Below are 144,179 nucleotides of genomic sequence, written 5' to 3' on the forward strand. Positions count from 1 at the left end.
GGTGGATACTTTAGTGGCTGTAATTTCACCACTTGTATTTTGAATGTCAGTTTAGAAGCAGGTCTGTCCCAGGTGCTGCTTGCACAGAGGCATGTAGCTGGAAATATGGGACTCCTTCATAGCCACAAAACTCCAAGGACAAGTTCTAGGAGCGGTGGGATGGTGCAATCGTGTGGCCCCAGTGTTGCAGACCCTTAGGGTAGCCGGTAGGGGTAAATGCAGTGGGACTATTCATCCAAGTGTTTTGGATCCCAAAAGCATTTGGGGAAAGCTAGGAGTAACTTCTGCCCAAAGATGGCTTTTAAATATTCCGTCCAGTGAATGTAAAGGAGTAGCCTTTCCACATATAGGATCTAAAGTGAGTGGCTTTTTAAGGTGTTTATAAAATGTTTACGTGGATGTTAACACTGCTTGTAGTGAGATTTCTTCAGAGTACAATGTGTTTATGTGTAAACCTGAAACATTGCACTACTTGCATGTCTGACCTGCCTTTTCAACAGTTCAGTTGAGTGTATTTTGAGCTCGAAATGTGCCTTTCTTCCATGCAAGATGATGGTACTTCACATTCCTGGAATCTTGCCTCTAAAGACAAATGTTCATCTGTCATATTTGATAGACTATTGTATTATGGAGTATCAATTTTTGTACAAATTTCTAGAAATAAACATGGGCAAAAATAGTGGGCTGCTTTGGTCTCTTTGGTGTTGCAACGGTATGTGGCTGGGTTCATGTTACAGCAATTGTTTGTGTGTTTGCAGCTGTCCCTTGGCTTTTATGGGGAGAAGACTGGTCTGTCCAGAAGCAGACCCACACTGATCTGCATGGGACACTCAGGAAAGGCTAAGCAAATCTTTGTGGTTTAAGGGTGGGTTTTTTGCCTGTGAGTGTATAAGGAGCTAAGGCAGCCTACGTCTATGGGCTTCTTTTACTGAGCAGATACAAAAAGTTCATGCCTTACTGATCCTTTCAGCAAATTACTCTGGATTTCATTGCTGCGTAGCACACAAAGAGCTGGATTGCATCCTTGGTCCTCAGCTGAGGAAATGCTTCCAGCTCTTGTCAGAGCCACCAGCCTTCCACCACTGGGGGTGCAAAGTGCTCCAGAAATAGCACACATTGCTGTAAAGTTCATGTGGGCTCTTTTAGTAACAAGTGAGGGTTTAGCCTGTTGTGTGTTGCGTTGGGGCTGACCTATGAGCTATGGAAGTGGTCCATCAATGCTGGCTGACTTTCACAGGCTGACACTGCTGTTCTTCAAGGTGAGAGCCAATCTTATTCTTTGCCCTTTTCAGGCTTGGCTAATGGAGTTTGAAAGTCTCGTGCTCCAGAAGATAAACCTGGTGCGTTGCTTGCTTCCCGTTTTCCTCACCCCTAGTAAAATTGATTTGGTCCTGTTTTTTGCTAGCGAACATTAAGGCTGGGTTTTCAGTGACTTGTCTGGAAATGCACAGCAAGAAAAGCCATGAATGCTCTGCCAAAACCACTTTTGACAGTTTGTGACCAGACAAGTCACTAGAAACCACCCTTGGCACAAACTGGAGGAGGTCAGTTCTTGCAGAGCTTTTTCCAAGCAATGTTTTCAATTATCAAGTTTTATATCAAAGCACAGCTGCTGCTTGCAAATCCCCCTAAAGCAGAGGAGGGAGGCAGTTATTTCAAATAAGGATCCATTCCTGCAAAGGGCTGCGCTAATGAATATCCTGTAATCATCCATACTGCAAGGTTGGACCAGCTCTGCCCAAAACTCTTGGCTGTGCTGCAAGTCCTATTAATTAAGGTCTAACATGAGATTGCCACTGAATATTGTTCTTTTCTATCTACTTAACACCAGCCTATAAAAGGGGAATTTTCCTTTGATCTCATCTTGTGCCCAACGTACCAGCCCAGGACATGCTAGTCTCATACAAGTTTCAATCACCTTTCTGAGCTGAGCTCATGGACAAATTACTCCTTCCAAGCTGTTTTTCTGTGGCTCGTTTTCCCTTCTCTTGCCAATCTTAGGATTGTAGGAGTAAGAGCCTTAGCTAAAATTCATCTCTGGCTTGTGTTGTGCTTAATGATTTTGATTGATTTAGCAAAAGACTCACTGGGGGTGTCCTGGTACTGTAGGTACTTTCCCCTGTGCCTACATTTTCCTCCTTAGGCCCTTGCCTATGTAACAGAGCCTTCTTGTGGAGGGGCTACCTTTGATGTACACAGCATCCAGAACGAAAGAGATCATATTGTAAAATAACCTAAATGTTAATACAAGTTAAAGTTGTCACCCCTGTCTCAGTGGTGACCATGCTACATGTTGCTGGGACAGTGCCAGGACGGTACCACTATACTCTTGCCTTCTTGCTGTCCAGGCATCTTCCCTTGGCCATAACAAGAGGTAGGCTCCTGCTGATGATAGACCAGCCCCGATAAAGCTGTTCTTGCACTGTTTTTTGAGAAATGGGCATCTTTGCTTTTCTGTGGACCTGTCTTGCCTTTAGCTCAGCCACCTCCCCTTCCTCTGCTGTTGTTTAGCTTGATATTAAGTGCATTTGCACTTCTCCAGTGCTTTAAGACCTCCCTGTCCTCCTAACATTCCTTATTATACCTGCAAGAGTCCTGATAAATCTGTCCCTTCCTCTGCACTGGGCCATATCAGCCCTTTCTGGTGTCAGTCTTGTACTCTTTTATTTGCCCCTTCCTGACAGATGCATTTCTTTTCCCTTCTTGCTGGGATTTGGTTCACAAACTTGCATGTTAAAAAGGGAAGGAAGGTAGCTTGGGGCCTTTCAACCTGGTTTTGTACCTGTTTGTGCCTCCTTACAGGCTTGAAGAGGAGTCTTTCCACTGTCGCCTCTTCTTCCTCAAGCTTTTACATAGTTTCTGTCCTATTTTGTCCCCTTTGCCTCAAATCAGAGCTCTCCCTCTGGCAAACAGAACGGGAACAAAAGGGTACATGACTAAATTTATGGAAAAAGCATGGCAGTTGGGTGCAGGTCACCTGCAATGATTTATTCCTTCCCTGACTGCCAGCCATAGGGCATCCTGAGCATGTTACATGGACTTACTTAGCTGCTTTTTACCTACCTGCAAAGCAGGGCAGCAATATTTTCTATAGCACCAGCATGTCGTGAGATGGGATGTCACCAGCTTTCCTTGAGACCCTCGTTAACTAAAGTAAAGTAGTATAAGCAGAATAGTGCCATTTGTAGTGCATACACAGCTTTTTTTTTTTTTATTCAGTCTGGAAGCAGAGCGGGTCTACTGAGTGGAGGAAAAAAGAAAAAGAGAGGACATGCTGCCCTCATGAGGTGCCTGTCAGTAACTCCATGATAAGAAAAAACCAAAAGCATTTTGGGGAAATGCCAGGTAGCAATGCCGAGAAACCACTAACCCAGACTTGTGTGAGGAGGAGGCACGGAGCAGAAATGGATGCATTACCCTCTAGACAAATATTTTGTCAATTTAGCCCAAGCAGCAGTACCACATGGAATAACAAATGAATTTATACAGTGCAATTCCTTCTAAGCTTCATGCTGTAAAATGATCCTTAGGAAAATGGTGCTATTTGGCAGCAGCTCAGTTAAGTGAGGTTTTCCCTCTACAGGAAAATCCGGACCATCACAAAAATGGGCAATTTCCTGCCTACTTCTGCCGGGGTTCAAGGGACCACCTTTTGCAGCTGAAAGGGCAGGAAGGAAAGTGCAGATGCAGAGCTTTCTCTACCCTGCTTTGTGGTTACCTTTCCTTCTTCTGGGCTTGAGAATGCTTTAACAGGCTATAAAAGGCTATAAGAGAAGCCTGGTGGGTATTTGAACTCCATCCACGCTCTGATCATTTACTGGTTCCCTGGTTTCTCCCAGATCTGATCTGCCGTTGCTAGCTGATCACATTGGGGAGTTTTTCCCAAATAGTTCCTGGCTTTGCTCCGTGCCTTCCGTTGTGCTTTGAAGTTACACAGTGCAGGATGGCCCTCCCATCATGTTTGACTGGGCCAAATATTAGCCCCTGTGCCAAGATCTCATATTCCCATTGCGTGGCATCCCAAAACCACTCTGATTGTTGGTTTCTTAATACAAACATTCCTGTCTCATAAACTTCTCCAAGTCAGGCATCAGAAAGACCTGGACTGACATTTATTTCTATTCTCACACCCTTAGAACATGAGTTTTGGAGAAACTAGCTCAGTTCTCCAAATATTAAGTTCTCTGAGTAGAGTCTGCCATAGACACCAGTAGCTGTCATCAAGCTGTCGCCAGTTTTCTCTACTGTCACATGAGCTTTAGCACCTCAAGCCCATAATGCCAACAGAGCGTGAAGAGTCGTCGACCTCCATGCTGACCACAGGTTTATCCCTGACCAAGTGACTGGGCTGCTGAATGTCTTGAGACACGTCTTGTTCAATGAACTAACAGGAGGGTTCGGAAGCAGCGTATAGCTGTCCTGTATGACCGGTTGGAGGTAGTAGATGGCAGACATCTTATCCAAATAGGTTGTGTAGCAGCAACAACTATAGTACCCATCCATACTCCCTCCTTGTCACATCAGAGGGCCTGGATGTCCCTTCCAACAAACTCTTTCTAAATGGATGTACAGGTTTCATCGGTGAAGAGTCAGTCAAAATGTTACGACCTAAAAACGATACCTAATAAGTCAAAAGATCAAGAAAGTCTTGACGGTTTGGTATAACGGCACGGTATTGTCTGGGAGGCGTTTATAGTCAATGAGAGTACAAGGTTTTGGTGCAAATGCTGTCCTGGGGATGCTTCACAGCCAGTGGGCTCCCAGCCAATGTGTATATTGATTTTTTTTCTCCTTATGTATGCTTAGCTTTCATATTCATTAACACATCATCCTGCAGAGGCTTTCCATTTAAAGGGCCTCAAAGAGCTCTATGCATATTCCACAGAAGGATTTACTTTGCCCATTGGTGAAATGCAACCACTTCTGGGGTGGAAAGCACAACCATTACACATCAGATTAAGTGAGGAAAGCACAATACTTCTGGCAACGTGGCAGGGAATATTGCATGACCATACCTATACAGGAGCTTAGGATTTTTGCATCTTGCTTGGAAGACAGTCCTTGCAGCACCTTGCAGACCCCGTGCTTATTCAGTGGTGAATCACCAGCCTTTGGCCATGATATATGGTCCACTGAAATCAGAAAACCTCTTCTGGTTGATTTACATGGGCTTTCAATGTAGTCTCCAGTGAGAGCGAGTGATGGTAACAACCACTTTGAGGTGGGTGGGTGTGATGGACCCCATGTGCTAAAAGGTCACAGAGCTGCTTTGGTGTGGATGGTCCTGTGCAGAGCCAGTGTCTTGTGAACAAGCAGAAAGCTGTAACTGATTTAATTTCTCTGACATAAAAGATGCTTTAGTGGCTGATCTGAGGTTGGGGAATCACTTTCAGAGCAAAGAAGTTGCTTGCTGTCAGTTCCTTCTCCAGAGCAATCACTTGTCTTCCTTTGAAGTTAGATACACTGAAACTCTCTATTAAAGAATAATGATCCCAAAGGAAAACAGCATTTGAGCTATTTTTGTGCCATGCACTTAAGCTATTGGAGGCTAACACTTCAACTCAATGTATGACCCTGTAACAGTTTTTCTAATTTCTTTTCCAACTTCTCTAATTCAAAAAAAACCCCCAACATAGAAGATGTAGACATGTTGTCATCAGTCCAAGAAACACCATCAACAGCAGACAAAGCATGTGTGTTAGAACAGGGAGTTTCAGAGGTAGACCACTTTTATCAGCACACCCCTAGGACAGACCCCAGAATGGTCAACACTGTAGTACATAAGCTAAGACCTGTAACATTTATATCTGGTGTAATCCAGTACTCAGTGAGTACTGATATGGCCTTCTATAACCAGCTGAAAACTCTGGGAAAAAAATCTTGGAAAATACTATTCCTTATCGCAAGCTGATAAATCCTCCTTTTTTTTTTTTTCTGCCTGCTCTGCCTTTTAGTTCATTGTCCGTGTTGTTAAATAAATTGGTTTAGCTGCCTCTGTTCACTTATGAAACATGTCCAGTAATCATGTATATTTGTACAGCATCTTCCATTCTAGAGCACATTTAATGATTAGGGGTTTTGGTTTTATAGCTGATCCAAAACAACATTTTCCCAACTATTGCAAGAGCAATTCAGAGGGCAAAACAGCACCTTGCCAAGCCTTGATTAAGCAGGATGCAAGCACTCCCTCACTCAAACCTCATGTGTAGTTCCCACAAAGCCAAAAACTCCTGTGTTCAATGCAGATGTGGCCCTGAGTAAGCACGCTGCAGGCTCGTGGCTTTAATCCCAAGGGCCATTTCCAGGAGGCTTTTTAAAACATCCTCATCCCAAATTATCTTGGCCTGATTATGCCTCACTTGTGAAACCTGGGAAGATCACAGCATGACTTCGCGTGGCAGCAATTCTCTTTTACCACACTCAAAACATAAAGCATCAAGAAATAGCTCGTGTTGTTTCCAAACCGAGAAGCTTTTGTGAGGTTCTTTGAACATTTATTGAACTTGTTAAACTTTTTCCTGGTAAAAGCTTTTCTTTATGGCCACAGTGATGAGGTAATAACATCCTTCTGAAGGCAGTTTTTACAACCCCCTGCCACTTGACCCCCGCTTCTAGCTCTTTTGGACAATAAGCTTTCGTTTGGATTTTTCAACAAGCTAATTCAAACAACGTCTAAACTAATTGGCAACCCTCTTGCAGGAGCAAACATGCTGAAATAGCTTTTCCAAAGAAAAAAAATTCAGCTTCACATACTCAGGATACACTATGACTGGTGGGTGAGATTCCTGTAGCAAAACTGAGTGCAATAACCCTAAAGTTTGCCGGTATCTTAGATCCATGCATCCATCATTCACTGATGAACAGGTTTTAAAGGCAGAAGAAAAAAAAAATTGGATTTGCTATTAAAGAAAAACTCTGTAGGATAGTTAAGAAAGTTGGAAGAGATTGAATCCATCACAGGTTGGTGAGAAAAGGTTGAAAAAAGTGTGTCAGGGCTAATTCAGGTACAACTACTGCTGCAGCATTCATCGCTGAACTGAGTTGCATCACGGTGTCTTGACCATTCAGTGAACCTCATGCCAAGCCAGCATGACTCGGTGAGGCTTTTTTTGCAAATCCTCACCATAAGCTTGATCAAAAACCCACCAGAGATGCTTAAATGTAATCTGTTGACTTCAGTGGATTTGAGATCAGCCTATCTTGGTCGGATGACTTCAGTCTACCAACACGTTTCTCAAGCTACCCAGAAAAACCAGCAAAACAAACAACACCCTTTCCCTCAAACCACAATGTTTTAGCATATTGAAGGCTTCAAAGAAATAATACACATGTAGTTTTAAAGCAATATGGTTTAAAGCAATAAGTGTTTTCCCAGAAATTAGGTTTGGTTTATGGGCTGTTTCTCCATATTGTGCAATTGCGCTGTGAAGACTCTGACAGGGGAAGAGCCCAGGTGCCAAACGCTAAAGTCCACATAGCAAAGACACTCAGTGCCTAAAGAATTTACCAAAAATAGCAATTACTTCTTGTACAACCTAGTCAGTATGGGAATAAAGCTGGTTTGTAAAGGTCGATGTGGGGATCACCTTGTTCTGAGATAGTGCTGCTGTTCTCCTTCATGATTGTATCTCATTTAAAATGTGATTTGTTTCCCTATCTCATTTTAAATATATATTTAGAATATATGCTTGCGTCTGAGAAGGAAGTTTTTCCATGAAAATAACAGCTCTTCTAAGCGCCAGGATAATAATAGATATTCCAAGCATCATTTGCACTCCAGAGCAGCAGGAATCCCCTTCTGTGTCCTCTGTGGAAATTGTCTAATGGTTGCGAGCTGACTTGAAGATGTCTTCTACTGAAAGGGGATCTCCTCTGTGCATGTAATGTGACCAGAACAGCTTGATGATGTGTCAAAAATACAATGAAGTCTTTCTATCTGAGGTAGGGTTTATCTATATTGGGACACTCAGGAAACTTCTGGTAAATTAATGAAATCAATTAAGAAAACCATTTATGCAGCTGACAGTGATGGTGAAGTGCAAACAATGGCCAATTTACTTGCAAATTAATAGCCCCCCCCATGGAGTTTAATGTGGTGTAACTCAAGCACACGTTTTCAGCATTTTTCTGAACATCTTCACGTAGACCAGTACTTTTATAGTACCAGCCGATATCTTAATGGCTCTTCAGCTGATGCTCACAGACATATACTGCTATTAATTCAAAACCTAGGGCCTTCATAGCAAAAAGATCTGACCTTTATTGTGCTTTTCACTATGAGCCTCTGATATATTGCATAGGGATGACTAGAAAGTCTTAGGTAGCTGCAGGTGTCTTACAGCAGTTTAAAACAACCTCTAGGGATAGAGCAAACATATTCGCCTGCAACTGGAAATACAGACACTCAGAAATACCTTGGACATAAAAGGGTCCAGGGTTTAGTGCCCACAGACCCAGTTTCTTACGTTAGTCTCTGTTGCTTGAGCTTGATCTCTCCAAATGCAAAGCTAAACAAACTCTTTTAACCCCACATCTGTGGCTGTAAATTGCATTATTTAATAGGCATTCAGTGGCAAAACTTCAGCTTTTTCCTCTTCTTTATATAGCTCACAAAGTTGAAGTATTTTGCTCTGCACTTGGAATCCTTCCATCCATCACCGAAGTAGGTTTGCTCATTTGAGTGATTTTTGCAGTGATCTCATACCCCAATAAGAAGCATATTTGATCCGATCTGTGGCAGAAGTAGGAATTACCATTAGCCACAACGTCATTGCTTCTTTTCCCAAAGCTTCTAGCATGCCAAAACTTGCAATAAAGTCTATTAAATAATCTCCGTAATGACCTGCAGGCAGTATCTCTCCACCACATGTCATTTGAATGGACACTAGCCCATGTGTCTCAAATTCAGTGCCACCAAGCAAAAAGAGCACTGATATAGTAGTGCGTCAAGAAATGACACTTAAGTTTTCAAATGGCATTTCTGACAATTCCTGAGTGGTATTTCATCCAGCTTTCTCCAGAGGGTTTTAAAAAATATGCTTTATTCTGTAAGACTATTTACCCTATTTTGTTAAAATAGCATTTTGAAATTCTGTTAATAATAATTTTAATTATTTTCTGGATTTGCTTTACACAAAACATGTCCAGAAGAAACTGCTTCTGGGTTTCCATAATGCCAAAGTGAGGAGCTGCTGGTGTGAGTTTAGACCACATCTGAACACAAGACATGCTCAGTAATCAGATGATGTTTTGAAAACTTTTTTTTTCCTGTTTGCCTGTTGGATTCACTTGAAGAACACTGAAGATCATAGAATCATAGAATCACAGGATGGTTTGGGTTGGAAGGGACCTTAAAGATCATCTGGTTCCAACCCCCCTGCCATGGGCAGGGACACCTTCCACTAGACCCGGTTGCTCAAAGCCCCATCCAGCCTGGCCTTGAACACTGCCAGGGATGGGGCAGCCACAACTTCTCTGGGCAACCTGTGCCGGTGCCTCACCACCCTCACAGTGAAGAACTTCTTCGTTACATGTAATCTAAATCTACCCTCTTTCAGTTTAAAACTCTTACCCCTTGTCCTATCACTACATGCCCTTGTAAAAAGTCCCTCTCCGGCTTTTTTATAAGCCCCCTTTAAGTACTGGAAGGCCGCTATAAGGTCTCCCTGGAGCCTTCTCTTCTCCAGGCTGAACAACCCCAACTCTCTCAGTTGTCTTCATAGCAGAGGTGTTCCAGCCCTCTGATCATTTTTGTGGCCTCCCCTGGACCCGCTCCAACAGGTCCCTGTCTCTCCTGTGCTGAGGACCCCAGAGCTGGACGCAGAACTGCAGGGGGGGTCTCACCAGAGCGGAGCAGAGGGGCAGAATCCCCTCCCTGGACCTGCTGGCCACGCTGCTGGTGATGCAGCCCAGGACACGGTTGGCTTTCTGGGCTGCGAGCACGCACTGCTGGGTCATGTCCAGCTTTTCATCCACCAGTACCCCCAAGCCCTTCTCCACAGGGCTGCTCTCCATCCCTTCATCCCCCAGCCTGTATCCCTGTTTGGGATTGTCCCAACCCATGTGCAGGATCTTGCACTTGGCCTTGTTGAACTTCAAGAGGTTTGTACAGGCCCACTCCTCAAGCCTGTTGAGGTCCCTCTGGATGGCATCCCATCCCTCTAGAGTACAGACCGCACCACTCAACTTGGGCAGATGGGCAGGTCATGGAGGTGGGAGCGCTGCGTGCATCCGTGCACTTACTGCAGCCCCGGGAATTTAATCTTTTATGATAATCAGCCGCAGGAACATAATAAAGGTCATGCTGTGATCTTCAAAATGATGCAGACAGATAACGCCAGCCTTTTTATGTGGTTAAAGAATTCAAACGACAGTTTCCTAGGACATCAGTAAATTATACAGGGTCCTACGTAATGCCACATATATAGCTGAGATTGGCAGTACTGCTCCAGCATTACTGCTCCGAGTGACTGTTCATAAACCAGGGATAAAAGAAGCCACAGTCCTCCCCGGCTGCAGCTTGCAAATATGCTGGTAAAAAACCCCACCAATCCTTATTAATTAACTAATTATTTTAAGCCCAAAAGGGATGATTATTTTGTTCAAATTCAGGCACAGTCTGGATTATTACATGACTCTCAGGGTGTTGAATGGTCACTGTGGTGAACCATCGTTCACCATAGACCAAGGCATGGTCTTAACCTCTCAAAGCTCGTGAAAATCAAATGTGAAACTGAAACCTTATCCCTGGAAACTCCTCATTTTATAATGCCTTTGCAAACAGTTCCTTGTTACACTAAGAGAGCAAAAAGCAAAGATAAGTCTGAAACTGAGAATATGAGGCCAAAGCCTTAGCTAGCATGAGCTGGAAATCTGCAGGCACTTCTTTGGAGCTATATCAGTTCCACTGCTACAAAATCATTAATAAATCAGCATGGGATTTGGGGTCATATTTGAATTTTCCTCTGGGGGAAATTTTGCTTTTTAGTCCCTGAATTATGGGTTAGAGCTCTCAGTCTACATTAGGCAGCAAATTCAATGCAATCTCCATATATAGAGCATGCGAGCTGCTATGTTAAGTAACTCATTTGACTTTTCTAAACATCAGTATTTTAAGAAAGTTTTGAGATAGTCATCTGCTCCTGTGGAAATGAAGAAAAAGAGGAAAATCGTCCTATGGTAGTGTCGTATGGACTTTAAATTCACCAAATCAGCATCAGTTAGTCACAAAAAAGTCATGTATCATCTGAGGATTGATTTTTTTTTTTAAATCCTTTGATGTTTTGGGCAAACAAGCAGTGGAATCTTCACGGTATTTCCATAAACTCTTTTTAGTGATTTATCTCAGGAATAACTGTTCTTACAACTGTGATCATTTCTGATTTTATATATAATTCTGAGCTGGAATTAGTTTTGCTCACTGGAGGAAGCATATCTGAAGAGTTTCAGATTCAGAAAGCATTCCCAAATCTCTTGATGTTAAGATAATTTTTGCCATTCCAAATGCTTTTCTCACTCCTTGGGCAAAAAAACCCCCAGATCTCACCTTAAAAAGGAAGTTTCAGTCCTCCAAGGTGAAGATGGAAAGTTCAAGAGGAAGGAGCATATGTATTGTAATGAGCCAGAAACCAGGAGGTGAATCAAACTGATACAACAGGTCCAAAATTACTATGTTTGAACCTCCGGATCTCAACAATGTGGCTCAGGAGTCTGGATGCTGGAAAACAGCACACTTTGCTGTTGAAAATACTGAAATAGTAGGGGATTTTTTTCATCAGAAGAAAAAAAAGGAGATGCACTGGTTCCCAGAAGCTCTTCTAAAAAAAGGTCACTGTTGTGAAATAATTTCCTTGGTCAGAGACAGCAACATTCAGAACTCAAACACAACTCCAGGCTCATGATGCCCAAAACTTAAGTTTGAGGTGTCGGATTTATTGGGCACCCACACCTCGAATCACACAATTTGGTAAAAAAAGTCCACACCAACATGTCCCTCAGTGGTGAAACGGGGAATTACTGAGGGGGAGAGTTTGGCAGCTCCATTTTCCACTCTTCCTAGGAAGTACTTTGGGGAAAGGCAGACCCTGGCAAGTGGCTGCAAGGGAAGGTGAGGATGGAAGAGGATGACTTCTGCAAGCATGGCCATCGAACTCCAGAAAACTTGGCTTTACACTCCAGTTTTCATCATTCTTCCTCTTTTTCATTTTATTTTTAATGAGTTCACCGTCGAATACCCAAGACCAAAATGCATGCTGAAGACAACGCCGGTACAACGCACGTCGATACAGCACAAATATTGCAAAACCATGAGTACTGCAGGTGAATGAAGTCTTGGTGGGCTTCCAGCGGGGAAGATCTTCACGGTGTGGGACCTGCACGTGGCTGAGGACAGGAGGAGAGGGAGGAGAAGAGAGGAGGACAGGGCTTTCCAGCACTGCATGCCAGGCTCTATCCTTCCAGAGCCGCCCAGCCCGGTGGGAACAGGCATTTCCAGTGCCGCGGCACGCTCCGGCAACAGGCGTTCCCAGCGCTGCTGCCGCCGGGGTGTTTTGGGGACAGGCGTTCCCGGCGGTGCAGAGACGGGTGTTTTGGCACAACCCATGCCGGTCCTCGGCGGTGTGATGGGGACGAGCCTCTCCAGCGGGGCTGCCTATGCCGGGCAGGTGCTGCAGGGTGCCGTGGGGACGGGTGGCCACAGCAGGGCGCGGGGACAGGACTGGCGTTCCCGGTGCTGCGTGGTACGTGGGGACGGTGCCGGCCTCGGGTGGGGACGGTCCTTCTGGCCGGGATGGATGTTGCCTGGGTGGGATGGAGGTGGGTGGCGGTGGCGGTGCTGGGCTTCGGCGTGCGTTGGCATCGGGGGTGAGTTGGGACGCGGGATGCGTTGGCGCGATGTCGGGTCGGTTGGCACGCCGTGGGGGCGGCTGGCCTGTTATGGGGCCGGTCGGTCTTTGGTGGGGCAGGCTGGTTGGTGGTGGGGCAGGCCGCCGTGATGTGGAGGGCGGAGAGGTCGGTCTTTCGTGGGGCGCGTTGGCCTGCTGTGGGGCAGGTTGGCGTAATACGCGGCACCTTGGTGGGACGCGGGGCAGGTGGATGGGATGCGGGGCCGGCTGGATGTGCCATGAGGGTCCAGCCGAGGGATCTCACCCTTTTTGGGGACCCCGGGCCCGGCCGCCCCTCAGCAAGGCCCAGGCCGCGGCGGAGCCAGGCCGCTCCGCGTTGCCATGGCGACAGCGCCCCCACCCAGCAAAATATTTTCGTCCCGCCACGTGATAAAAACAGCTCCCTCAACACGTGACGGGGGACGAAGCCACGCCAATCAAAACGGCTTTCTTCCAATCGTCAGCCGCTCCTTCAGGCGCCGTCCCGCCTTCCGGAAGTCGGGCCTCCAATCGGCTCCCCGCTCCCTTTTCAACGGTTTGACAGAGGCCGCGGAGTGGAGCGTCGATTGGCGTTCCTTCCAGCCAGTAGCGTCTCGAAGAAGCACTCGGGCTCCCGCCTCGGTGGAGGACGGACCAATGAGCGAGCGGGACGCTCCTTCCCTCACGCCGCCCGCCCCCCCAGCACTGCGGTAATATGGCTCCGTAGCGAGCGGCCCGGGCCGGTGCTGCTGCCGCCATTAACCCCTGGGTGCCCGGCGGCGGCGGCGGCGGGGGGGGAGGAGGAGGAGGAGGAGAGCGAGCGAGCGAGCGAGAGAGAGCGCAGCGGCCCGCGGGGCTCATGTGCGGGCGCTGCAGCCGTTGCCCGGCCGTTGCCCCGCCGTGAAGATGAGCTCGGCCGCCGGCTCCGCCGCCTTACCGCCGGGCTCCGCCACCCGGGCCTTGCATGTGGAGCTGCCCTCGCAGCAGGTACGGCCGGCCTCGGGGGAGAGGCGGCCCTCAGCTTGGGGTATGGGGTGCCTTGAGGTGAAGGGGGGGTCCTCCCTGGGGTGTGGGGTGCCCTGAGGTGAAGGAGGGGTCCTCTCTGGGGAGAGGGGTGCCCTGAGGTGCGGAGGGGTCCTCCCTGGGGTGTGTGGGGTGTCTTGAGGTGAAGGAGGGGGTCCTCTCTGGGGAGAGGGGTGTCCTGAGGTGCAGAGCGGTCCTCTCTGGGCTGTGGGGTGCCCTGAGGTGAAGGAGGGGGTCCTCTCTGAGGTGTGGGGTGCCCTGAGGTGCAGAGAGGTCCTCCCTGGGGTGTGGGGTGCCCTGAGGTGAAAGAGGGGGTGCTTCCTGAGGTGTGGAGGTGCCCTGAAGTGCAGAGGGGTCCTCCCTGGGGTGTGGGGTGCCCTGAGGTGCAGAGAGGTCCTCCCTGGGGTGTGGGGTGCCCTGAGGTGAAAGAGGGGGTCCTCCCTGGGGTGTGGAGGTGCCCTGAGGTGCAGAGAGGTCCTCCCTGGGGTGTGGGGTGCCCTGAGGTGAAAGAGGGGGTCCTCCCTGGAGTGTGGAGGTGCCCTGAGGTGCAGAGAGGTCCTCCCTGGGGTGTGGAGGTGCCCTGAAGTGCAGAGGGGTCCTCTCTGGGCTGTGGGGTGCCCTGAGGTGAAGGACGGGGTGCTTCCTCAGGTGTGTGGGTGCCCTGAGGTACAGAGGGGTCCTCTCTGGGGTGTGGGGTGCCCTGAGGTGAAGGACGGGGTGCTTCTTGAGGTGTGTGAGTGCCCTGAGGTGAAGGAGGGGTCCTCCCTGGAGTGTGGGGTGCCCTGAGGTGAAGGAGGGGGTACTTCTTGAGGTGTGTGGGTGCCCTGAGGTGCAGAGGGGTCCTCTCTGGGGTGTGGGGTGCCCTGAGGTGCAGAGAGCTGCTCCCTGGGGTGTGGGGTGCTTCCTGAGGTGAAGGAGGGGGTGCTTCCTGAGGTGTGGGGTGCCCTGAGATGCAGAGGGGTGCTCCCTGGGGTGTGGGGGTGCCCTGAGGTGAAAGGGGGGAGAGGTACTGCCTGAGGTGTAAGGGGGAGTTACCCAAGTTATGGGGATGCCTGAGCCAGAGTCCCTGAGCTTGATGGAAGGAGGGTCCCTGAAATAAGGGGTTTTGAGCACCCTTCTCTTGGGCTGGTAGGAAGATCAGAGGGTGAGGTTCCGTTTGTGCCAGAGCAGGGGTCTGTGCCCTTCTCCTACCAGTACTGGAGAGTCAAGGTGTGGGTTTCCTCTCCGTGAGAGGCTGCTTCTGTGCCCATAAGGGTGCTGGGTGAAAACTAAAGCAGGGAGTTGCAGCATGGATAACACCCAGATAAATTGGCTTTAAGCTTGGGTAACTGATGAGGCTGGAGCAGCTGGGGTGCCCTCTCCTCTCCTGCGGTGTGGGGGGTAAGCATGGATAAAATGTACTGTGTGCTCTGAAAAGTGGTGAAATGTTCCCTCCCCATCACATCCTTCCTTCAGCTAGCTCTGTTTTTCCTGTTTGCTGGTAGTTGGCTTTTGGTTTACTGGGCAACCGTCCCACATTTTAATTTTGGAGAGCATTAGGAGCAAGGTTAAGTGAGGAAGTCTAGGCTCTGGATGAGGGTTTAGCAATCCATATCAAACTAAGTCTGTGCCCTTTCCCCTCTTGCATGCGGTGACTTTTATTGTACGGGAGCTTAAGCAGTAGTGCTGGAGGGGGGAATAATTACTTAGCAAAAGCATGCTTTTCTTTAGAAATACTGTAAGATGTGAGTCTGCGCTTGAAGTTTTGGTTCATTGCCTCGGTGCAGGCGACATTATTGAGAAGTAGACGCACAATCTGAGTTACTTGAGCTACATGTTACCAGGTGTGAAAATGAGGAGTTACTAGAGAAAAATCAATAGATGTCAACTTTAAATGAAGATATAACTGCACCTCAGATAAACATGATTTACCAGACATCCACTTAGGGGCAAAGGGGGGGAAGGGAGATGGCTCTTGGCCACTGGAACCGTGCAAGTATTGACCCTAATTTGAGAGCAAGTCCTTATTCTAAAATGTGGGCCTGTTTTATGTTAATGAACACAAATGTGAGCACTGCTTTGGATGAACTTTACAGGGAGCAGTGGATCTTTCAGGAGATCAAGTATGGCCTTCTCCCTGCTGAATTTTTGGTTTTATTCTTTCCCCGGCTTGTGCAAGAACCAGGTGAATGCTGCAGGGAGAAGCCTTAGTTATTAGTCATTGGACTTCATTTGTGAAAGTGAGACCAAAACACAGGCTCTTTTCTAGGAGCAGAAACTTTTGTAGGAGTTTGTAGGAGCAGAAACTGAACCATCAATTATAGGATGTTCCAGTTGAGTAAATATTTAGCTTAAGCCATGTAGGATGCTTGTATGGGTGCTGAAGAAATGTTAATTGTAGCCAGTGTAAGGCTGTGACAAAGTCTGAGGTATTGTTTTCCTGTGTGCTCTGCAAATATAGGGACCGTGTGCTGAGGTATCTGTATGCTGTGTCAGTGCTTGCAGTCAAATCAAGAAGCTCTGGAACTACAGTCAGTTACACTGATAACAAATCATCCTCTTTGACTGTATTACCTGATCTTAAAAGTCTGTTACTGAATTGCAAGATAACTTTCCTTGAAGGGGCTAATCACCCTGGAGATATTTTACTGTAGAATCATGAAGAAAATGGTAAAGTCATTCCAGTCTATTGTACCACTTCTATAATGCAAAAATCTGGCTGATCCGGTGTGGTGCTACGTTAGGCGAGGTAATTGTTTGCTACCTGCCACCACAGAAATCAACTTGCTGATTTGTTTTAGTAGGCAATTTTCTCTAGAACACCCAGTGCTGCATCTTTTGACTATAAGGATGAGAGTAAGATGGTCTGAGTCATGGCTATAAATCTCTCTAAAGACCAAATTCTCAAATGTGAACTTAAGGTGAGTGCTTTTAATGACCGAATTGACTTTTTAATGACTGAAGTGTTGAAGGTGTAATTTGGGTTTAGTCTAGATTTAATTGTGCCAGTGAAATTCACATTGATTAGAAAGCGAAGTTCCTGCTACTGACACATTTGCAGGAGTGAAAAGTCATGTCCAAAACCTTTTGCCAGTGTGACCACACTTGTGTCAGACTGACTAACCTATTCTTTAACTTGTTTGGTGGTGACAGGATGACCTGGCCTAAGAATGCCTTTTGCTATTGTATTCTACATTTTAAGTGGGAGAAATAGAGGGTATGGCTGTATAGAAGTGCATCTGGTTAAGCATGATATTCCAATTTGTATCCCTAAGTAATTGTGCCAGGATGTTTTCTTTTGCTGGAGGAGTGAGTCTAAACAGAACTGAAAATGTGTCATGAAATAATTACACTTTAAAAGCAGAGATTCTTTAGCATTATCTCTTCCTAGTTGCTCGATGCAAGAAAGCCAGGAGTGTCACGATAACTTACTGATTTCTAAATGCTCAAAACAAGCTTCTCGGTCCTGTCATCATAGGCAGCTCAAAGCAATGGGAGGTGGGGGAGGCAAACCTTTCAGACTCTTATGTTCTAGATGGAAGGGGTTGGACAAAAAAAAATGCAGTCTTAACATAGACAGCCAGTCATGCTGCAGTCAAATGATTTGTTGAATGTTACTGTGCTAATTGCTGACGAAAACAGATGTCACGTGTGGTTGTCCAGAGATAGGAAAGCACATCTTCGTGGACTCCAGCACCAGTGCCTCCAGCACTTCAAACTTTTCCGTCATGCTGAAATTGATAAGCTTTTACTATCAATTCCAACATTAGAGAGGCTGAAGCTTTAATGAACTGTGAGATAGTGTTTGAAGACCTGCAAGCTTGAACTGCATGTACTGTTGTACAAACAGCTGTACTGATGCACGGTTTGTAGTGAGTGACTGGGGAGATGTAATGAAGAAAAGGAACCCATACTTTTTTTTTTTTAACACATGATTTCCAGTTGGTCTGTGGTTCAGGCATTCAGTCAGATCCCTATCTGTAGACTGAAGCATCCTTCTTGTCTAGATGGCTAACCAGGGCATGAATAAACTATAGGTATAATTGGTTTTGGACGGAGCAGAGGAGGATCCCTCAAAAATAATGGCTAGAACCATTTTAGAAAATGACAAAAATGTCCCCTACTACTTTATTGTGTAAAGATAGATGACAGAAGAAAAGCGAACAAAACCCAATGTAGATTCCAGTGTAGTAGGTGAGTACTAAGTCGTACGTGTAACAGCTTAGCACTTGTTTGACTTGGCTGATTGTAAAGTATTTCGACAGCTTGTTCCCAAGTGGTTTGACCGTACACCAACCACAGGGAAAATGCTCATCAGCCAGTTGCATCTCTGCCACCACTACTTGCCAGTTGTAAGCTAAAAGTTTGGTCTGCTTATGTTGCTGATTTCCGCTGGCCTGATTGATGATCAGGTGCAAGAAGCTTTCTTCTGAAGATCGTCTGTGGCTTACTTCCAAATTATAGGGGTAAAATAATGTGTGACATTCAGACTGTACCTAAGGCAGCCCTATAACGGGACCAGAGATCATCCCCATCTATATATGCTTTTTTCCCCAGGAAACCGTTCAACTCTTGGACCCATGTTATTGATACCTTGATGTAAGCAATTTCCTGCTCACTGGAGACAGCCTGGGTAATGGGGAGAAAAAACCCCTAGCTATTATAGATACTAAGGGATATACTAGAAGCTGTACACGGAGTTAGGTCTTTTCCATCAGAAGCTTTAGTTCCAGTTCAGTGTCAGTCAATCACGTTTCAGTATGCCCTGTGTAGTGATATCCAAGGTGGGTTTCCAAGATGAGCTCCTCAAAGACTGGATGTATTGCGTCCGAGGGTGCATGTGAGGGAGTTAGATATGCTCTGGTGAATATGGACGCGGTGGTAAGAAGGGAAGGGGTAAAGTGTGCCACTGTGCACAGCTGTGAACAGTGTTAGACCGAAGTCCAGGTGACCCAATATCTTCTATATCTTTCAGTTCATAGACATCTCTTGTCAGGTGGTGAAAGTTCCTGTGGAAAGGAGCAGGAATGAGCTTTCAGCCACAGATGTCAGAAGTAGGTGTTTAGGGCAGAGTGAAACAGAGCAAACAGTTAGTGAAACTTTCCAAGGACACTCTGTAGCCTCCATTCACTTTCAGACTGGGATTCATGAAGAACCTGATGAATCTTTAGGAGCCCGAGAGCAAGACTTAGCAAACCTGGCTGCTGTGGCTTCCATGCTAGTTTAACTCTGGGAACAGTTTAGCTCACATAGTGGGGTTTAAGATAAGGGCAAGGGACCCTGACATGGTTCCATGATGAGCCATGTGAGGCTTCCTTGCACTCTGAACTTCAGCAAACTGCAGAGCATTACATTTGTTTATACTCAGTACTGATACAGACTTGTCAGACTAGGTGCATGTTGGCATTTCCAGTAGCTGGGTAAAAGTATCATCTGGCCAGGATATGTTTTCTGCCATCCCACCACTGCTCAGACAATGGGTTATCCCCGTCCTGAACATGTTTTGAAGGGAAGGGTCCTTTGTTTTGAATACTGAATATGAAAATCTTATTTAGGAACTGAAAAACTTCTTTCAACCAAACAAAGTTCTGGAGCAGACCCCTAACTGGTAGGAAGAAAATCCCCCCAAATCTACTTTGAATATGAAAACACGCTGTAATGTTTACCTTCCATGAACTGGTTGACTGTAATAAAGGGATTGAATTCAGAGACTGTGAATGTCCTTTTCAGGTTTATACTCTTATTCCACTCCTATGAAGAAATGGGAAGTTGATGACAAGGTCTGAATATCTCATTGATGACCATAGTAGTGAAGATTCTATCCATTCTGTAAAATTTCATGTACAAGGAATTGTTCCATTGAGCTACATTCAAAGAAATTATATATACTAAACATTTAACAGTCTTTGAGCTTTTGGGAATTTACTAATTGCATGAGCTTAATATACACTCTTCAGAAACTTGCATTGCTGCCCTGTTTGAACCCAGAATGGAAAGGTATGAAAGTCATGAGCGAAGTGAACTTTAAAGCAAAAGGTGTTTTTTTCTTTTGAAAGTACTTCTGGAAAGAACTTCTCAGGAAAAAAAGAACAAGTACTTCTGGATTGCAGGTACTTCTGCATTCCAATAATAAATAAAACCATTATTTTCAGCAGTTGGAAGTGACAATCCAGTATAATCCAGTACCTTTGGTATATGTTTAGATACTTGAGGTGATCCAAGTGAGTAGAGGTAAAACAGAATGAGAAGAACATGGGTGAATTAGAACAAGGCTAAAATTTCATAGTTACTTTATTTAAAGATGTGTACCACTCATACACAACAACTTGGGTAACGGCAGAAATGGGTGATTCAAAGTGCACTGGCAAGTGAGTTTGAGAGGTCTTGTATGTGGGAGAAGTAAAGAAAGCTTCTGTATGGGCTCAGAGCTGCACATGAACTAGTTTTTCAACTAAAACAGTGTGAAAAGAGCATCTTTTTTTGAAATAGTTTTCTGTAGCTATTGTTGTATATACCACTGAGCAATATGAAAACAAAGACTGACTCTTAAATATTTTATTTCCTCTTTCCTACTAAATATGCTGGGGGAAGTCAGAATAGCAGATGGAAAGTGTCATATTTGAATATAGCTTTCACTTCTCTTTGACATACACTGTCTTTAAACACCGAGTGGGGAGGGAAGTGCAGCTCCAGTAAAACACCGCAATGTGAGTGTTGATCTAGTGATCTTACACAGTTGTATCCACGTCCAGCTGTATCACTGTCTGGTGTTTGTTAGAGACAATTAGGAGGAAATAGTTGTTAAAGTTACCGTAAAATTGTAATTGCAGCCAAAAAGGTTGGCTGTTAATCTGGGGCTAGATTTTTGCTATCTGCAGTGTACTACTTTTTTTTTTTTTCTTTTTTTTCCCCCTAAGGAATGCAAGTGTGTTTTGCGGACTGAATGGTCTGGCGGTCAGTTAGAGAGAGACTGTTCTGTCAGAAAGCTGTAGTAAATCAGTTTTGATGCTTTATTTGGGAGATTTGTTGGGGGTTAAGGAATATTCTTAATTGAGTGAAGGAAAGGTCTTGGTAGCTGGTAACTAAAGACTCATTCCTTATGAAGAAGCTTACTGGTTTGCCCTTGGTTTGTCATCCAGTAACATGATAAACATTAATATGCTTCAGGTTATTAATCAGTGTATGCTGTTTGCTTGTGCAACTTGGGGCATACTTAAAATCAAGTGGTTCTTTAAGGTCAAAAGTGCCTTTGCTACAGTTTTGTTGATGCTTTATTCCATAAGGCCCTGTTTACTTTTTGTGTCTTTCCTTCTGAGCATCATCTTGTTTTCCATTGCTTAATTGGTATTCCCAGGTCATTCTCACTGCTGATGTGGACTAATGCTCTCTTGCCCAAGGTGGTATTAAGAAGCTTAAGGGACTTCTCTGAACTGCTACAGTGCGTTATTAATGAGGTGGGACTTGCACCCCAATGTTCGCTTTTCTACCCCATGGCATAGTTCCCATGTTGTGTCAAAGAAGCAGTTACAGTTTTGGTCTTTCATCTTGCAAGTGAGTAAATATTTATTTAGACAAACTCGGAGGAAAACATCAATAAGGAAAGATGGTATTTCTAGCTGCTGCTTCTTAAAGGTCTTGGTTAAAGATGAAAAGACTGTATATCTAGTTCCTTGTTATTTGTATCTTATATAAACACCTAGCAAGAGGAGCTTTGGCTGGCTAGTGGTTGGTGCTTGTAAGATTTTTTTTTTCTTAACCCCAGTTTAGAGCAATTTTTTAGGGTGTGCTGACAGTTTTTATTCTTCAGGGTTGTGGTGTTTGCCAGCTTGCTTGGTCTGTTGCTCTTCATGTTGTAGTGACCATAACTGAACACAGCTGTTGAAACAATACACAAACAATACAATACAAATGTTGATTTGCCTAAGTCCCTGCATGGGCTTATGATTTTGCTTTTGAACCCTTCCTGCTAACATTACATTTAAGTAAATTCTATGTTTTGAGTCTTGTTTTGTCACACCTAACCAGCTATCCTGTTTGTATCCTAAGACTGAATACCCATGTCTTCTGTACCTGTCCCTACCTTCTAGTTTAAATAACAGGTCATTCAGTCTTTCTGCAGAAATGAGCACAAATTTTGGATGTTGAAAGAAGGATGAGGATGCAGAAAATCACTAGTGAAGAGTGTGAGCACTGTGGGCTTGCATGGAATGTCAGTTTTGGTCTTGGTTGTCTCATTGGTTCTGAGCTCTAAAAAAGCAGCGTAGATTTTCTACATGTGATTATGGTGTACAAAGAGAAAATTTCTTGCTCCTGCTGAACAGTTACCAGCTGTTTACATTATTGCTCTGAGGTAGAACTTGAGTTCTGACTTGCTCCGCAGTGTAAATTCAGTTACTTAGTGAGGAGAGAGTTCAGTGGGCTAGCTATTAAGAGAGGGTGCAAGGGAGGATAGACTGAAGGACTTGGCTACCTTTAAAAGTAGTATATAACCATCTTCTTTTTTTCATTTATTATGTAATTAGCCATCTTATTACTTTCTGATACTACTGTTGCTGTTTTAATTAGCATTAAAGGAGCAGGTTGTGCCATAGGCTGGCATATTTTGTCACATATAACGTTCACTTCACGTGTTGCATACTTTAACTCTGAGTTGAGCTAATGAAGGGCTGGTTTGCATTCAAGTAGCTGGAGAATAATTATACTTCTACACGGGCCATGTCAAGTGTAGAGATGTTCCTTACTCTTCCTCTTTCACTTTCTCCCTATGTGAATTAGGGAAGACTTGATGCCTTTTGGACAACATCTTCCATGTACTGACTCTTTGTTGAAACTCTCATTGCACTACGGAAACAGGAGTAGTTGTTGCACAGTATGGATGATTAGAAACCTGTTTTGAGCTTTGTGTTCAAGTGAAAGCTTCATAGGTGTTTTCTGTCTCATATGAACCTTTCAAAAGCCTTTCAGATGTCCCTAAGCATAAAGGAAAGCCAGCACCTTGATTTAAGGAACTGTAAACTAAAATCCACAATTGCACGTCTGTGAAAACTTTAGGCCTGTGTTGGTGAAGGTAATTTTGACCTTTCTTGTGGTCACTTAGTTTGGGTAAATCACACTGCACAGATTCAATGTGTCTCATCACTTGCATCAAATCTTTAGGAATGTGAGGGAGGAAAGTTTTGTATGTGTGTATTCTGCATCTTCACAGGAAAAAATGCGGTTACATTCCTACTGTGCATCTTTGAATTGGTGTTGGCCTCAGGTATGATTCATAGCAGGCATAACTTTTGAAAGACTGTTGCCAGAAAGTATCTAAGTCTTAGAAGGAGAAATGAGTTACTGAACTGCTGCTGAATGCCATTACTTGACTTGAGGAAATTGAGATATGAAGGGGGTGCAATTATAATGAGATCCGCAAGCGATTCATTGAACTAATGATAGTTGTGTAGCTCTTGGGGCCTTGCTGTCTTCAAGTGTGTGCCGAAAGCACATTAAAATAGAATTCCAAAAATTCCTTATTGTGTGTGCTACAAGATTGCATGTCAAATGCTTCTGCTTTGCTTCTGAAGTCGATCTGAAATCATGTGTGAACTGTGGAAAACTGTTTAATTACAAAACTTCTAAATAAATCTTCCTAGCGAGTGTCTAAATTGGAGTACAAGCATTTTCTCATCCTTCCTGTGGATTTAGGTAACAACACATCTGAATAGTATCTCAACTTCCCACTGCATGTTCCTTTGCTGCAGTATACAAAGCCTTGAATAGCAGACTTGACCCACACCTTCTGTGAGGTACCTTTTTTCTTTTTGTAGTGGAGTGTATCAAATTGGAAAACAAGGCAGCTTGAAAACTTATATAAAATTGAATTAAGTGTGAATTCTTGTCTACCATTTGAATTCCAAGAACTCAGATCACATGATTGCTAGGTAATAAGTCAAACTGGTATGGACAGATGAAAACAAGTAGTGAAAATCTGAGGAGGTAGGAAGTTCAGACAATAAGATGTTGAGCAGTGCTGTGCTAATAAATAATGCTCATGTTGGCTCAATGCAGTTCATATTTAGATTTTTTTTTTAGAGCTACAGCTTTTATGCTTTTTAAGAAAAGGAGGAAAAAAATACCTAAACAAAAACCCAAACCAACCTGACTGCTGTGAGCTACAAAGCACACAGACCCTTGTGTTTTTCTGTGCCTTAATTATGACAAGTATTCAGAGACCCAAATAGCTGACCATGCAAGCTCAGTTCTGTTAAGTTCAAAACAACTAGAATTGCTGTAGTAATGTTTGTGTTGCTAACTAATCTTTGAAGCCTGCTTTAATGCTAAAATAGTTGGAGGGATTTTGCTTAAATTCTTCCAGAGCTACTGTGGGTCATAAAGCAAGCAAGCTAGGAAACTCATGTGAAAGCCAGGTAAAACTAGAATATGTACCAGCTTGTACAGAGGTCAGAGCTGATCCTGACCAGGAAAGAATTTATGGAATATTCTCCCTTGAAACAATCAGGAGGAGGGCAGCAGTCTGAAAATCAGAGATGGTGTCCAGAGATGAAGACTATGTCTTGGTGTTTATGTTAAAAACTATCTGATAGGTAGGATGCTCTATTAAAGGCTGAATAAGGAGAATTGGTGCTGAAATCGTAGCCGGTGTTGATAGTCCTGTACAGCATGTCTTCTGGAGAAAAAATGATTGCTTTTCAGGTAATTAGGTCTCTTTGAGAACCCTGAGTGGTGATTTGCTTTTGGCAACTTTGGGCTTTTTTTTTAAGTAATTTCTGTAAATCTTGGCTTTGCTTGTACAAGATGCTTTCCCAGCCTTCTTACACTGGTTTTACCCTTGTATTTGTACTTCAGGCAAAAGTAAGCTGGTTTTTTTTTTTGCCCCCCCCCCCCCCCCCTTTGTTGAATCAGAAATGCTCTCTTGAACCTGTATGATGCTTTGCACTTTACATTGATTATATGGGATGTCACAAGGAATGCAGGGGTGGTGGAAAAAAAGCCTTTTTCCAATCCAGCCATAGATTTATAAAAATTTCTTCATGGCCAATTGAATTTAAACTTCATTCTGGAAAACATATTCAAATTTACTAAGTTCTTTAAAAATTAAACTATTCCAACAGAATTTCTGAAACTTGCTCGTGGACATGGATGCAGCAGGCCCACTGTCATTCTTTTATTAACATCTGGAAGACTTTTCAGCCTAACCTTCCTTTCACAGAGGGGGCTGTTTGACAGCATCTTGGATGGCTGTTGCTGGAAGAAACTAAACTACCTGCCTTGCCTAAGTTTAGATGCTCCTTTGACACCTTTGCAAATTGATTTAACGTGTCAAAGTGCTAGTGTTTCTGCTGGGAGCAAGGATTCATGAATAGTTTTGGTGAAAGAGGCAGTGCTGAAGAGGGCAGACCATGCAACTGGAAGAGGGTGGGAGGAGGCAGATTTGGGACATAAAGAAGACAGACCTCCCCTTTTTGCCAGCAGTGAGCCATTAGATCATCTCAGCTGCTAATAAAATGATAGGCTCCATGTGATAAAGAACAGGCTTAGCTGTTGCCCATATTAATGACCTGAGCTTCACAATTCATGCTTGGAGCCTGAGCTAGTAAGTGTGATCAGTGGCTAAGATAGAAAAATGGTGTTTGGCTGTGTTCTCATCCAGCTTGGATATACTTACACTGTTTTTTTTTTTTTCCCAGGGTCATCAGATTCTTGTAAGAGAATAATAAAGTGGTTAAGATGGAAGAGGAGTCAGAACTCTCTGTGCTTGTTTTTGCTACCCATTATGTGACCTTGAACAAATAATTATGAAATTCCACGAATACTTTAGGCTGTTGTAGGTAGTCACTGTTCTTGTGGTTCCATGAACAGTCTGGACCTTGTGTTAACAACAGTGCACTTCTCTCTCTTGTTTTGACTTATTCCCTTTCCTTCCCTTCCTCCCCACCCTCCGGCTCTGCAGTGATTTTTATTAATGGTACCAGATTGTTAGACTTAACCTAACAAAAAACCCAAGTGAATAGCTTTGTCACTTAAGTTTCTCAGGCCCAGAGGGAAGCAGAGCATGGTGTCTGGATCAGTTTAAGCCGTCAAGAAACTGCAATGTTAAAAAAAAACCTCTGCTGCCTTCTACTCCTGCCTGCTCTGCCCTGCTTTTGTGATGGGCACATCTATGTAGCTGTAGTGAGCTGAATTGGAGGAACTTACACTTAAAATTAACTTCTTCTTTTGTCAGCTGTAGCTTGGATAAATTCTCTGACCCTCACCATGAGTGAGACTGCACAAATGCACAAGAAAACATTGTGCAGGATGGGAACAAGTGTCTAGATGCAGAAGGTGGTATTTTAGGCAGAGGTAGTGAAAGATGATGGTTATGTATCTTGGTGTTGAGGGAACTAAAGCATGAAGGGACCAGGCAGTTTCAGTCCTTAAAATCTCAGAAGACTTGGTAGACTGTAGAGTTCTGGGATCAGCTGATGAAAAAAGCAAAGTATTAACAAGGTTGTTGATCAAAATACTTTATTCTGTAGCAGTCTGACTTTTTGTTTATGGCCTACGGTAAATCTGGAGAGGTTCCCAGAAAGTCATTGAATGGGAACACTAGATACATTAAACAACTGATAATAGTTCTTCAGAGTGATGAAAACTGAGTGCTTTTCTTAAATAACAAAAAAGATCCCTGACTTTTAAGAGAAGCTGGTTATTGCTGAGCGTGAATGGTCTCGCTGCACTCTAGCAGCTCTGTCAAGATGCCGCTGTTGAATTGTGGGAAGCCAGTTTTGTGGCTCTGCAGGCATGAGGGATGAAACCTGACGGTAGGCTTTGCTCTTCTGATCTCTTCTAAAGCTTTCCTGATCAGCCTTTCTTTGGGATAGCTCTGTGCTTACAACCTGTGATATCTTTACCTCCAGCAGTGTTTTTAAAATATAAGCTACTATTCAGGATTTCTTCTAAGGGAAAATTAGTGGCTCTCTTCTCCTGGTTTGTAGTAATTTATTTGCAAGGTAGAAGGAAGCACTGATTTCTTTCATGTAGGTCAATGTAGAGTTGCTATATAGCAGTTGCTTTTACTCAGTTGCAACTTAGACTAGCAATTAAATCAAATAACAAGGCCTACCATGTAATTTCACTGCTCCATTGACTTTCTTGGGAATTGCAAAGGACTACGGCAACTGTGGTAATCAAAATAACTTCTGTGTCACAAACCCCCTAGAATGAGCTGTTAAACCTGCTCTACTGCTCTGCTAAGCAGTGATCCAGATACGCCGTCATTCAGGCTGTGGGCACTAAATTCAGAGCTGTTGGGAAAATTAAATAACCTTTTTAATGGTATCAGTTCTGCTTGTCAGAGCTTACCTAAATCAGTGCTCTGCTGAAAAATAACTTTTTTTGCAGTAGGATATCTTATTAAGATGCCTGTTGTAGTGTCTGAGGTCTTCAGTACTGTATTACTGATGGACTGTCAACTGTTTGAGGAGATAGCGGTGAAAATTATCTATACTCATCTGCATATTTTGCTTATCTTTTTTATGAAAGCAGATCCTGCACTATCAGCTTGCAAACACAGCTGGTCTTTCTTAAGTAACGTGACTCATGAGGCTACCAAAGCACTTACCTTGTGTTTTAGCACTTTTATTTTGATTTTTTTAAACTGGGCTTTTTGGAATGGCTGCTCTGGTTGCAGAACATCTCTTCTGTGGGGGAATCCTTCCTTGTGGTGAAGATTTCTTGATACTTTTATAGAAAAAGCAAATAGCTAGAACTTGTCTCTTAGGAGAAGTAACCACTCTTTCCCACTTCACCTAAAAGAAAAAGGAAATGAAAGAACTCTGGATTATTTGCAGCTACTGTATTCGATGTAAAGTGTAATGGGTCACTTCTCTATAAAGAGTTGCTTTTGCAGTCTGAAATGCACTGAACCGCTTTTCACTTTGCTTGTAGAAGTGCCAGGCTGTATGTAGCTCCGCACATATTTTAAGCTGGCGGTTCCATTTAAGCGGTCCTGTCTGCCTTTGGCTGCTTCTTGCTGCGCTGTCCCTTCTTTCATCAGGACAGCTGCTTGTACAGCCACATTGTGAACCCTATTGAGGAACTGATCTGGTGAAACTAACCCAGTGAAAGAGAGAGGTGGTTAGTTTTCATCCAGATCGGTTCCCCAGGGTGATTCACTGAGCAGCTGCACAAGTGCTTATTTATGGTGGTACAAATGAGGAGGGCGATGCAGAACTGCGAATAAGCAGTGGAGTTGGCAGCAGGGTGATTTGGCTGGTGCCAATGATAGCTGAACTACAACACAGTGGGTTTTTTGTTTTGTGTATTCAAATATCTTGAGGAAAAAATGATATTAAACACATAGGAGGCAACACTTAACAGAGATTTGAAAATTACCTTGAAATAATACTTATTGTCACAGAACAGCCACAAGCTCTTGATGAGGAATTTTAGAGCCTATTTGAATTGTCTTCTGGATATGTCTTCATAGCTGATGGTCTCCTGGCTAAAGCTAATTATCTTTGGTCAGGAGAGGTTAATTAACTCTGAATGCTGCCTCTGTGGAGTTCTGAGGAAATCTGAGTAATGCAATATAGTATCAGCGACAATGTAGTGGGCAAGCTGGAAGGTTTATTTTCAGGATCCAAGTCCCTCTGTCATCATGACCTCATACTAAAGAATATGAACAAGAAAATTGTCCATGTAATTGGAAACTTCTTCCCTATCAGCTAGGCTAAATGGACAAGTAATGGGACAGGAGGGAGGAGGAGAGTGATGACTAAGTTAGTGATTTAAATAGACATTCATTACCTGTTGCATGCTGAGTCCTGAACTGTGTTGTGGTCTCACAGTCCCAGATTTAATGTTCCTCTTCCAACTGGTTTGGGAGAAGTGAGACTTTAGACTTCAGGATAAATTCCAGACTAAGGGTGCACAGAAGTCACAAACCATGCAGATAAGGACTCTGCTCTTGTCCAGAGATGTAGCTGTAGGTTATGACACTCCACAGCTTTTTCCAAACCTCATTGCACATAGTGAAAGACGAGAAACTTGTTTGGCTTTGCTTGAGGGCTGCTTCATTGTAACATACTACTTAAACCAGTCACACAATTAGTTTGCAGTCCTAAAAGACCTGGAGAAAGTTACCCCCTCAGCATCCCCCTCAGCTAGATGCTATGTGGGCTATTCTTCTTAGATTTTAAGGGATTTAAAAAAATTACCAAAATGAAGGGGGAGATGAACATGGTACATGACTGATTTGTATGCTACTGAAGTTAATTAAAGGAGAGAAATGGCACATAAAATCCTTGAATCATTTTTATAGGGAGTGCAATGTATGTTCAAAGCCATTTCTTAAGGAGTGTTTAAGTTGCTTATAAAAATGGCTAGCAAAACTACACAGCTTTAAGGATAGGTTTGATATAATGTACAAGGTCCATATAGTTTCTTTTTTTTTTTTTTAAGTGAGGCTTAATCTTTCTGTTGACATTCCTGATACCAATTTCAAACAAAATAAGACCATGTGGTTCTGCAAATAAGCAGCTTAGAAGGTTGGGTATGGGTTTTTTTTTTTTGTTTGTTTGTTTTTTAACTTTGTATTGCATGTATATTGTAGAGGTATTTGGGCATCCCATCTCAGGCTCTGTTTTTAGTGTAACTCATAAATAGACTTTGCAGGAATGAATCCACCAGTGGTTTTGAGTCTGTCACGTGACCAGAAATTTAATATTCTTCTTATATATTTCCAGGAAGGAAAACTAATATATCACTTAAGTGATACTAAGTGATATAAAGTGTCACACTTTGATTCAAAAACAGATGATGGCCTTTCAACTCTTCTTAAAAGCCTTTTAGGACAAGCTGCAAACAGAGAAGTTGTCTTTTGGTTTCAAAAGCATTTTGAATCTGCTTTTGGTCAATGTGGGAGTGTTTCTTTTAAGGTGGATCCAGACTTACAAATTAACAAGGTTTTTGGGAAAAAGTAGTATGCTGTAAAATGAACTCTGTGGTAAAAGGATGCACCAAACCAGTTGTTTGAGGCTTGTAGGTGGTTTGTGGTGATCCAAAAAGGATAGGGAGCCATTTGTCAACATCCCCATGGTAGATGGGCGAGACACTGGTAGGTTGAGAGGTTGATTGGGAGAATATGATACTGAAGGATTTGGTGAGAGCTTTATATATTTGAAGTGGCAGTTTGCCAAGTGCTAAGTTCATGGTAGTCTGTTTTAAGCATGCATGGGTTTTCAAAGTTAAAATAAGAACCATAGCTAAGCAATGATTTAAGACTGGACAGTCCTACAAAATTGCTTTGTTAACTAGTTGAATTTAACAATAAGCTAATAATGTTAAGTATTTGTCAGAGGTGAAGGGCGTGGTATGCTTTGAAGCTGAGGATTTTAGCCACAACTATTAAAGCTGTTTGGCACTTAGAGGAGGGGGGAGAGAGAGGGATTGATTCATTCTGATGATTTTTGAGATACAGTATTGTAGCAAACTAACATAGTGTTGGAGTTGGATGAAATCACCTAAACTAAAGATTTTAGTGACATATTCTAGTGTATTTAATCCAAGAGAAAAGGACTCAGTTATCCAAGCAGATGGTAGCTGACAGACATCAGAAATTTGACTGTGCCCTTAATTTTCCCTGAAAATCTGGATATACCTTTCTGATGTACTTTACTTTTAGTTAAGGTTGTTACAGCAGTTTCCAGGATTACTGTGAATTCAGGAAGTTTTGTTCAGCCAGTTATGTATGGCTCTGGGTTAGGTGGTGGTTTATTTTGGAGCTCTTGGTCCACTAGTGCTTGTTGAAAATAGCTTTGGCTAGGAAGTGTTTCCAGTGTGATGATGCAGAACACCTGGGTGATACTGCTGCTGTTTGATGCTAATAGTGTCACATATTTGCTTGAAACTGCTCAAATAGTTGGGGTGATTTAAATATATAGAATAAAAATTATGTATAAGACATGAGTAAGAATAGCTTGTCTTGTATATCAGTGTTGCTTAATCTGATCTCATAGGTGCTAGTTGTTGCTTGTCCAGTCAGTGGCTTTGCTGAATGCTTATTGTTTACACTAGCTTTCTGCCAAAGAAAATTGAGTGCTTGGTGGGATTTTTTTGACAATGGTGCTTTGGAAATCATTAAAATGCTTTATTACAATAAAAAAGGGTTCAATTTAATTTAAGGAAGTTCTTTAACTATTTACATTTTTTTTCTTATTTTTAGCGCCGGCTTCGTCATCTTCGGAATATCGCTGCACGTAACATTATCAATAAGAATGGTTATCGCCTCTTGGATACATACTTCACTCTTCACTTATGTGATAACACCAAGATATACAAAGGTACACCAGGCTTGCTATCAACTTTTTTACCACTTAATCTTTGAATTCTTATGGTATGAATTCTTTGTCCTTTTTTTTTTTTTTCCTTGACAACCTGCTGCCATTGCATCACGTATACTAACAGTGGAGAAGACGTCTTTAGTTTCCTGAACTTCATAAAAGCTTTCAGTGTTAGCAGCCAGGGAAGCAAAGCAGATGACAGATCTGGTAGAGTCTCTTAAATCAGCCTATTTTTGTTATTGCTCTCCTTTCCCCCCCCCAACCATTTAAGAAACTTGGCAACTTCAAGAGCACAGAAAAGTTAAAGCTTTTGGAGCCTTAGTTGCTTTGTGTGGGGGAGAGTGTTCCACTCTGTGCGTACTAGTTATTTTACGGAGCATAAACCAGCACTTACTATTATTGAAGTGTTCCAAAAATAGAATTGTCAGCCAATGACACAAAGCATCCAGGCATCTGTTCTGCTTTTGATAACTGTGTTTGAGTGTTACATCTCGTTTCTCTTTAATGCTTTGCTTTCCACTGCTTTTCCACTGCAACGTATAGTTCTTCGTTGTGGAGAGATATTATTAAATATATATATTTATGCCCCTTTTGATACGGTCAACAGTTGGAGCTTTGTAGGCAAATTTTGTTTTTCTCCTAATTTTTATTTTCAGCTAGTGTAGTTGAATCTTGCTTTTTTTCAAGGTCATTGTTTCAGAAGGATAAGAGTATGTAACTTGAGCTTGCTACCTGGGTTTTCTTGTAGTGGTTGGTTGAACCTGTAACTGATCACTATTTATACAGTGTTTGGTGTAAGGGACTGTTCTGCACTCCATCAAAGCTTTATCCTTGGACTCCAATGGGCTGAGGGATATTGTACAAAATCTGTATTCCAGTCTCCAGAGCTGTCTACCTAATGACTTTAAGCTCTTATTTTGGCTGGGGAAGCCAGGGTCCATGTGTCAGCACTTGCTTATTTCCATTCAAATACAGGGTTCTTGGCACTTCTGTGAGGTAATTTGGCTGTTCACTTTCTAAGCATCTGGAACAGGTCATCCTTGCTCTTCAGGAAAGCAGTGCAATTAGTGTATCCATGCTGCACTCCTCCAGGAAGACGTTGTATGACAAACTAGTCGCTTCGTGAATGTCATCCAAATATTGTAAAGTACTGAGGCACGTTCTTTCCCCAGAAACCAAAGCCTCAGTAAATCTTGAGGATTATCTTGGGTATAAAGATGAAATGCTGAATTTAAATAATGACTTCTAATAATTAAGTGTGAATGAGTACTTTTAGTCAAAAGCATGACTGCATTTTAAAGTCTTTCTCATGAATCTGTTACTGATAAACTAGACCCACTAGCATTTGTCTTTCATGAGTGTTACTTATTTTAGCTTTTTCTATTTCTAATACTAAGATTTGTATCAGTGTTTAAGCTAATCTAAAGGTGTTTTTTACTCATTTTTCTTTAGAATTTTATAAGAGTGAAGTGATCAAGAATTCTCTGGTAAGTTATTTTAATATGGAAAAACTTTCTTTTAAAAATTGTATATGTACTGCAGTATATTGATTTCTTTGCTGAATACCATAAGTGTTAAATGTTTATTTCCACTCTTCAGTTCTGCTGGGAGCATCATGTTCTTCTTCTCAGGTTCTTTTCATCAAGGGTTGGAATAGTGAGTTACTGAATAGTAGAAATGCGTGTTTGTTTTAACAGCTGTGGAGCAATGCTCTGTTGATACTCCTGCAGATAGGACTAAACACTCCAAGGGTAGGGCATTTTCATGTGAAAACTGTTCAGTGCTCAGTTTAAGCTTTACAGTATATATCCATTTTGAATATTGAGAACACCAAATAGGCAAAATAATGTTAGCTGGATTTTTACTGGTTTAGCTTCTTTCAGTATCTAAGAATTGTATGCATCATAACTCAGGTTTGTTTACAGTTCATCTTTTTTTTTTTTTTTTCTCTGTTCTAGCTGGTGTTGGCAACAGAAATAGCTGCTTTTATTTAAATGTCTGCAAATTGCTTATTCAGAGAGCACTTGTATATTACTTTGCTGGGTGTACAGGTTCATTAGAAGCTCATGCTTTGCAGTTTAGCAACTTTGGTGTAGAAGTAGAGGCTCTGCTTGCAACACCCCAAATAAAGGGAGAGTCAAAACAGTGTTGCAGAATATACCACTGATTTCTTTGAACATCTTTTTGTTGTATAGGTGAACAGTAAGGAACATGTACCTGCATATATAAACTTTATATTCTTTGAAGAGCTAATAGCTTTAAGAAACTGAAGTTTGAAAATGCCTTAGAGTTTCTAAATTTTCCAGTTCAGATGAGTGAATGGACCAGAACTGAACTGTTTACAACTGAGAAGGGGTAGGTCTCTTGGTGGGAGTATGGTGTTGCAAGTCTTGGGTAAAGAAGTTTGAAAACCTGCTAAATAGACATTTTAATGTCTTCATTAACAAGGTAAAACCATACCATTTACAGCCCAGTGTGCCATAAATGTTCTGAAAACCTGCTGAATGGAGGAAAAGCTGCTTATATCTTCAAGGCTGTTAAATTGTCCAAGAGACGTCTTCCTTGAGACTTTAGGATTTTGAGTTCTGCCTATTCTAAATCAGGAAAAGGAATAACAAAAAGGGAATCTAACCAAAGGAAACATGAGATGGAATGACAAAAATCTAAATAGAAGATGTCTTGAGTAAATTCTGTACATCATCTATGAGTGTTTTAATGGCTTGTTATTCTTGGGTGTGAATAGCTACCAAATATCCCTTCTCCTTAGGAAAACTTGATTAATGCATTCCTTCTGTGATACTTACTGGGTAAGTTAGTGACAACATCTGAGGATTGCCATCAGCATCAGTCAAGGAGAAGAATGTGAACAAACCTGTCAATAAATTATGCAACCTTAATTATTGGGGAATAGATAGGCATTTTAAACTGAACTTGTGCAATGTAAGCTATACTCTAGTTTTCAGAAGCTGAATTATAACTTGGAAAATTACTTCCACTTTTTAAGTTCGTGATTTGGCTAAACTGAATTAGTAAATTCTGAAGTAAATTCTTCAACATCTTGTAATGGGAGGAAGCAGAGCCCGCTCTGAGTTTCTGAAGTACTTTACAGCATGTAGCTTTTAACCCAGGAATTCTTTCTAGAAAACAGAATACGGAAGCAGCAGAGCCTGTTGGCTTCAACTCTGTGTAAAACTTGAAATGGCTGGTGTTCATTATTCTTAAGGTTTTTTTAATCTTTGACATGAACTTGCTACTTTCTGAATTGTCAATTTTAGGACTACTTTCAGCTTCAGTTGTTTTTATCCCTCTCTGAATATCTACAGAATCCGACATGGAGGAGTCTGGACTTTGGAATAATGCCTGATCGTCTTGATACCTCTGTCTCTTGTTTTGTTGTGAGGATCTGGGGTGGCAAGAAGGAGCACTTTCAGCTTTTGATTGAATGGAAGGTCAATCTAGATGGGTTAAAGTACTTGGGCCAGCAGGTAATGTGAAAACAGTTTGTCTCAACTTTTTACGTAAGGAAACAAACACATGGATGAACAAATAGATAGAATGCTAAGAAAGGAAATGAATGCATTTGAAGGGTGTATTTTAAAGTTTGATTGCAGAGATTCATGTTAGCTTACCCCAGAGCTCTAAATCTTGACTAGCTGAATATTTTAAGGTATTGTTGTTGACTGAGCCTCTCAAATGATACTGCTAGTACGTGGTGCTTTAAATTGCAATGCCTCAATTTGAGGAAATAGCGATATGATTGTACATATAGTTAAATGAACGTAGATCATAATATTTGTGTATATTACAGTTTTAATCCATTCTCATGGTAGTGATATCCCATCAAAGATCTCCAGTCCAAGCAGCTTACTGTATAAGATCTGTTCTAATGCTGCTATTTGTCTCTTACTAGTAGCCTTTTGAAAGAGGTGAAAAGTGAGGTGTTTTCTGTATCGTGGAGCTTATAGTAAAAGTGGCTCAAAAAGAAACCCATATCACGTAAATAATAAAAACCAAAAAATAGGGTGCCTTTTGAATCACATAGGTTGTCCTAATTCCAATGGGCACTTTCGATTGATTAATTGATAGGATCTATTTAGAATAGATCATAGTTTATTTCTCACTTTAAACTAAATGATTTTTTTTTTTTTTTTTTAAATTGGGGTGTTTCAAAGCCTGGGAAGAAAGCTTTATAGGGAATGACTGCTCTAGCTTCGCATGGTGCATTGATCCTGGCCAGTACTCCGTGCACTGGTGGGCTGGGAGAGAGTCAGAGGAGCAAAAGTGAGGAAAAACTCATGGGTTGAGATAAAGACAGTTTAATAACTGAAAGGAAAAAAAAAAAAAGCGGGGGCTGGGGGGAGAGAACAACATACAAATGATGCAAAGGTAGTCAGTCACCACCTCCCACTAACAGACAGATGCCCAGCTAGCCCCTGAGCAACAGCTACCTTGCAAAGACTGACCCGTTTTTTACTTATAAGCGTGGTGTTATATGGTCTGGAATATCCCCTTGGTCGAGTCGGGTCAGCTGTCCCAGCTGTGTCCCCTCCGAAGCTTTCGCACACCCCCAGCCTACTCACTGCGGGGGCAGAGCGAGAAACAGAGGAGGCCTTGGTGCTGTGCAAGCACTGTTCGGCAATAGCTAAAACACTGCTGTGTTACCAACAGTGTTTTAGTCACAGATCTAAAACACAGCACCATACGGACTGCTATGAAGAAAATTAACTCCATCCCAGCCAAACCCAGTATCCTTCATGTTGTAGCTTTCTTTCCAGTTGTTTTTACCAGACAGGAGAGATGGCTCCCTAAATAATACGCTCTAGTGCATGGTTTTATTTGAAATAATGTTCTTTGCATTAATAGTAGGATTTTAGCTATAATACTGCATGCTAATTTTGTGTCTACTATGACCATAAAAGCCTAATTTTTAATTATCTTTTTAGGTAATACCATGTGAAAGCTAATTACTCTTGAGACTTATCTCTTTGATTAGTTTCCTGGTCTCTTAGTTTTGTCAGCTGGAAATGCAACAATAGGAAAGTTGCTGTGGCCTGTGTTTCTGATTTCAGGATAGAATGGCTGAACATACTCAGTGACAGTTATTAAAGCTGTAAAGCAAATACATTCTCTATGGTTAAATTCAGTTTTTCTTAGGTTTCATGTGTGTCTAGAATTACAGGTGCTGAAAAACTGCACTCGACTATCAAACAGAGCAATTTATGCTCACTTGCGGTGTAAAGTCATAGTAAGCTGACCGTAAAATGATTTTTCTTCTCACAGATACATGCAAGAAACCCAAATGAGATTATTTTTGGTCTCAATGATGGTTATTACGGAGCTTCATTTGAACAGAAGGTAAGGGTATCTCGTATTTGTTCTGGCTTGTTAGTACTGGTGACAAGCTGCAATTCAACTTCTAAACTTAAATTTTCACACTTGGATGCTCAGAACATTAAAATGCTTAGTTTTGAGAAGAAACACTTTTTTGACATGACAGATAAGAACTGTTATCTCGCCTCTGTTACATGGACATCTGAGCTGTTCTGGAAAGACTTAAAGCATAGCATTTTAAGTCCAAAAAAAGCCTGGTTACTGAAAATACCCCTTGACTTTATTCTTTGAGGCATTCAAACATACAACGTTTTGAAAATGGTGTGGCTGTTCAGACTCATTTTCATGGTAAATACAAAAGTCCACTAAGTTTTGGTTCTCACTCTTAAAACCAGAGTTTGTAGCTTCTAAATGGGAAGCTATTTATTTGCTCTGTGTTGCAATTCTTTCACCCCATTTTTTTTTTTTTTTCCCCAAAGGCTCCACTGTAGTATTTGTGCCTGTTCAGCCAATATTGTGACTGCAGCCAGATTAATTACATGGCGGTGCTGATTATTACACTGATGATGAAAAAGTTTAAACTTACCTATTGTAAATAGCACAGCTGACAGGGTCCTTTTTTAATCCCAAATTGCTGGTGGCAGTACTGTGGTATAGATAGGTTGTATAAGGAGTCCTTGGCTGGAGACAAAATGACTCTTGACACACAGCTACAGTTTCTGCATTAGCCACAACCAGCAAGTCCAGTCTTGTGGGGATTTGAATGGAGGCAGTGCCTTTATAGTCAGCAACACAGGTAACCATTCTTATGTAGGGAGAGTGGAGCAAGGGACAAGGTGGCTATGTGTTCAAAACTCTGGCTGTATGCAAGCCTCCAAACTCTGATTAGTATTTTGATGGTTATCCTTCAAATTGTAGATGGTTTGGTACACAGCTCAGACTCTGCTTCCTGGTGCTGTTAACTGAGTTTTCCTGAAGCAGGATGCAATTCTAGTTTTTCACGGTTTGAGTATTAATAAGCTGGGCCTGAATTCAATGGTGGTAATGCTGTCCTCTTTCCTGATTGTTTGTTGTCAGGACTTGCTCCCTAGCTCATAAGGTTTACAAGTATATCTTGGTTTTGGTTCTTGTACGTGCTCCGTAGCTAAGCTGCAAATACAGTCATAGCCTATGTAGAGCACAAATAATCTCCTTCTTTATGCTTCCCTATAATTTATTCAGTTCTTTCTGGCTGCAAGAGCTAGAAATTTATTTTGTCACCCTGCTCTGTAGCTTCTGATTGCTTGCTTTGTCAGTTCCTTGACCTAAATCTCTTCTTGTATACTATATACCTCGTGTTTTTAAGTGCCTTGTCTGCCCTTCAAGCCAAACTAGTTGACACAAGTAAACTCTTCCTGTAACCTGCAGAAGCTGTGTGCACCTAAGGGGTATTTCTGCTTTTAGTTGGTCTTGCTTCATAATTTTCACGTCAATGCTGGATATTCTAAACATCACACAGCCCCACTTTGGTGGTTATACTAAATACTATGAAGCACCACCTGAAACCTTCTGTAGAAAGGGATTTTTGGTGTCAGGTTTTTTATCTCCTGTGGTGGTTTTTTTCATTCTGGTGGTCATAGTGGGTCTCTGTAATACTTCAACACGTCTTAGTAATAGGCCTCAATTCTTGAGATAATACATGGATAGAATAGCAGTTTTTTATTTGCACTGGCACATATGAAACTGTTATCAAAACAGATGCTTACTAATATCATTTTGCGAGTCTAATGAAAACCTTGTGCACAAAGACACTTCAGTCAATGTTGGAAGCGTCCTGTATTTTTGCGTGTCTCAGTATGGAGAAAGTTAAGGTATTGTACTCTTATTTTTTTCCCCATTGCTCAAAAAAATCCTTGTTTAATAATTCTTTGGACTATGAATTAATTGCCAAAGTAGATTTATGGAGTCTTACAATAAAGTGCATTTTATTAGTGTATTAAATGTCTATGTCATTAATTAAGACCACTTACGAGCCAAAATAAGAAAATTGTTAGAAGCTGACTGAACCATTTTGGCAATATTTCATGAACTCAGAGTTTCAAAACACACTGTAGATGTACTTCTGAGCATTGCTTGATCCATCTGGAACTAAATGCAAATTCCCATTTTCTGTCCTGTGAACTTACCTGTAATAAGAGAGGTGGAAGCCTAAAAGCTATTGTAGCAGAATAAACTGAAGCAGGGCAGGAACATTAGTGACTGTCACAACTGTTGTTTTTATTGATGAAAATTGTAGATTTCTTGATTAAATGCATATCTCCCTGGTAAAAAAAACAAAAAACAAACAAACAAAAAAACCCAGCAAGAGCAACATGCTCAAATAGGAATATTCTAATTGCTAATTTGTTTAATTTAAAATCAAAGGACTGGAAGCTTACAGCTTTACTAGGTAATGCACTTTAGCTGCTGTTTTAGAACCTTAAAGCCTGCTTGCATATAAGGTAACCTTCAAAATGCAGGTTTGTGCTCAAAATGCTTGCTTTTTAGGAAGTTCCTGTCATATAAAGGAGCAGCAGCACTCTAGCAGCAACACTGGTGGAGAAATTCTAGGTAAACCAGACAATGGTAGTATTGCAATTTTTGTCTTAAAATAAAATAACCATATCCAGGGCCTCTTTATTGTTGTTAATACCATCACTGACTCTTCACTTTTTTTTCCTACTGATGTCAAAAAGCCTTTAAATTCTGTATCCTTGACAATATATAGGTGTTAGAAATTTTACGTTTCTTCCATCTCTTCTGTCCAACAGCAACTCAGCTGTTGCTGATACGCAATGAAAAAATGAATGTTTTCTTTGGGTAATGTTCTTATTCAAGTTGCAGTTTTCTTGCTGCAATGGATGCTTAGCTCATGGCAAGAAAAAAGTTGGGAAGTAGGCTTTCAGAAGCCTTTGTGCGTGCCTTCTAAGCCCTGAAGGGTATTAGTGCTTTATTGTAGGTGTCTGACAGTGCTCATGTAACTCCTCTTCTAGTGTTTACAGCTTTTCTTCTCAATGTAAATACAAATGTGTGCTGCCAATATAGTTGCTTTGTTCATAACCACATTTGACTTTCACATAATTGTTCATCCAACTTCTGGTTTTGTTCAAGCTTTTTTTTTATTATTTTGTAGTAAATTCTGCAGCAATTTTGCTAGAAGATTTCAGCAGGATTCTGCTTTTTTTGTCACAATCTTGTCCAGCTTATTTTCCTGTTTCCTTTCTGGCATGGGACCACTGGAGCACTTGTTCCTCTCTTAGTTTCATCCTCTCCTAGTAATCATACAGTGAAACTCTATTTGGATTTGCTCGAACTGGACCAATGTTTGAATAAGATAGATATGAGCGTCAAAGATTTTTTTGAAGCTGTCAGCCTGGACTTAAAGTATTTCCAGTCCTTTAGCAGTTTTCTTAATCTGCTTGGTTTTGTCTGAGTCTGCATGCTTGTGTGTAAATCCACTTTTTACCCAGGTTCAACAAAATAAGTTCTGGGTGCTATATTGGCTTTCCTAAAACCAGGTTTCTCCTCTGGTTTCCTCTGCTTTCCTGGCTTTCAAATTTTCTTTCAACCATTTTATGCTTGCTGCTACTAATCGGTCAGACTTGCCCTTGCTATTGCAGTGATATCTTTTCAGAAAGTGCGTTTAGGGAAGCAAGTATAGCTTTTAGTTAATGACTAGCTTTCTGTTGTCTCCTTAAAGAAATAAAACCCGAACTGGTCTATACAGTTCTCCATAACTCAAAACATTTGGCTGTTGCCAGGGGTATGGGAAAACAGGAGATTAAGTTATATTCTTCAGGGATAATGAATTGTAGCTATTTTTTCAACTGTCAAGCAGGAAAGGCCCTTATCTTTGGAAAGCTGCATCTCTATCTCCGGTATGTGGTCTCCATCAACGTAGGTAGAGTCTTTACCTGCATATGCATTTTTTCTTTTTCTTTTTTTTTTTTTTTTAGCAGCTAGACCCTGGCCACTTTGCACAACCAAAGCCTGTTTGTGTGTTTACAAATACATGTGCCTATATCTAATAAGTGCTGTGGCAGAGAAGTAGACATACTCCGCTTTCGAAGGGCACACTTTAATAATGAAGTCTGAAACGCTTCCATTACGCATACTGCAAGTTTCCTTGGGATAGAACAGTTTGTATAGGCGACTTGGTGTCTGACTTTTTGGGAATTTCCTTTCATCACACTGTAGTACAGGGGAAAAAGAAAAGGGTAAAATATGTTGCTGCTCCAAATTCTTTCCTTCCTGGAACTAGTTATTCTAGGCTGTTACACTTGTTCTCTGAAAAATTTGCACTTCGCCGTCTGAAGGCAGTGTTTCTTGAAACGACATCAACTTCATGGTATAAAATGGTGATGCTGATAGTTGTGCATTTTCAGTTTTCCACCATCCTAGTTCATTCAGGCATTAAGATGACTTTATTTTGGTATTTTTTCAGCGGATGTATGTATGGATTTCAGCATGTAGGATCCAACATCTTGAGAATGGAAATGAGCTAAGGCAGCTGATGATATGGTGCCTGTGTTGCAATATGATGCATAATGTAGTGTATAGATCTCACAATTATTTAGGTGGAACCTTATTTTTGGTGGAAAGGAATGTCTGCTGCATGGCCTGTGGCAAATATGGTTGTGTCAGCAGATGTTGACGTGTAACTCTGCATTTCAACATCTTCTGTATGGAAACAGCCTGTTGAGGCAGGAAAGAATACGTAGGCAGGGATTGTGGTACTCGGAGTATATCTATATCACTGTTGGAAAATTAACTGATCGTGTGTACCAGCTGGGGCCACTTCATACACTAAAATAAATGCCTTTTTTCCTACAATCCATAAACTTTCTGACAATGCTGCCAGGTGGTTTGACCTACTTAGAATTCGCTTTATCATGTGAAGAAACAGTTCTGAGTTTGTGGCATTTCTAGGAATTTGTGTGACTGTGCCTGATATGGAAAAGCTCGGTGTCTGACCTTTGCAGCGTGAAGAATATCAGTTTGTCTGTTACTGCTTTGATGCCTCTTGTGCAGAATGTACACTTTGGTCTCTTAAGAATGACATAAGTTTTTTTTTTGTTTTTTTTTTGTAACTTCCAAAAACTTGTTCACATCATTCAAAACTAAGATTGCTTTGATCTTTTAAATGTGTTACAGCATGGATAAATAATAGAGCTTTATCTCGTGGTCTTGTACATCTCTGGCACATTACTGAATAGGCTCTCAGATCTGAAGCTGAAGAATGGCAGTACTGTAAATTGCATCCTTCAGTATTTCTGTGCATAAAATTTGTGCAGTAATGGATTCTAAAGTTCAAGAAACACACTCCAGGTCTAGAACACAGCTAAAGTGATGGGTTGTTAATATCTTTATAGGTAAGTGCTGTTGTAGGCCAGACTTGAACTTGGTGTTATTGGCGCCTTAAATTGTTTCTACCTACCGTACATAAACTGTATGAAGATAGATTTAAGATACATTAAATGCAAGATAGTTTGTTCTTTTACCAGAAGTGCATGTTTTTAGTCAAGATGGAAAAATTTTTGATTCTTAAATTAACATTCTTTCTTTGCCTTAAGGATCACTCAGGTACCCTGAAGAATAGTCTTCTCCAGGTGGATCAGAACTGTGTTCGTAACTCTTACGATGTCTTCTCTTTGCTTAGGTAAGGTTTTTGAGAATATTCTGCGTAGCTATTGTAAATTCTTTAGTGTGCGTGGAATGAGCCTTTCCAGATATTAAAAAAACTTCCGGACTATCATGTGCAAAGGAGATATCTAGTAGTGCCGATTTACCGCTGGTAGCAAGGAGGTGGGCTTTGATGTGTGTACTTTCCTTGGTGGTTTCTAGGCTTCTGCTGTATGGATGCTTGAGTGCTCTGAACTAGAGCTGGCTGTGGAGCGAGACCATGGACTTGCCTTGTGAATGTTGAAATCATGGAGCTTCTTTGTTGGAGATCTTCTGTGGAAAGCCCCTACTCTCTTTTCCTCAACAAAATTAAAATTTATTTAAATAAATTAGAACAATGATAAAAAAAAGCAACTTGCCAAAACTTAACTTGGTAGAATGATCCCGTAGCTGGAACAAAACAGCTACACACCTAAGTGTGTGTGTGTGTTTTTGTAGTTTTTTTTAACATTGAACCACTGAATTGAATTTACCTTTTGCATAATTCTCCCTTGTAATACAGAAAAGAGGCACTGCATAGTCAGGACCCCAGTTACTCCAACACATGTATGGCATAAGAAAGGTATGGTAACTGCGCTTTTGGGTGGTTACTTAGGTGTCTTTGCTGGTGAAAAACATGAAATGCTAGTATGAAGGTAAACAAGAAGGCCTTTTTCAGATCTGCTTTAATTATAATAGTTCAAGAATGTTAGCTGTGGGGAAATATAATAGAGGTTTTAAACACTGTTGGTAGGTTGGTTTTGAGGAATTTGTATTTAAAAGGCATTTTACAGACAGGATAACTTCAGTTCTGCAGTAATAGCAATAGATGTGCTACAAAGGAAATGTTTAATATGCTTTCAAAAGTCTTTGGAAAAACGCATTTGGTTTTTTTATGTTGTAAAAGTTGAATCCATTTGATAATGTTAACAGTAGGTGTCACTGTTGCCTGCATAAAGCATTAGCTTTCTATTCTAAAGTGAAGAAAGTGGTAGGAAAAGTTAGCTCTAGGTTGCTTATTCAGAAGTCTTTATTTTATAAGCTCTCTTAAAATTTAAACGTGCTGTTTCTTGATTCTGTAAAATATATTTAAACTAAAGGCTGCTTTTGAAATGTCTGTCTTCCGTACTTTTAGCGGAAAACAACCAGGGGGCGTGTTATGAAGTTCTGATTACATTCTGGCACAGTCCATTAGAAGAGAACTCTTATGCTACCTAACATTAAGTTTTTGTTAAATAGAAGAAAATGTGTGCCCGTCATCCTGCTTGCTTTGCTCATGCGTTTTTTTCACATTTCCTTTGCACTTCTTTGTAGTATGAAGCATGCTCCAGAAAAAACACTCGCTATTATACCAGGTGGTCATGGACTTGACCAACTGGAGCCCTGTCTAACCCTGTCTAATCTGAACTGTGGTCGTTCTTCTGAAAGTGTCTGACTGTCTATCACAAAGCTGACAAGAAATGAAGATGTCAGCTTTGATAAAGCTCCTCTTGCTGGATGCTCACCAGTGCTGTTTTGAAACCTGATTACTGGAACCATGCGCTTTGCTCAGTCTTGGGAAGGTGAGAGTCCAGGCACTGTCTCTTACAGTTTCTAGGCATGCTGTTGGGTGTAGCTCCTGTTTAGCCCTGCCTCTGAGCTAAGACTTCCTCCTTTGTTTTTGCTTTGTCCTAAAAGGAACAGTTTTTCCAGACCTCAGCACCAGGAATGCTGCTGACTATATTTCAGTGGAGTCTACATACCCTATCAAGCAGTATATATTGCATTGTCTAGTTCCAGCAAAAGTCAGAAGTTATAATTTGTGACCATACCTAGGTGCTATTTTTGCCTGTTTCCTTCCTAGCTAGGAAAGTTCTTCAGGAACTGAGGCAAAGTCCGCTGTGTAGTCCAGAATCCTTTCTATTATCTCTCACATTAACTCTGTTTTTTTACAGGTACACTTTCTCTACTGCTGCTTACCTTTTGATATCTAGCTCAAAAGACTGGTGATAGCGTTTATTTTTTTTTTAAATAATCTCTAGTCTCTTCTTGTCAGGTTTCCTTTTTCTCCTGCCAAGCAGTCTGGTTTGCCACATTCTTCTCCAGGTGTCCAGGCTTGAGTAATGAGCCCGTGGACTCTTTCCAAAGATAGTTTTTGTGAGAGGATATTCCACTTAAAACCAGAAGAGAGATGGGCATACTTTGAGTGGTGATTCATTTGACAGGACATGTACTTTGGGAGAAAATGGATTGATGTCTGCCTGCTTCTGTCCATTGGCTATAAAGAGAATAGGGAGGTGTCTACACCGTAAAGGTTTGCATCTGGTTACATAAATCCCACATTTTGAAGATTTTCTCATGATATGATTTTTGTCTAGTAAAAATTCACGAGCTGCACACGTCACTTCCTAATGTTTCCATGAGACATGAATATGAAGAACAGCTTGTACTGGCTTTGTTTAAACTTCTCAAAAAAGGAAGCAATTCCTGGTGATGGTGGTATCTGCATCCCAGTTATTCTGATGGTACCGTGCTGCCAGGTGTGGCATAGCCACTGTGATCAGCTGTACAGTGTGAAAATCAATTGAGAGTGCAGATTCTAGCTCAACCCTTAACTCTTGAAAAACTGCAAAATGAGAACTTCTATGGTTAATCTCTATCTGCTATCAAAACTGCTTTTTGGGGAAGAAATTATTTCTTTTTTTTTTCTACTTCTTAGAAGTGAATAGGTAAAACTTTTGAAGCTTGTGAATAGGCCTTAATGAAAAGCACGTGCTTGGCTCAAATTATGTTGATTAAAAAAATTAATTAGGAATGCTAGAGTGTGTGAACAGTAGAAGATTTTTCGAGTGTTGGATTAAAATAGTGCCTGTGTGCTCAGATGCTTAATTACATGGATTTACAAGTTAATTAAGCAGGAGGAAAAGTTTAAGTACCCAGACAGCTTAGCTTAACACAAGGAAGTTCTCAGCACCTCTGCAGCTCATGAACCTTCTTGTTTTGGGGCAGGGACAAGATCCTCAGGCAAACATAGTGCTGCTAATAAGTTGTTCATGCCATATGGAAATGACGAATGTTCTTCCAGCCATTTGTTTTAAAAAGGCTAACTAACAAAAATTAACCACCCCAACTGGAAAGCTAAAATTTTGAGGTTTTTGTCCCTTGGCCATATTGTCAGATTTCCTGAAAAGAGGTCACTTAAAGGCTTTCTAAATATTATGTAGCTGGTGGTAATAGGTTATACAGTAACACGTTTCACCTTTCACATAACACTCAGGATGGGCCAAATTCATCTGAGGTCATGTTCTGGACATGTCTCCATAATCAAGCTCTCAGCACGTTTGCAGCACTAATGGGAATAGCTTTATATTTAGTATTCTCTTAGTTTTGTATCCTTTCTTTTCTTTAAACTTTGAAAAATAGACCTTTCAGTATTAAGTGGTGTTGGGAACATGGGATATGCTGACAATCACTAAAGAAAGGGCTTAAAATCCTGTATGTTAAAATTTTATTTCAGTTCCTAAATACAAAAAGTAGTGTCTTGTATTCTACAACAGCTTTTCATGGTATTGTGACACTTAGAGGAATTGGCCTGCTAATAGCTTTTGTGCCTTTAAGTATGTGAGTGCCTGAAATCCTCCCAGATTCTGCCTGGAGACAAGAAGTGCTCTAAGAACTAGTGAAACCTGCCCCTTTGAAATTTTGCTTCCTGTATTTTTATCTCTCCAGTCAAAACAGCTTTCTCTATGGCTTAACCATTCCTTGAGCAGATGGAATGGCAAGTTTGTGCTATTTAGCCAGCCAGTTAGTGCAGACTGAAAACATTTTTGATTGTATTTTTGTTTAAAAAAAAAATATTGTTTTTTAACAACAACAACAACAACAAAATCTGATATTGGTACAATTTGAGTGCTGGAGATGAGTAAAAGACCAGGTCCAGGCAACTGCTGTAATATTGCTAATATCTAATCTGGCTGAAGTTGATTTAAATAATACTTTTAGGTGTTAAAGGGCTTCCTCTGCTACTGCCACATGTACATCTGATCTAGTGGATTAAATCCTGAAAACTAGAGCAACTCCAGAGACCACACAGGCTGTGCCTTCATTAAAAACAAAATGTTCTTGCAGTTCTGGTGATAAGCAAATAAATCTGGCTGCAGTTCCCTGGACAAGTAAACATGACTTTTCAAACCAAATTATAACACTAAGCAAACAGTTTCCCTGTATTTTGCATCACGGCAATGATGGCCCAGGTTCAGTGACTTTAAATGGTCCAAGGTTGCCAGTGACAAGACTGCTCTGAGGAGGATCAGAGCTCAACTTCTGAACTAGCAACTAATTACTACTTTCTAGGTTAGGGGCTCAAAGAAACTTGCAGTGCACTGTTGAGCATTGGGCATGTTGATACATGACAAATAGAAATAGAATTTACTAGAAATTGTCTGAAGTCCCAGTGCCTTAAGTATTCCCGTCGTTTTCAGGTTTCATAATCTGTCATAGGCCAGGGGTATGCTTCAAGTGACAGGCTTTGTTTCAGGATTTGCCATTAGTAATATAACTTAATTTAAAGAAGAGTGCCTGTCTTATCACCGAAGAAGTATTATTTAAGAATATAAATGTAGGTAGTGTTTGTCTGCAGTCTGAAACTTTGAGAGGTTGGTAAAATCAACTACCTTAAATGACCAGGACTGAAACATGGGGACCCAATATAAAATCAGCTTTTGTTTAGTTCTACCTATCTCAGGAAAGAAGCTTTTTAACAGATATATTGCTTGTGTGTTTAAATTCTTCTATCTTTATTAGCAGTCTTATTGAATGAACAGAACTTAAACAAGTTGATCTCTAAAACTAGAAATAGAGAAAAATGTAAGCAGTTGTATTGTTGAAAAACTCATAGTAGCTCAGAGTAGTTCCTCTGAGACTACAGAATCAGTGGCATTGCATGTGCCAAATGTAGTAACTGCCTTTGGGCAGCTATTTTTAACACATGGAAATTATGCTAAACTTGAAGCTGGTTTTCATATGCTCTCTGGGTGGGGAATGATAGAGTAAGCAAGGTCTTAATGGGCTTAAACTGCTTTGTGCTAAGGTGTATCTCAGGGGTACATTGACCTGTTTACAGCTACAGAGAAGCACAAGACAAGTCAGTCTTAAACAATGTCGGAGTGTCCCATCTTGACAGCCAGTAGCTCAGTCAGACTTTGCTCTTATATAGTTGCTATAAGCAGCAGTTCCAAACTTTAGGCGTCCAAATGTTTGGTGAGTGAAAAGGAGGGAAAGCAGGAAGAAAACATGCTGTCAGCTGCTCTCTGACTTTTGGGGTTGTACAGCATCTAATAACAAACCCAGAGGTGAGCCACACAAACCTGTACTGTCTTTTCAACTTCCCTGATGTTCCTCTATTTCCATCCTCATCTCCATGGAAGAAGTGAACCCAATGGAGCTGTGCAGTAAGTAGGATTCAGCCTCTAGCCTCTGCAGTTCTGACTGCATGGAAATAGAGAGTTGCTCGTCGCTACCCTATTCCGTTTAGCATGCTGGTAGATGCATAGAGGTAAGGGGAGGTAGGAAAGATTATTATTTTTTTTTTTTTAAATATGCACTGACAGTTAAGTCTCTTGTTTCTAGCTTTTTTTCTTTGCTCTTCTTTCCTCAGAGAAGGGTCCCAACTCATAGCTGCAACAAAAACCTCTCTAAATGTTGTAGTTACAGATGTTCACGCAGTAGAAACAGTGCCATGTCCTGAGAAGATGGCGTGTGCTTGCCAGGAAAAGGTTGTCACTGATAGCCTGATGCTCTTGCAGTGCCTTGTTCTAGCTTTTCCTGTGGGTATCTTAGCAGTCAAATCGCTGGCTCACGTTGCAGACTTTCAGACTTTAATGCTGCTGCTGCCGCCATCACCCTCTCCCAGGAGATGTGGAAATACACTGTCTCAAGCGTGGAATGGATAGTAGGGTTCCTCTGAGCGTGACTTGTGCTCTTACATCAGTAAGTTCCGCTGCTAAAACTTCCCTTTGCTAGTGATAAGTGTGGTGGTTTTTCTGTGATGGCCCTGTTGATGTTTCTAACTAGGAAAGATTTCCACCTGGAAGACCTGGCTCTTCATACTGTATAGGCAGCCAAGATAAGGCAGGCATCCCCTTGGCTTTGGACATGAAAACCCAGGTGGCCTAAGGCCAGCATAAATAAATATGAACTGTAATTGGACCTCTTGAGTGCCTCTGTATACTCTAATAAGCAGTACTGAAATGGATGAACAGTACAACAAGTGTCATCTCTCTTGGCCTAAAAACCATGTGGGTTGGAATTGCAGGGTGGTGTCTTTGTGGGAAGTAGTGATGGAGATTGAAACCTGGGATCTGAATTTTTTTGGGAGGTTCTTTAGGGATTTTGATCTGTGGAATGAGATTTTTGGACAAATCTGTTCCCAGACGTGTTACTTGTGTGGTGCTAAGCTATATGGAAACTGAGGCTAATCAGTCATCAGAAGAGTCAATTTACAAGCCTGACTTTTGCCAAAACGTGTAGAAGAGAGCGGCATGGGTCATAGCAAGTTGAAACAGTCCATGAAGCAAGAGAGAGTGGTGGAGTTTTTTTGTACGTTAACTTAACTGCAGGGTTAGTAGTCTTCCACTGTTGCTGCTCTTATCTTCAGCTTTCCTAATATGCCATATGGAATAAAACACCCCTACAGTGGCAGATTTTTAGTGTAAGCATGATAGGCATGTTGCTAGCTCTTGATCAAATTTGGTTTCAGAGCACTGTTTGAGAGATTACACAGAGCTGTGCTGAACTTCAAAAATAGCTTTATTCTGCTTCTTTATTTGTGACGGCAAGTAAAAGACCTTATCAATGAAGCAATGTTCAATTAGATTAAAAGTCATAACCCAGTCCTCCTTTTTCTGGCTTTATTGGAGTTGGTGAAAAACAGAGCATGTCGCTTAGCTAAATAATTTTCTAACAGATACCTGAAAGTGTTTAAGAAGGAGGATTTTTCTGAACAATGGCATTGGGAGTCGTCTTTATTTTTGTTATGACTTTGTCCTGGATATGGCCATAAGAATGGTGCTGCTAGTTGCTTCATCTTTCAGCCTGGGCAAAGATTTGAGTGAATGCAGTCATGTCACCAAAATGCTCAGAAATACCTAACCACATCAGGGAAAGTCAATATTGCATTTTGACTGAGAACAAATAAAATGGATTAAAGATCTCGCATTGGGGAAAATGCTCTAATATCTTTGATAATTAAAAACAGGGCAGGGTAGGGAATGCACCTATGACTGAGAAGCTGCAGAACATGCCTGTGAGTGTTACTACCACCCCTTTGTCTGGTGGGAGATCTCGCTTTTGTACTTCAGCTGCAGAATTCTTCTTCTCTTGGAAGTAAACTTTGATTTGAGTTTGGGGATGGCTTCCAGGAAAAAGTGCAGCAGTATGCAGCTTGAAAAAATGAGTCGCCTGAATATTGACTGGTGTTTCTCCTCTCTTCCCTCCACTGGGTAAGGCTTGTGCTCAATTGTCACAAACACCTTATCAGTTGTGTGGACTGTGATTAGAAGAACACAATCAACTTGAGCAGCTGTTTCCCTTTTTGGGTGGAGCCTGTAACCCATTCAAGCTGAATTTATGCATCTTCCTTTACAGTTGTGCAGTGAACTCGTCTTAGGCTTGCTCAGTCTGAGTGATAAGATTTGTTGGCAAGTTACATGTCAGCAAAAGGCTGTTGGCTTCTACTAGTGTCACTGTCCTTTCGGTAGCTGTCATCTTTACATGTTTATGCCCTTTGGAAATTTGATTTGCATGTAATTTACCATTCTACTATATGCAGTGTCTTGAATGGGATTCTGTCTGTTGCCCTGGCAGCAAGGTTTCTGTAATCATAAGCTGATAAGCACCAGTATAAAGAACAAAAGGAAACATCCTTTGGTATTTGCCACAAATACATTTGTTCTTTGAATAAAAAAAAAAAAAAAAATCAAGCCATAAATCCATCCCAGTGCTGGAGTCAAATCTGTGAATTGCAATAAGAGGATTAGAAACATCTTGGCTTTTGTGCCTTCATTTCTGGAAAAAATTGTGCTTCACATTAAGACTCTCCTCTTCTGTTCATGCCCTGTGTGTATTGAAGGTGATCTATATACTAGCTAGCTCCTTTAAATGTTCCTTACACTGGAGGCCAGCATGTCGCCTGCTGCTAGTCTGATAGACATGTTTTTTTCCTTTTCTTCTCCATTTGCAAATAGCTCAAAGCATCCAGTGTTGCAGTGTCTACATGAACTTGATTATTCAGAAACTTAATTTGAGTCTTAAATGCTTAAGTCAAACTGCTTAAAAGAATGATGGAAAGTATCTGTGCTTCAACAGCACTGTCTTGTTTGAGTTTCTTACAGCACTGGCTCTTGTAGAGGTTTAATGCCATAAATGAACAAGTCAGACTTGGATTTTATTCTCTTCTTACTCCCTACTGTCTTCTCTCGCCCTACATCTGCTTTTGACAAATTGTAGGTATAGGTTTCTGAGGAAATTGGGAAAGGGACTATATGATTATAAATTAGAAAAATTTTTCTTGTGGGAAAGCAGATGTAGCAAATGATGGTTTAAGGGGCTATGTAAAAAATATGTTATAGCTGGCTGGCACTCTCCATAATCTAATTTCTGGACTGATATAAAGTAGCATGCGTTCCATTTTTTGTATTTAATAGGAAAGTCTTGGATTTTTTTTTTCTTTAATAATAGGTTTGGGTATTTTACTTCCAGGATCCTACATCTCACTTATTGCCAGAAGTGTTCTGTTCTATTTTCTAAATCCCTGGTAGTAATTCTCAGTTTAAATTTAGTCTCATTGTAAACTAAGGTTGTTCTGGCAAATACAACCATAGGCATTTATTTCTCTTGTGAGAAGTAGCTGTAGTATGTGACTGCTGTAATTAATTGATGTATTTATGTCTTAAAGTTCTGTACTTGAAAAATCCAGATGTGTCTGATAGAAGCAAATGGATATTTGGAGTGTATGATAGAACTACAAAATCATGTATCAAATGTCTAATAAAGTTGAGACTTTCATTAATGTAAATACAAGCATATGTTAGCTTAATTGGCACAACTGTCAGTACACTCCAGCTTTCAGTTTTTTAAAGATTGCAGCCAGGAATGAGCTTGCTATATAAACTAGTAAATCACTAGACTAATTCATGACCGAGAGGGATATCTCAGTTGCAGGATACTGCAGCGTGTCTTAAAGGAAAGTGCTTCAGCTGGACCTTCAAACTTTGCCTCAAACTTACTGCAAGCTGAAAGGGAGCAAATGTGTTGTTACAGCACATTCCCAAGTTGTAAAGTCAAGTTATGCTGGACCACTGCATTGTGCAGCCTTGGGAAGTCAGGAAAACTGCTTGATCTTGCAAACGAGACGAGGATGGTATTGCAAAGAAATCCTGTAATGGTGAGGAAGACCGAAACTTGGCATCTTCTTTTTCCCCCTCCAAGTCAGTACCCAAGTTGAATTGATTGGCAGAAAGTTGTATGTTAGAATTGTTTCAAATCTTACAGCAAAGGTAGAAAGTAAGGTGGGTTTTTTTTTGGGGGGGGGGAACAATTTTACGTCAGACTTGAAAAGCCTTGAAGAAATACCCCAAATAGCCTGTGTTTCAGCAACTTGGGAACTAGCAAGTGAAGAAGAGAGATGTTGAAATTTTGCACGCTGGTTCTTCCTAGATTGATTAGGGATGCAGCTTTTGTTGGTCTTAGCTTACAGTACATGGCTAATGTTTTTGTAGCTATCCCACTGTCTTTTAAACTTCCAAAGGAAGGGAGAGTATTTTGTTTCCTCTTAGTCTCCCTCATCTCAGAAAACAGGTGATATGAGAATGGAAGTAGGGCAACAGCTTCATGGATCTCCACCTCCAAACTGTAATAGGGTGGCCTTCCCCTGGAAGCAATCTTAATGTCTGTTTTGCTTTCCAGTTCTTTCCCAGGCAGCAGCATGCAACTCACCTGATGTTGGACAATTGCACAGCAGCTCTCAGGGCCCCAAGCAACAGCAGTAAATCTGTCACACTTAACGTTTGTATTACTCTGCTGCTGGCTGACAATGGCTGTGAGCTGCTGCAGAGACACCAGAGCAGCCTGCAGACACAGGATGACGACACTGTTGGCTAAGCTATCTCTTTAAAAAGGGTTCAGTTTCTGCTGTAACTGGCTTGGCTTTCCTGACCGCTGAAGGAAATTTGGTAGCAGGCCAGTGGCCTCTTGAAGCCCTGAATTAGCTCTTAAAGCGCTATGGAAGTGCTAATTTTAATAAAAAATAATAAAAAAACCCTCTTGAACAATCTAGGAAGAATCTTGCATTGGCTGATAGCGTATAGATTATGCCATCAGTTGGCTCATCGTTGTCAATTACTAAACCAAGCCAGATTGTACTTAAAGCACAAATTGTACTAACTTTAGGCTGTAACGTTGGACTTGCATTCAGACTAGAAATGGAAACAATATGCAGTCAATTAGCGTTGAAGTTTCTCTCCATTCATTATATATAAATTTTAATCCAGATTTATGGCCTCAACTTATTGATCTCCATTCATTGGTGCAATCATAATTGCCTCCACCAAAGTCTGTCTTGTGCATGCAGAAATAATGGACAAAATTTCCATGCTGATGCTCTTACGGCTTAATTTGTATTCCCGTTGTTGGATGACCAAAGGTTTCCGTGTGGGTGCAGTGAGGGCTTTTTTGGCTGGGGAAGGGAGATTTCTGTTGATAGTTGCTGCTTTTGTGCATGAAGTCCCTAAAATTTTAATCTTGGAAGGCTTAACTTTGGATGTGGTCATGATCTTACTGTTACCATTTTAAAGTTCTTGGAACGACAGTGACCGTACTGGGATTGAGTCAACCAATATCAGTAAGTTTTCTGTCTTGCAATGTAAATGGCACTATTTGGCATCAAGGCAGCCAAGTTTAACTGTAGGCGGTTTTTTTTATATTGCAAGAAATGAGTGGATGAAGTTTGGCTTAAAAAGAAAACCATTTCTTATTAAAAACAGACTTGATTGCTGAATTATTTTGTATAGCAGTCTTCATAGGTTAGGAATATACCTTTAGATATAGATTCACCAAGTTGAAGTGGTATTCTAATGTATGTACTGTTTGGAGAAGTCAGCCTGAATAGGTTTGTTCCTTATACTTGGACATGGGTAGAAGAAGTTGAAGCGATTACAAAATTTGTAGGTTTTTAGCTGAGTATTGATCAAATCATTGTGATGAACTCGCATGGCAAATGACCCTTCTGACAATTTATCAATTACATAAATACTCTTTTAATGAGTAAAACACCTTTCAGCAGTCAGATTTTGCTACCTAAATAGCGTGACATGAAAACTTGTAAAACTTCTTTCTCTAACCACCTAACAGACTAAATCAAGAATCTTCTTCCAGTATAAAGTCAGATGAAGGGGAAAGGGAAATGTCACTCAGTTATTATTCTTTACTTACAAGTTTTAGCTTTGGGTAAGGCTTTCTTATGTCTGGAAAGAAAATGTTCCAGACTTTTGGAAAGAGGCAGGCTGGAAACTGTTGAAGTAGGAAATATAGACCCTACTGTATGATGTGACAGCAGAGCTCTGAATGATGTTCAGAATGGTCAGCAAACCTTGGCTTTGACCTGTGTAACTATGTTACGTAGCCAACATCCTCAAGATGCATTCAGGAGGGTGGGAGGTATAAGTAGTAGTTCCCAGTAGGCAAAAGTGTTTCCAGGAGGTCTCAGTACTCCATTAAGGATGTGAGACCAAGCCTTTGGTGACCCAGCGCTGTTGGCCTCAGCAGTCTTACCCCCAGTAGCAGCCAGCAGAGCCATGCTGCTTGACACGTGATTTGGATGGGGTACAGCTACGCCTAAAAAGCTCTTAGGCTGCTTGTGCTATGAGCAGTCCAAGAAGCTCTAAAGAAACCAAAGGAATCACTTAATAGATTTTTGTTTCAAATAATACTACAGAGTGTGTCATTTAGGGAAAGCAGTAGTCTGAAGGAACTAGAGGTATCTGATGACCTACATGTATTCACTTAGAGTTATAACACGTAGAAGTCCTAACTTGCAATTACCTTGTTTAATATTGCTAGCACTGCTTGTTCCTTGTTGTCCATGTATAATCTCTTCTCTGCCTATTTGCTGGGCCAGGTGGTTTAGGCACTGTCCTCACACTGATTAACCAGTATGTAATGCGTGCCGTTGAGTTGAGATGGGATGCTAAGGGGAGATGGAGTGAAAAGGAGTAATGCTTTGTAGTTACTCATACTTGAAGCATGTAGCCTGGTTATCTTGGTTTAGCTGCATACAGACCATTAAAAACTGCTAGGCAAAAACTTTAAATAGTAATGCCTCAGTTGCTTATAAATCTGCAAGAGATTAGAGAATGTAAAAGGAAGGAGCTGAATAGCCCCTTCTCTGTGCTCTAGTGCTTTGGTTTTTGGTGCACAGCAAATTCGTAGCCTTGGTTTAGTAAAATTAAGCATTTCTATGAAGAAGCAGAAGTTTTTTAATTTTGGCAAAGCGGAGGTGGTCGTTAAAGCATGCGTTGAAGCAGGCTTGTTCTTTTTGTTATGTTTGCCTGGCAAAGCACTGATGTCATACAGTAGGTTATCTGACCACTTTTGCTGTTCTGACAAGACCTTAGTTGAGCTAAGTGTTTACCCCAGCAGCAAGGCTGTCTGAAGAATATCCTTACAAAAGGAGAAGCCATTAATAATGAAACTTTGGATGGGAAAAGTAAGCCTGGGTTTGCATGCCTTGAAAGATACAGTCTATGTCTGCAGACCAACTCTAATTTTTCCTAATAAATATGTTAATTTCCACTCCATGTTAATTCTAAGAAAGATATTAATGCCTCTTAGACCTGTTTTTGCTATTCCTTTCCTTTGCCTGATTTTTTTCAATAAATATGGCTAATAATCAGTTTTCCCTCTTCACCTTAAAGCCAGGGCTAATGATCAGAAACATGTAATCATTATCCTTTTCACGCTTCAAATGTGTTTCAATTAAGAAAACCATGTTTTTGTTACAGAAGGGCCCATAGCATATTTGGGGATACTGAAGGGTGTTTCATGCTCGTGGCCTTGGTAGCTGTGTGTTATCTATAGGATACTTGCACTTTTTTTAAAGCTGGCCTACGTTAACACTGCTCACGGTAACTGTTGTGTGTATCCTTGTCTTGACATTAACTCTGTTATAACTTGATAATTGTTACATGAGATCCCTATAATTACCTCTTACCTAGAGTGTTCCCTTGTTGACATCTACTGAATTTAACAAATGAAAAGGACATCTGGCACTTGATCAAAATTAGAAACTTCCTGGTTTGCTTTGGATACTCATTTCTAAAATCTGCAAGTTGATTCCTCTTTTAATGTTTCATTTCAAAATAGAAGCTGACAATCTGAATTCATATTACTGCTGCTGATTTTGAGGCGGCTGGCACATTCATCATTAGGACATGTGTGGGGAACCTTTAGTACAGCTGTAACTTCTCTTCTCCTTACAGGCTTCACAGAGCCCAGTGTGCAATTAAACAGACTCAGGTAACTGTTCAGAAAATAGGAAGGGAGATTGAAGAAAAGCTGAGATGTACATCTACAAGCAATGAACTGGTAAGTTTGATTATTTAAAACCATATTCTACAGGCTTGTTGAAGCATCTGGCTGATGTCTTGACCATAAGCTTGGTTTTTTACCACTTGAACTTGAAACCTTTATTTAAACCTGTAATTTAAAATGGAAACTCATCTGAGAAGTGTAACGTAATGGATTTTAGATTTGTGTATGTTACTTAGATGGATTGATAGATTGCTTATCCTATTTTTACCTTTACTTTGTATAAATGTATAAATGCTTTGTATAAATGTATAAATGCTTTTATAATGTAAAAGTGTAAACATTACACAGTGCATGAAAGAGGTTTATCAGGAAAAACAAACTTTTAATGATTTAGATAAATCTTGACAGCAACCTGTGATGGATTTAGAGTGAGATGAGTCTACTGGCTGTATCTTCTTGCACCCTGCTCCCTTTGGGTGAATAGAATTCATGCAAAAGCTGTCACTCAAGTGACACATTCATTTTAAGCAGGAATTATATTAGATCTTGCAATAGCTTTTGACAGTTTGTTTTGCCTGTCCTCTTCCCCTCTCCAAAAAAGTGTACTGGCAGTAGTTTCTACTTTCTGCCCAGAAAGGCTGAGCTTAGTTCAAAGCAGTGAGTTGCCAGAACAAGAGTGGCTCATCGTGATTTCACTATATTGGTACTCACTGGCATGTGTCTGGTGCCTTGCATAGGAAGGAGCAAACTTGTGACATGAAATTACTTTATTGCTGTAAGGTGGATTCTGGGTTGAGAGTACTCAGCTAATTTCCAAAAGTGTCAAACTGGTTTAAGGGTTTGACAAAATGGGAAAATGGGAGTTTGTTTACCCACTCTAATTACAGGGTTGCATTGTAGACAAAAAACCAAAGTACTCGACTCCCTTAAGGGGCAATATAACACCTCCTGTGAGTGACTCTAACCCAGAGCTTCTTTGCCTTCTGCTGGTATCTTGGCTGTTAGAAGGTTTTTAACCATCTTTTTTTCAGTTATGGATATCCTTGTCCCTGTATGCAAAGGCTTTTCCTTTATAGATATGTGTGAACGAAACTCCGTGAAGAACACTAAAACCAAAAATGGCAATGATTGTACATGTGATGCAATTTCATAGCAACCATGGTCTATGGTATAAGGAAATAATTACCTATTTTTCTTTTCCTTTGTTTAATAGTGGAAACTGTTGTTGGGCTTCCATTCCCCTTTATAAGTGTGTGAACTATATATAGTTTCCTTCCTTAATATTGAGTCATGTTTCCTGCTGCAGTCTTGAACCAGAAGGCTCAGCATACATGTGTAATTGAAGGAAATATGAAGTGGAAAGAAGAGTTCAGCAAGAGCTTACTTTTTTTCAGGCAGCTAGTGTTGAAGTAACATTATCGCCATTAACTGCTTGAAAAAGTGAAAGCTGGCAGAGTTACACAAAGCGACATTGTCTGGCAGTACTTACACAAGACTTGCTCACAACTATGTCTGACTGCCCCTTCAGGCTTTGAGCTCTATCAGGGCTAGGATTGGACTGAAGAGATGTAACTTCTCTTTTCCATTTTGAATCTGTCTTCAGTTATTCTCAATAAGTATCTATTAAACATGGTAGTTATTTCTGCCTTAAAAGAAAGCAAAAAACCCACTTATAATAGAAAATTCTGCTTTGCTATGCATATGGCAGCACAATTTCTTAGTGGAGACAGTGCATCAAAGAAAAAAACAGATTCTTTTTAAACACAGGAATAGATGTAGAGTAGGTACAGGACAAATCCTGAAACTTTCAAAGAAGAGATCCTTCAAATATAATTGTGTGGAATGACATAATCTGCTCCTTGCCATGTGTTCTTTCCTTTTGTATCCTTTTTTTTTTTCTCATCACCCTGAAGCTGGGAATTGGATCTAATAGTGCAGCTCAGACATCTCCAACTTTTTCCCAGCTCCGTACCTCAATTTAGTGTAGACTCCTCATTGCTCATCTTCCCTCTTGTTGCTGAACCCTTTGCCAGGCAATGAATGCTCGTCATGCTGCTAGCGCTCTGCTATTAGTTTCTATGTACTTGTCCTGCAGAAGTGTCTTCCCACCTCTCCTCCCTCTCTAAATTTCTGCCCTGGGCCAGGTTGCGTCACTGAGCACAGGAGAGGAGATGCATCCTACAGCAGGAACAAGCACTGTGGGACACAGCTGAGGTTCTCTCCTTCCAAAGCAGCAAAACGATTAGGGTCTTTGGTAATCTATTGCCTGTGGTAATCTATGAACTCAGCTTTTAGTCTGGCAGACACTAGTCTTGTCCTATTTTTCCCTTCCGTCCTATTAGCCCTTTTATGGAACTGCTTGTATGCAGAAAAACTTTTTTTTTTTTAAATCTGTTTTTCTTCCAATAGAAAAAAGAGAGTGAATGTTTACAGTTGAAGATCCTGGTGCTACGTAATGAACTGGAGAGGCAGAAGAAGGCCCTTGGTCAAGAAGTAGCATTGTTGCATAAGGAAAAAAGTACTTTGAATGACAGAGGTGAGTGTAGAAACGTTACTGCTTCTACTGCAGATACTCATAATGTGCTGATCAGAGGAGTCTTAGCTCAGCTTGTGATCTGGTGATGAAAATGAAGGTGCTGGGTTTTGTGGGTGGTTTGTTTTGTTTTGTTTTTTTTTTTTGTCTGGCTCTAATGTGCTTGTGTTTTTCTTTATCTGAAGTTTGCAGCCAGATATAATTTCTTCACCATCTGTGTTATACTGAATTCTGTACAGCAGTTTCTGGTATCCTGTCTCTAAATAACTTCTTACTATGGCACCTCTCTAAAGCAATCTTAAAGCTGTGCTTAATTAAAATTCTATGAGAAAATCAGAAGAGCTGCACTGTAATACAGTAAACAGTGGCTTGATGCAGGCACATCATAATGTCATGAGGGATGTTATTGTACCTGTGATTAGGATCCCATTTTAAGTGTCAGAAGACAAAAATCCCTCTTAATAGCTTATTATGTAAGTGAAAGGAGAAATGCTCAGTCTTCTTGGTATTTTCTTTTATTGGGAAAGTGTCCCATAGTAAAATGCTATATCGCTGTCTCTTTGGAGTTCACCAGAGACCAAGCTACATGGACATTTGATCTTGTTGCAGGATTCTTTATTTAATACTTAGTTGAGTCTAAAGCAATTAGTGACTACTAAAAATAAGGTTTTTGCCATTTACTTAATTCTGACTATGTAAGTATTGAGATGCCTTAACTGAATTACTCCACTACTGTGGACATAAGGGTAACAGCTGTTAAAGGAGAATGAGGTTTCGTTGGTTGTATTTGGCTGGTAAATGGTGTATAGTGCATGAAGGCAGCATAACATGGAAAATGGGCATCTAAGAGTAAATGAAGGATTATTGCCAACATTTGTGTCAGTATCTACTTTTAAAACTTCAGGTAACTGAGAAAATACTTGCTACTAATTTTTTTTTTTTCCTGATTCCTCATGTTGTTTAGAAAATGCATTTGAGACTGAATACCAGAAACTTCAAGAGCATAACGAATCCCTGCATGAATTAAGAAAGGAATGCACTGCTAAGAGGTAAAAGGACCTATGCTTTTTCTGCAATTGGAAAGGAAATACAAGCTTGAGAGTAGGTCATTTGAAGTGGGACTCCTGGCACCAAATTCCTCCTAATGTCACCCCAAAAATTCTGTTAAGACGTCTCTGCTACAATTTCTAGATATCTAAAGTGATAATTAACAGTGGCAAGTCTAGAAGAGAAGAAAACAGATGCTTGGTTGCATGTGTAGACTATGATAGGACTTTTAGGTCTGTTTTAGTGTGACATGGCTTTGTAATACTTAATTGTCATAGTCAAAATACACCTATAATATGAGGTACAACTGAAAATGAAAAGTCAGCTTTGTCTTCTGTATTTTTTTTTTTTTTTTGTGGAATTACCTAGCTTTCTTGGAGAGGGGAGGTGATACTTGGGAAGATGCAGAGGGATACGAGGGCTTGATACCTTTACTTAAAGCTTTTGAAGAAACTAATGGTTTTGGGATCTCTTTTCCTAAAGAGAACTGTTTTTGAAGACAAATGCCCAGCAGACTATTCGATGCAAGCAATTGCTATCGGAGCTATCCTATATCTACCCTATTGATCTGGTATGTTTTTAATGTTCTAAAAATCTGCTTGATGTGAAATGAACTTCCTATTTGTTACACTGTGAGCAAGTATCATGTTTTATTCGTGATGGAACTTGCTCGTCACTCATGCTGTTTTTTCCAGCTTTTTCTTGGGTTTGGTCCTGAGATTGCAAACCTCACAGGGACTTACGCCAGCATCTCTCAAGTAGTCTCTGCTATAAAAGTAGAATAGCTGTGGCTGTAATATAATGGATACTTTCCATTTTGTTTACAATTATATGAACTAACCCTGACAGTAGGCTAGCTGAACTTTAACGGAGTGCACATGAACAGATGTCAAAATATTGAGCTCCGATGCCTTTTATATAATGAATTGATTAAGATGAAGCTCTTCCTTCTTTAAATAAGTTGCATTTATTTCTGAATTATATGAAATGTGGACTAAAACACTATGTCAAAGTCACCTTGGGTTTCTTTGAATATTTAGGTTTTTCTTTACAAAAATGCTTTGTTGTCTTCACATTTTGTGCAGGTTTCTGTTTTCTGGATGTTATTGTTTCATTCTCACTTTCCATTGTTGATTTTAAACTTACAGAATGATCAAAAGGATTACTTTGTTTGTGGAGTCAAGCTTCCTAATTCTGAAGACTTTCAAGGTAGCTGGTTATTCTTAATTTAGTTGTTACAGTTGACACTGCTTCTAAACTTCATAAAATTAAGTAAACTGATAGCAATGGCTTGGGATCCAAATTTCTGACTGGAAAGGCCTAGACAAGAAGAAAACTTATTCATTATTTATTCCTACTTCCTAGCTAGTACAAAGGAAGTTACTGTTGACTCTTAGAAAAGTACCTCTGTATTCTAAGACTCAATATGGAACTGCTGGAACAGGTTACCCAGAGAGGCTGTAGAGTCCCCATCCCTGGGGATGCTCAAAACCCAGCTGGAGACAGTCCTGGGCAACTTGCTGTAGCTGACCCTGCTCTGAGCAGGGGGCTAGGACTATGCAATATCCAGAGGTGCCTTCCAAACTTAGACACAAATATTTTCCAGAATCACTGACCTAAAATTCCATTGTGGCTACTTTCAGTCCATAAATCTTGATGGGGAATGTGCATGAATCCCCATTCAGTTTGCTGTAGTTGCTGGTGAACTTACCAAATAACTATCTTGCATAAGTAAGACTTTATAGCTGCCTGACAGTATGGAGTATTTTACAAGTCAGCTTCTACTTTAACTGTCTGCAGTCATCCTATTGCAGAAGCAAATATATAATATGCCTGTCTGTATAACATTTATACAGGTAACTGCATGCATTCATCTACAAATGTTTGACATGAATTGAAACTTCACTAAAATCCCCTTGAGAATTTCTTGCTCCCAGTAACTTGCTCACTCTGCAAGTCACATGGTTTATTGGGCAAAAACCTCAATCAGTTGTCTAACTCTTCAAAGCCATCCCACAGGAATTAACTTGTGTTAACAGTATGTATATTGGATGCTAGAATAATGAAGGATATTCTTTAAAAGAAATTAATTTGTCAATATGACAAAAATTGGTCTATTGCTTTGTTTTCATGATTGCACTAAATGTGGTCATGAACTCATTTTGGTAGTTCTTGAGAAATCAGTGGCATGCACCTTTTGGCCCATTTTCAGTTTATGGGTATTAATTCCTTACAAAAGAATTATTAATTCTTTATCAAAGTCTCTAGAAATATTGTATTATGAGGAAGAAGTACTAAGCATTCGACTTAGTGAAATATGCAGTTAAATTTGAAAACCAGCTGTCTGACTTGTATCTTTTTTTCAGACTCTTGGTAGATAATATTTAAAAAAAAAAAAAAATCAGGCATCTGAAGTATCAAAAAAATTTATTCCCTGAAAAGCCTGTTTTGGTGCAAATGTTGAACACTTTTTACAAAATCCTTTTTGAAAGGGGTGTAACTTTTAAATCCATGTACCATGTTGTGCTCTAATAGAGCTCAGTATGATTTCATAGTTGTCGTTGAACATCATTATAAGCTTTCTTAGAAGGTCCTCTGTTTAGTTGATTTCATGGGACTCCCTTGTGCCTCAGAAGGGATGACTCTGTCATGTTGTTTGTATTGGTGTGTTCACTTACAAAGAAGAAAAATAGAGAAAATGGAGAGGAAAAGGGCTTACACGGCTAAAGGATGTAATTTGAATCGCAAGACCTGTGTGTATTCCTGGCAGGTGAAGCTTTAAGGTTGAAACCTTAAATGTCAAATTGAAAATTATACTTTAAAACAATGGGTTAATCTTAAGTTCTTCTAGTTATTGGCAGAGAACAGAGTTCATACCCTGGGGTCGATGTCTCTCCAACTGATCTCACTAATGAATAAAGTTATGGAGGAATGCAGCTTTTCCCTGACCCCAGTCATACATGTCAGCTACATCTAGAGAAATGCAGAAAGTTTAAGACTTGAATTTTGTCTTGGGATTTTTGTTTCACTTTTCCCATCTCTTCTTTACCCTCCCTCACCCAGCCAAACGTTGACAAGAGTAACTTTTAGCTTTGAAAGTGTAAAATTGGGAGGAGAACAAGCCATCACCCATTTTACATTGCCCTTTAATGAGAGGCAAACAATTGTAAAGCAGTCTAAATTTATTGCAGACTTGCACCTGTTCTTAAGTTATAACTTCTGATAGCTTCATTAATTATATCATTCTCTAAGCAATAAGGATGAACTTGTGCTGAGCCTGCAGTGAGATCCAGTTGATTAAATAATGGATTTTTTTTTTGTTGTTGTTGACAGCAAAAGATGACGGAAGCATTGCTGTTGCCCTGGGCTACACTGCTCACTTGGTTTCAATGATATCCTACTTCTTGCAAGTGCCACTCAGGTATCCTATAATTCACAAGGGCTCCCGGTCCACAATCAAAGATAATATCAATGACAAACTGACGGAGAAAGAGCGAGAGTAAGTATGTCGTAAATATGCTTATGTACTTTCTTTGAAGCAACAAATCAACAACAACAACAAAAAAACCTTGAACAGTTTTGGGTAGTCTGAAGTGACACAGAGTTTGAAGTGATTTGTTACTGCTTTCAGTAGCTGGGGGACAGTTGTTTGAGTTTATCATGTTGGAATTCTGTGATCTAATAGACTAGTTCAGCTTTGTCATTCTAGGCACACATATACTATTGATTTGGCTTCTAATAATGCTAGAAGAACTTAAATAGTGTGTCTTATAGGTATGTTTTGGCTGCTGGTTGGAGAACTTGCCTTTCATGTTTTGCTACTGGCTATGGGAAAAAGCTGCAGATAGCAAATGTGGCTTCACTGAGGAGTTACTGCCAGTACTGGAGTCGTGGTTGATAAACATGAGAAAATAAATAGCTTCCTTTTAATGCAGAGGATTTTAATCAATTGAAAAAGAGCACTGTAAACTGTTACCTACTATAAATCAATATTCAGTGAAGAGTTTTTCATTTGTTCTGTAATCATTGTCTTTCAACACATAGCTACGCTATTGTTATTGTTGTGCTACTAGGAAACTATCTTGCTGCCCTTAAATTTACTCCCTGAATGCCTTCTCCTGCATTTGGCACTTTGCCTATTTTCCCACTGTCTTTGCACCTGTGTGCTCTAATATGAAAATAGTGGCAATTATTGGTTAAGCTGCACTTTGTAGCCTGCAACCGCAGAACTCAAAAGGAATGCGATACTGACCAGCTGTGGGAGGCCAGCTGCTCGGCTCTGATCCTGTGCATGTATGGATGGCTGCAGAGTCAGGCTTGCAGCACCAGTAACTTTGTTTTTCCATATGCAAGGTTTGAAAAGGGAGCAAAGGAAATGACTGAGGGGACATGAATTTGTGGAAAGTAGTTGTCTCTATTGACATGAACGCTGTAAAAAAACCTCTTCTCTTTGGAAGTATGCAACCAAAGTCTTATAATATTTTAACACTAATTCCTAATAGTCCAAATCAAGATGGGGAAGGGTCTTACTGTGCATAGTTGACAGGACTGGGATGCTTGGAAGTGTCTGATTTCTCTTTGAAACTCAGTAACTTTTGCCAGGACAGCAGACGTAACTTGCCTTAAGAGTTAAACTCACTGAGGTCTTCCTGTTTTGACACAATAAAATATGACTGTATAATTATGTCTTGCAAATTAGTTTTGATACCATTTTAATAACTTGTCCAAACGCTTCCTGGGTAACTTAATAGAACATTAATCTGTTTTGCTTCAGTTTAGTTCTCTAAGCATATGATCATACTCCTTCCTGTACATCATTTTCAGAAGGGTAGCAAACTAGAACGTTTATATCTGGAAAATAAATTTCTGAGGAGTAGAGCTGCCCGTGTGTGGGTGTATAAAGATTAAAACAATTTCCTGTTGTCCGAGACAGATTGGAAGGTTTAGTTCTTCAGGCTATAGCCTTCCAAATCCTCATGACTTAATACTTTATTTCACAATAGATTTCTGAAAAGGAGAAAGTTTAGCTAAGTATATGAATCCCTGTTGGGCCATTTACCTGTGTTCTGCAAGATTTTTTCAGGATTAGCTCCTGCCTGGGATCTTCTCTTCCCAGCTATTGGAGAGTCAATCCTACCAACTCTCAAAGGATTTTGGTTGCTATAGAAAACCTCAAATGTCTTAACTTGCAGTTTTCTTTCTAAACTAATAGCTCATGTTTCTCACCTACTCCTAACTGAATTGAACATAGCAATTAACAGGCATTATTAAATTTCTTTATTTCAGTCACCTGTCCTTTAGCAGCTTTTCAAACTCCAACATAAACTGTTGAGTAATTACAGTGAAGTTTTCTCTATACTTAATCTTTACTATAACACATAGCATCATGATTATTGACTAGGTTAAACATTTTACTTGGCTTCGTACTTTTTTTTTTTTTTTTGGACTGCAGGGTTGCCCTGAGATCTATATTAAGAGCTTCTAAAAATCATACGTTGGGGGAATAGCTGATGTTTTCACTCAAGAGCAATTTCATAAGTACATGTGTTTGGTTTTAATGTTATACTGTATAAATGTGTTACTTCACTTTCAAGTTTCTTTACCAGCTTTTTAAAGCCCTTATAATAAGCTGGTTAAATATTTTGAGAGCTTTAAGAATGTGAGTTACGTTTGGGAAACACTCTGTCTGCTTCAGATTTGTTTACTTGGATGATCCAGGTCACTTAAATCTCAAGGTTCTTGTAGAAGTATTCAATTTTGTCTGCTGCAATTACTGTTACATTGGAACTTAAGAGTGTACAAAAGAAGTAGGAGACTGTGGTGCGAACTTAGCACTTGTCTGGCCACATTACTGAAGGTAGAATGAGGTATAGAATACCTGCTGATAGCATACAATATATGGTCAGCTTTGTAATTGTAGAGATACTAGTGTTTATAATATATTCCGTAACTGTTCCCTCCTTGTATTCCATGAAATAATTTTGGTACTACTAAAAGGCTGTAAGTTTTCTCCCATAAATCTACTTTTATGACTTTCTGAACCACCAAGGTAAGACAAGAATACGATTGTCACTAAATATCTCATTAATGCAGTTTTTCAGTGGTCCCTTTCAACATTGCCAGAGTGTACCGAATATGTAGGAAGAAAGAGTACCATTCCTCAAAAGTTCTGGAGTCTGAAAGATTTCAAAGCAAATAATGGATATATAACTCCCAAATTTAAGCTACTTAGGACAGCAGCATGTTCCTCTCTCCAGTGACAAACAAACATGTTTCCTGAATAAACCACCTAAATTCTTTGGCACTGTTCTTGCAGAACTGAAACCTAGCACTTCATTGCATTCTCATAAACATAGTAAGAATGCTGAGATTAAACTATTTATGATATGTTCTGACACTGTCTGTCAAGCACTGCATTTAATGCTTCTGTTAGTCTGCTCCCAGATTTTTAAATAAAGAATAACTTCCAGTTTAGAGCAAAATAAGGATTGTTATGTCTGGATTGAGACATACTTTGTGAAATTGCCTGTGTTGGTGTTGCTGCAATTGTAGTATTTTCTTATATAGTCTTCAGTTCTCTTCTTCCAGTTCTGATACAACCTAAACATCTCGCAAAGTAAACGCCTGCATTTTGCTGGCTGGAAGCTACTGAATCTTTTGAAACCATATCAGTCTCCTTGTTAGTATTAAAGTGAGTACAGTAAAGAATACTTATGCCATCTGTTTGGGAGTCTTTTGGCATCTCTGTTGACTCAAAGCTATGCTCGGTTGCTACTTTTTATAACTGAGACTTCACATGACACTTCTACAACCTGCCAGCTGAATATTTAAGAGTAGAATACTTGTTTAATCAAATCACGTTAGACAGCTTGGAAATATGTATACTCCCCTAAGAAAAATAATGTTCTTTGGAGTTTAATCACCTTTCTGGTGCCCTACGTGTGTTTGGACAAGTGAAATGCACATTTGGAGAAATTTATTTCTGTTGTATTTTTGCATTCTCATTCATACTGTGTCTTTTAAAATATTTTCAAGAACTCTTACTTCCCTGCTAGTTAATTTGGAAATGAGAATGGTTTCAAGAAATAGCTTTGCTAACATTGTTTCTCTGTAGTAAGAGAAATCAAATAGTACATGCAGTCTGTTCTGGCTTATGCTACACCTTCTTCCCACCAAAATGTGTTAAGGGAGGATTAGAAAACTAGTTGTAGTAAGAAGGTAACCACCTCAAAGTCATATTTCAGATTAGGGAAAAAAAAACGAAGGGGTAGAGTACATGATCTAAAAAGACTTTGTATTTAAAAGGCAAAAAGATCATCATCATTTTCAAGCATAGCTAGCTACTGGAGAACATACAGGCATTTCAGAGGTGCCTGATCTTGAAGAAGTGCTATTTTTTTTCTTGTGTTGTATGTTTAAATATTGAACTTATTGTCACTTAAAGTTATAAAGGTCAAAAATATATATAAGTTTAAAAATAAAATAAAAAACCCCAAACAAGCCCTAGACACTCATGGAAGAAGCCTGATCTAATCTGGTGTATTTTTTGCAGGAATATTTGGCATTAACTGATCTGAGATAACAGTAAACTACTGTAAAGGTTTCCTTAGCATTTTATAGTTTATAGGAAGATTTAAGGTATTTTCTTCCACTCTGCTTGACAGACACCAACAGGCCAAAGAATATACAAACAGCTGGGATGCAGTCTTGGTCATCTGCATTCAGAGGCATCTGACATCTTTGCAGTTATGTTTTATGACTTTTATGTACCTCAGGAACCAAACAGTTGTATGGAATGGCCTAAGGAGGAGTGAAGTTGAGCATGCTGCCATGGCTTTCTAAATTCTGCTACTTGTCCTGTCTGAACACCTTCTGTTGTCACTAAACATAGGAAATGACTGTCTATTGCACTACTGTGTCCTCACAGAAAACGGGATCAAAATTGTATGCTGTGTTTGCAGCTAAAAGCGATAGGTCTGATCCTGAAATAATTTCCTGGAAACTATTTCTGTGATGTGGAGTTATACCTCAAAATTGTCTTTTTCTGGAGCTCAGCTTCATCGTTATTGAGAACTTCAAGCATGCCAGAAGATTGTACTTATTAGTCAGTTTTTGTCTTGATGTTAGGTAGGGGTTCTAAAGTAGCTGTTTTGAGCCAGGGTTGTGAAGATCTGCTGGCATCAGACTTGATCTGGAAACAAAGTCTGGATGCATCCAACCTCTTATATCACAGCGGCACTGCAGTGCTCAAAACTAGCCGTAATTCTCTGGGTGCTGAAAACTTAAAGGCCAGTTTCATTTCATTGCTGTAGCCGATGTGGGAAGTACAAAGGTATGAATAATAAAGAGCACGTCATCTTTCACTGGGATGAGGCAGTCTTGTAGCAACTGAAGAGTGTATCAAGCATGAAATGCAGCTGCCCTCGTTGGATCTTCAGAATACTTCTGGATTCCTTAAGGATGTAGTGCCACGAGTGGGTTTATCCTCATGCAGCTTCTCTACAGCTAAAGCTGACATGCAAGTGCAGGGCCAAAGGGCTGCAGCACTGTGTGTGGTGGATGTTAATGTATCTGCATGGCTTGTTGATTGAGTCTTGAATTCAAACCAGCAGGTTGGTTTACCCCAGTTTGAGATGCTTTTAATTAGTTTAGGGAGCCAAATTTCAGAGAAGTGGAAAAGTTAAGAGTAAGTCAGGCCAGATGTACTTTTAATCCACACATGTTCAAGCAGTTACTTTGTTATGTTGGTGTTGTATTTTTAGACATACTTGTTTGCACTGATAAAGAAAACTTCCGTTATATTGTGCGTGGTTCACATGGTGTTGTCATGCCATATGAGTTACTGACAGCGTAAGTTCTGATGTAAAAAGTTTCATTTCTCAGGCCTGCGAGTAAAGCAAAGGTTGTATCAAAGCCAGTTCTGCTACAAGACTGCTTCCAAATTACCTTTCTCAGTGTGTTGTCTTTCAATTCTTTTATGTGTGACAAGCTGGATTTGCAAAGAAGTAGATAAGTGTTGCTGAACAGGCATGTGGATAATTTTGGAGCATTTGGAAACCGCTTGTTGAATGAGTGTAGTCTAAAAGTGGTCCTCACTACTGTGGCCTTGCTCCTGTTTTGAAGAATGGGGAAAATCAGAGTTTCAGCTCTAATAGACTTAGTATAACTGAAGGTGGTTATTGCTTTGTGCTTGGTAACATATAAGGTACTTGCAATAAAGCAATCTGGAAAAATCATGACACAAGCAAGTAAAGAATGACTTTTCACTGACATTAACATCTCCCAACTCAATCGAGAAGTCTTTAATCATATTTGGTACTTCGGCTGAGATAATAAAATGGCAGCTTTGGGAAGAAATCTTGGCAAACTTAAATCAGATGGAGGGAGATGGTTTGTTGAGAAATCTAATATCTGTCAAAGTAAAGTTGATTCTTTGTGGTAGATTGAGTGTGTGTTAAGTGTTCAACTGTATTGCTCAAAGAATGCTTTTTGCCGTGAACTTATCCTGAACTGTATTTTTACGTTCCACATTCTTGAGGATATTTAGCTAGAATCCTGGCTTATTTTATTCTTGATCACGAAAATAATGCTTTTGCCTTCTTGGGTCAGCAAATATTACTGTGTGTAGATTAAGAATTAGATCAGGTGTTCTTTAATAAATTTAGATACCGTTAACACTGTTTCTGGGAACTAGAAGCTTTTACATGCTCCTGGCCAGTCTGAGAAAGCAGATTTTGTTTACTGCAGTAGATGAGACCACTGACTCCAGACATCTACAGCTGAGAAATGTTTCTGTGAAGACATACTAGTCTTAATTTACTCCCATTGGAACACTATACTCCTGATGAGATTATTTTTCAAAACATTACTTCATTTTTCAATAAGCGGGGACTTGACCTGTGTAAAGTGTCCTCTAGTTAAAAATGATCTTTCAGTGGCAGGGAGATTTAAAGTTCTGATAGTGAGTTTGTATGCTCTGTCCTTTCAGATAGTCCTTGCGTTGTGATATCCATCATGGCTTTTATGTAGCAAGCCTTGCATTCAAGCTGAAATATATCACAGAAATGCACAATTTACAAAAAGCTATCAGTGTCGCTTGTTCCGTGGATTGCTAGCTGTGTTTTTGAGGTGTTTGAAAGCATTATTTGCTGAAGTAGTGTAATGATACCCTCTTGTATAAATTGGTGACTGTCTTATCGAGAACTGCCTGACTTTCATAATCTGGGTCTTTCCTTTCTTTTCCTGTATACAGCCTGTACATATTGAAGCTATTGTACATTCTCCAAGAGCAAGGTCACAGCAGTTACACTTCTTAATAGAAAGATGGCAGTTCTTCTGCTTTCGATTATCTTCTTGTTGAGCTATTCAGATAGGCATTTTGAAAATACATTTCATAAAGTTAAACTGCCAATGTTATGTTTTCCCAGTAAACTAATTATCTTTGTATCGTGTAAAGCTTGAATGAGGATATGCTTTTTTCCCTTGGCAGTCTGTATTTTTGTCATCAAGTTTGTTTTACAAGTGTAGCTTTTTCTCTCAAGTAGAAACTAAAACCCATATAGTAATCAAATCTGAATACACTTGTGATTCATATTCATGTCTTAATCTCATCTCTAACAAAGCAAAGTGCACACTTGTAATCCTTTTTTTCTGCCTTTTCATTTGATGTCAGCGTTGCTCGCCAGGTGGGGATCTTAACTTTTTTTGCTTAAAACTTTTACAATCATGCTGATTGTTGGCAGACTAGTTAGCTGTTCCTGGTAGGCTAGTAGTCACCCTAAGGTCAGTTTGTGGCCTCCACCATCAACTGGTAGCTTGATCTAAAAAGGATCTGAAGTGCTCTGTGTTGCATTTCTATAATTGAGAAGTCTGGTGGTGACGGCAGTTTTCATAGTGTTGTGTTTTAGTTGTGTTCCTTCCAACAAGCACTCAGTTGCTTGGGTCTGCTACTTAAGATCTGTGCCGGTCTCTGCTCTGAAGCTGATGTAACCATGGAGCAGCTTATCTGAGAAGGAAACAGGTTTTGAAGCTGTGCAACCAAAGCTTCTTGTGCCTTGGTCTTCTGGTGGAGTGCTAAGAGCTTGGAAGTGCTGGGTATTTTGGTGGCTGTGGCTCTTCAGCAGCCTACTTTTCCTAATACTTGACCCGAAGTGTCCTGGGGAATAGTGATTTCAGGTGAGCTGGCTGGACAGTGGTAGTCCTTCTCACTTAAAAGGCTTTCAAGGTTTGCGTTCTTCTGGTTCAGAAAAGTCCCAGCACTTTTAAATAACACAAGCTTTCTTCTCTGGATACAACATTCCTTTACAAGGAGCAAACAGGATGTGGTGAGGCTGGAGGGAAAACACCAGCTCCTTCCTCCTTTGCCTGCCCCCCTCACAGACCCCCAAAAGGGGGTGAGGTTGAAATAACTCAAACTTCAGTAAATATTTAAACCTTGTACTTGTACACTCCTCATAGTTCAGTCATATCAAGCAAGAACTTGTGACTTTTTCAGTTCACTGTTCTATCTGGATTGGGCTATTTAGTTCTATCGTTGTATAGGGTGTCCTATCCATGGGCTTAAGCTTGAAATTCATCATTTTCTAAACGGCCATATTTTTTGGTAGTCTTGTGTGAGGCACAGTTGTTCCCTAGATCTGATGGATGACTCTGCTATCACACCAGTGACTGTTACAGTCACAGAAATTACATCAGTTCTTTATCTGTATAATAGTGAATAATTGGGTTTCAGCTGCATTCTGCCAAGTCTGCTCTACAGGAATCTCCCTGCAGTCATTCTGCTTACTGTCCTTGAAAATAAGAAGTGAAGGAAAAAGCCATGTCAAGTTTGTTCTCCGGTGGCTGCAGTTGGGCAGGAAGTATCAAAGGTACTGCAAATATGGTGATGTGAAAATGCAGTGGTATCGGCTTCGTTTAGTTGGTGGACTAAGTTTCTGATCTTCAGTTATAATTATTTGTTCTTGAAACATAAATGTCCTTGCTGTTAATTTAGCTTGCAAAGCTACAAATATTACCGGTCCTTGAACTTTTTCGTCACTTTGAAAATTAAGGTTATCTAACACAGTTCCAAACTAGAATTGGAATTTTACTTACATTTGCCAAATGGGATGTAATATGCTATTTCAATTGTGCCACACTTCAGCCTGTGGAAACAGTTAGATGTGATGTGTAAAAATCATTATTTTACTGACTTCTTCCCTAAAGAGCTTTCTGAAGTAGAGATTAAACTTTGAGACTTTAATATAATTTGGGATATGGCAGAAGTCTGAACAGAAGAGAGAATAAAAGATCTAAAACATATGGTGTAATACCAAAGTAGAAGCAGGTGAAAGCAGTTAAAAATGAAGCAATTTCTTAAGCTTTAAAAATAGTTTGTATTAAAGACAGGCGGTTATAGACAATAAAAATTGGCCACCAATATATTGGTACATATGTGATTTTTCTGGATACAGAGGAGTTCATAAATCACAGAACACAACAGTAAATGTATTTGGACTTGAATTCATAAGAGATACTTGAGGTCTGAAATAAATGTATGGAATAAGGATTCTTTCAGCTTTTCCTAACAGTTACCATCTGACTGAACCAAGAATCTTGGGGTGATTTACTGCATGTTCATCAAACACTGAAGTTACTATGTAAAGCAGCTAAAGATTAGCTGAGGATATAAAATTAAACGAGATCTTGATGGCTGATAAGTACTTGCCTAAGATCAGCTGAAAAAGGTGGAAGAAGAGTTCTTAGTAGTTAGGATAGAATATTTAGCTCAATTTATTTATGAGCTGTAAGAAGGGTGATCTAATGCTTAAAACACTGAAATTAGGCTAATCACATTTTTAGCTTGAAACATACCTCTCGTTTTCCAGAATCAGTATCTGTGGGCAATACAAGCAATCTTTAAAAGACCTTTTTTCTGTAGTCAGTTTTCTGATTTTTAAATACATCAGTATTAGTGAGCAGTTTTGGTTGGAGACACTGTAGTAGCATGCTTCCTGCCCATGCTGTCTTACCAAAATCAGTGGTTTAGTCCCTATATTAAAAAAATCAGTAAGAGATGGGTCAAACCCCTTTCTTTTATTAAGTAGTAACTAATACTTTTTATAAGGAAAAAAAACCCACCAAACATGACTGATCCAAACTGTAGGCATCTCACCTTAAACTGCAAATATGAAAAAGAAAATCCTTGCAAGAGGCTTTTCATCTACCCCTGAAATTTCTCAGACTTACTGTCATCAGCACATAAGCATAGTCTCCTTTGTTATGCCTTGAGTCGTAGAAAATAAGACTGAAATCAACACTGGAAAGTAATTGAGACAATCTTCTTACCCCAAGGAAGGATGAAGTTTATATAGAGGGAAGTGTTACCATTGCTGAGAATACAGGGCGGTTTGAACTTGCCTTAGAGATGGTACATTAGACTTCTTTGTGCCTGTAGCTTTATGATTATAAGGTGGTCTGCTTGTATCTGGGTGAACAGGTAGTTTCAGCAACACAGAGTGATGGCTAGTGGTCTCATGGGGCACACTGCGAAGCTTTTGGATCAGATTGCTGCAGAGATGTCGTAGAGTCACAGTCTACTTCCAGCAGAAATGTCTTCAGGCCTGTAGACAGGTTCAGCTGGCAAAGGCGTTCATCGAAACTCCTATCTGCTCATCCTGTACTGCCCCCAGACCACAAATGTGTTTAGACACATTCAAGAATACATCTTGAACTGAAAATTGAAATTTGCCTTGGTTTAACACTGATATTTCTGTTTAGCTGTTTGCATCTTAATGACTCAGCTGGAGTGGAAACAATGGCTACCAGCCACCATTAGTTTTCTATATTGACTGGAAATGCATATCTTGAGTTTCTTTTCTTTTCTAGAAAGACTTTTAAACCAGAGTTGACAATTTAGTACCCTGTCCACAGTCTTCGTACCCTTAAAAATGTGATTTACTGCAGTAAGATTATACTTTGCTTTTCAGTTTCTTAGAGGTATGTGTGTGTGTTATGTCTAAGATGTGTTCTACTTGACTAAATACCACGTTAGAAAAAAAAGCTCATTAAATATTAACTCCAAAGTAACTGCTCCTTAAGAGTCCTGTTGATGATGTAGTTGGGTGCCTGTAAGCTTGATACTCATCAGAATGGTATTTCTTATGCAAATGTTCAAACTGACTATTTTAAAAGTTAGCATTCATAAAGTGTTGTGAGATCCCTGAAGAAGTCAAAATTTCATTCTGTTGTTGATGGTAGGGTGCTGGTTCTGTAGTTTCAAGTTGGAGAATAGGTAGACTTTCAGCCCTGTTTTTTATTTAAAAGGCTGACTTGAGGTTACTTTTCCCCATCAGAGTAACTGTGAACAAAGCACATAACCTTTGCCTCACTTTTTTACTTTAAACCCTCCCCAAAGAGTTGTGAAATGAGGCTTAGTACCCTAGAAACTTTCACATGGAGTCTACAGCATAAAATCACACTGATGTTGACACTTCATTTAGCCACTCTTTTTAGCTGGGATTTCTTCCTTTTCCACCCCTGTTTACCTGGGCAGTTTACAAGGAAATTAGAGATACTTCCTTTTAGGCTTGCACTAATCTGTATTCTGATACTTGAGTGCACGCTTTGATTTGTCGGTCTCATTTGAGTTTCTTACAAGTAGATATATTTGGTTATGTAGATCAGCAGTACTCTAAGCCTTGACCTGCTCATGCTTGTTTGCTTACTCATTGCCTATCAGTAAAACCTCCTTATGTGCAAATAGACTGAAAATCAGTTGCCTTATGTACTTCCAAAACCTGTTCTTTGTTCTTAGAACTGCTCATGGTTGGTGGCACCCAGTTGTATTAAACACAGGATTTCAGTGCTAAGAATAGTATCCTATTTGAATATTAGGTGCCTTCAGTGGAAGAGGAGAGTTTCTTGACTAGCTGTTAGTAATGTGCTCCCTTCCAACTTCCATGCCAGTTTTTCTTGGATGAGGTTTAAGCTGAAGAGTTCTTTATCCAGCAGCTGACGTCTGCTTAGGAAGTGTGGCAGTAATTAATAGGGGATAGGTTGAAATAAAGTGGTTGATGTTGACTTGTTGGAATTAAGATTGCAGGTGGAGAGGAGGTGCTTATTCTTGGGAACCCTCCAAGCAGGAGAGCTGGGAGAGAGGTACAGTGGGAGCAGATGAGTTGCCATCTCTATTCTAAGCTCTGCTAAAATGAAATTATTCAGAGATGATTAGAAGTGCCTTGTAACTGCTTCTATGATTATTTTTAATTTTTAATTTTATTTTTTTTTTACTGTTGTCCATGAGAAATGGCAATCAAAACCTCTTCTTCCGAGACTGGGAAAACTTGGGTCTTAAATATATTAGTGTTAGTATAAGTCTCATGTGTGCTTTGAGGCTGTAAGCATGATATTGTTCTGGTTCACTATGGAAGAAACTATTCTGTCATTGTGGTATCACAAGTAGAAGAATTAACTTTTGTCCAAAGTAACATGCCATGAAAGGGGAGGTGAGCTATGTGTCTAAAAATGTCATGCATGTGTATGTTTTGCAGTTTATTATGGATTTGTCTCTGTTCCTGCAGCGCGGTACAGCTGGGTAACACTGGTCATCTGACTTGTATCCCAGTGAGTCCTATAAAAGAGAACACATGACTCAAAGAAATTAATAAAAACTTTGCATTTGTCACAGTCCCTCAGGATTGAATAAGCAAAACATAGAACTTCCAAAACAAACATAAGCTTTTAAGATTGAGAATCCTCTTTATGTTATCTTAGATCTTAAAGGCACATATTGACCATCTGGTTAAAATCAGTCTGGTGTGCAGTTTGGATCACTCTTACACAGTGTTCTCCACCTTCTGAATTCAAAGTGGGACTTGTTTAATTTCAGCATCTTTGGCACAATTGTCATAGATCCTACAGCTGCCTTTCCACGTGCCTGCTAGCTTGTTCCTCCCTTTATCACTACTCTTCCTTGTGCTTTTCACCAGCACAGGCTCTTATCATTGCTGATGTATCAGATGTCTGAAGGGAAGCAAGAATAGCCTTGAGTACAGTGGAAACATGAGGTGCAGAAACAACTCCAAATGGGGTTAACCTGTTATAAGTTACTAAATGCTGTGGGTTTTTTCTTGCATCAAGTTAATGTTCTCTGAACTAAGATCTTCTTTATGAGTCACTGTTAAAGTTATTACTGCTGTATGCCAGCTGAGCAGTGCGCTCTATATACAGAAATAGAATATCTACTGTAAACTCAAGGTGTATTAGGGCTGTGTTTTAAGAAGTCTACACACTATTAAAAAGTAATATTCCATAGTCACAAGATAAATATCAAGATATTTTTACAAGGGCACACTTTGAACCTCACTGAGCAGAAGCTGTTTTGTTCATAATTACTGCCTGCTAGCATGGTAGGTGTATGGTTTCCTCACAGTGTGGAAGTGTACTGATCTGAGGAGGACCAGAGCTCACCTTCTGAATGTACTCAGAACAAGTTTCCTACTACTTGGTAACTTCTCTCAGATGATGTCTTCTGGTGATTACACAACAGACACCTGTAGCTTGATTTTTTTCTTCTTTCCACTAAACATATCACACTTACTCCTTTGAATTTGTCATCCTAGAGTAAATATCTCTGTTCTGCTTTAAAAGAGCTTAATGATTTTTTTCCCAAATGTATCAGCAAGAATGGAAACAAGGAAGGTACATGTTGGAGTAGAATGGGCAGGCGGATACCATTTTGTATTTTATTGAGTGCTTCGTGATTATAAAAATACTAAAATAGTAGTTTTCAAATGTATTTTTTGAGCAAGTATAACTAAAACCTTATACAGCAGACTTAAACGTTTTGCAGCATGCCAAAGTGAGAGATTTAGCTTACAGTCGTGCTTTTCTAAGGAGCAGGCAAGAAGAATTTCACATAGGGAGCCAGCAGTTAAAGTTGCATTCAATTATACTCAATGAAGCACTGTATAAAATGTCGTGGTTCCTCTCCTTTAAGTTTATTGCTTGTGACCAGGCTTAATGGGCAAGCAAGATAACACACAAAGAGACGTGAAAGTTGGTAATATTTTTCTCTGAGTCATAAATGTGCATGCACAAAGACATCCACTGACATTTTTCAAGACTTTCATGTAAATGATTATGTTATGAAAGTTGACACGAGGATGTATGTAGTTCAGAGTATTTCAAGATTAATTAGTGGAATTTGGGGGACAAAAGTGTGAATATTAGCAAAGAAGCAGGGCCAACGTGATAAACAGAAAAGCTTAATCTTTACCACTTAGAAAAACTGTGTGGGAGATGGTAGCGAGCACTGTAAAACAGTTTTTATCCTCTCTTCTATACTGTATGTATCGAAGCTCTGTGTCTAATAATCGAATACATGGTTCCCATTACTAGTGACTTAATGAAATACTATCTTCCAGTGAAACATAGCTTGTGTTCCTAATGGTGCTTTTATTGTCAAGCTTGAGTTAGTTTTATACTGTTAATTGTAAAGGTATCCTTTTAAATCTAAATCCTGCTCTATTTGGGTAGTGTAATTGTAGATATGGAAATGAACTCCTTTTGATTCGTATTTTACACTTCGGATAATGCGTCGTGGAATTTTTGTAGCATGTGTTCATTTTGAAAGGTTTTATTTTCTTGCATGGGGAACTAGTTGGATTTATAGATCTATTAAGCAAGGTGAGCTAGATATATACTATTCACGGTGATTTTTATATTCCTCAACTTGAAGTGACCTAGTGATTTTGAAAGTAGCATAAAACTTGAAGCTGACATCTTAATATTTGATCTGCTGTGATCATGACCTGTTAACCTTTAGCTTTAATGGTGCTATATAATTCTCCTTAAAAGTTGCAAATGTACTCTACTGTGGGGCTGATTGATGATAAAATACACTTTCTGTAATCACCCCTCTAGAATGTGTGTTGTTTCTAGTAGATATTGATCTCCTGTATTTGTTATCTTACATTTGAGAGAGACTTTGGTTTCTGATGTAATGTGGGGTTTGTGCAGATAATATGCACAGCATCTTGATTAGGAGCTACAGAGCATACAGTTCTTGAAAAGGCAAAAGCTCGTTTCATGGTGTAGTTCCCATAAACATAAAATCTAGATTGTACTGAGATTACTGTATTGACCACGATGACCTCATAACCTCTAGTGGTAAGGAAGAGTCAAAAGACAGTCCTAAGAAATGCAGTGTACAAATATTAAAACTGTTTATGAGATTTGCTTCACTTAAGCAAAGTTTTCTAAAACATACACATAAATTTATATTCTTTAATGCAGAGTGTCAAACAGTTTCAATACTCTAGGGACTAAAGTTTTGGTTCTCTGATCTCATGCAGCAGTTAAGACAGAAGTAAGCTGTGGTACTTTCCTATAAGCTATTTGCTGCATCTAGGTATTTAAAATTGTGAAAAATGCTTTATTTATTAAATAGGAGAAATAAACATTAGGAATATAATATTTGCAAGGGCTGGTGTGACCTATGATGCTGTAACTGACTCGAGCCTTTGGTGCACGTGTGAAGCTTGTTGAAAGGAAAGGAATCACTTATATTCTCTGAGTGTTGTTCTGGTGTGATGGTAAGTGAGCCTGCAAATGTCTCCTGTATGTGAAGAGATTTGTGCTCTTTCAATCACAAAATAACAATCACAAGAGAACACCTTTCTTCAAAGATTATTTCTATTTGGAAATGAGCTAACCAAATGCAAATGGCTGAATACAAAGGGATAACATGGGATCTGGTATTATGCTGTATGCTTCTTAAAATATGCTTCACTTAGTGAGAGGAATGTTGCAGCACTGGGAGAGTCATAAAACATCTTTTAAAAACCTAAAATTCTTTAGAAAATGTAATTCATTAGCTGAATTTTGACATCAGTTTTTAAAAGGCTGATTGACTGGAGTTGCAGAGGGTTCCGAAGTACATCCTGTGGAGAAGGGTTCCTGGGAGAAGTCAGCAAGGGAGGCTTTTTAAACCTTTACCTTCTCAGAAAAGGAGTCTGTGGCTTTTTAAAAGTTTACTTAAGCATCTGAATAATTTCATCTCACATGCCTTTTTCTTTTTTCCTTTTTTTCTTTCCCATCAGATTTCCTTTATATCCAAAAGGAGGGGAGAAGCTTCAGTTTGAATATGGAGTATATCTTCTCAACAAAAATATAGCACAGGTTAGTACACTGAGATTTTAAAATTTTTTTTATTTATATCTACTATCTGCTTGGTGTCAGTATGCCGTGAGTGTACATCTACTGTCTTGTGATGCTATTCTCTATGGCGAACGTCTGAACTAGTGGGGGTTTTCTTCAAGTCATTGTTTTCACTTAACTTACAGCTTTGTGCTTGAGATTTTCTTGCATGGTGCTTAGAGAAAGGCTTGCCAGCTAATAATGAATCTCTTCGTTTTCAAATAGTCTATACACACTGTTTTGAAAATTGCAAATGTTTTCTGTTACTTTTATCCTGTCATACTTGAAGATCCATTCATGTCATTCTCATTGCTGTGTCTTCAATTTTGCTGTATTATTACTTTAACTAGTATTCTACCTCTATACTTATGATAAGAAAACACAACAAGCTGGAAAATCTGAAGTCTTGCAAATGTATGACTTTATATTAAAAAGTTCTCTAATCATCCTTACTTCCTTGCTGTTAATGTGTTTTAAAAATCATCCTTTACTTTGGCAAATGCATGAGAGTTTACAAGTTCACAAGCTTGTATTTGAGATGGTACTAATACCTGCTGCTAACACATTTGGTATGGAATTCAGAAAATGTTCAAAAAGCTGGTCTGAAAGGCACCTGGGGAGGCCACTTAGACGATTGCCTAGTCCTAGGGCAGGGTCAGCTGCTCATACGCTATCCCTGGTAGATGTGTGTATAATTTTCCCTGAAGGAGAGCCTGTGATCGAAGTACTACTTAGTTCCAATGCTTGACTGTCTTGGCCATTAAAGTCTTTTCTGACATCTAATCCAAATCCGTCTTGCTTCTCTTTAATCACATAATCACTTATTATAATAATATGTTTATTTAAGTCTCTTCCTCTTTGCAAACTTTTATGCATTGAAAGATAACCTTTCATTTTTAAAGTGTTATCTCATGGGTCATGTCTCTTAACTTCTGAGCATTCTTGTTGTCTCCTATTCTCCATCTGAATCCACATCTTTCTTGTAGTGCCCAAAGCTTGATACAGTATGCAACTGTTGCCTTCAAAACATTGAGTAGGATGGGAGAAATGCTTCACAGGTCTTGTAATTTTTTTCCAGTTCATTATGTTCCGATAGGTTTGTACTCTTAACAGTCTAACATGGTGAATTTTGTGATTCAGTGCAACTAGCCATCCCAAGTCTTCTGCACAGCAGCAAAATAGTCCATTCTGAATTTGTGCAGGTGACTCGTTTAATTCATGTTTTACACGCTGTACCTTGAATGTATCCTTAAAGATGCACCTTTTTGTTTTTAATCACATTTCTGATTTGGTGATGTAACTGTAGAAGATGGGGAAAGGTGGTTTGAGAACTCTATCTCAGCCTTGTGCTGTCTGCATCTGAGCCTATTCTCTCTCCAGCTCACCTAGTTAAAATATTGAATAGAACTGGGGTAAAGCCTAGACTCAGGTGGATCCCTGCTTTGCTAGCACTTCCATTTATAGCAGTGAAACATTGTTTTAACTACACCCAAAGAGTACTTACTTGCTCTGTATTCATTCATACTTTATCAATATCCCATTTTCCTGGCATGCTTGCGAGCATATTACACCATAAAGTGCCCAGATTTATTTAAATTCCAACAGAAATGACATTTTAGTTTCAAACCTGTTTGTGAGGCTTAAAATTAGATTGGTCTGACAATTTTATTCTTGAAAAATCTGATCTTTTTTATGCTTAGTTTCTAGGTTTTTTGGTTTGTTTTTCCAGTTCTCTCTTCCACCACTCATTCCCCATTCCCTACCCCAAATTGAAGTAAAGCTTCTGAGTCTTTTTGTGTTGTTTGTTTTTTAAGCTTGGATTGCATTTACCATTTTCCAGACTTCTGGTATCTTGCCCATGCTTAGTGTATTTTGGAAGATAACCTCCAATGGCTCTGAAATTACTTAAAGGCTAAAATATCTTAAGATGAAGTTAATCAAGTCCTGCTAATCTTGGAAATTCACTTAACCAAGCTGTTAATGTAACTTAGACTGTGGCTCTTTGTTGCTGGTATTAATAATGGCAGCCAGCTGTTCACACTTGACTTTCATGGGGAAGACTAGTGAGAGAAGGATTAAATACTCTTTTCCTTCAAATGCTTTGATAGCTTTCTCTCTCCTTTGCTATCAAATCAATGCTTTCCTTAATCTCTACTTATGTAAATACATTAGTTCATTCTGTAACTTGTGAGTCGTGGTGCTGCTTGCTTTGCTTTTCAGCCTTTCATGGTTTTGTTCCTATGCTGGAGTTTGCTGTTCAGTTATGTGATGCAAGCACTCTGTGCTTCTTTCTTGATTGAGATTATGAAGTCTTCATTGAGCCCAAGTTGGTAGTCTTCCCAGTTCTTGTAGTCTGGGTTAGTTGGCACTTGTGCCTGTAGTACTGTTTTTATAGGAACTGTCACCACTTCGCTTGTTTTCCTGTTGTTTTTAAGACTTGTCATCTTTGAGTTGTTAGCCACTGTTGGACCTACTGAAATCTCTCGTTCTGATTTTGTTCTTGTCCTATTTCTAAAGGACTGTGAACAGTTGAACACATGGTCACTCACCCATGTTGCCTTCCAAGTCCTTGCAGTTGGTTTCTGAAATCACTGGCATGTGTTTAAACTCATAAAAGTAAATGAAGACTTTAAGTACGTATTTGTATTAAAAAAGTTTCCAAATTTACATGGGGTCGCTGGTGCTGGTACAAGCTAGAGAAGTCAGTGGCCAAACTTTGAAGTGGTTTGTACAACACCAGTGGTTCACATGTTAATGCTTGAGATTGTATGCTGTTGAATATAAAAACATAATAAAAGTAAATCGGAATTTCTGGGAGGCTTCTACTACTTATTTAATCAGGAAAGTGTTACTGAAGTCCATATAAACTGGTGTAGTCATCTTTGTTTTGATATCCTTGGTCAAATATTGCAGCTTTTTATAGTTCTGCCAAGGGGAAATTCCATTGTGAAAGCAGAACAGGTAGATAACTTGCAGAAATACATCACAAAACTCCTGTACTCAGGGGCTGACTTGATCTAAAAACTTGAAATTGTTTGAATCCTTTATGTGTTCCTTTGGAGGCTGGAACTGTTGAATTTAAGTAGCTCTTAGAAGATCTTAAGGCTGCTTTGAGAGAAGCTTTCAGGTGTGTTTAGTTCATGTGAATGTGTGAAAATAATTAAGTTTGGATGGAGAATGAGCAGCTGCCTCTTTTTTACCTCTAGACCATCACAACCTGTGAGGGAATCCTTTTAAGGCCCAAAGGTGTTGGCCTTAATTCAGAGAACCAGTCCTGCAAACTATTCTGTCATGAATAAATGCAGATCAGTGGCTTAATTCCCTCTGGGTTGCTGTGGAAGATTGGAGGTGCCTAGGAGGAACAGTGCTGACTCTACTGGAGTGTTAAGAGAAGAACTTGGATCTCCATCACCTTACTTGAATCATTCATGCAAGTCTTGATCGCTGTAGGTGAGAAACAAAGAACCCAGAAAAACTTGTATCAACTTAAAAGAAATACTTGAAAGGATTTGTATAAGCTTCCCTGGTTTCACAGATTTTTATATTTTTGTTCCTTTCACAATTACCTGGAGTTCTGGCGACAAGGAGAAACATGAGTGGGGAAGAAGTGAGACTGGGTTGATATTAAGTAAAATTGCTGAAATAAAAACTCTTCTAGAGATAAAGTGGTACTGTTTTGTAAAACAGCAGGATAATAACAACGAAAACCACATCTTGCACTCAGGAGAATTCAGCTGGAATTAGAAGCAGCTCAGTGCTAGCTTGGTAGAGCATTTATTTGGAGAAACTTGCTTTGCTATTACATTCCAAAGTCAAAACAATGTGTGTTAATTCTGAGAGTTCATAATAACTTCCATCTGTATGTGAGCACAAATTGTTTCAATCCCCATATTTTCTATTTGTAAAATTGAATTGAATCCCTCACGAAGTTCGCAGAGTAGCTTTTTAAGTTGGATTATATTAGGTAAAACCATAAATTTCCAGTTAAGATTTCAGTTCTTTGACTCTAACAAACATACAAGCGTGTTATTTTTTTCAAAGGGAAATTAGTGACTTATGTCTAATAATATCAACAACAACAAAATCACTGTCATTCCAGAGCATTTTCAAAGGTGAAGCACAATACAGTTGCTAAAAATGCGAGGGAGTTGCTTGGCTCTCAAAAGCATTAGGCACTGGGAGATCATTCAGTAGGTAGCTGGCCTCACAAACTCTGCAGCTGCCAAGTTATGGATGTGTGTGGAGTATCTGAGGAAGAGGAGGCTTTAGCAGGAGAATGAAATGAACTCCTGCATTCGTTTTCACAGCACAGGAGTTGAGATTACACCATGAAAACCTCCTGTTATAGTGGATGAATATTAGGAACTCCCTGAAGCATTGTGAGTTGGGGTTTTTTGTGGGTGATAAGTGGACACAGCATGGGCAAGCTAGCATCTCTCAGAGTTCTCATCGCTCTGAACATGTAATGCATGTGGCACACAGCTCAGCTAAGGCATAGGCATGGACCTTGCTAAGCTGAGCTCTCACAAGTCCCTGAGTAGTGGTCTTGGCTCTCCAGGTTTTTTCCTCTCAGTTCTTTAAAATTTTTTTTTAACCTTAGAGTGTGTGGGGGTGAGAGTAAAGTGGCTTTAAGTTTCAAATCTCAGGCCTGTAGAAAGAAAGAAGCTTTATTGCTGTTTTGCTGTCTCTTTCCTTCATTCCCAGAGCCTTGATTGCTTGGGCCTGACTTCAGTGTAGGCTCTTCGTTACATATGAAGAGATGATCTTGTTTTAGTGACTGTCCTTGAGGTGAGTCCTTGGTGAGCATATACAGTGTCACTACTGGAGAATACCTGGCCTGAAGTTGTATACAAGATGATATTACGTGGTTTCTTTCCTGTATTGGTCATTATTTCTAACCCATAGCCATTGAAGAGAGCATGAGCATCTTGTTCATGAAACTTCTAATTCCTTTAGGTATTCACAAGGTAGTCTCTTGCACGATACTTGACAGGCACTATTCCTCGTCCAGTTGCAAGATTGCTTGGAGAGGAAATAATTGCGTTACAGCTGTAGAGCTAGTTTCTTCTGGTCCTGGTTAGAAGGGGAGTTACTGCAGCTATTTTCTTTCACGGAACAATCAGCTTATTTGCAGCTCTGAGTATCAAATGATGATTTGGTATTTCAGTCAGCCACCGAAGGGGGTGGAAGTTAATTTGTCTCTTGATCTTCTGGATTTCTTATTCTGAGTCTCAGCCCAGCTTCGCCATGGAACCATAGGCCAGAACTGTGATCAGTGCGAGACCCCTTTTAGTCTTGTTGCTGCTGTGACCTTGGTCACTACCTCCATCTGGCTTTAGGGGAGGTGGCCTCAGAAGTGGTTTTCTGTCCTTGTCTAAATTATTGGCACTTGAAAGGAGACTTGCAAAACCAGGTATCAAATAATTTGGACTGTTCTACAACTCCTTGATTTCCTAGAGCCAAGCTAAGGAGTGAATATGTCTAGTCTTACCCCAGTTCATTGCTGGTGTTTGTCAGGGAGGCTCTGCAGTTGGTGGCAGTTGGAGCATACCTTCCAGGCATCACTCCCGGGTTTTGTGAAATCTTTTTGATTTGTTATGCTGCATGAGTTAAGGTTTGTTTTGGGTTTTCTTCTGTTCAGGCTGAATGCGTGCTTACGATCGCCTCACAAGGCAAGGTTTCTCTTCTGATCCAGCCCTGATTTGTTTTGTCAGACAACTATTGAGTGATGTTAGACTGATACTCCTATGCACATTGGCATGATTTGCTCAGACCTGGCCAAAGAATAGTTCTGCTTTCATCTGACAGTCATTAGCAACAGATGAACTTTGCTATTTGACATGAAAAAAATCACTCAATCTTTTGTCAGCTCCCCCAAGGATGTTTGTTTTCACATCAATGCAATACAGATCCAAGCAAGTAACTTGTGTCTAGCCTTCCTTTCAAGTGTCCAGAGTTGCTGTGTCCACATGGTGGCAGACAACATTTATGTGCTTTATGTAACCTGCTAGAGATGTCGATCAGCCAATGCTACTCTCGTGGGAATGGTGCTTTTTGGTTCAGTTGCTTGTCTAATGCACGAGGTAAGTAACATTTACAGAAGCATAGAAGAAAAGCAAAATACTTCTTGACATATTCTAGTTGCAGTCAAACTGATATCTTTCTAATAGCTGCATGGAGTAAAAGTTGAATGCTTATGTACTAGTGCCATATGTAAGAAACTAAACTGAAATTCAGCTCTTAAATGTGAAATGAGGCAAGATGTTCAGTTTCTGGCTCCATTAGACGATCAAACATGTGAGAAAATCAACTTTATAATAGAAACTATTAAACTTTTCCATGGGAAGTTGAACGGCAGAAATGTTAGGACTAGAAATTTGTTTTGGCAATAAACACTACCAAGCAGAAGTGTCTTTAAGAGTTCTGTGGGTATCAGTGTAGATGCAGTGGTTATGACCCTTTGAGTGTAGGATACTGTGACTTGCACACTACGTCTTTTATGAGGCCCCTGAACTAAGATCATAAAATGTACAGTTCAGAAAGAATGCACTGTCTGAATTTGTGGCCAATTTAACTGCATAGGGAAAAGTGTTCTTGAAAGAGCACAGGTTGAAGCCAGAGTTGAGTCCTCATCTTGTAAAGTGCCAAGCATTCATTTTAATGTTAAGAGGAAGGGACTGCACCTGAAAAACCACAAAGTACCTTCTCCAGCTGCATAGAGCCAAAACCTTTTAGGAGAAGTTTCATTCCTGAAAGTCTCCTAGGGTAGCAATGGGCTGATACCTAGCCAGATCATTTAGAATTGGGGAATTTACATATGTTTTTTGCAAACTTGTTGGAAAGGCTTTCTTTTTTTTCCTTTCCTATCACCCATGCCAAGATAAAATAGGTTGAAATGAGACTGGATTAGCTGTAACAACAGTCACCCTTTCATTCAGATGAAAGCCTGCCTATCCTTGCCTGTAGGCAATCTGTACTGATCAGCAAAGGCCAATGTTAACTTGCTCTGTGGAGGAGCAGGTCTTGGCTCTCCAACCTGTGCTGATCACCGCACCTGCAGCTTGAGCCCAGGCAGTGCTGGAGGCTGTGCTTCTTGCTGTGGTTGCAGAGAGTACGGAGCAGATGAGGTGGGGTGAACGTCGTTGGGTGGAATAGGAGAGGTGGCATCACCAGGTTTGCCTAGAGTCGATTCTCCCAAATAATTTTGGGGATCACCCCCCTGCAAGCATGCTCTGGGTGTTAGATCACTTGTGTACTATGTAGCTGTCATCATCTCTGTGCGTTAACTCTTCAGCCTGCTAAGTTTTTTTAAAAAATGAGTATGTGTTTAAAATAGAACTGAAATTTAGTAATCAAAAAGAAAATGGATTCCTGATATAGTTAAGCTGACATAAACACATGTGATTTGCCAACTTAAACTGCTTTGTAGTATATATAAGCACTACATTTCGAAATTGAAAGAGATAGGCAAGTGGGAAGTCTGTTATCAAGGCATGGCACAATGTGTTAGTGTAGGAAAAAGATGTAGTATATAATTTTTCCTAATGAGTAGGGTGTGTGCTCTGGAGACAAAGCTTGACTTTCAGATATAAAGTGTTAACACCTGTGGAATTCATGGACCTCATTTGTGAGCCTGTCTCTTCCTTCAGGAGTGTTCTCACTTTCTGCCATGTTGCCATCTCTTAATGGGGGAAAAAAAAAAAATCATGCTAAAATGCATATCGTTTCCTGAAATCTCGCTTGCTTTAATACATAAAAATTACTCTTATCTGTCTTTAGCAAGCAAGTGACAAGCTGTGACTTTTTTTCTTTTTTTGCTGAGCTGCTGTTATTTTCACTTTGCCATCCACCCACATCCTTTGTTCTTCTGTTGTATAGTTTAATACGTATGTTTTGTACTCTGTGAGGCAGGGTTTGTCTCATACTTCTATGCATAGGATTTGGCACATCAGGGCACAAATCCTGTTTTGAAAGCTTTGGGTATGACAGCTGCTTAATCATCCATAAATGCCTTTCAGGCTTATTATATACTGTGGTTGAAGTTTAGAGCAAGTTATTCTCCAACAAAATAAAAGTGTCTGATATGTATTGGCTCATTTACGTTTTGATCAGTCCAGAACCCTTGGAAATCCAGAGCTTTAAAGTATTTCATTTTTCAAGAGACTGGAAATACTAAAGGGGCTATTGTATCTTTCTTTGTTTGTATCTATCTTGTTTGTAATTCATGTGAATATTTCTCAAGTTAATATTGTGTAAATAGAAAAAACAAGCTCTGGTTCAATTTAGCAAATAAAATTTGCTTGTTGTTTTCAGGAAGGCTGTTGCTTAACAGACCTTGGTTTAATGTTCCCTGACCTCAGCTTTTAAGTTTGAAATATCGTCCATCATATGAGAAAAGATTTCCAGTGTTGGTGTCTCTTAGTGCCATTTGGTGTTCACTGAATGATGGTGTTACCCTGATAGGAAGCAAGCCTTACACAGTTTAAACTATTAATTCTATACTCTTCAAATGAGAGGTTTTCCCTTTTGATTCAAAATCTAATCTTATTTAGAAGTCAATCTCCTTTGCCTACTAAAAGTAGCGTAATGGATACCTGGGAAGCAGTTCGGCTTAGGTGAAACATGGGTCTGGGAGCTGAGAATCCCCCAATTCTTCCTACATTTAGGTTCTGTGGCATGGCCTGAATCACTTGCTTTTTGAGTAATGCTTTCTCAAAGCAACGGCCTTGTCACTTGAAGGAGCAGGTTTTACAAACCCAGATGAATGCTTGAGAAAAACTGCCGAAAGCTCAATTTTACCTATTTTAAAACAAGGGCTTTCCCAACATAGCATGAAAGAACAAATAGCTGAAAGACTTGGAGTTTGCAATACCTAATGGAGCACATTGTTCGTGCACACTGAAATAATTCTGCAGGTTCCTTTCCTGCAACGTCTTAAGGTACAAGGTAAAGCTGGACTGATGCCAAATGGGAGAATTGCCTGGTTTTGGAGTGGATTTATAAAAATATGAAGGTAATGAACAAATGTAGGAGGAGTGAGTAGCACCATATGCAAATTTCCCCAAACTTATTTGGAAACTTCTACTATATTGCTGTGAACTGTCATCAAGTGATAAAACCTCATCACTAGCAGAGAGGAGTTCACAGGCATCTGCAGATGGGTGTGGATGCTCGTCCACCCCCTGAGCTGATGGATGAGCCCCGGTGCAGCCATGAAGCCTTTCAGCCTGGCTCTGTGCTATATTCACTCTGATTTCCAGCCAGGACAAGGTGGGTGAGTTCTCTGTACCTACCTGTGCACTCCTGACACTTGCCCTTTTGGTGTATATAGGTAAAAAGCAAGCATCAGATGTTCTCATGCAACACAAAATTACGCTTGGGGAGCTAAATGCATAAAGAAAATGTGTTTAAGATAGATGTACAAAATGTTACTTGTCTTTCTCCTTCTGGCTTTTGCACATCTGACCTTTTGTTCTGTGCCTGATGTAATGATTTTTAATACAAAAGCTCAGGATGAATGAGGTCATAGGAAGTAAGTGTGCCCATGTCTTATAATCCAATAAACATCACTTTGTGATACCGAGCTGTTTTAAGAAGTTCTGACCTGAACCTGGAAAAGTTATGCTGTATAGTTTCATCTCATCAAGCTATAATGCAGCAAGACTACAGCTGAAGAGTAAACATGGTTTTAGTTATTTGAGTGCTTCACTGGGGAAGGAGGGAAACTGTTCTGAGGCCAGTAACTGCTCTATCTTCTAAATTGCTTTTTTTTAATGTTCTTTTTGTAAAATGGTCATGGTATATGAGAGGCACCTTTATGGGCAAGGGGGCCCATATATGTTATTTTTATAACGAGCCCACAAACCACCAAATTTTACAGGAATAGTTTACTTATGTAAGTGGCTGTTTCCCCCAGCCTGTCTTTGACGATGGTTTCCCATATTCTTACTGGGATACTAGACTCGAACCATGAAGGCTAATGTTTGAGATCTCTCTGGAGGGATATTGTGTTTACTCTCAGGAAGAGTTTCACGAATATGAGCAAGAGAGTCCTGGAGGAAACGCGGCTTTTGGCTCATCTAAATGTTTAGTTCTACAGTGTGTTCTGCATGTACTCAAACACGTACTCCTATTTCCTTATTTTCTTGTGGTCTATCTCCAATAAACACTATTGCTGTGAAACCAAAATCCAGTATTACATATTGCCTATTATCACATTTCAGTTTTAAAAATTAGAAGAAAACTACTTCATAAATGTTTGGCAGAATATTACAAGTTGCTGAGCATTAGCGTCCAGGCTGCTGCTGTATTTGAATAACGATCAGACTTTGTATTTTGGTGGATGTGAGGGGAAGAAGCAGCTTAATATAATTCTAAGGCAAATCAAAGAAGGTAGAAGGCAATTGGATCTGTTATCAGATGAGAATATAGTTTCCCTGGTCACTGCCAAATCACTCCTGTACTTAGATTTCATGCATGAATTTCCCCTGCCTTTCAGATGGAAGTGAATTAAAATTCTCCAGGCTGAGAGGAGAGAGGAAAGGAGACAGGCTGTTCCTGGGGTAGCAAGAACCAGTGGGTGAGAAAAAGTTACCATATCAATTTGATGCAGTTTGTGAGAACTGAATCAGTTAGAGCTCCATGCAAACCTAATGTGTGCAGACACTTAGCCATGACGGAGAGATCAACGTTTCCTAACTGTAGCATCGACTGTCTTGGACCAGTGACTTTGCAGCATCTCAACTGCTAGTTATCACTTACAGATCAAAGTAAAAGAAGAGGAAAATATCTTACTGATAGCAGCCTCTACCTTGTAAACGTGGGGGAAATCAGGCTAGTTTAGACTAAGCATGTTTTAAAAATAACAGTGTGATTGTAAGTAGGCTTTGAAGAGACAGCAGAAAACGAAGTTATCTCCTGTTACTGCTTTGATTGCTGTTTGTATGCCTTATTTGTTATTGCTAAATCAAAATTGTGATGGGAGTCCTTTAAGGTGGTTTTAATGAAGGCTTTTTTTAAGCACTCTGGGTCAGCTTGAGGAACTTTAAAGCATGTGCCCAATGGATTAATGAAGGACATGGGTCTTCAAGGATGTTGATGTAACTTGTTTTTCATGTTAGTTTAGTACTCTTAGAAGAATTGCAAAGTAAACATCTGCTTTTCAGGGTAGACCTCTGAACAGCATGGAAATCCACTTGGGGGAGAGAGGCAGGCGTTGGCATATCAACATACGAGTCAGCATTTCCATAAAAATAGCTGTGTATTTGAGCACTTCCTCTTGTTTGGATGAGGGCTGTCACTACTGTGGCAGTCCTCTGTTTGCTCCTTCTGAAAGCAAGATTGAGGACTTGAAGACTTGTTATAATCACGGTGCTTGCTACGTTGCTTTTTTTCCTCTCCTATTTCCCCAAGAAGCTTTAAAAAAAAAAAAAAAAAGCCTTGGTTAGACTTACTTCCAAACTGTGATAGATCTATACTGACAGTCTTTTAAATATGAAAAATGAAAATGGATTTTAGATGTTTAGTTTTGAGATATGCGGTCTAAAGAGCTAATTGATACCACAATGTATTTCACTGATGTTGCAGATTAAGGGTTTTTCAGTAAACCCACATAGCTGTTCAGAGCTAGAACAACTAGCTAGATTTAATAAAACAAAGGCAAGCAACATGTTAAGAGTGCAAATAATCTAAAACTTTATAATTTCCCCCAAAAGGTATAAACACACACAACTGTTTATATAGCAGCAGGCATTATTTCACTGATCCCCCAAGGTTGTTTATATAGCAACAGGCATTGTAACAACACTTTCTGTTTTCATTATTGCAGTGCTTAGTCATCTGAATCCCAGCCAGTGCTCCTTCATACTCTGAAAAGTCATCCAGAATCTTGTAAAACAATTAACTATGTCATTTTATTAAAACTTGCATTTTATATTTCTGTCCCAGCATTTGACATTCTCTAAAAACCTTATGTAAATGCTTGGCTTCTAACCAATACTGCAAACTTGATTGAAAGAACACTTTTGCTTCTATTTTTGTTTGTGGGTTTTCACATTTGTGGAGCAGATGTCCTTTTAAGTGCTTGATGCTATCAAGCACAACTCCTTATTGAACTGAAAATAATTCAAAATTGCTATTGACTGCTTTAGCAGTACATGAGCTTGCATAGTGTAGTAGCGGGTTGAGTCCACCTCTTGTATAGATACAGGCAGTGCTACAACACCAAGGACCAGTTGCCTGCAGTAGAGACTAAGGGAAGAGCAAATATGCTGGAGATTTCGATGTGGACTCAAGTATTATGCATAACATGTACTGAAGTGGCTGGTATTTTGAACTTTATTAACATAGTCTGAGCTGGAAGACAGCTTCCACATGTCTTAGAACAAGATGGCTGGGGAAACAATATGGTAAATGATGAACAGATGAGTTCATTCTGCACTCCTAAAAAAGGATATTCCAGTCCAGGTACTCTGTGGTTTCTGGCTGGAATTAAAGGTAAATGCTCGTATACCATTAGTCATTAAATACTGTTACAGGAATTAGTATAGGAAATGGGCTATTCTTCTTTGCACGTAAATGCAGGATATTGTTATTTTTCTTAAGAGGCAGTCCCTTAGTGGCAAAAGCCCCAATTTTGATCATGGGTGCAATCTGATATTACCTGGAAATAGAAAGATAGCTAAATGGTTTCTTTTTAAGCCAGCTTATTTTAAAAAACTTTAATAGTTCTAGTACTTCTTATCTCTTACTTTATAGGAGAGTAACTGAACCTTCATAGATTTGTATTTTAATACATTAACAAATGAGATAGCTATACTTGTTGTGATTTGGTGAATGAATGTTTTATCATGGAATTGTTACCTTTAGGAAGGTGGTAACCTTTTATGTTGTCTGACATGATTTTAATTAAGTATGCTTGTCTGGTTGACAAAATAAATTACCTGGAAGATGCTTGGGTAGCAGGAGTGGTTTAGAGATGCTCAGGGTGGAGCTGATTCACTGCTGAGGACTGACAACTTCCTTCCAGTAGAAGTTCAAACCATTGCACACAAGGAAATGCAGGTGAAAACTGGAGCAGCTGAATTTTTTTTTTTCATCCCTCTTGAGTAAGAGTCTAAACCAATTATGCCTGCCTTGTTAAGAATTAACTTTGTTTGTCATGCCTCAGCTACAGCTAATACTGTGGTTGTGTTAGCTGGAACAATTTTCTTTAGTCTTTGATGGAAATTAAGTGTTTACACAGTTTATTAGAAAGCTAATACAAATTTTAAGAATAAATCTACCTTTCACTCTGAGAACCATTGTTTTAAATGCAGCTTATTTCAAAAGTTATGGTTTTCTGTGATGTTGGAATAAATAGCAAGTATAATATAAACTACCCACAGTATGATAGGCTGGTCTTCTATAGAGGTAGAGTTGGCCTTAATATAAATTTAATATTCTCTTTCTTCAGATTCTTCTGTACAGATACTTCCTGAAATTGTCTTAGGACAAACAAAAAACTCGGATTTTACAAAAGCAGTCTAGGCAGTTACCTACTGATAGTTACAATTACTATCCTCTTTTCAAAGTCTTTTCATAATGCTGAAATTCTTTTAAGCTTATTACACTGGATTTTCAGTGTCAGAGGTTTGGAATACAAGTTTTCTGAGAAAGGAATCAAATTTGATGAATCTGGAGTTGTTTTCTAAAATCTTGTGGAAACATGAATATGTGCTTTTTTTAAAGTTACATTTGACTAGCTGCTGCTTTACATCTCTAATTAAATAACTTGGAATTATGTCAGTTAACATAGAATCCAAAGTAACAAAGGACAGTAAAATGTTGAAACTTTCTGTCTCTGAGATGAGTAAAAGGAATTAATCTGTGTAAGTTAAGGAAATTACAAGGTGAGATTTTTTTTTTCCCTTAAATGTCAGTACCCTTAAGTTCTTCTGTCTTGAACTGTTCATAAAATACGATGCATCTCATCTTCTACATCTTGTTTCTGTGGAGTAAGTGTTGCTAGTAACTGGTGTGAGAGCAGACTCAGACTCCTGTCTGAAGTGTCTGAGGTCTTTAGCTTATTTGTTTTCCAGTTCATGTTTACTATGTTTTTTTGTTCAAGTAATGTTTCACACAGCACTTGGGAAAACAAAGCTGTATATAGGAGCTAAATATTAGTAAGGAAATGGCAATTAATATTTTATTACTTGAACATCATTAATGATTTACTCACAGTCCCATAGAGAATACAGGGTCATAAATGTGAACACAAATCTTGGACACTTGTTCACTCAAATTAAAACAGGCGCGTTTTCTTTGGATGGCCGGGTCTGTAATATCCTGAAGAAACAATCTAATCTTTAAATAAAATGCTGGTTTTGCAAATCACACTTGGTTCCTTTGGAAACTTAGTGTGGGGTGGGTGGAAATGGGTGATGTTTAATAGCAACAACTGAAATGTGAACTCAGTTTCTTAAAAGAATCAAGACAGCACATGGCCACCTCTTTCTGCTTTTGTTGTCCTACCCTTTTAAATCTCATGAGCAAAGCAGCTGTCCTCTCCCTACATTTTTCTCTTTTTAAAATTGATTTTTGATGTTCAAAGGTACTTGTATGAATCTGCTGTAAGAGGTCACAGGTGATAGTTATTACTGTCGTTCAGTGTCTTACTATTTATTGGATCAGGTGGAGTAACTATACCTATATGGGTGGTGGTGCCTGTTAAAAAATATTAAACTTAAGGAAAGGTATATGAGAAATGCTTTATGGTTTGGGGAAAAAAACCCAGTCCTTACTAATGATGCAGCATCGTCAGCGGGTAAGAGTAGGAGGAAGAGGAGTTCTGCTGTTTTACTTAAAAGAGAAATCTTTTCCCCTGCCTCCCTGCTCCCCGCAATGCCCCTGTTTGCTGTGTGCTATCCATGTAGTGGGTTCTATGACTTGGTAGAGGTAGAGAGATTTCTTTTTTGGGCGTATGTGAGACTACTGCAGACCGCTGCGAAGTAGGAGTTAACCTTGTGGCATTAATTGGGAGGTAATTTTGGAACCAGACTAAAACCTGGGAATTAACTCATGGCTCTGATGCTTCAACTGATTTTTAAAATTTTTTTTTTTTCTGTCACTAGAAGGCAGATGAGTTTTTTCAGCAGCTTCTGGGTTTACTTGTAGGTTTGTTTCGTAAATACGTCGTCATCTGCTTGTATTGATACAGACACATAAGGGAATATTGCTTTGTTTTTAAGCTATTACAAAGCCAAAATAGAATGCAGTTTATAAACTTAAATCATATGTTTTTTTCTAGAGGTTTCACAAAACTGACATCCTTAACTTTATTTACTGTGCATCTCTACTATTTGCAATATGAAAATGTGTTTTATCAGAAACAGTGGTTTTGCTCATGTTTTGATACAAGAGGCTTGCATGCATTCCTCTGATCTTGGCTGTTGGAAATAAAGAAATCCCTTAATCCAATTCTTTTCATGCTCTGAAACCTTAGAATTTAAGGATGACTGTAAAAAGGGGTATTGTATGAACATTTGATTATAGTAGGAGGAACAAATGTAATGGGTTTTTATTTTGGTTTTTTTCTTTTTTATTTCTTTTGCCCCAGGCTAGTCCTTTGGTTAACCAAATCCACAGTAATCCCATCAGGAGAATGTGGTGATCGTTTAGTAATTTATATTGTATGGTTGTCTTAATCCAGGTTCTGTCACTGTAGCAGAAAATATGAATCCAAGCCCACCATATGACTTGGATGTGTCCATATGGAAATAATAAACTGTGTAATAAATGGCCTCCTGTTGTACAATGCAGTACTGAGGATGATTTTCTTCCAAAGCAATTTTTCTTACTAAAATTCAGACAAGCATAGAAATCATTCCCAATTTCAAGAGTCTTTTTCTGTGAAAAACTGATTGGTCCATTGTTTGGGAGAAGTCAGAAAACTTTCTAACTTAGAGGATGCTTGCCTACACCTTACTTTCATGAATTATGGAAACAGGTGTGGAATTCTAAAAAACAAATTTAACTTTGAGTGGGATTGTTCCATGTTTCAGCAAGTAGCTCTATCAGTATCGAATTTGTGCAGTTACTGTTTGTGTATATTGGAGGTCAGCTGTGACTTCTAGAGGGTGTTAACATCTGCTGAGAACTGCATATTAAGTTGATACTGCTTCATACTGATAGTCTTAAAGATACTGGAATTTAGGGATTTTTTTTTTTTTTCATATTTTAACCACACAAGGGATAAATTTCCCTGCAAATTTTCCCTGAAATTTTGAGATTCAAATGTGAAAGAAAGAAAGACTTTTTCCCTTCCATGTGCTGTTTTCTTCAGAGGTATTTTTAGTTTGGGGACTTCTTAATTAAGTAGTTTATAATTACCAGTGGTGACAGTTAAGTCATGTGTACTTCATTTGGTAGTCTGAGGGTAAAAGCAAGTTGCAGTTTGCATGGAGTCAGTGTATTGAATCTTTTCATTTACGGTTGCACCCACGTAGGAGTTAATACTTTGGTTAAAGTCAGTCAGTGTTTGAAGCCTTTCTCTTAGCTACATGGCGTTTTATTTGAATGCTGGGTTTAATTATAAGAATAATAGCAGCAGTTTAAATGTTGATGTAAACTGTATAAGGAACACAGATTTAGATCAGTTGTGTGACAGTATGTATTTTTACTAGTTGATATTACTGTAATAATTCCACTACTGATTCCAGCATACATTGATATACTCAGGATGACAGATGGCGCTTGCATACAAATAAACATTTTGAATCAGTGAATATAGAACATTGTGTTGAAATTTGGTCTTTTCACTTAATGGCTGTAGTTCTATTAAGCTGTGAGGCCGCTCTCTTGTTACAGATAGGAAATGGAAAAAGTGTAATGAGATTTAACAGTCAGATTGACTGATTATTTTGTCCCTGTTCTTGGGTGGGTTTTGCTAATATGAGGTTACGAGTATTAAGTGGAACATTTCCTTAAGGGGAATAGATCTCTTGGAACTGCTTGATTATCCTATACTTTCTTTGGAAACCTAGTAAATTAACTGACCATAATGTTATATTCCTTGGAATCTGGGATTTGGAAAGTGGTCCTAATTTAGTTTTTTCTGTTCTTGTAGCTTAGATATCAACATGGGCTGAGTACTCCAGATCTAAGGCAAACTCTGCCTAACCTGAAAAACTTCATGGAGCTTGGACTAATGGTTAGATGGTAAGTATTTTTTAATAATTAAGAAGAAAGAGGTGGATACCGCAAAAAAATTTGGATGTAAGGATTTTTTACAAACGAGCAGCTCCTCTTCACGAGAGGTAAGCATGCTTGGTGAAGACTGTGACTTTCCCAGAATACACGCCATGTAAATGTCTACAGTATTCTACTATTTTCTTCTGCTCTTATAATATCTTCTATATGATGGGCCCACAACACTTCTCAGAGGTGTATGGAATGGGGGGAAGACTGTTTGAAAAACTATGTTGTTCTCTAGAGGGAGGTGAATTAATCATTCTCTTCAGACTGTATTTAAGGATTGGTGGCAGATGCACCTTCTGTATTATGATAGTCCATGAGAGTAGAAAGGCGTAACAACCTTAGGAGAAGAGGTCTTAGCCTGGTCAGTACCTGGCTTCCCATTGCTTTAAATGTGTAATTCAGGTGAGCTGCAGGGGAATCTGAATTATAATCGACACAATTTGTGTTGAATGTAATTGCTGCTAATGAAAACAGCTGTTGCCTCTTGAGTGTTGTTGCTAAATGGGAAGCTATGTTAATAAGTAACTGAAGGTGATAGTAACCTTCCAGGGAAATCTTGAGTGCTTCTGCTCAGATTCACTCTGGAGGATCCAGACTTGCTCTCCACTGTCTGTGCAGAAAATCAAAGCAGACTGGTTTCTATGTTATAAGACTAAAGCTAGCGTGGGCTTATCTTGCAGCAGTTGTTTGAGCATGAGGCTTGACTAATTCTCCTTAAACCCACTGAGATAAACTTTAGTAAATGTGGAAGGCACAATTCACTAGCAAGTGTATTTCTGCAGGTGTTAGATGCTTTGTATTCTCTTTTTTCTTTGTTTGTTTGTTTATGGTCTTTGAATTGTGTGCGCTCATGCAGCCTCTTACCTTAAGCGATTATTTTGTCCTGCATTCTCATCTTCATTCTTTGGGTGCCTGAATCCAACCCAAACATAGCACTGTGCTGTTTTAGGATTCCTAGGTTAATTATTCACTGCTCCAAAGATGCACAGGTCTTATGTGGTCCCTGTGTCATACCTGGACCCATGCAGATCCCCTGGATACTCCAAAGTGTTGAAAATGTCATCCAGTCTGAGGTAACCCCACCAGGTTTTGCCTCTGGGTGCTCTGGTGATGGATATGGGTTCCCTCACTGCTTTGGTTGGTCTGAGAAATAATTTCTTCTGGCCCATATTATGCTAAATTGAGGTGAAAGAGCACTTCCAGTGTTCCTAACGGAAACTAGTTATTCTTAGTAAGATGACAAACTACAAAGCACCAATAGCCAAACCTTAATATTTTGGGGCTAGTATATGGCTTTTAGGGGAGACTGAAAACCAAGCTTGAACTAATTTTTAAATCTGATGTGAAATGACACTAAACATTGTGGCACTGGCCCTTCTTTAACAGTGGAGTTAAAGCTTTCTAGTGCTATTCATATTATATCTGAATTCCTTACATGTTAAACCAGCAGAACTACCAAAGCCTTTATGGGTTTGGGTTGAAAAACAGCAGGCAAACTGCTCATATACAGCCTTCTCTTATGTACCCATTTCTGCAACTTTTAAAGGACTTTACTATTCCAACAGCGTTCTTACTGCTGTATTTTAGTAGGGTCCTAGAATGTTGCTAAGCTCTAAAAGTCCTTTCTTTTTTTATTTTTTCCTGCAATATGGAGAACATGGGAAGAACACCACATTGGTTCTAAAGACAGTATGTGATCACACATCCTTTTATGCAAAAACAAAACCAAGCTTTTTTGTTATTGCTCCATTTAGAAATTATAAGAGCAGGCTTCAAGCAGAGTTAGTGCCTCAGAGTAGCACAACTCAATATATCAGACCTTTGGGACAAAAATTCTACTTCAGTGGGTAACGGTGATGAAAAACCTATGGGACGTCATCATGCCACAGCTCTTACCAGCCCTTATTTCTGTGTCACTCTTTGCCTTTGTTATCTTTCATTCCTTGCACATAAATGCTGATCCATGTGAACTCTAAGCTAGCATCTAAATCACTTATTTTGGGAGGAGAGTCGTGGCAAAGGAAAACAAATACAGGAGTAGAAAAAGAATCATCTTTGAGCAATACTGTAAAAAGTGTTGCCTGATGAAAATTCAACTCAGCCAACAGAACAGTGGAAGTAAACAGGCCCTGAGAAAAGGAAGCTCAGTCCCATGTGCAGTTTTATTCTGTCAGTAATTTCAGGCACAGCCGAAAAGATTTTCCCTGCTTTTCTTATCCCCTAGCAAGATGCATAAAGAAAAGCTTTCTTCATCAGGAAAGTATTACTACGAGTATTTGTGTGGTATCCATCACTGTGATGTAAAAATCCTAAGATGACATGTGGTCCCCTAAGCAAATCTGAAAATGAAGGGCTGAAATACCTAAACTGTGATTTCTGTAGCGCTTGTGTGTACTCATCGGTAGAGTGGGAGGGGTATAGGTCGTGGATGTCTCCTTCAGTCTTGAAGAAGCAGAGATGGGATGACTCTGGGACATGTTAAACGGGAATCGTTTTCAAAGCATAGGTATTCGTTCTTCCCTTCTGGTGTGTGCTGGCTTTGAAGAACTGATAATGGAAGCTTTGGTTATGTCTTAGAGGTTTAGCCATCATACCGCCAGGGTTTTTTTTCCTATAGGTGATACACAGTCATTAGCAAGACAAAACACATTTTTTTCCTGGATAATATTTCAAAACATGTAGAAATATTAAGCATAGTTCTCTGGGAGTATCACATTCCCTCCTCCCCCCACCCCCCATGAATGTCTATGCCTCATTTCCTTCTCGCCTCCAAAACTTGTATGAATAGTTGTTCATTTCTAACTTTTTTTAAGGCTAATGATTCTAAACAATGCTTCTTAGTACTTCCTAATAATATAAATGGAAATGAGGCTTTACAGGGAGTCCAGCTCAAGGGGAAAACTGGCTAGACTTTCATAATCGGGCATTGCAGTTGAGCACATACATAGCAGAGTACAGATGCCCACTGTCTTGTGGATAATATCTGATTACATATATTTAAACAAGCATAAAAACCACCAGCTGTTAAAATGAAGATTTGAAGGAATTTTTTGTTTTCAGGATACTGTAGGTGAGTCATATGACCCTCTGCCACAAACCGTAGTCAGTAAAGTATTCCCAGGTTATCCTTCATTTGCAGGTTGAGAGCAGGAACGTATGAGGCAGTGACGGGTTTTTCTTATCTACAGATTCACTCGCATTGCCTGGTTTGTTTGGTTTTGTTGTTGCTGGTCTTCAGTTTCCTTTCTTAGCACTGTATCTGGGTTTTGCTGAATTTAACTTCTGTCAAATCATAATCACACTGGTAAAAAAAAAAATACTTACACGGTACTTAGTTTCGCTTTGAACTGGACTGGTTTTAACTCCTAGCCCATGCATTGTCCTCATTTTTGCTTTTGACTAGAGATATCTGTATTTCTCTGCAGTCTGGAATGGAATTGAATCCCCTAGATACATAGGGTCACTGAAATATGTAGTTATTTCAGGGTTAACCTTTTTCTCTGATAAGCATCAGTTTAGATTTGAGTACAAAGTAGTTTCTTTACCCCTTCAGATTAAAAAACAAACAAACAAATGAACCCTACAGCTTTTGTAGAAGAGCCCATCTATTTCATACTTTTATCAGAGCAAATTTTTCTTTAAAGTCTCTGCTTCAGGCTTTCATGAACTCCATTGTTGTGCCTGGAGCTCTGGGGCAGTCCTCAGCCCAGTTGAAGGTCTGTGGAGTCCAGTGCTTTTGCATCAAGGTTTAATTGCGTTGCTGCTGGATCCCTCTGCCTGGTGAGATTTGTGTTGTTTTGGTTTCTCAGGCATGACACTTAAATGATTAATACATGTTTTCACATCCCAACACGCGTGATTTATTGCAGCAAGCGTGCAGGTCTACAAGTTCTGCTTCCCTCTTCATATCTCTCCTGGCACCTATATTCTGCTATGTTTACTTTTCTTCCCCCTTACCCCTACTGCAAAATATTATTTGTACTGTATGGAGATGAAATCAAGACGGATCTGTTGGTTCCCGCATACGCTGTTATGGAGGCTACAGAACTGCAAAAAACTTTCTTTTTCTGATATCAAATCTGGATGTTGACTCTTGAGGTGAAAGCTGATGAACCAAAGTTGTTGCCGATTTAGACTGTCTCAGTTGTGGTCCCCCAAATCTTTTCTGTTTCCTTTTGGGAATAATTCTCTCTGTTCCCAGTTTTTTAGTCCTGGAGTCTTACTGGCTTCCAGAAAAGCAGCTCGTTTTTAAGATTAGCTTTTGCTGATGGCCCTATGCAGTTTTTCTCTTAAATTCTTTTTCTTTTGAGAATGCAGTTGATTCCGGCTTTTGAGACCAAATCTCTACTTACGGGTAGCCTGTACATTTTGAACATTGCTTTATTCCTTTTTGCGCCTTCAGCTTTATCTTTCACATTGTCAGGCTCTTTAGATCATGGTTGCATTAAACCAACAGACTCTTTCATTTTCTCTCCCGTTCTTCAGCTTAATTTTATTTACTCTGTGTAACTTTTGAGGGATAGTATTTGTGATTATTAATGGCAAGTAAAGAGCACGCTGCAAACTTGAGCAGTCCAATGAGAAGGAGATTTTTTCTTAGTGAATAGATTAGACAATAGGCTTATCTAATGCTGGCAAATAGGAGGTACTTCTTGAGAAGGTCTTGTCTGTAGTCAGGGAGATGTCCTTTTGAGTCTGCATTTAAAAGCTTTACTCGAAATACTTGCATGCCAAGGCTTAAATTTGTGTTTCGAAGGTACGTCTTGATTCATATACTGCTAGATTCAAGAGGAGCCTAAAGCTTAAATGTTTGAGTTAAGAAAACTCTGGTAGCTTAATTTATGAAGATTTTTTTCTTCTAAAGCGTGTGTCAGAATTTCTTAGCTGCCAAAAGACGCAATTTCACCTTAACTTCATATTGGCAGCCTCCCTTTGCAGCCCTGTCACTATTGTGCGTTATTTAACCAGTAATCTCTAAGAAGGTGAGAAACTATTATTGCTTTTTAGCACAGTTGACATGATATTGGCTCGGAGCTGCGCTTGGAGCTTCAAACATTTCAGATGGCTATAAACCAACTTAAACACCTTCATTTAGCGTTCTTACTGCCATGAGGTCATAGTTTGCAACAAAAAAGATCAAATGGTGTTTAAGTTTTTTTAAAGTATTCTCATACCAAAGAGCTGTAGCTGTGGATTTTGGATTTTGGCCAGACAATCAAGATTTAGTATTTTGACCAGCTGTGATCCAGTAATGTTCCTCAGAGGGAACATTTTTGGGGGAGGAAAAGATACATATTTGAGCCTGTGAATTGTATTCTGTCTCTCATACTGCTTTACAGTTTCTCTGAGCCCCTTGCAGACAGATTAAATAATCACAACTGAATCTGACTGAAGAAACTTTTTCTTTTTATCAAAACTGCAAACAGATTACAACCAGAATCTGTTCACTAAGAAAATAACTTTAGAAATGTTTGTCTCCTACTTCAATCACTTTATCTTGCCTGTTTACAGCATGGAGTCTGTGTCTCGTGCCTTAGGTCTGTAAGAAAGCCCAAATCGACTAATTATTAACTAGTGAAAAGTAATATTGGGGAGAAAACAGCTACATTGTAATTTTGCTGCCAGTAAAACTTACAGCTGAAGTTAGACTATTATGAATTGGCTTTTGAGATTTGGATGCAGTTGAAACATTGAGATTGGTGATGATGTAACTCTTATCTATAATGTCCAATAAATCGAGGTTTCTTCTCTTTTCTTTTTTTTAAGTTTTAGAAATCCTGCTTCCTGATAGGAACTATACGTACTCATGTACGTAACCAGTTCTAGTCTGATCCAACTTGATGACTAAAAGTCATTAAGGCCTGATGACAGTTCATCAAATCAGTTTTTATACTCCACTAGTTGCAGGCTGTTCTTTTTGGACAGGTGTCCACATCTGTTTGCTGTCTCAGAAGATTGACCAAATAATTGTGGCTGGAAGCTGAACCAGCTCAACCCTAGTAATTCAGGTCAAGGTTGTACCTTAAAGTGCTATGTTCCTGCAAGCCAAACTCTTTTCACTGTGACGATACCTTACAGTCTTTTACAGTTTCTGGGCAATTGGATGACAGTTTTCTAATGGGACTTGCTTTTTTTATACATTTTATTAATTCCATCAGCTGTGAAGCTGATAAAGCATCTCTTTCTCTGGACTTTGCCTTGATACAGTGGTCTGAATTCTGGTAAAAGTACAGCCTTTTTCCTCAAGGAAGTTGCAAATGGAATAGTGACCCTTCGTCAGCTGCTTGTTTTTGTGAAGGTTAATAGCAACCTAGTATTTCTGAGCTCTGTGCCGTTCTGTGAACATTACTGTTGAACCAAACCCTCAGTTTGACTTCTCATCCTCACCTGGAGGGAGGTGATGGAACAGGAAAAGACCCCTTGCCTTAACTGCTTAACCCACTGTACTTAGAGCCATTTTGGTTTTAGTTGCCTACAAGACTATGACCACTGTTCTACTTAAAAGTATACAGAGAGCTGTTCATCTTCTCATGTTTGCCTTCTAGACACTAGCCTAAACTAGTTGCCTGGGTTGCCCCTGTGGTCAAGAATAGGCATCTAGAGAGGGTGACTTTCCCACTCATCATAAATGGCTCTCTATTAATAGAGTATTACCCACCCTTCTCTCCAGTACTCATTTTCTTTCTCCAATGACTGTGGAAGGAGCCTAGGCAATGAACTCTTAGATAGCTGATCCCCAAAGTCCTTCATGCATATTCACTTTTATCTAAATGCCTTAGACAATAGAATGGCTTAACTGCTTATCAAATATTGACTTCATTCCTGCTTTCTCAGGTTTGGGCTGTTATCCTCATGTTTATTCCTGACTGAAGCTAAACCCATCCTATTCATGTTTATTGGTAGCAATGCACAGTTTCAGAAATCTACCCGTATATGTCTCCAGCAGCTTAAAACCTAGTTTTGCAGTCTTAAGTAAGGTCTATTTCATTGCATGTAGTTTAAGGAACCTGGTTGCAAGTGCTTTTTGTTCTAATTCATTAGTTTGAATACTTGCATGATAAATGAAGATCGTTCCTGCTTTACTGCCCTATGGGGCAGCCCTTACATACTCTATTAACTGGGAAGTTATTTTGTAGATGAGGGAGATTAGCTTTGTATTGCTGCTACATTTAGGCTGTTAGATCACTTAGTATAGATCATTCTGCCAGTTCAACTTACTAAGGAAGGGAAGATTTTTTTGGCTGCTGGACTAAAGAGGTATTGTTCAGGCATACATAACATGTTAGCTTGAATAGTCTTGTCATAACAAGCTCTTTAAAAACTCTCCTGGTCCTGCAAACTAATTAATTTCTCACCCATTTGCCTGTAAGGCCTAGATTTACAAAGGAATTCAGGCATGTTTCTTTTTAGGAGGAACTTAAATTTACATGCCCACCGGAACAGTTTGTAAAGCTACTTTTCTCGACCTAATTAGACACCAGTTTTTATGTTGGTATACTCAAGACACTTACATTTCTTCTGCTGCATAGAAAAGTTGCTGTTGTGCCTAACTTGGGCTGATTAGCACTTGCTGAAGGTAATTTGGGGTTTGCCAATTAGCCAGTCTTAATGCCATATTCAAGTCTTTGCCCTTTAAAGAGTCTGATGCAAGATAAATGAATTTGTGTAAGTTTGAAGCACAGTCCGGCACAACAAATAAGAGTAGCGCGTATTACTTGTTCAGATGGTGAAGAGGCTTTGCCTTGAGTTTGATCTCTCCAAGAATTGCTTGTGTTTTACATGATCGTTTGCCTCTGCAACTTCAGGAGCTAGGATTAAACCTGGGCTTGCTTTCTGCCCTTCTTTCCCTACATGTCCTCCTCATCTGAGATGGCTCTTACTCTTGTGAGATCTTGCATCTTGTGCTGCAAGGTGATGTGTTCAACAGGAGGGACCACTCCAAACCTGTCTATAGGCTGGTGTGTTTGTAACTTGTCTGGCCACTGTGTGTGTAACTTGTCTGGACCCTCTTCAGATTGCTTACGTTTCAGGCAAGAGCTTTTATCACTAAAATATTGTGCAAAGAGTAGATAGCCTTGTGACTATTTTGAGAAACACTGATCTGTACCTGTACTTAAAGCCACAAGTACAGCTTGAAATTCTTGCTAGATTAGATTTTAATTTCTTAAATGCCTATTTCAACCTGTGGATGGTTGAATAAAATCCAGAGAAATGGCAGAATTTCCTATAAATCCTTCTTGTCATTGTGCATAGATCAGGAGATAGGAAGCCCTCACTGCTATATGGGGTGTTGCAGATCTGATGCTTTGACGTCAAACTCTTCCTTTACTTTGTAAAGGGTACAAGTGTCTTGTGCCGTAACTTCTGCAGCTAGCACATAGACTGTTCCAGCTGTTGCTGCTGAAGTCCCTTGCTGAATCTGGACCCACGCTGTCTGCAGAACAACTAACATGATATATCTATGCATCTGCCATCTGTTGTACATGGGGGGGGGGGGGGGGGGGAAGTTATCCTTTTCTGTCTGTACATCATCTACTATTCCTAGTCTTGCTTTTTTTATTTCAAAATTGTGGGGTTCTTTCTCTGGAATCTGCAGCCCTCCTGGGTTCCACTTCAGCAGGAATACATTCCCATTTGACTCGTCCCTGACACCTTGATAGAAACCAAGCAGAATGATTTTTATCGTTACTGTTTTAGGGGATGTAACACCAGAATCAGTTCTGGGAACAGAACTGGTTTTGCCTATCTCTCTTTTGATCCTCCTGCATTTAGAGCCACAAAGCGATGGATCACCACAGTGCACATATCCAAGCCCTTGTAGCACAAAGCTCGTAGTTCTCCTCAAGACTCATGGCAGGCTCAGGTTCCTCTTAGCAGCAAGACTGGCCCCAGCCTGTGCTTTGGGCTCGGTTTTGTAAGGAAGAGGGTAGGAGGGAGGCCTTTCCTGCCCAGTTCCACAACACGCAGCCACTGCTTGTCCTTGTTTCTGTGCCTCAAGGTGGGACGTGCATCTTGCCACATCTCTTTGGTAAGACATGCAGATCGCCATGTTACGTACTATCCCATCTGAGTAGAAGGGAGATAATTCAGCTCTGCAGCATCTCTATATCTGGAATGGGAACAGCAGCAAAAGCTTAGATGTCTTGCACTAAAAAGCACCATCTACTTAATTGCAAAGTGTCTTATAATTTGAACAGTGATCTGTAGTAGTCAGTTATCACTTGTCCATGAAGAATTAGTTCACATAAACATAGGATGATGTGCCCCTGGACCCAGAGAAGTGTCTTGAATGGTATCTGGCTTTGTGAATATAAGCACATCTTGAAATTTGGGTAAATTCCTAAAACATACAATTTAATTGTAAAGTTTCTAATAACTCGATATAGAGCAAAATACCTTGTTTTGCTGCATTTTGCTGTTAAAGCTGCAAACATTGCACTCTATTTTCTGTGCTCCCTCTTAAGGAAGACTCAGCAAACCTAGAGGGACCTAGAGTGAAAAAGTTTCTTAGCTGAGATTTAAGATAAAGAGAATCTAATCAAATAAGTAATACTAAGTATTCATTTATTTTCTGAATCAAGGCAGAAAGCACTAAGCTGGGGGAAGGGGAGAAGAAAACAGACCATCCCCAATATGTCTGCAGCGCACGTTGCCTAAGTAAAGTTCACAAGTGTCCTGCCTCAGATTCTTGTGTTTGTCATATTACATCCTTTTAAAAATAAATGGTTGATTGTGTAGGGGTTAGTTGAAGTATTTTAAAGTCTCTGGTCAGTAAGGGACTTGAGGGCTAGTCTCCAAGACCATGTATACAGCACTTATTAGCATCTGTGGCACATACTGCTTTCTGTTTAGTCTCCTCTGTTAAGAATGCTCCAAACCTTTGCAAACAAAGCTGCAAATGCTATGCGGAGTTTGCATTAAAAAGGTTTGAAACAGGAGTTGAAATCTAAGAAGAAAGTTGATGTTTTTGCTGCTAGCTGCATGTGTGGCACTTATCTCTCTACTTCATTGTCCGCAACTGTAAATTCTGAAAAGCAACTGCTCCTTAAGGTAGTCTGCATTTTTTATGGAAGAGAACAAGCCCTACACATGTATTAAGGGGCAGCCTGGGAGGAGGTAAGATGGGAGGGGAAATTAAAGAGAGGTAGTTATTTTTCGGAGGGACTTTTTGCAATCTAGCTTATCCTATTTACAAAGGGGAGCAAAAAAAGAAAAATAACATGGAAAAGGATCCACGATAGGGACTAGTCGTAACTGCTATTCCAAGGTTTTCCCCTGCAAGACAGATCCCCAAATGTATCAGGCCTTGAGTAGGAGGAGTCTTTTAAACGGAGTTAGTGATGGAGACTCATACTGACAGCAGTTGAACCTTGGAGTTACATATTCAGCAGATCAGTAATAGCTGTATTTTATTATTATTATTTTTTTAAATTTGGAAGGAAAATGAACCAGCTGTTTAAGTTAATCTACAACACACTATTTGCATATAGGATGGTGATTATATTTGGGTAAGGATTAAGCCGACAAAGAAAAATTCATATAACACACCCCAGATGACGTAAAGCGGATGTTCCAAATTATAGACCTGAGACAGTGTAAGTGGTCTGTGGAACTGTATTAAATAGTAAAATCAAACTTGTAAATTAAGCTTGATTAGTTCATGTTCCTCAAGAAACCGAGGCTGACGCTTGTCCAAAAAGTTTTGGAATGATTGGCACAGAAGAGCAGAAGATCTGGCAAAACCAATCCTCCGCAAATAGCAGTTAGTGTGTTTTTTCTCCTTTGTGCAGCTGTCAGGAAAGTCCACTGTTGGAAGAAGTCGCTCTTAGAGGATTCGGCGATTATTACTCACTTTTGAAGAGTTTATGATGGCCCAGTACAGGCCATAAATACATAAATATACGGTCAACAGTAATAATTCATAAAGTACAGCTTGGTCCTATAAAATGGTGTTAACAGTACGAATTAACATAATGTGGTGGTTTCTTGGGTGATTGACTCTTCAAACCATAGAGCTTTGTGAATGTTCCTACATGATCTTACCGGTTTTCAGTAAAGCTGTCCTCTGGGGTGTCTTCTGTAGTTCATACAGCATTAAACACATTTGGGGTTTTAGCACTTTAGGATACAAGTAGTTGGCCAAACGGAGCCCAGAGTTGTGATAAAATAATTGCTTCAGCCTTTGGTTAAACATCTGTATTGCTCGTGAGCATGCCTGACAGCTGTGATTTATCCTTTCCTTCTTTTATAGTGATCGACACCATACATCCAGTGCAATTCCTGTTCCAAAGAGACAGAGCTCTAGCTTCGGCAGATTGGATATTGGCTTTTCCAGTGGGCTTCCTTCTCCAGATAAAGGACTCCGAAAACGAGCCAGCACGGGAAATGAAAGACTACAGTACAAAACTCCTCCTCCTAGTTACAACTCTGCTTTAACACAGCCTGTTGCCATCACAGCCCATGTAGAAGAGTTAGATAAAAAACCTGGATCGATATCTTCTTCCTTGGATACCTCTATGGACTCCTCAAAAGGAAATACCAAGAAAGGCGAGGACATGTGCAGCAGTTTAAATGGAGAGAACGGGAGCCTAAACAATACCCAAGAGCGGCAGGAGTCTTTCCTAGGACATACTAGTGCAATAAATGGGGCGTTTCTGCCTGGTGAGTGCTCTGGCACTGCAAGTAACGAGCAGCCCTGTGAGTTTCGACCCTCGCTCGGCCCTGTCCTTTGCTGCACCGTGGAGCAAGCAGAGGAGATCATGGGGATGGAAGCGACAGGGTTCAGCACGGGGGATCAGCTAGAAGACTTTAACTCCATCCCGGTGGAGCATGCTGTGGCAGTGGAGTGTGATGAACAAGTCCTAGGGGAGTTTGAGGAGTTCTCTCGAAGGATCTATGCACTGAATGAAAACATGTCCAGCTTCCGCAGACCGCGTAAAAGTTCGGACAAGTGAGCTTGGACAGGGATTTGATAGCAGACATTGAGGTGAAGTCAGTGATCTGGAATAGAGATAAAATTGCACTTATTCTTTATATTAATTATAAAAAAAAAAAAAGCTAAAGCTATTCCTATGGTGTCAGACAAATGAACTTGAGCACGATAACACAGGATCATGGTATATTCACAGCCCAGGTAAATTTTGATTCTGCTTCCAGTCCTCTTATGTCTGGTATTTGTAATCTGTTGGAAATTTTTTTTTTAGGCATTGGAATCCATTTATAAAGGCTTTCCTGGAAACAACTTCTAGTGCTGATCAGGCCCTTCTATGAATGTTTGTTAATTTCTTAATTATTATTTAGAGTTAAATTTATTTTAATCTTTTAAGAAGAAAAAAAAGTTAATTTAAAAATACCATAAATTACCATTTATGGTAAGACCTCTTTACCTTCTCCCATATGTACTCCTGTGGTTTTTTTGAGCAACATAGTCAGTGTTACAGGAATACCATGAATTTGTTATAATTGGACAGCTTTCTCTTGGCTGTGCTCTGTAGCCTTTGAAGTTCTAGTTTGCACTGATGGGTCTTCAGTTGGTGGTGTAAACTTGCCAGAGAATGAGCACCCGTGTGATATCTGCAGTTTCCTTGCACCTGATTAATCAGAAATGACTTTTCCTCCCCCTCCTTTCCTCCATCCTTGCTGTTCCTACCAGTAGAAGCCTTGAGGAGTAAATCGCCTCTAAGGTTTTGTATGAAAATCTCAGCCTGACCATTCCCCACTTCAGCTGGGCACAGACCTCATCAGTAGAGACCTAACGAATGCGCTTCCTAAGTGGGGTTCAGCTGCCACCCTCCGAGGTGTCTAACAGGGACAGCGTGCTGTGAGGCACTTCACAGACGTCTTCGTAAAAACCCAGACTGAAAAATGCAGTCAGCACTTTGGAATTAGGCGAATTTGTGGAATCGCTCCACCCTCTAGAAAGGAGGCACTTAACATTATTCATCTAAATTAATATCTTTTTAACCATCTGTGCTTTAAAGGAAGAAACTTCCAGCGGTTCACTGGAGGTGTGGTTTGCTGTTAGGTAGGTTACCACTGGCACATGTGTTCAGCTGCACTAATGGGAAAGCAATTTGCAGCCTGCTTTGTGATTCCTGGTATTTGTTTCAGTTTGGATTTCATTGCTCTTGCTTTCTATTATTGTATACCCAAGAATTTGGGCTCGGTTGTGAGCTCTCAAATATAAAAATATATAGCAGAATAAAAAACACTTCATCATGCCTGGCTTTTTTTCCTCCCTGGTCTATGCTTTCTTTTGAACCAATGGCCTAGTCTTTTTCCTAACTTCACCGTGAGGCTAGCCTAAGTTAACTTTTTAAAATGTGGATATGTATAATCTCAGCTATTTGTTGTCAGAACAAGACGTGTATGTGAGAACCAATATACATAATAGCACTCTTCTAGAATATGCATTTTTCCAGGTAACACCTTAATGATTGTATTAAAATTATATTCACATTTCTTCTGTTAGCTTTTAATGGTTGTGTCTGCAATTGAGTTGTTGGATCGAGCCTTTCTACAGCGATTCATTATCTTTGGTCTGTCCCAGTATGATGTGCTAGATGAAAGCACTCGGAAGCAGAGACCTCGATTCTGTACGACATTGAACGTGATGCCAGGTGCAAACTTGGGCATGAAGTTGGACACGTTCATGAGTATCTTCTTCCCTGAATAAGCTCCTCTGTTCCAACCTCATGAAAAGCTTCCCTAAAGCCAAATGCTGCAGCAGCTTAAAGCACTGCCATCATCTTTGAGAAGAGATAGGTAGGAAATTCTCACTGTCTTTGGCATCCTGAAGCCCTTGTTAATGAAGTGGGCATAAGGTACTCTGTCCTGTGACGATATCTTACCGTCTTCTGATAGCATTGTAATTTTAGGTAAAATCAGGGAATGTTGAGTCAGTCGTGTACCCTGCGGGATGGGATCTGGCACGCTCAAAGCAGCACAGACCTTCTGTTTGTAGACACGCTCATTTTCTTCTATAACGGAAAGGCATTAGCTTGCGTGTGGTGGTGACTTTTCAAAAGCAACCCAAAGAGTAGTTGTGAAGTCGCTATGTTTCGTAGGCAAACACGGAGTGTCTCAGTGCAATTAAGCGACATCTGAAATTAGGTTCGTAGAGCATCAGCAGGACTTTGGATGGGTTTTTTTTTCATTAGTTGCGCACTTTCTCAGGTTGCACCCAACCAAATGAAGTCTAGTTTTCCTCCCTGATGTTGTGTTGCTGTTCCTGTTTGAGCCCTGTAATTGTTAATGTGTCAAACACGATGGTTGATTTCTGCATCTGTCGCACAAAGCTTCTTTCACGGGCTTTCTATGGATGTATCTTTAGTAGGCCTTAAATTGTCCCCATGTTTCTCTTCCACTTTCATCGCCTTCTATGTAGAAGGTGGTGTGAAGGGTGACAGCATCGCAGGGCTAATTAAAGCATTGACAAACTTCTCGTTGGTGTGAGGATGGGGGATTGTACAGACTGCAGTCACCTCATAGCTTGCTTTTTTGTGTTTATTTTTCCCCCCCTGTAAATTACTTTGAAAACAGCATAGTGGGAGAGAAACAAATAGTAGGTTTGAAGGTGAGATGATATATCACAGTGTGCTTTAAACTGTCAAGAGCCTTTCAGTTCCTGCACAGCTGTGACACTGTTAAATGTCTGCAAATGTCTTCAAGTGGAGAAAACATTTCATTGCAATCTTTTCCCCTCACTAGGAATTCCTAAGATTTTTGAGAATATTAGTTTTGGAAGATCATATCCCACTATATTTTTATAGCAAGCACAACAGCATTGGCTTATCCTTGCTTGACCAGGTATTTAAAATAAGCAAACCCAGAATATCCCATAGTAAATGACACATTAAAACTATGTTGGTAATTGCGGGAAAGCTCACCTGTATTTATAAAATAAAACTGATTAGTATCTCTCAACTCGTGTGTCTTCTCTTAATGGCTCCTTTGTGTTTGTTTTCTTTACAAGCCTGATTTGAACCACAGTGTCCTCCCCAGCCCCACAAACTCTTTGGCTTATTGTTCATCAGGCCCATATTGGTCAAAATGTGAATTTTTGGGCAAGAGGGTTTGCTAGAAGACCTGACTGCCTTGTTGGTTCCAAATCCTATTTCACACGAGCTGGTACTGCAGTTGTTTTTCATGCTCTTTCCAAAAAGATGGCACGCAGCTGGAAAAACAGCGTATGGTGGGACTGGGAGACAGCTGGATTTGCAAAACTTTTATGGATAGTGGAAACGCCGTGTTCCCTCATCAGGGAGGCATTGCTACTCATCCAGCACCTTCTGTGATCCGAGCTAATAAGCAACATATGTCTGCCTAAAAAGCTGATGTTCCCCTTGAACAGGAGTCTACTGCACAAGTCTTGGGAGGAGACTGTCCACTATACGGAGTCTCTGGGGGGAAGCAGTGTAATGTGAAGAGCTACAGGAACTCTCCAGGCATCATCAGAGCAACAGGTTTTTTGTGGTTTGGTGTTTTTTTTTTTTTTCTTTTCTTTTCTCCCACCCAATCTGTCTGTCAGCAGAGAGTAAAATGCCAAGACACCAACTGTATAGTCCTGGAGCTGAAGTGGGAAGATAACAGGAGAAAAATATTACTTTAAGCTGTTTTGCAACATTGAACAGTTTTTATTGAATTGTAATTGCATTAAAGTGAATCATAAACTATGAATGGAAAAGGTTTTTACTGAAATGTAACTGGAGGTGCTGCTTGAGAGTGGACTTGTTCTAGATAAACTTTGGGCTCTTCTGAACCTCATTTTTGTCACCTTTCAAATGGCCAGAGAGGGTATTTCTCCTTGGTTTCTGGATTTTGATGTTTTTTCAGATGGAAGTGTTTGCAGGTGCTCTTGTCCTCTGAAATGGTCCAGGGTAGCTGGTATCTTTGGGCAGCCGTGAGCACCTCCTGTCTGCAGGCAAGGTCGTCTTAACCCCAGGTGAAAAAATATTTCCCAGGAAAAAAAAGTAACTGAGACTTCTTTTAATTGCTGGTTATGTTGGTATCAGCTTATTTTGTATATGGAAGAATGCAACATTGTTTTATGATTTTTCATTAAGTAGTATGAAAACTTTTTTTCTACTACATAACTGATTGTCAGACGTCAGCTCTGCTGCTGCTGAAATTTGTCCTGTAGGTATTGCATTGACTAGCTTGGCATTTAAACTGTTGGACTCTTCAATCTAGCTTTATTAAGTTACTTTTAATAGGTTGTTTTGATAAAACCACAGTTGAATTTCTGAGTTTCTGACTTCTGGAACAGCCGTATCCATTCCGATCTGGATTGTCTTGGTTTTAGCGGGGACAGAAAGTCCCTTTCTGTGTTGCATTGACTTGTTAAAAGAAACTAAAGCGCTGGCCATCAAAAAAATAAAAAAAAAATATTAAAAAAGAAAAAGTGCTTTCTGGTAGTCAGGCATTACAAAGGTTTCATTGACACAGGTCTATTAAGCCTTGAATTGGCTCGAGTAACCCATGTGAACTGGAGCTGCTTTCCCTAGCTACAGCAAGCAGATGCTTTCTGCTCTTGCACAGGGGAAGCATTCTCCCAAGAACGTTAGCGGAGGAGAACGTAACCTGTGTTTTCTGCTCTGCCTCCTCCAAGCCTGGACAGCCAGCCAGCTCTCGCAGGAGAGGGGGGCAGCAGCCCTCAGCCTGATGCTGAGCGCCTGTATTGATTACTCACGGTAACTGAAACAAGTTCAGGCTGTTTATTTAGGCAAAACTAAATGTAGTTTGCTTGGCTGGATAGAGGTGAGATGGGGAATAAATCTAACACTTGCTCTAATTATTGATTTTTTGGCTTTTTGGCAGCAGCGCTCTGGCTTTCCGTCACATGTCCACCTGCCAGCAGTGGTGCATGGTCTGTGTGCCAGTGCCAGAGGCATCATGTAATTGCAGCAGCCAACCCTCAGCTCCTGCAAGGTACCTGTCAGAAGGGGTTTGTGCTGTTACCTCGGTCGCAGGCAGTGCCAGCGAGACCTTCGTCCCGGTTTTGTGAGAGAGATAACGCTCTTCAACGAATATCACTGAAAGCGGCTAATGCCTTTTAGTGATGGTGCTTGAAACGTGAGCTGAGCCTAAACTGCTCAAAGTCAATCTTGTCAGCTGTCTTACATGGTGTGTTTTTCACGTCTGTTAAAAAAGTATTTGCAGATCAGGTTGCACGGTCATGTCTCAAGTGCTAAACTGAAATCGTGGACAACTCCTAATGGGCAACTCCTGAAGTGCCATAGCATACTAATGCTGATATAAACAGATCTACAAACATAGAACAGTCCCAGCTGCCTAAAAATTTCATATAAAATGCCTGTATTTTTTAAATAGTGTAATAAGGTAGTTCGGTCAATTAAGCTGCACATGCGTGAAAAGCTGTTAAGCTTGGACATGCAGTTGGTACTGGTGGAAAACCCGCCAGCCCAGCCGTCACACTTCTGCCAAGCACGTTGGCCTGGATGTGGGGGCTGCACCCCATGGACAGGACGGGCAGAAGAAATCCAGCCATTGAGGAGAAATTTATCTCTTCATCTTCCTTCTTACAGAAGGTGCAAGATCAGGGCAGCATGGTGCAATGATTGGATTACCTGTGCCTACCCAAATTTTAATCCTAGCTCTACCTCTCAGCGACTGTTCTGCTTGTGAGTCTCCTTGGGCTTCTCCGCTCGGGAAGGCAATATTCTTCCAGCTGGCCGGTTCGTTGCTGCCAGTGCTGAGTGCTTATATTTTCAGCTAAGACTTACACATGCTACAAGCGAGGCACTTTTCGGGGAAAAAAAATCTTTTCCTTGCAGGATATCTCTTGATGTAGGACATGCATGCCTCCTCTGCCATTCTTGAAGCAGAAATCTGTCCCTTCCTTTCAGCTCTTGTTACTCTGGTCTTGTTTTCAGGAGACTGGTTTTGGTTGTTGGTCTGAAATTGGAAAGAGTCTTGGCAGAGTTTGGGGTTGTCTTCTGTGGTTTCATCTGACCTGGCTAGCACTGCTCAGAACACGGCTGCTGGGTTTGGAAATCATTTTCTCATATTAATCTTCTTCTCCCTGCAAATTTGCTATGATGGTGAAATTTCACTGCAACCCGATACATCCTCGATGGTTTAATTGGAGACATGAGTGTGCTGGCAGAAAGACACAGGACTCGTGTGTGTCTGTTTTCTATGGCTTTGGTTGTACGTGCCCTATGTGGGACCGAAAGGGAACGATTCCTCGAGGGGAGATTGGGCACCTGACAGACACAGTGCAGATGTTCTGATAACATCTCAGCTTTGTGGTAACCTCACTGAGTTCCTCCTTTCTTTCACAGCTGTTTAAACCCATGCTGGAAGGAGTGGCAATAAACCAAGTTCACCTCTGTCTAACTTGGTCCCTACAAAGTTCTCCTGTGTCTTGATGCCTGGTCTGAAAGACGTTGAGGATTCCTGTTAATGGACCACGGTGCTCCTGGCCACAGCTTAACACCTGTCCCTTAGAGAGCCGAAATCACGTATGCCTGGTTTTAAAAGATCCCTGGGCAACTGCAGCTATGGGTCTGGAGGAGTCTGAGCTTTTAGCACTGTGATCGCTAGTTTTACTCAGCTCCAGAAGCACGTTGGGGTTCCTCAGTCCTTTGCAGCAGGCAGAGGTGCTCTGTGCTTTTATTGCCGACAGCAGCATCAGTGTGCTGTTCCTTCACCTCAAAAACTAAACTCTGGTTACAACGCTGTTTTTTTCAGATGTTCACTACAGATAATGCTCCAGCGGTGAATGCAGAGCTGAGCAGCTACGGAGGAGCTACAGGTCCCTCCTTATGACCTGGCTGTGATTGCCTTGGGGGGGCATCGCGTTGGAACAGCGTGTGTGGTGAGATGGATTAAAAGGAGGAATTTCAGCTGCCGTGCTGGAATTAAAAAGCAACTTTCTGTAAGCAAATAAAGGTAATGCTGCATTGTCTGTAAGGGCAGTTGGGGCAGTGCACAAGTGCAGCACCTCTCCTGGTGATCAGAAACACAGGACTGTGATTCCAGCTCCAAGATATTTGGTCTGAAGAGCAGGAACACAGCTCTTCTTTGGTGATGGGCTGTTCCTCCACTGTTGGCGGGTTGTGTTGTGTGTTTGGGCAGGACACCTTCAGTTCCTGTGCAAGAGAAGGACAAAAGCAAAAGGATGGTGGTTTCCTGCAGTCCAGGAACCCCTTCTTTAAAACAGTATTGGCAGGCTGAAGGATAGCTGGGGATCTCTAAAAGCATTCCCTATTTTCTGTTTCTCAGTAAAATTTGTAACAAAAAAAATACGAATTCATTTGCTTCCAAGAGAGATTAATTTATTTCACATATCGTCAGATGGTCTTCGAAGGAGAGAGTACCCTATGGATTCTGTAGGGCTTCTCCACCCATTGATGTCTGTCATCTCTCCCTTTTTTTCCTGTCATTAGTACCATTGCAGAATAGGTGTTTGCAATGCAATTAATTGCAAGCTCTGCAGTTGCCGGGCTCTACTAGCAACTCTTAATAACAGATCTACCTAGATATTTCTCTCCTCGTATGTTTGCCAAACCACAAGCCATCAGCAAGGTTTAAGCGTGTTCCTGTCAGCTGAAACCATAGGCTTGGTGCTCGAGTGAAAAATTAGTATCACAGTTGTGAAGAGCTGGTTGTATGCATGTAGGGCAACCACTGGAGGGGATCTAGCTGCATGTGGAGAAAGGGCAAGAGGCACTGAGATGTTCTGCTTCATAGATCTTCTGTGGAAAGGGTGCTTAATATCCATATAACACTACACACGGTTCCACTTCCCATCTGCATTTGCTAGAAGAGCATGTGCCGACGGAGCTAGGCTGAGTTTTTAGGCTGGTCTTGCCTAACCAGTTATACTGTATGGGCCGCAGAGTTTCACCTAGATCTTTTAGTATATTATTTGCAATATAAGCCACAGTATTTCAGAAAAGTGTGGAAATCCTTCCTAGCATAGCAGATGGTGAGGAAGAGACAAGGACTGTTCAGAGCATTAACTTGGGCAGCTAAAAACTTGTACTTGCAACCACAGCACCTTCTCTAATTCCCAGTTGAGCTTAAGCGCGTTCAACCGTGTTCCTATTGCACCTTTTTATCATCTACCTGGAGTAGTTTTAACATCTAGCCTTTGGATTTCATACTCTTCATCTACCAGAGGGAGTCCTCCTTTTACAGATCACCTTTCTCAGACCCACAACACTGATATACAGCAAGTGCAGCTCCACAACCTGCGGCAGCTATCTTTGCCTTTGCCTCCATATGTATCTTTAATAACCTTTTCCCCCGTGCTAGCAGGAAATGCTCTCATGCTGGAGTAGGTGGAGGGCCCCGTTTGACTTGGCTCCGGCTTGTTTTTATAGCGATAACTTTGTCAACAGCGCGTAGTGTGACAACACGAAGCGGTTGTTTGGCTACCTCTTCGTCCACGAAGGAGACTTGCTAAATTGGGGTAGGATTTGTCCTGGGTGAGAAGTCCAAGATGCTGTCAGCTTTGCTGGGAACTGCAGACGGCCGAAGAGGGAAGCTTTAATCCTCCCTGCCCTGACGTTAGCCAGATATCAGGCACTGGAGTACGTGGGCTGGTTAGCGTGGGCTTGCTCTGTGCAGCAAGGCTTCCAGCATTAACAAAAAGTGTTGCTGCCTCGAGCGAGTATTTGTTGAGTTGGGGACCAGCGGAGTAGAGCAGCATTTTTCCTGCTCTTTGGCTGAGCATCTCTGAACTGTGATTTTCAGTTCCTCCGCCTCTGCTGTGATTTTCAGCATAAGATGAACAAGTAAAACAGATACACCATCGACCCTTCCCTACCTGCCAAAGCAAAGGAGACCCAAGGCTTTTCATTATTTTCATTAAAGGGTTATTAAGCATTGGAACAGGCTGCCCAGGGAAGTGGTGGAGTCACCATCCCTGGAGGTATTTAAAAGATGTGTAGATGCGGCACTTAAGGACATGGTTTAGTGGTGGAGTTGGCAGTGTTAGGTTAACGGTTGGACTCAATGATCTGAAGGGTCTTTTCCAACCTAAATGATTCTATGATTCTGTGATCTACCTTCTTCCCTGACAAAACCAGTTTAAAGCAGGTGGTGGTTTTATTCTGACCCAATATCCCTGACTTTCATTTCAGTGCTGGTGTAGTTTGTGAGAGCGCAGTGAATTAAAGGCTCAGGAATATAAACCACATGAGCAGTCACTGAAATCGAGGAGGGAAGGGAGAGCATGCAGTCTCCAAGGGGGATTCTCAATTACTTGGCTGGGGTGAACACCTCCACCGTGAGCTGTTCCCGGTGACTGGAAGCCAGAGGGAGGGATGGATGGATGGACGAAGGGATGGAGGTGGCCAGCTCCTCATGTGGCTGAAGGTTTGCAGGGAGGAAAAGAGACTGCAAGTGCCCTGCAAACCCCATCCCTGACCTCGATAACTGCACCGGGGCCCACGGCCGCGGTCTCCCAGCTGAGCGTGTGTGTGTTCGTACATGCAAGGGAGAGGAAACTCAACGTTTCCTCAAAGCAAATAATGGTCTAATCTCATTGCCAGCTTCACAACAAACCGGCTAGAGTGTTATGGGAGAGAGAGGGGAGATCTGGGTTCATTGGTTGGTTTTGTCATTTGGGTTTGTTTGGGGTTTTGGGGTTTTTTTTTCATTTTTGGGGGGACAGTGAGGGGTGGGTTTTGGTTTTGATTGGAGGGTGGTTAGGGATGGTTTGTGTTTTGTTTTTTAAGACTCTAGTCCCATGACCTTCAGTTGAAGGAACCAAATTTGACCTTTCTTGTCTCCAAGTATTTTCTCCATCCAGCTAACCATAAGAGGCTGTAGAGACTCCATGAGAAGGATTTAGGAGGAAAACTCAGGGAATGTGACATTAATTGGGGAGAACACCAAGCTTGCAGATAATAACATTAGCACCTAGCTCATAGGAACTTTAGCAAAACCATTTATTTAGAGAAGGTGTGTATTTGCATCTGATTCTTGGCTTCTATTTTGGAATGACTTTAAAATCCAAAACGTGACTTGTACCTGGGATTTAAACTTCCATTTGGCATCCCCTTGGCAGGGTACGTTTTCTCATCCCTGTGTGATGGGATTTCCCCTTCTGCAGAGACGAGCCCACGCTGCCCGGCTCTGCACACCCCGTGGGTGCTGCTCCGTGGTTGCAGTGAGCAATGGACAGCGTGAGAGGATCAGCTCTCGCCCCAGAGTGCTTGGGATGGAGCATGAAAAATGAACGGAGATCCCCGGCTTTCGGGTCCAGCCTCCCTGCTTCTGGCTGCAGAGAAAAGGGGATGGATGGAAAGACAGGCACAAGCTCCTGCAGCCCCTGAACAGGGGCAGGGCTGTGGCCGTGTGCCTGGAGAGGAAGGTGTAAATTATCCCTCCTGCTCCTACGCACCTCTCCTCTTGCATCCCGTGCTCCGGATGAATTCCTCTGTGTCTTTAGCCCAAGGCTGGGGAGCAAGAGCTTGTCTTCACCTGTGCGTGCTGAGTGTCTGGGAGGATGGGAATCCTGATTGCGCCTGGGACTTTGGGCTTCCAGAATGACACAAGTGGCAGGGATTTAGACATGCACTAATAGAAGGATTTAGCCTCCCAATGCATCTGACTAGTCCTGAGCTCTTCGGGCAGCCTCTAATGAAGCATCCCCAGCCAAGGAAGCCCCGTGCAAAGTGGCAGAAGGCGCTGGGGAGAGAAGGAGGGGGCTCATCTCCAAGATGCAGTAGGTTTGTTCAGTCTTAGCTGTTATATTTGCACAGGGAAAAATATAAATCAAGGCTGTGCTGGCCTATATCTGGCCAATTTCAGTCTGGAGTTCCTGACAGGTGACCCCAGGGTATGGTTGCATGCTCTCAGTGCTTATTTTTGACATCGTAATCCAAATTGACATTCAGTGCTTGAATATACAATAAGTTCATTACAGCTAAACCCTCTGGCTCAGGGATTTCCTGTTGGTAAGTCTCGGAAAAATCAGGATTCCCAGTGGTATCAGGCTGAAAACGCTTGCAGATAAAATTCAAGTTAGCAAGTTATGCCAAAATTTTTTTGGAGCCGAAGCGGAGCTGTATTTTCTGTCCGGTGCAGTGATGCCTTATCCTTCCTTGTTGCTTGGGATTGGAGGCGGAGGCCCCTGCCCTGCACAGCTCCCAAACAGGGTCTCAGTGCTGGTCTCAAGGGGAGCTCATTAAAAAGCAGTGGATGAATCCACAATCCTATAGCTAAGCATATTTCTTCAGTGCGTTTTTGGAACCTAAACTGTTGCCCCTCTTCCCACTTTCTAGAGAGCAAGAGAAAAATCTGCACAGCATCTTACCAAAACAGCCTGTGATCAGCTGTGGTAAACTCCACAAGCAGATAAGGCTTCAGATATCTCCATTACCTCCGCAAGCGGAACGTATCTCCCAATCTTCCCATGTCTACATGAGGCTTGCAACACAGCAGGGTTACTACTCAAGCCCTTGACCTGCTGGTTAATAAGCTGTTATGATGAGGTGTGAACTTGGCCTGGGACTTCTCCATGCCCATCTGGCACATGGACAGCATCTCTTCTTCTTCCACCTCCTCCCCTCGATGAAACTGATATCTTATAAAAACAGATACAGCTCTTTCCATCCGATGGGTCTCAGCTGGGATTTTCAAACTACCAGTGGAATTTGAACCTGGTTTTCTAATCAGGCGAGGGGAAAACGTTGCTGTGTCCCAAAGGGGAAATGTGAAGTGGCTCCGTGTGGGGGTTGAGTGGTGGGAGAGGAGCTGAGAAGTTCCCCATCACAGGTGGAGCAAAAGCCAGAGGTGATGCTGTTACAAAAAAGAGATGGGATGCAAAGAAGAGAGCAGGAAAGGTCTCATTTTTACACATCTGCTGCCATATGGTGAGAAGAAATGCATGCACACACAGCGAATGTGCACTTGGTATTATTTAGGAAAAATTTCAGAACAGTAGAAGTAGGAAATATTAGAGGAGGTGATCCAAGGAGACTGTAATCCCTGCTACTGGAGGGTGTGAGAACAGACAAAGACATACAGAGTAAACAGGACTGGAAGGGCCAGCTTCGAAGTTTGTTCTGAGGTTGCCCAGGGTTTTTTTTCAGGAGGGTTTTGAGTATCTTCAAAGATGGAGATCCCCAACCTGGACCCCTGTTCTAGTGTTTGACCACCTTTGTGGGGAAAAGATTTTCCTAATGGGAATTTCTTATGTTCTATCTTGGGCTGTTGACTCTCTTCCCATCACTGAGCATCTCCCATGAAAGCCTGTGTCTCTCTCATCTCTACACCGTCCCAGCTGGGAGTTGCGGACAGTGACAAAATCCCCCTTTGCCTTCTACTCTCACTGCACACCCAGCTCTCAGCCTCTCCTTGCATGCCCTGAGCTCCAGTCCCAACCAGTTTGGTGGCCTCACTGGGTTCTCTCACCATGGGCCTGGTACTGGGGAGCCCAAACTGGTCCCAATGCCCTGTTTGACAAGTGCTAAATGGAGAAGGAGAATTGCTTCCCTAGCCCTGCTGGCTCCACTCCTGCTACCACCACCCATGGCATGGTTTGTTGTCTTTGTCCCAGGTTCTTTCCCCAAAAGCTGTTCTCCAGCCCATCAGCCCCCAGCCTGTGCTACACCATCCCCGAGAGCTGTCCCATACCCATACGATCCTGTCTCAGCAACCGAGGGTGGTCTACACAGGCTCCTGAACTCCTTTCCAGCTCTGTGTTTTTGTTCATCCAAATCGCACATATCCGTAATTCCCTAAGAATTCAATAAAAAGCTCGGGAAAAGGTTGCTATTCTTTCCTCCCCTGGTGGTTTTTAAATTTTACACATCTTAAACCCAATTAATTTGCTAGTCACTGGAAGCGTAGCATCCTATATGGCTCCTGTGAGAAGAACACGTGATAAAAGTAGGATTATCACTTGCAAGAGCAGCGCAATGGCACAAGAACGAATATGGTAACGTTTCCTTCTGAAGCGTGGGACCTTCTGTGGAGGACCAGCCACGAGCTCTGCAAAGAAAGCTATTAACCACTGGACTTGAAAACAATTCCTCGCTGTGGTCTGCCGTCTGCTTCTCTTGATAGCTTTCTGTTACGGCAAATGACACACGATCGCTTTTCCTACAGGCTTGTGTTTTGTGTTGCAAAAGTGTCTAGAAGCAGCAGCTGAGGCGGAGAACCTCGTTCTTCCAGGGGCTGCCTCGTCACTAGAAGGGGATGGGGCTTTTCCTGGTGGCCACATCTAGCCTTCCCCTAGGATTTGGGGAGCAGAGGCTGCTGTGGGGTTTGGCAAGGGATGGATCCATAGGTGAGAGAGTCCTGTAAAGTTTGCTCTTTAAAAATGCCTTAAAGGAAGGAACAGAAACCTGCTCAATCTAGAGGCATAGACCTTCCCAGTCCAGACTACTTCTGATGACTCAGAATAGATCTAGGTCTTAAAATTTCACTTTTCTAGGACTCGTACATTCCCAAATTGTTCCTTCTCTCTGTCCCAGGTCGTTCTTCATCCTCTTCCTCAGCCATGTGAGGGGAAGAGGCTGCCACTGCCTGGAAGGGAGCACCAGACTGCTGGTCCCTATAGCTTGGTGTGACGTCCAGGGGAAGGACTTACTTTTCGTCTGAGGGGTGCAATTTGCGTGCCTGGCTGTAATTTAAACCCTGACCCTGGGGAAGTCAGAGCCAAGGACACTGGCTGGTGCCACACGGCTGTGGGGAGAGGGATGGGTTGGAAACAGGACTTTGGTTCAGCTCCATCGTGTTTCTGTCAGGTCTCGGTTTATAAATAGTTCGGGTCAACCGTGTGCTTCTCTACTTTGACACTTTTGTGAGGCTGAAGACGCTTTGGGTTTTATACTTAGAAACTTTCCTTTCCTGGCTGCCCCCGTCTCCCTGTCTGCCAGGAAAGTCCAGCACAAGAGTCAAAAAGGTGCCTGTCTGGATTAACCGGGAACCTGCCACAGCCAGCGCTGAGCTTTGCCCAGGGCACGGCCTGGATGATACCGAGGAACCGGTAAAGCAACGTGGGTCCTTGGTGCCGAGCTGCTCTCAGGGCTGGCTCCCAAATGAGGGAGAGGATGGGAGTGGGGTTTCTCTCCCATCCTCAGCAGTGGGGAAGCAAGCTGGGAAGGCAGGTAGGAGCGGTGCTTGCAAAGGATAGTTAAACATATGGAAATTATTAACTGCAAAGTCACCAAAGCATGCAGAACTATCTTCCTTTGCTGAAGAGAAATGATTTTTGCCTCCTGTCCTTGTGCGTTTCTCTGCTGAGCAGACGGGCATTGCAATGCCCACCTGGCTGGCTGGCGGCTGCGTGGCCAAACTCCGGGGCTGGGGAGTCGTATTTGCTCCAAGAGCTCTCTTCGAGCGGTATTTGGGATGGTGAGCAACTGATGCACTTTTTGCCACCGGCTGGGTGAAACCAGCATCACAGCAGCCCCTCCTGAAGGTGGGTGAGCACATTAAGGCTGGAGGGAAAGAGCTTGCTTGCAGAGATGTTTGCATTGCAGATCACTGCAGTTTAACTGGTTACTCTGGGCTCCAGTCAGAGCCAACGAAGAGAAGTGAGCATGGGGTCCTGTTCTTGGGATGCCTGCTTTGGGATGTAGCTTGATTTTTCCCTATCAGCCACAGAAGGAGTTTGGGAGGAGCAGCACATACAGGGCCATTCCTGCAGAGCTGCATCCCTCCAGGTCGCGCTTTTCCTAGGGGTCTGGTTTTCCTTCTTTCTCCAAAATTACACTGTGACTTCGCAACTCAGGTGACTCCCCCAAACCAGCCTCCAAATCCCAATGCAGGCAATGCACAGGCAGAACCTGGCAGACAGAGTTTGATAGCTTATATGCTCACCTCTAGCAGCGATGCCTTTGATTTCCTATTCTGAATGGCATGAGAGCTAGAAACACTTGGAAATACTTCACGGTCTTTGGGTTGTACCTACTACTTGCTTGCGTGTGCAGTGAACCTTCTTGCAAATGCTGAAGTACAAGTGAGAAAGCAAGCTGGAACATACCTGGACACCCAGAGGCTGAAGCATCCTCTCCACAAATTACAGGAGACAAGGTAATTTTGTTGGGTTGTGGGTTCTAATTCTTCTGTTAATTGCACAACGGTTGGGTGTGATTTCTTACCACTATCCAAGTCCTCCCAGAAATTGCTCTGTTTGTTGCCGGCGGTGATGGGGAAAGAGAGAAGCCACATTGCTTTCCTCAAACGAGCTAGTGTAGCAGGATCAGCTTAATTTTTTTTTTTTTTTTGAGCCCAACACGTCTAAAAGGGTTTAGGTCAGGGATCTGCTGTCTACAACATGGCCCTCAAAGGTGAAACATGGGGGATTTGCAATGACTTGCTGGGAACCTCCAGAACTTCATAGAAGCAACAGGCAGTACCGTGCTTGGGTCCTTCTGAGGTCTGAACATCAAGAAGCAGGGACCTCCTGATCAGAGAGGTCTGAGCTGAGCCACAGTCAATTAGCTAACTTCGGATGACGCTGACCTCCGGTTCTTTTGTTTTTCTCTTGGTGTGTTGCGTTTCAGACGTGGCAGGAGAAAGCGTGGTCTGACACAGTGCTCCTGAAAGCCCGCCGAGCTCTCGTGTGGGCAGAGCATGGCTGTCCCTCGTTGAGCAGTACATCAGTCCCTAGCTGCTGTAGGGAGAAGGTGGGGGAAGAGAAAAAAAGGGACGCCTGTCAGTGAGATCCTCTTCTTACCCTTTCTGATGTTGGAAATCGATGCAACCTTTGAGTCAGAGTTCACCCTGGGCTCAAGTTAATAAGTCTGGATAGGTGCCGAGGTTGATGAATTTATGCTGTTGGCTTGTTTCAGGCTTGTTCCTGTTCCTTGTGCTGCTTAGAGGCAGCTCATGAGCATCTCTGCTGAGCACAATGTTGCACGATTCAGTGCTTCATGCTTGCTAATCACATGCATCTCTCAAATCTGCATGGCTTATTCAGCCAAAACAAGGATGGTGGGACAGCGAGATCCAATCCTTTTCTTACAATAGATATCTATACACTGTCACATCTTCAAGATTGTTGCAAGGGCAGTCATAGTGTTGGTGATCTGCTGATACTCCCTCCAGCTCATTGACTCTAATCTGCTTTGAGCTGGGAGTCCTGAAGCAGAGGTCATGCTGACTTTGTTAAAACCAAAAATCCAGCCTGGCTCCTCAACAAAGGGATATGTTGGTCAGAAAACTTCTAGAGGGCTTTAATGGAACTGGTAGATGGAATTTTTCCTGAGTGCATCATGTCTTTCTTCAAACAAAAAGGTTATATCCAGTTTTGTTTCAGCCGTGTGGAGACTTTGGCATAGATGAGCAGAATAAAAGCAACCCCTGCTCCAAAGATTTTGAACTCTAAATGTGAAAGAAGAAAGTGAAAGAGGATGCAGGTGACTGAGGAAATGATGAAACAGAGTAAATTAGCGAGGAGGCAAGTGTTTTCCGTATTTCAGCTCCTTTATCGCGTCCTTTGCCAGTGTCTCGATGAATGAGAGTTTTTGCACCCCTGGTTCTGTGGTTGGGGGTTACCCTTGAATTCAGACACTGAAACAGCCCTGGGATTGTTCTGCTTATTTCTGTTTAAAAATCAGAGATCCTTGTGTCTCCTGGGATATCAATCTGTCAGGCTGCAGAGATTATTAGTACAATAAAATCATGCATGGAGCACCTGCAACCTTGTCTCTGTTATTACAGGTGTGCAACTGCACGTGGGAAGAATTTAGGAATTAAAGAGGACAGCGTTGCTGAACAACCTGGGAACAGTGGAGCGAGCTGATTGAACAGTAGATTTAGCCACAGAGCGTGTGTTAGAGCGATATGTCTTTCCCTGCCTTGACAGCTCGGGGCTGGGAGGTATGGGGTGATCTGCCATTTGGGGGGCACGCTTTGCTGTGGAGGTCACAGTTTGCTCTCTCCATATGAAAGCAGGGAGAACAGCAGCACTTTGTGTGAGAGCAAGGCTGAGCTGAATTTGCAGGAGAAAGGTGAGGCTGAACAAGCCGATCTGATGGTGGGGCTGGTCCTGCAGTGAGCAGAGGTTGGACCACAACCTCCAGCGGTCCTTCCAGCCTCAGTTATTTTGTGGTTCTGGTTCTCACTGCAGTGATGACAGGAGCCACAAGTAACTAGCTCTGGTGCAAACATCTCAGAGGGTTATGATAAGTGGTGCAAAGTCCATCTGGCAGCCAAAAACTAGTGGTATCCCTCAGTAATCAATACTGGCATTGGATAACATTGAATGTCTTCATTGATATCCTGGATGGAGTCCGCTCTCAGCAAGCTTGTGGATGGCACCAGATTTGGGTAATGGAGTGGCCAATGTGCTGGAGGGCATGGCTGCTACTCAGAAGAGGGTCCTGGGCAGGCTGGAGAAATGGGCTGACAGGAACCCGACAAAGTTCAGCAAGGGCATGGGTGAGTTCTTAAATCTGGGGTGGAATAATCCCATGCAACACTAGGGACGGGGAGCCAAACCCTAGGAGACAGCTCTGGAGGAAAGGAAGGACAAGGCTCTGTCCTCATCATCATCTTGTGCAGATAACTGAGCTTTGCAGACTCTTCCTGCCACAAAGAAGAGGTGCAGTTCATCAGGTAGAAGTTTGAAGGCTGTCCTGGATAAAATACCAAGAAACGTGCCATCGGGAGCTACTACACAGCCAAGGAGAATTAGCCTTTTCCCATCTGCTCACCATGTCCTGGAGCTTTCCCCAAGAACTGCATCTTCCAGGCCCTGCCTTCCACCCACGAAAATAACAAAATGATGCACTTGGCAAGGAGAGGAGGCTCTTCAGCCCGCACGTTGGTCTTTGCCTTTCGTTATTCCTCTTAAATGATGAAGGAAGAAGACAAAGCTTGGTGGACACTTCGAAGTCCTGCGTTCGTATTTGCGTTCTGCCACAACGCTCCTCTCTATTAACTCTCCCCGTACAGGGGTGTCTGTAGGAGTCCTCAGGGACTTCGTGGTCCAGATACATCAGAGAGGTGTCAAAGCACGGAGGTATTCGAGGGATATGGGTGCTCACACTCAATCAACCGTGGTGGGGCAGGATGTGTTATGTCCAAAACCAGGATAAACACACGCATCTGGGTTGCTGCTAACCTTCGGAGACGGCTGGGGTGTTCTACAGCCTTCACTGCACTGCCGAGATGCTGCTGAGGGGTCGGCTGGAGACGTTGTGTTGCTGAAAAACCCCCATTGCCTTCCTGGTGCCAGTCAAAATAAAGAGCTTGGCTTCTTTTCTGCGTTGGTTGCTGGCGCTGGGACCTCTCTGGGGACGGTGCTGGAAGGGCCAGTGTGCAACTGCCCGCTGATGACGGGCCCGGTGAACACCTCCTCGGGCTGAAGAAGTGAAAAATGACAGTAATTTCCTGCCCACACCAACCAAGCAGAAACGTTCTCCCGTGAAGGTTTTTTTTTATGAGGCTACAGAGCCTGGAAATGTATGAAAGGCAGAAAGGATGGATCAGCAGAGAGGTAAAAAAACTGATTGAAAGGAAATTAATGTTGTTGAAACCTTGTGAAAATTTAGAAACTCCGCTGAAGACCTAGGGTCTGATTCTGACCTGACCCAGCGAGGCAGCAAAACCTCACCGAATCCAGCGCCGCAGATTTGCAGAGCCCCTCGCAGAGGCTTCAAGATGCTAAAAGCGCGCAGGAACTGATGCAAAGCAAGGACGCGAAGCAGATGGGTGCCTAGAGGCTGGCGTTTCCCTGCCCTGATGCTAGAAGGGGTCTATCACAGATATCATGAGTTTTGTGGGGTCTCACGGTGTCTTCAGGAGCAACCCAACCACCAGTGCTCCGTGGGGGTTCCCTACGCCCTGCTCATCGGTGAGTCCTTCAGGGGACGGCGTAGGAAGGGATTTCTCACCCAGCCCCAGAGCACACGCACTTATAAGCACGTATTTTCAGATGTCCTGGCTCCAACCCAGAGGTTGAGACGCACGTGGGGACACCTCCAAGCCCTGGCTCCTGCTTACATCTTCTATCCCCACCAGCCGACGCCGATGGCTTTCCAGGGGCTGGGTCTTTTTCCAGCTGTTGAAGGCATCAGGAGCCAGCTTTTCCAACCCTAGCCCCCTCCCAGAGCCCTGTGCCCATGCTGCAGGCTCAGGTACAGGAGGTCTTGGCTTGGTGGGACCTGGAGGCACCAGCTGCTTCCCATGGGCTGGACAGGATGGGCTGAAGCAGTGTCCTCTGCAAGAGCCGCCAGAGAAACACCCGCTCTGGGGGTGGTTCTGTTGCATCCTCGTTCTGTTCTTGCACCGTAAGGGTTTTGGTTGATGGTGGGGAGTCCAAGGCAGAGGGGCAAGGGAGAATGTAAATGTGAAAAAAATTGCAAAATGGAAAAAAAAAAAAAAAAAAAAAAAAGGGATATTCTAATTTGCATGTGGGTTTTGGTATTTGTTGTATTCAACTCGCCAAAATGCTGAAAAATACAGTAATTGCACTGAGTGCAGTCATGCAATTTTTGTGAGGTACACAATTAATGGCTTTTAGAAATAACCACCTTTCTAATTTAACATTTGATTTGAAAACTACTGAGTTCTGATAGGAAAATGCTGCTTTTTGAAGGATCCAATTTGAGCTACGGGGAGAGTATAGACATGATTTTCCAAACAGAGGGCAGCCTGGACTTTTTGCAATCCCACAGCAGGTTTTATATGTGAACTCATTACTAGCCTTGTTGTTAACCTTATTGTTGCTATTTTGTAGCTAACATCCCTATGTCATGAATACCTTTCCCCTCTGGATCTCCAAGTACTTTTGAGACAAAGGCAGGTTTATTATCTCTGCTTTAGAGGTGGAGAAAACAAGACATGTAGATGGGATTGGTCTGGCACAGCAGAGTTTTTTACACCTGAACTAATTGCTTGAGACTCCCTTTATTGTTGCTGGAGGCAAACAGACACTTCTATTCATTTCATGGTAATATAGATGATTAAAATAGGTCAGATGACTGGCTTCAATATATTTATGCAGTGTTTGTGATGGGCATCTAAGGGGAGAGTGTGGGGGAGTAGAGACAGCCATGCATCTATAAGAATATTTTTTCTCTTTAACTGCACATGCAAGATATAAATATCTAAATACTCACAGGCTCTTTCCTGTACTAGTATGTGATGATGGATGGATAGATAACCTTTCTCCATAAAAATATACATAGTTAAGAGTAAATTTTTCATTGTCATCTCCAGCTTGTGTTTAACAATTTCTTTTCCTCATTTTTTTTTTTTTCCCTTGGAATATTGTTGTGGGTGGAGGGATCTGACCTGTGTCTAACATAATATTCTTGGATGGGTTTTTTGAGTAATGGCACTGTTATTGTACAACCTCCAGCAAGAACAATTTGCAAAGTGTTGCAAACTTTTCAAAATGACCTGACAACAGCTCTCTAACCAAAGTGGTTTTGCAGGGATCTGTTCCAGCATTGCAGGGATTGGAAAGAGGGAGGCAAAAAAGGCATCGGAGGTCGGTGCAAGCTGCCCTTCGCTTCGGGTTTGTAACGTTGGTAAAGGTGCTAGAGGGCTGATGCTGCAACCCCCACGCAGAGGAATAATTCCCTTTGGGGCAACAGAAGCTCCAAGTGCTGAATGCTTCTGCAATAGCCTAAACCTGGAGTTCCAGGGTCACCTTTATGATTATCTCAGAGGGTTTCTCTTCACCCATGGCCATCTACTACGCGAGTGCAGAGCAGGGGTGTGAACGCGGAGCCAGCAGACTTGTGCTCAGACCCTGCAGGGACCCTACAAAGAAGCAGACGGTCACATGAACGTAGGTGTTGAAGCCTCCCTTGTGGGTATGCCGTTCCCCTGGGCCACCAGCCAGCCTTGCCGCTGGGACTTCGTGCTGGTTTATTTTCTTCAGACCTGTTCGTGGTAAAATACAGGTCCGATTGCCATGAAATTAGGGAGAAACCGTACCTAGGGGGGACCCCGATGCAAGTTGCTGCTGTGGGTACCAAGGTCTTCATGATGTGGCATCTTCTGGTCCGATGCATCCAGAAGCCCCGGTGTTATTTTTGCTAGCTGAGATTTTTAGAAATTAATTTCTTTCTCCCTGTGGGGTTTTGGTCCCCCGAAAGGCTGAACAGAGAAGGCGAATGTTCAGAACCAGGCTTTAAATTGGCTTGAAGCCAATTGCCTGCCAAGATTTATTGCACGATCCCGTGGCAGACAGGTCTAATGTGGGACTCCCATGCTGTCACACCAATACTCACAGCGATGAGAGAAATCGGATACGGCGTCTAGGTCAGATGGGGTGGGACCTTAACATTATATTAAGGTGATTTGATGGTTATCAAAGGATTTAAGAGGGGTTTTGCTCTGTGGGTGGGATCAGGAGGCTGTGAGGGAGAGGAAGAGCATGTTCATGGTGTGGAGAAACCTCCAGAGGTGTGGTGGGACCCAGTGTGGCAGGACCACTGGTGCTAGCACCCTGCGAACACCGGTGAGGTGATGACGGATGGATTTGCTCTCTGTAACGAAGCAGTGATTGAAAGCATCGGTTGGGATCCGCGCCTGCGTGTGCTAGGCGCTGTACGAACCCCCTCCGGTGTGTGCCACAGCTCTCGGGCCCCGAGGGAGGTCAGCATCTTTCCCCTGATGCCGATGGATGCTGTGGGTCCCTCACTGGGCAGATTAGCAGGATCTGGTCACCTCTCCCACCTCACCCCTTCCAGTGGCAAGCATCTCTCTTCAGTGTGATAAGTGTGTGGGGTCTCAGCCAGACTCTGTGTGGCCGGAGTGCCAGGCGCTGCATAAACACAGCTAAAGCCAGGACAACCGTAATGAGGGAAAAAGGCTGCCTTATGAATTGCTGATGAGGAACCAAGGGAAGGGATGAAGCAAGCTGTCTGGGCTGGCGGACTAGATGGTTGGAAATATCCCCAAATTACCTGAATCCTCTTAACCATGTTTTAACCGTGGGAGTCCAAGCTGATGTCCACCTCACAGCAACCTCTGCCCATGACATTGCTGCATCCAGTGAGACTGAAAGCAGGGATGCAAGTGAGACACCAAATTTACCTGGACCCCCCAAAGATGTGTGACCAACACTCCCTTGCTCCCCACTGAACGAAACTGCGGGCAGCTGATCTCCTGCCCGCGTTCCCTTGCGATGAGCCCTTCCTCCTCTGTGCTAACAGGCTCCTCTGGAAGCAGTAAAGTTAGCTTGAACCATTATTAAAATAATAGAGAGACCCCAGAGGATCTTTAACCAGGAGATCTTTAGTAATTACTACCTTCAAGACTCTTGCTACTCCGTTTGAACCAGGGTTTCTCATGCTATCCAAGTCCTGGAGCAGAGCTCAAATCCGTTCCCACAGGGCTATGAGTGCCATGTGACTTAATTGTCCTCGATATTTTTCTAGTCACGTCAAGGGCTTCCTTGGAAATGTTATATAGCTGAGAAAGAGTTTATTATTTGCTGTCAGGGGGCAAATAACACCAGGGCATCTCTGAAGACGTCTATAACATATCTGCGTAATGTGAAGGTTAAAATAAATCAGTAAAAAGAGCCACTCTCCTGAGGGCAATATACTGTAAAATATTTCATCAGAAGGTCTGGATATTATTGCGCTTGTAATTAATCTTCCTGGTAATGGCACGGCTTGTTTTCTCCTGCCGCGTTATCTCTCTCAGTGTTTTTGCCGGCCGCTAGATGTCGGGGAAAACCCTTTCGGCATCGGTTTTGAGGAAATTTCTAGCAAAGTTGGGAGTTGCTGAGTTTCTTCGTTCATTTGAGGTCCAGGAAAATGCCTGGTGTGGTTGGGAAGTGGAAATGTCTTGGCTGCTGCTTTCAGCTGCCAGCATATGAGCTGCAAAGCTGACCGGTCCCCCAGCTTCTCCCCTTGGTTTGCAGCCACGGATCACTTTGTACAGCTGAAGAGGCTTAGCACTGCCAAAATTCTACCCACAGCACTGACCATCTTTCACCCACTGCTTGCAAATCATCTCTATTTTTATCATTACCCCTCCTGAATTTTACCTGGGTTTTAAACCCAGGCTTTCCCGAGCATTCGTAACCCTTCCGTTCTCAGATCATCGTGTTGCAAGTGTGCCGTGACTTGATTTTTATAACCGGAGGGAGTGGTTTTTGTCTGTGAGTGATGGGGACAAATCTTGTGCAAGAAATACATGCCCGCAAGGAGCCACAACTCAAAACGGACTTTGGGAGTCCGTGGTTGGGGAGAGGCGATGGGAGAAGACACTTTGTGGGTGGCTCTTGCATGCAAGGAGGCCGTCTTGGTGCAGATGTTCCCCTCCTATCACGCACACCCAGCTGAGGCATGAACCTCCTCCCCGGGAAGGGTCAGACTCCTTCACCGAAAGAATTCAGCAGGAAGGTGCCAGAGATCCACATGTCACTCCCTGTCTCCGAGAGCGGTTGCAGCACATTTTTTTTTTTTTTTTCACACAGGGGAAAGGGGGAACAAATGCAAACCGTGAGTCCCACGAAACGGAAATGCTATTGAAATGTTTTCTTGTTAATTAGCCTCCTCGGCCGTGCGCTTCCTGACTCTTGAGCAAGAGCTGATTGCTGCAAATAGCTCTGCCGCTCAAAGCAGTGACCTGCCGGAGAGGGCTAGCGGTCGTGTTTGGGAAGAGGATGCTTGAAGGTAAAAGGTTAGTGCAGGAGGACAGAGAGGGGGTCTCTGACATTCGGAGACGATATAAGTGCTCCTGCGTCTCGTGTCCCCTCCCTGCCCTTGGTCTGACTTTGCTTTTTAGCCCAGCCTGCTGCAACTTGACAGCGGGCTTTGTTCCCTGTGCTGGAAAACAACAGATTAGGGAAATCTTCTCCCTGGGTCACGGTGTATTTTGATTCATAATTTTCCTCCTAATGTGCATGGCCTTTCCATGGGAGGCTGAGAAATGTGTGGCTGGGTCTTCTTTGGAGCGTACATGTTTGAATCAATGCGGCGTGTACGAGTTTTGCTGCGATTGAGAGAGGCTGCAGCCATGGTCATGGTGCCGGGAGCCAGAGGTACTTTTTATAAACATAAATTACAAGTATGACCCATGTTTCTTCCTTGCCAGGGTGTTTGCTGCAGGCAGGCACTCTGGTGCATCCTACCGCAGCTCAGGCGATGCTCATCTGTCTCCTTCATCCAGCTGGAAAGGTTTCACTGTATTCCAATACTGTGAAATGCTGAACATTTGCCACAGATGAAACAAAACAATCTTTGCTCTTTTCTGTCTTCTTTTCCACTGGTCTTGCTGGAATTTCCTCAGCAAGGACAAAATCTCATGTAAGCTGCTTGCAGAAAAACTTTATACTTAACACTACTGAGAACGGGATTTGATTCATCACCTCCACGCTCAAGCTGTTGAGCTCAACCTCTTTAACCACAACCAGTCCTTGTAAACTGTGGTGTTCAGATGTAGGACGTATGTGGGTGAGTGGATGTCTCTGGCCACCAGCACTGGTTTTGAAGACAAGATGAACGTCCCCCTGCTACTCTGCTTTCCCTTGTAGTCTAAGTCTGGGTGGTGGAGCTACAGAGACTCCTATTTTATGGGACACATATAGCAGAGCCTGTGGAATTTCATGATCTTGGCCATGGAGGAAGATTTGGGACAGAAGAAAGCTCAAGACTCCACCTAGTCTAAACGCCTACACCAAGGACCATGCTGCCAGTTCATAAAAACCCACAGCAGAAATGAGTCCAGACTTTTTCAGTGTTTCTCTTCCATCGGGTTAGGAGGTTTCCTTTGGAGCCAACCTAAATTTGCTTTGCAGCAAATGGTGCCAAGACAGTCGTCACGTTCCCTCCATGGGCTGCTTCTCTTTAGGCTGAGGAGTCACCACTCTACCAGTCCTTTTTCATAATTCCTATTTTCTCCAGTCTCTTATCATCCTTGTTCTTCTGTGAGCTTTTCCTGTGTTTGCTTAGTATTTGACTGCTCTTTTTCACAGTGTTGATGGTTTTTAAAAATGTTATGTCTCCTATCTATGGTTGGATCCCTAAGATGAAGCTAAGATGAAAGGGAGAGGGTAAAGATGACTGAAGAAAAGGCCTTCTCTTTCCCAGGGCTGATCTAATTCATGTCTGTCATTCTCTTCCTTTCTGGACTAAAGTTGCAGAATTTAGTTAAAGAGACTTTTAGCTTTTTTTCCGACCTGAGACACAAGATAGCGATTGTGTATGTTAACTGGCTTACAAGGCACAGTTGATTTCTTGCCCAAACATGAGGTGCCTTCCCCAGAGAAGAAAAGACCTGTCTCATTGCTTGGATCTTCTGTACTTTTCCTGGAAACCAAATGAAAATCACAGTCCAGCAGAGGCTGGGAGGCTGTTGTGACAAAATGAATTGGAGCAAAAGATAATCACCTATTGTTATGCTGCAGAACTCCTTGACCGGTTGGGATTCCTCCAAGAGCCAATTGGACATGATGAATAGCGGTAATTTCAGAGCTATGCATATTCTCAGGGCTTGCAGTTTTCCACATCTACTGCATGATGGAGAGGGGGGAAAAATAAGGTTTCTAATCAGCTCCAAGTCAGCAGCCTGGACTCTGTCCTGCAGCTTCCAGCTGGTGAGGTGTTTGCAAAGGAACGACTCATGTCTGCAGCAAACATAAGCCACTGTCCAGTTTCCAAAATGCTAATTTATACAGTCTTTGCTAGAGAAGCCAGGAAGCAGATGTCTCCTTCATCTGGATTGAAAGACATTACACTTTTGCATAATCTTCCCTACAAAACTGTTTCCTCTGAGGAAACTTTCTTTGCACGTGGCATCCTTTACCACGGGGGATTTCTTTGCTATTACTTCTCTCCATATAGAACTGGTACACCAAGACCCCCAGCTGCACCCGTATCCCTTATTGCAGTCTCCCCTGTAATGTAACGAGTAACACGCTCAACACACTGCCCTGTCCTTGCAAAATAAATTCCCCCAATGAGTTGGACGTTGGATCCCACCGTGACCAAACCGTATTCGAGCAGACTCCATGCTAGAGCCAGGGATGTGAGAATTAATGTAAAAGTGCCCTCTCGTGGCAAATAGAGTAGGTATCATTCGTCATCATTTTGGGGAAATCCGTACCATCGCTGGGGTTGTGATTTGTGTATGGTTTCTAGTCCGGACACGCCGTAAGAAGAGGGACAGTGTCACTGTGAGGTCTTCACGTTGACCTGCGCCAAATTATTCCTCAAGGCACCCAGAGGACAGTGGGTTGGCTTCCCTCAGCCACACACAGTGGGACGCTCAGGGAAGAAAAAATATCTTCTGGGGTCTGGAGTTCACCAGGAAGGGTGTTGGTCTTGCAGCAGGGTGGTGGGTGGGAGCCTGGCTCTCGGGAACACGCAGCCAACAGCGAGCTGTCAGGGTCTGGACTTTCCTTTGCTTCAGGTAGATCTGCTGGGAATGAAGTGTTTGCAGCTGCAGAGCAGAAACCAGACTTGGGCAACCCTCCTGCCTGAAACCATGAGCCGGCTTAAAACAACACTCTCTCTAGAAGAAATGATTTAATAACAAAAACGTAATAAAGCAATCTGGGGCTTTTGTTCTGCCTGTTCTCAGGCCTGTGATTCAGTGCTTCTCGCTGTATTAGCTGTTCCTGCACATTGTCTGAAGCAGTCACCCATTACGTACCTAATTAATCAGAAACCTGGGTAGACCTGTGTCTCTATGATACGAGCCATAGAAGGGGAGTTTTATGGACTACTTTCCTTCATTCCCTTTTATTTTGAGAAGGGATATGGGGTTTTCTTTGCGCTAATGGTTATTCTGGAGCACCCATGAAATATTCCCTCCTCCTGCTTGCTCTACCACTTCCCTTGCTCCACAGAAGACAGATTTATGGCTGGGCTAGCTGGTCCTGCTTCTGAGGAATTCACCACTTAGGGAAGGCAAAAAGTAGAACAGGAATGGAAACTGGTCTCCCAGTCCAGCTCAGCCATAAGGAGTTAGGCAGGTAGATGAATTCTGCAGGCACCTTGGGATGGATATCTGCTGTTCTTCTGTCCAGAGGAGGTAAATGTGTCCCAGGTGGGATGGTTGCTACGTCAATTACCCGGCTTTGCCATGTAGCACCTCAGTCTCCATAATTCATCTTCATTTTCAGTGATGTGTTAGTGGGTACAGCTGGGATCTCATCTTCTTTTGTACTCCTATGATCAAAGGCAACTGAAAGTTCCCACCTGAACACGCTTCTCTGGTGAGGGAAGATGAATGAGAGAGGGTCAAGCCACCGTGCCGCATGGGGACTGCTGACCAGAGGCACCGTGGAGGCATGGGGCAAATCTGAGGTTCATCCTTTGGGGCAGGAATGAGGTGCTGGTCACCTGCTGGTGTCATATGGTGCCTGTTTGAGGAAGGATTCTTTTTTACAGGACCTAGCACAAGCCACACTTGGCACAGTACTGGACCCTTAGATACTTTGGGAGTACAAATGGCAGCAATGGCCATGGACATGCATTTTGCTGGGCAGAGAGAAGCAGCATTACAACTGCCAGTCATGCTGATGGAAGTAAAAAAAAAAAGTCCTGAGCATTGTTATCCCTTCCACACATTAGTGGTAAAAGGGAGGAACAAAAAATGGCATTAAGTGTCCAGGCCAGGAAGCGATGGGAGGAAATGCCAGTACAGCAGAGCCTGGACCAGTCAAAAACATGAATCAGCTCCTTGCCAGCTGTTGATGTTCATGAGATTATACAATAGCATATAGCTTTGATGGTCATGTTTTTCAGATCTTCACTTTCAGTTTGTTATGACTATACCAGTTTGTGAGCTGCTCTTTTTGTCTAGAAGCTCGTGGTGGTCCAGCTTTGAGCAGGAGGTTGGGCTGGAGACCTCTGCAGGTCCCCACCAGCCGACACTGCTATGATTGCATGTTGCTCACATAATCCCACAACTCAAAGAGTAGTTGGGTTTGGTCTTACTCCCAGCTGGGAGGCCTTCAACAACTCATTTCACCTCTGTGGTCCCCTCACTCCCACGAGGGTCCTGCAGGTCCTTCAGGACGGCAAAGTTCTCCCTCCAAAGGTACTGATCTCCATGGGAGCCTCAGGATGCTACTGTAGTAGTCATGATTGATAATAACACTATGTTGGGGGGCCACTTTATCAGGAAACACCATGACGGGAATTATAATCACCATTTAAAGGCATTTTCCCCCTTCCTCTGGTGGGTTATCAGATTACAGGAAACAAGAGCAGTTTTGCTGCCTTATTATGAGAGATGGATGCTACTGTTTGGAGCATTCGCCCATCAATCTACTTCCCCGACACCCTCACTCATCAGGGGATGCACTGCTCATTTGATGTGCAAAGGCTTCCCAAAGCTCTCTTACTTTGCTCCCTCCTTGCTGGTGGATTTATCTCTGCTTTGCAAAGCACCAATATTTATTCCGCTGCTTCCCCAAGCTTCCCCCTCCCAGCGGCAGGCCCACTTGCACAGAAAGATGGATCTCTATTTTCTTAAATGCTCAGGCAATTATGTTCATTCTGCAAGCAGTCCCGGTGGGAAGCTCTCCAGTCGGCCCTGCTTTTGGCTGCAAATCCTTTTTCAATATGCCAAGCGCCTGTATCTGACCTCTCCTCAACCCGGACTGTGCGGCTAATGCTGCCCGACCCCCTGATGGCCGTGCTTTAGGGGAGTTCAGCATCTCCGAGGCCTCCAGATGGGTTTCGGTGGGGTTTGTAGCTCTCTCCCCGTGCCTTCTCCTTCCCTCCCTTGGGTGAATGCACCCCCCATTGCAGTCCTGGGTGGACACAAACTCTTGGTCCATGTCAAGCACCCGAAGGGGAGCACCAAGAGGACCTCAGATGAGACTTGTTACGGCACCTACCACCATCTCTCCAGGCCCTGATGTCTCTTAGACCAACTCTTGTGCTTTGACTAAACCCTCCCTCCCCATCTGAGCTTGGGAGGTGGGACTCGACCATACGGCTCCCAGGGACAACATGGGGGTCTTGCCAGAGAGAAAGTGCCTTGGCTTCTCCTCTTCTTTACATTCCTGTCCTTGCTCTCTGGTCTATTATCAGCACAGCTCTGCTGCAATTTCTGTGTCCCAGTGCTGCAGGATGGACATACCCAGGGTGATTTACCCTGAACAACCAGTAGCAATTTTATTCATCTAAAGCCAAATTCTGCTGTCAGTGTGTGAACGCTTTGGCTGAGACTCTGCAATCCTTATGACTGATATCACCTATATTTGCATCGCTGTTTATTTTAATTTACCCAAGAGTTACAGCTACCCTCACGGCCTGTTTCTCCTTGCACCCGCTTAATACTCACCACCATGATCACTTTCACAAGGCTTTCTTTTCTAAGTGCATTTTGGGTTGAAGTCATCTGGCTTGCTTTCTACTTGGCTCCCTAAGAAAGCACAACTTATATGATCATGTTCTTCACAGGCATGTGTCTGTCTGTTTATCTCTTCAAAAACCGTTAAGGCCGTTGGCCAGTTTAAGCCAGAGACACAGGGAATTTCTTATATGTTTTGTGAACCCAAGAAAGCAAAAGAAAGAAATCCTGCTGATGCTCGGTGGAAGAAAAGGCTGAGGGGTCAGCACAACCCTTGCTAGGCATCAGAAAAAACAAGTTATGGTGGACCACGGTCCTTCAGCTGCACCCTCATGGGATCGACTTGCAGCGTTTATACAATTTGCTGTTCAAACATTACAGCATCTCAGAGATGTGACCAATTAACTCTGAAGTAAACTGAGGCAGGATACAGGCGTTTCAAGGGTAAATAGCACAAATGTCTCATAGTGTTTCCCGTCTATGTTTTATATCTAGGAAGACTGGTGTGAAGTCACTGGGCAGGTTTTTTAAATTATTATTATTATTAAAAGGCCGTCTGCCATGGCAGACATAAAAGAGATATCATGTTCATTGCTCATTCCTTGGGCTGCGCCGCACATGTTCGAGAGTGAACAGATCCTGCCGAAAAGGAATTTCCAGTCCGGTTAGACTGATGAATTGGCGCTTCCCACAGAGACTCCTGTTACATGTTTCGGCTTAGCAAGAGCTTGGTATCATTACAAAGATGCTTTCCACTGCCGGTGTGCGGCACAGAGACTGCCCATCCCGGCAGGGAGGTTTGCCTGGGCGTCTTGGCAGCCTTCCACAGTGCCGCATAGTTTTCATGCTAAAATATAATTATCTTCTCTGTTGAGCGAGGGTGTGGGAAGGGACAGCCAAGGGGGATCTGTGATCCTCCCTGCCTGTGCTGGAAGCAAAAATTAGGCATGGTGTGTTCTTCTGGTCTCTGGAAAGGATGCGCTCCTCTCGCTTGCCCCGGCGATGAGTATCCCATGTGTTTTCCTCCTGATTCTCTGAGCTATCCCAGCTGATTCAGCCTGACATGAATTTAATAGGGTATCACAGAAAATATGCCCAGTGGCATCGTATTTTGCATCCTGTGGAGGGTTTTCTGTGTGATCCATGTTGGGGGCTGAGCATCACCCACATGCTACGACCCTTGTTTGTGTGTGCTGCCATCCCTGCTGAAGCCGATGGGATTAGTCACCTCCAGAAGTCTGACTCTGGCTGAAATTCAGCCCTGTGCCAAGCCAGGATCCATGGACTCTTTCAATTGCTTGTGCTGGTTAGTGTGCATTAACTAGGGCTGGGTTTCACCCTCAGCCATTGCAACAGGAGGAAGAGAAACGCACCTCAGTTGGAAGGGTAGAGATTTGTGGTGTGCAGCCAGCTAGAAAGCATTAGGTTGAGAGCATGAACAGCAGCTCAAAAGCAATGACAGATGTAGGTAAAGGCTTCGGTTGCATAAGTGGCCATTTTTCAGCTCAGTGAAAGGAATAATTAACGTCTCTCATGTCTTAGGGACAGCGAAATGTAGCATGGACACCTCAATGAAACACCCAACAAGTGAACAAGGTTTCTGCTGCTTTTTTCCCAGTAGAGGATACCACTATGCTGGCAATATACTCTCCATGTGGCTTTCAGAAAACCCTGATATCCCTCTCCACAAGCAAAACTGTACCAGCAAGATGATTCAATTCTGTCTGCGTGGGCTTGTTTCAGGATTTCTGCTTGTTTTTTTCATAGTGGGCCTATCTCATCTCTTCTCTTGTTTTCTCCAGCTGATGAAAATGTGTTGGAGATGATACAGTCTAAGGGAAGGCTGAGAAACAGGACTTTTGGGGCACAAACCACACATGCATACAGACCTGGGGACAGATTGGAGAAACTGCTCCTTTTGTTTGATTGTTCACATATTTGATGTTTGTGGGTATTTGCTACAGTCAACATCCTACCAAAAAATAAGAATTGGCTTGTGTCCCCTGTTTGTCCTCCTAAGTGAAAAGACCCATTTTGATGTCCCAAATACTAGCAGTCTCTCAACAGCATGCTATGGGGACGTTCTTCTGGTGGATCAGCAGTTAGTATATTTGCAGAGCAGCAGAAAGAGTTAAAAATATCGAAAACTGGGAGAGAAGAAGCCAAAAACCTTGGGATAATGATATGTGGAAACCCATGGGGTTTGAGAATTTGACCTTGTAGACACACGACACAAATCTTTCCTGTCCCTCCATGAGGAAGGCATGACTTGGACACCATGGCTGGGGCAGGACCAGAAAAGCTTGTAGCGCTCTAAGGGGAAAAACAGAACAGGACACATGGATTCGCTCATCTACAAAGCCTTGGCTGGAAATGTAAGAATTTAAATGAACTCTCCAGCAGGAGAAATACACCAGGCCATCATAACAAACAGCAGGAGACACAAGTGCAAATTCACTCCGGCATTGTCCTGCCAGACTCCAGCGATAAAGCCGGGGTCGGCAGAGGGGTGGTGGATAGAGAAGGCAGAATGCTCCTGGGGAGGGAGGTGCCGGCAGGATGATATTAAAATGTCCCTGACTTGTAAAGGGGAAGCGGAAGAACAAGAGGAGATATGATAAACCTATAATGCCAGCCGAGGAGACACTTAGGACTTGCTCAGCCCATTGCAATCAGCACTGGGGACTCCTGGTCTCTGCAAGGACTGCCGTACTTTGAGCAATGAGTAGCAATGCACCCTGATTTAAAAGGATTTCTGTTTTCTGTTTTGGGGTGTCTAGCATCCACTAGCTACAAACCTTACTGAAGGTTTTTACAGTGTTTGGGGTGTTCACAGCTTCTCCCATGTAGATCTTCTAGGGTCTAATAAGGACAGAAACCATATTCCTGCTTTTCCTCAGTGGGGACATTTATATTGTCTCCGTCTTTCTCTCTCCCTCCCTCCTTCACAGAACATGTTGGAACTCAAGTACTTTGGAGACTGCTGCTTTTCTGTCAAATTAGCTGGAAATTGGTGAAGGGGCTCAAAATTGCTAGAGGAAAAGCAGACAGTCCGTCAGACAGATATATACTCCCTCCTACACGCTTCAGGAGTGACTGTACAAACTTTGTCTTCTTAGGATGCAACATATCACTCCCACCTTCATCAAACCCTGGCAGCAAAGAGAAATTGCAGCCCTCAGTATTTCTCAGCAGTGGAGTTTCTGTACTTATACTTTTCCTTTGCAATATCCTATTTCTGCAGAAGGAGTTAGAGCCCACAGCACTATTTGATTTTTCTGTAATTCCTTTTGTGCTTGCTTCAGGGTGGTGGTGGTGATTTCTATGAAAAAAAAATTGATCTCAAAGACTGCAAATTGTGAACAGTGTGGGTAGGAGATGCTGTGGATGCCTGTAATCTCTGCCGTGATACTCAGGGGAAAATAGAGAGCCTCGCATGGAGGTGTAGTAGTATCTCTGTGTATCCTCAAGTACTACAGGCTGTATCGTGATGGAGAGACAGGTTTATGGGCATTTGATTTGACCAGCTTAGACACCAGGGAGGATCAGGTTGATCTATCCTATGAACGGGAGACGTCACAGGGAACTGCTCTGCCAACAGGCTCAGTAGGCCCTTGCCAATGGCAACAGGCTCCTGATAATAAAAAAAACAACCGTGTGCTCCAGCTGCTGTGCCCTCATTTGCCCCTTCATCCTCCTGTAGCCCTGGAGCTCTCCCTTGCCTGTCCTTCTCAGGCTTGGGACAGCTTCATCCCCCTATTCAGAAGGCACCAAAACTCAATTTTGCCTGTGCCACTGACAAACTTTGATCCAGGCATGCCCATGCAGCACGCTGTTGCTGAGGAAAAGCCTACTCTGGGGTCCCTTTCATGGGGCAGGGGTATGGTCCGCTTTGTCCCCCAGAGGTCCTCTTTGTCCAGACCACAGGAGGAGGTGAGCAAATCATGGACTTACTCCCTCCTGGGACTCCTGCATGTGTGACTGAGCCTGAGAGCAGGGTTTCACTTTTTGTTTGCCTGACAGGGTAGGCTTTGAGGAACCCAGTCGGGTCTCTAATTTCACCAAGGGTCAGGCAACGGAAGAGGAGTCAGCAGACAAATGGGGCAAGACTCTGAGAAATGAAGACCTATTTGCAGAGAGGATGGGGAAGCTGTGCCCTGCCCTCCACATTGTCTCCTCTTGCCCTTTGCCTGTGACATTTGCTTGAACTGTAAACTTTCCAAGACACCAATGTTCTCTTCATGTGTGACCACACGTTGCTTAGATGCTGAGGGCCTTGAAATCAGCTGTAGCTCCTACACTTTTCTATAGTAAGGCGATAAGTAACAGGTACGTCAAAGGAGCATTGGGGTGCTGTGTCTTGGCATAGCAGAGAACTGTAGGCTTCTGATTATGGCCTGAGAAAGGGTTGCAAATGGCCTCTTTCTCCGAGGTGGGGATTAGACCCATCTCTCCTTTGGATCTGGAATCTTTGCACGTAGATTTAAATGATCCCTGCAGGGCTGCCTTCATGTCAGTACATAATCATTTTCTTGGCAGATATTTTCTTGTCCATATGGCAGAGAAAATATCAGTTGCAAGGGAAACCACGGAGCTGGGGTTGTTCTGCCACGTTGGAAGTCTGGAAGTGGCTGGAGAACTGGATTCCCAGCAAGAATTGTCGTGGGTTGGTCTTCCCCTTTCCCTTGGGGCAAGACACATTAGACTCAGCCCTGGAAGGCTCTCAGTGAAGGCCCTTCGATGGCAGTGGGTGCTTTGAGAAGGGATGTGCAGTGAATATGTTCCCCACAGTGGTAGAGGGAGGCAGAGAAACTTGGGACAGGAGATTGAAACTTGGAGAGGAGCATCACTGTGCTTTCACAGACAACTTTTCAATGGGGTCCAGTACAAAGAACATTTATTCTTCACCCCCAAAACACCACCCTAATCATCCTATAGCATGTCAGTACCAACACACCAACTGTAATGTGCCACAAGAGTAGATTAAGAGAGACCAGGACATTGCTAGTTTCTGAAGGTTCCCACAGCAGCAGAGCCCCCAGGCACGCGTGCCTCATGCCTCTGGAGAAAACGTGCTCATGGAGAAGCCTGCTGCACAAATGCTCTGGTTTTTGGAGTGCTCTCATGGGTGGTAATTTTGCAGCTCAAAGGCACCAGCAACCAGAGGAATGCCTGAGCCATGGGGAGAGGGACCACAGCCTTTCGTGCATCTTCAGAGCACCAGCAGCTTGGTCCTGCCTGGGGTGTCTGCTGAAATGCAATCATGGTGGTCCTGGGATCCAAGAAAGGAGTTTGGTGGCTCACTCTATCTGGAAATGGGAAGATACTCCATGATGCTCTGGGTCTTCCATGTGGGCTTGAGCTGGTCCCCAGGGATGCCATTGTACCCTGAGGTGGAAGGAGAGGGCTTCTGTCTGCGTGGAGCAAGCAGAGGAGGTGGTGGAGATGCTGGGTCCTGCTGCAGCTTGGGGCTGTCCTTGATCCCACACTGCTGTCCAGGAGACAGGAGGTCTGGCTGGACCAGATTTCAGTGTTATGGGACCTTCATGGTATCTCCCCGAGCTGTCTGCTCTGGAGCTGCAAGGAGGAGTCCGCCGTGGTGTCTGGCAGGCTGGACGTGATCTGCGAGCTGCCAAATCAAAAGCCCGATCCTAGAGAACAGAAATAAACTCCAGGGATGGGAATCTTCCCCAAGAGGAGGAAGGAGAGAACCAGATGGGCTTTTGGAGTTTTCTTCCTTCCTTAATTTCTATAAACATAAAAAGAATTTGGACAAGGCCACAGGTTTATAGCCAGCCTTGGAAGAGCTGATATCCAATGTTTGGGGGGAGTTTTGGTATTACGGTTGTTTCTCAGTGGGAGACATTCCTGTAAAGCTCCCTCGGACTTGGACATGGATATGATTAAAGCAGGTGTCTCTGTTTTTAAGAGATGCTGGAGCTCTGATGTTTCTTTTGCATCTGAAACGAGTATAAAATTGTCGGTAGGGCTCCTCTGGGCTGTTTGACTTCTCTTTATACAGACAGAGCCACCTCCACCGGGTGTTGACTGCCCGAGGAGGGGTGAGTGCAGGAGGACCAGAATAGGCCCTGACATCCTATACTATTTAGTAAAAACCAGTGGGGAGGAGCCCCTTTTGACCCCAAGTAAATCTCCACCTGTACACAAACCAACCCATGCCCCGCTCTCCTTTTTTCCTCCTTTGGGCAGAGCATCTTCAGCCAAAGAGAACCCCATCAACCATCTTTTACTGCTTGATTTAGGGCGAGCAGTAAGGGGTCATTGCATCCCTGGGAGAGGACCGTCTTTTCCTCTTGCACCTCAGTCCCTCCTCCCTCACGGTCCCCAAAGGAGCTGCTTTGAAGAAACAACCCCCAGCATGTGCAGAGTAGACCGTGAGAGGCAGACATGTCTTTTGGGGCTGGGTCCCAGTGGGGCAGTTTGTTGTTCAGTCTGTATATCACTCCACATGGACCGCAACGTGACAACCCCATCATAATATTTGTGAGGACTCGCTTCCTCAGCATCTTACGCTACACTAACATCAACGCTTTAGAGTTGCAAAGGGAGAGTGGGGGTTACGTGTTGCTAGCTATAGGTCAGAAAACATAATAATCTGAATTCCTCCTTTTTTTATTAAAAAATAACAACTTACAGTTAACAGACTGTTTCATTACAATGGGAGCTTGAGGGAAGGACTATCGTGGCTTTGAAGCAAATGGATCAATGTTCATGGGTCTTTGCTCTCTCAAATGTTGGCATCGTTATTGGACAAAGGCAAGAGCTTTCCCTCATGGAAGGACCTTATCCTGGGACCTGGAAAATGTTTCCCTCAACTCCTGGTGATGTCTGTGGAAGCCAATGCTGCTTCACAGCTCATAACTGTTTAATAAAGGTCTTGTCATTGTCACAAACTAGTGCCAACCCACTGCTCAGTCCAGAGCATCCCAGGTGTGGACACTTGGCTCCTGCCAGCTATTGGCATAAGGGGCTCATAAATAAGTAGTTTTGAGGAGTGCGGGTACCTCTGTGATGTCTATTCTTCCTTTGTAGTTGATGGAGATCTATTTAGCCGACCATTCCTGCAGATGATATTCAGTTGGTTAGATGTAAGCACCTGGTGGTGCATTAGTGTCTAGAGCATGCCTGGAGTGTCTAAGGTACCTGATTAAAGCTGCAGATGCAACCAAAGGCTTATGAGAGACTGTT

At 41.7% G+C, this 144,179-nt stretch overlaps 2 protein-coding genes across 5 annotated transcripts in view; both read left to right on the top strand.

The window, feature by feature from the left end:
* The window catches only part of DGAT2 (diacylglycerol O-acyltransferase 2), a 23,634-nt gene extending 22,955 nt beyond the window's left edge, over window positions 1-679 (top strand). Inside the window, exon 8 of the mRNA XM_052812772.1 lies at window positions 1-679. This exon is cut by the window's left edge and continues 736 nt beyond it. The gene's annotated coding sequence lies outside the window, so the exon portion shown is untranslated.
* Window positions 680-13,674: 12,995 nt separating this feature from the next.
* On the top strand, window positions 13,675-110,681 carry UVRAG (UV radiation resistance associated). Of its 4 annotated transcripts, none has more exons than XM_052812450.1 (15): window positions 13,675-13,847; window positions 31,072-31,189; window positions 32,642-32,676; window positions 34,513-34,674; window positions 36,470-36,544; window positions 42,112-42,197; window positions 55,711-55,816; window positions 58,172-58,298; window positions 59,260-59,344; window positions 59,826-59,913; window positions 60,491-60,551; window positions 62,676-62,841; window positions 78,425-78,503; window positions 95,626-95,717; window positions 107,008-110,681. In XM_052812450.1, the coding sequence occupies exons 1-15, from the start codon at window positions 13,767-13,769 to the stop codon at window positions 107,708-107,710; spliced, it is 2,064 nt and encodes a 687-aa protein (XP_052668410.1). In that variant the 5' UTR covers window positions 13,675-13,766; the 3' UTR covers window positions 107,711-110,681. The 4 variants fall into 4 exon arrangements, with proteins under 4 accessions (XP_052668410.1, XP_052668412.1, XP_052668411.1 ...); XM_052812451.1 differs by lacking the exon at window positions 13,675-13,847 and adding an exon at window positions 16,663-16,783; XM_052812452.1 differs by lacking the exon at window positions 32,642-32,676 and having other exon boundaries at window positions 13,697-13,847.
* The last annotated feature ends 33,498 nt before the right edge of the window (window positions 110,682-144,179 follow it).

The sequence above is a fragment of the Harpia harpyja genome, chromosome 17 (genome assembly GCF_026419915.1).
Source record: "Harpia harpyja isolate bHarHar1 chromosome 17, bHarHar1 primary haplotype, whole genome shotgun sequence".
NCBI lineage: Eukaryota > Metazoa > Chordata > Aves > Accipitriformes > Accipitridae > Harpia > Harpia harpyja.

What these genes read in the sequence shown, in the direction of transcription:
- UVRAG (XM_052812450.1), top strand. Translation starts at nt 13,767, where the DNA reads ATGAGCTCGGCCGCCGGCTCCGCCGCCTTACCGCCGGGCTCCGCCACC. An exon ending in AAGTGATCAAGAATTCTCTG is followed by an intron (nt 32,677 to 34,512) that starts GTAAGTTATTTT and finishes GAATATCTACAG; the next exon opens with AATCCGACATGGAGGAGTCT. An exon ending in AAGTACTTTGAATGACAGAG is followed by an intron (nt 58,299 to 59,259) that starts GTGAGTGTAGAA and finishes CATGTTGTTTAG; the next exon opens with AAAATGCATTTGAGACTGAA.